The sequence below is a fragment of the Cervus canadensis genome, chromosome 30, assembly GCF_019320065.1.
Source record: "Cervus canadensis isolate Bull #8, Minnesota chromosome 30, ASM1932006v1, whole genome shotgun sequence".
Classification (NCBI taxonomy): Eukaryota; Metazoa; Chordata; class Mammalia; order Artiodactyla; family Cervidae; genus Cervus; species Cervus canadensis.
This window is the reverse complement of record NC_057415.1, coordinates 8,949,649-9,093,827: the sequence shown is the minus strand read 5'-3', so window position 1 is coordinate 9,093,827 and position 144,179 is coordinate 8,949,649. Positions and strand designations below refer to the sequence as shown.

The 144,179-nt window shown below is 41.0% G+C and overlaps 2 protein-coding genes, 1 long non-coding RNA gene and 4 other non-coding genes across 14 annotated transcripts; 5 read left to right on the top strand and 2 right to left on the bottom strand.

The window, feature by feature from the left end:
• Positions 1-22,275: 22,275 nt before the first annotated feature.
• On the bottom strand, positions 22,276-23,670 carry LOC122432080 (keratin, type I cytoskeletal 18-like). The gene has a single exon (XM_043453821.1). The coding sequence runs from the start codon at positions 23,621-23,623 to the stop codon at positions 22,337-22,339; it is 1,287 nt and encodes a 428-aa protein (XP_043309756.1). The 5' UTR covers positions 23,624-23,670; the 3' UTR covers positions 22,276-22,336.
• A 7,405-nt stretch (positions 23,671-31,075) lies between these two features.
• UBAP2 (ubiquitin associated protein 2) lies at positions 31,076-143,168 on the top strand. Of its 8 annotated transcripts, none has more exons than XM_043453453.1 (29): positions 31,076-31,098; positions 62,861-63,000; positions 79,858-79,935; positions 82,238-82,348; positions 86,734-86,887; positions 88,417-88,494; positions 97,148-97,202; positions 99,050-99,153; positions 104,258-104,323; positions 107,378-107,448; positions 110,527-110,594; positions 113,034-113,223; positions 116,141-116,354; positions 122,829-123,109; positions 123,703-123,872; positions 125,859-126,072; positions 129,766-129,805; positions 131,920-132,103; positions 132,984-133,053; positions 137,212-137,407; positions 137,971-138,062; positions 138,340-138,387; positions 140,691-140,769; positions 140,979-141,184; positions 141,400-141,499; positions 141,581-141,688; positions 141,847-141,914; positions 141,997-142,188; positions 142,282-143,168. In XM_043453453.1, exons 2-29 carry the CDS (start codon positions 62,902-62,904, stop codon positions 142,375-142,377), a joined length of 3,432 nt encoding a protein of 1,143 aa, XP_043309388.1. In that variant the 5' UTR covers positions 31,076-31,098; positions 62,861-62,901; the 3' UTR covers positions 142,378-143,168. The 8 variants fall into 8 exon arrangements, with proteins under 8 accessions (XP_043309388.1, XP_043309389.1, XP_043309387.1 ...); XM_043453454.1 differs by lacking the exon at positions 31,076-31,098 and adding an exon at positions 31,296-31,444 and having other exon boundaries at positions 107,378-107,430; XM_043453452.1 differs by lacking the exon at positions 31,076-31,098 and adding an exon at positions 31,296-31,444.
• LOC122432177 lies at positions 88,711-88,817 on the top strand. Its single transcript, XR_006266781.1, has one exon. It is a non-coding gene; the product is annotated as a U6 spliceosomal RNA (small nuclear RNA).
• Positions 111,305-111,376, bottom strand: TRNAW-CCA. Its single transcript has one exon. It is a non-coding gene; the product is annotated as a tRNA-Trp (tRNA).
• On the top strand, positions 113,344-113,424 carry LOC122432151. The gene has a single exon (XR_006266764.1). It is a non-coding gene; the product is annotated as a small nucleolar RNA SNORD121A (small nucleolar RNA).
• On the top strand, positions 120,133-122,825 carry LOC122431862. The gene is made up of 2 exons (XR_006266655.1): positions 120,133-121,561; positions 121,593-122,825. It is a non-coding gene; the product is annotated as an uncharacterized LOC122431862 (long non-coding RNA).
• LOC122432152 lies at positions 131,197-131,280 on the top strand. The gene has a single exon (XR_006266765.1). It is a non-coding gene; the product is annotated as a small nucleolar RNA SNORD121A (small nucleolar RNA).
• Positions 143,169-144,179: the final 1,011 nt, after the last annotated feature.

Below are 144,179 nucleotides of genomic sequence, written 5' to 3'. Positions count from 1 at the left end.
ATTCCTCAGCAGGACATGTTCAGGCCTGCAGAAACTGGCTTGACTTGCTTCTGAGAGTCTTAACTCCACCCCAGACTCCTCTGGCTTCAGGGAAAGGAGGAATCAGGGTGGGGGAGGAAGAGACAGGATACAGTCAAAGGTAACTGTGAAATCAGGAGAGGTAACTTTACTCTGAAGAAGGAGAAGTTTCCCTAGGTCTCCCTGAGCTTTCACCAAACTATTTCCTCACACAGCCCAGGACAGACTCCAGCCCTCTCTGTCTCTTGTCTAGTGGGCATCTCTGTTGATTCTCCAGGAAGTCTTTCCTGCCCGACACCATCACGCGGGTCTCCAGGAGGAGTCATCTATGATCAGGCCTCACCCTTTGTAGACTAGACTCAGGTTCCTTGAGGCCAGGGCCTGGGCTGTTGTAAGGTTCTCCCCTAGGTCTATGTGGAGTCGGCACTGGGCTGAGGAGAAGAGCAGCCCCTGGATACTTCCATCCACCCATCTAGTCTCTGCTTCCCTCAGCATATGACAGCCAAGTGCCCTAACTTGGAGTTTTCTTGAATCCTGTTGTATCTTATGTTCCTGGCAGCTTGCTGGGTTGCGCACTTTAAGGCAAATTTATGGGGCATAAATAGCATTATTTGAAATGTCAGTAAATAATATGATGACAGGCTGGGTTTCCCTGCTGGCTCAGTGGTAAAGAATCCACCAGCCAATGCAGGAGACATGGGTTCCATCATTCCTGGACCCAGGAAGATCCCATATACCTCAGATCAACTAAGTCTGTGCTCCACAGCTATTGAGCCTGTGCTCCAGAGCCCGGGAGCCACAACTACTGAGCTTACATACCACAAATCCAAAGCCCATGTACTCTAAAGTCTGTGCTCTGCAACAAGAGAAGCCACGAAAGCAGCTGCTGCTCACCACAACTGGAGAGTAGCCCCTGCTTGCCGCAACTAAAGAAAAGCCCCATGTAGCAACAAGGACTTGGCACAGCCAAAAATAAATAAACAAAATCATCTTTTAAAAAAAGAAGCCAGACACAAAAGAAAATATCAAAAAAAAAAAAAAAATGATGACAGTTACTTCCTTTTAGCTCCAGGTCTGCTTTCCATCCTCCCTGTTCAGGGCCCCAGTTTGGTCTCTTACAACACACTTCCTTATCCTCTGGCTTCTGGTTAGTTTCAGCCAATGAAGCCTAAAGGAAGGGGAAAGAGGGATGTGAGATTGTTTATTCCACATCACAATCACACACCCCACCTTTCTAAAAGCAGGGTCTGCAGACACCTTTCCATATACTCTCTTCTCCCTCCCATTGTCTCCTCAGTTCAGTTCAGTCGCTCAGTCGTGTCTGTCTCTTTGCAACCCCATGGACTGCAGCATGCCAGGCTTCCCTGTTCATCACCAACTCCCGGAGCTTGCTCAAACTCATGTCTATCAAGTCAGTGATGCCATCCAACCGTCTCCTCTTCTGTTGTCCCCTTCTCTTCCTGCCTTCAATCTTGCCCAGCATCAGGGTCTTTTCCAGTGAATCAGTTCTTTGCATCAGGTGGCCAAGTATTGGAGTTTCAGCTTCAGCATCAGTCCTTCCAATGAATATTCAGGACTGATTTCCTTTAGGATGGACTGGTTGGATCTCCTTGCAGTCCAAGGAACTCTCAAGAGTCTTCTCCAACATCACAGTTTAAAAGCATCAATTCTTCAGTGTTCAGCCATCTTTATAGTCCAACTTTCACATCCATACATGACTATTGGAAAAACCATAGGTTTGACTAGATGGACCTTTGCTGGCAAAGGAATGTCTCTGCTTTTTAATATGCTGTCTAGGTTGGTCATAGCTTTTCTTCCAAGGAACAAACGTCTTTTAATTTCATGGCTGCAATCACCATCTGCAGTGATTTTGGAGCCCAGTGAAATAGTCTCTCACTGTTTCCATTGTTTCCCCATCTATTTGCCATAAAGTGATGGGACTGGATGCCATGATCTTAGTTTTTTGAATGTTGAGTTTTAAGCCAACTTTTTCAATCTCCTCTTTCACTTTCAAGAGGCTCCTCAGTTTCTCTTCGCTTTCCTCCGTAAGGGTGGTGTCATTTGCGTATCTGAGGTTATTGATATTTCTCCTGGCAATCTTGATTCCAGCTTGTGCTTCATCCAGCCCAGCATCTCACAGGATGTACTCAGAATGGAAGTTAAATAAGCAAGGTGACAATGTACAGCCTTGACATATTCTTTTCCCAATTGGAACCAGTCTGTTGTTCCATGTCCAGTTCTAACTGTTGCTTCTTGACCAGCATACAGATTTCATAGGAAGCAGGTAAAGTGGTCTAGTATTCCCATCTCTTTAAGAATTTTAAGAATTGTCTCCTCAGGTCCCATAACGATCAAATTTCCCCCTGTCACTGACCTAGGGATTATCCTTTGTCTCATGCTGGGACCCTGATAAACATGGCAAGTACCGCTGAGATATATGAATTACCACCTAACCTAGCTATGTCATTTACCTGTGGGACCTTAAGTTACTCAGCCTCCCCGAGTCTCGGTTTCCTCCTTTATAAAGCACTGCAGGGAGGGAAAGGATGCTCTGAGATCATTTTCAGCTTTTAGACTCTTCAGTTCCAAGGTGATAAGTGTAGCTCCTACAGAATTTAACCAGGAGACTCGTGGGCCTGAATGGAAAAATATGTAGAATTATTCCATTGGGCATCTGGATGTAGGAGTTACAGAGGTTACCTCAGAGTTAAGAATTGGTGGAAAAAGGTAAAGAATACCTCCAGGGATTTCCCTGATGGTCCAGTAGTTAATAATCTGCCTTCCAATGCAGGGGACATGGGTTTGATCCCTGGTCAGGGAACTGAGCCCCCACATGACTCAGGGCAACGAAGCCCCATAATTGGCAACTACTGAACCCACGCACCACAGCAGGAGAGTCTGCGTGCTGCAACTAAGACCCAAGGCAGCAAAATAAATTTTTTTTTTTCTAATTTTGGAAAGGAAAGGAATATTTTAAAAGGAAAGGAAGAAATACCTCCATCTGTGCTGCATGTGTGTTTATTTTAAATATGGTCCTTTCCAAGAAATTCTCTAGCACGTGGTCAGAGTCTGCTCTTAGTTCATCTTCAGCCCTGTTTATATTTGTTTTCTCTTGTTAGAAAATGTAGGAAAAATCTCTTTCTCTTGATGTTGTTGTTTTTTTTTTCTCAATCTGTTTCTATTAATCTAGTCTCTCTCTGTATTTGTTTTCTTCTTTTTATTTCTCTTTCTCTCCAATAAAACAAAGGAAAGGAAAGGAAAAAAAAGATATTCCCCTCAGCACGTACTTAGCTGGGGAGAACGAAAGTTCCTAAAGGAAGGCTCCTGGCAGGCATCCAAATGAAGCGGTGGAAACTCACCAGCACCTGGAGCTGCCAGTCATAGGGGAGCGTCCCAGCGCTGGAAACTTTCGGCTCTGGAGAAGTTTTCCCAGACTGAGACCCAGACTGACAATTTTAACTTTACACTTTGGACTGAGTCCACTGTGGAATCTACTTGGCTGTCTCTTGTACCCCTTGGATGGCTTGTACCTGTGATTTCAGGAGAAGTACTTGAAAACCAGAGAGGGAGGCTGAAATTTCTCTTTAACTGGAGTCATAGAGGGCCCTAAGATTTCTAGAGCTGGAAAGACTTCAAAGATGATTTATACTAAAACCTCTATGTTTTACAAATACAGGAACTAAGATCCTGGGAGGGGAAGGGTCTTGCGCAAGGACACACAGTAGATTAACAGCAGACTGAGTTAGTCACTCAGTCATGTCCAGTTCTTTGCGACCCCACGGACTGGAGCCCGTCAGGCTCCTCTGTCCCTGGGTATTCTTCAGGCAAGAATACTGGAATGGGTTACCATTTCCTCCTCCAGGGGATCTTCCCAACCCAGGGATCAAACCCCTGTCTCCTGCATTTCAGGCAGATTCTTTACCATCTGAGCCACCTGGGAAGCCAGCAGAGATAATACCCATTAAAAGGTACAAAATGCCACATATTAACTCTTTTAATTCTCATCACAACCCTATGAAGGCAGTATTAGTATCATCACCTTCTCATTTTACAGATGAGAAAATAGGCCCAGAGAGGAAAAGGACTTGCTTGCACTGAAGTCTATGTTCTCTGATACTTCACACTACCACCCCCAGGGTGATGATGTAGCTTGCTGTAGCCTGACAAACTCTGAGGCTTGAATGATGTGGGGAATATTCCTGTCGCAGAAATCAGCAGATGTTACAATCAGCTTGTTTTCTTGATTGTTATGGCTTAAGAAAGTGATGAAGGGACTTCCCTAGTGGTCCAGTGGTTAGGAATTCACTGGCTAATGCAGAGGACATGGGTTTGATCCCCAGTCAGGGAAGATTCCATACGCTGTGGGGCAACTAAGCCCATGTGCCACAACTACTGAGCCCATGCTCTAGGGCCTGCAAGCCACAACTACTCAGGCCGCATGCTGCAACTACTGAAGCTCACACAACACAGAGCCTGTGTTCCACAAGAGAACCTGCTGCAACGAGAAGCCCCATACCACAAGTAGAGAGTAGCTCCAAGAAAGTGATGAAGATCCAGAGGCACAGGGAGATGTAGAGTCTCCCCCCACCATGAGAAAGATGGAAGGATCACCCCCAAAACAGCCTTGGATTTAAACAAGTTTCCAGATGCATCCCATTCTCTCTCATGTGTAACCTTTAAAGTAAATTCCTTTGTTCTTAAGTCTTCCCCATATAAATAAAGATCATTTCTGGAGTGTGTGTGTGTGTGTGTGTGTGTGTGTGTGTATTTAGGTATAATTTCTATAAAATAAAATGCAGAGATATTAACAGTTGAGTTTTTACAGTGTATATCCCCAGGCAACCACAACTCAAAATGAGACATAGATCATTCTCATCATTCCAGAAAATTCACTCAAGCCTCTAACCAATAAAATATCCACCACACACACACAAAAATATCCACCACAGCTTCCAACCTGCCCTCCCCCAACCACTTTCTGATTTCTTTTAAGTACATAGGATTTCAGCCTTTCAGCTGCTCAGGCCAAAAACCTTAGAGTCGTCCTTTGCTCATCTCCTTCTCTCACACCCCACATCCATAGTGTTTCTTGTCAGGCAGATTTTCAAAATGTATCCAACATTGACTCGCTCCTCATCAACTCCACTGCTGCCTCCGTAGTCCAGGCCACATCATCTCTTGCATTCTGACTGGTCTCTGCTTCCTCATCTTCCCAAGCTCCTCCGTTCTCTGTACAGTCTGTTCACACAGCTACCTGAGCCATCCTTAGTCATGTAAATTCAGATCATGACACAACTCTGTAAAACTCTCCAATACTTACCATCTCTCAGGATAGACTCAACCTCAGTCTCTACCACTGGCCTTTTTGGATCTCAACCTACTGTTCCCCACTAGTTTACTGGGCTCCAGTCAAACCAGCCTCTTTACTGTTCCCTGATTATACAAGCATATTCCCTTCTCACAGCCTTGATCCTTGCTGGTTTCTCTACTTGAGATGCTTTTCACATGGCTCATTTCCTCAGTTCATTCAGGTCTCTGCTCAGCTGTTATCTAATTATAGAGAACTTCCCTGACTGCCCATTCAAAATAGCACATTCCCTGACATTCCGACTCCAGACTCTGTTTATTATTTCTTCCTAGTCCTTAAGACCTTACATTATATTACGTCTGCTTATTTGTCTTTTTTCCCCCGATGAGTGTGCTGGCAAAATGTTTAACAACTAGCTCTCTGTAAAATGTGAATGTGTTAGAGAACAGTTCATGTGCCTGACGCACAGTGAGGGCAAACAAACCGAAACATCGGCCTTTTGAGAAGAAAAAGGCGTACTGCAGGACCAAGAAAAGGGAGCAGATGGCTCAGGCTCTAAAACTCTAGACTCTCCCATAGTATTTGGAGAAAGGTTGTTTGTTTTGTTTTGTTTTGTTTAGGCAAAATTTGGAGTGAGTGCTGCAGGATGTGTGACTTTCTTCTGATTAGTTGGTGTTTAGGTAAGTGGGCGGTGCTCCAAGAATCTGGGGCTCAGCCTGAAGTTACCATCCTCTACCTGGGTGGGGATCCTAGTTCCCACAGAATAACTCAAAGATACTATTTTGTTTGCTGTTAAAGTGCTGCACTCAATATATCAACAAATATGCAAAACTAAGCAATTTCTACAAGACTGGAAAAGGTCAGTTTTCATTCCAGTCCCAAAGAAGGGCACTGCCAAAGAATGTTCAAACTAACTACTGTACAGTTGCGCTCATTTCACATGCTAGCAAGGTCATGCTCAAAATCCTTTAAACTAGGCTTCAGCAGCATGTTAACCGGGAACTTCCAGATGTACAAGCTGGGCTTCAAAAAGACAGAGGAACCAGAGATCAAATTGCCAACATGTTGGATCATGACGAAAGCAAAGGAGTTTCAGAAAAACATCCACTTCTTTTTCGTTGACTATGCTAAGTCCTTTGACCGTGTGCATCACAACAACTGTGGAAAATTCTTAAAGAGATGGGAGTTCCAGACCACCTTACCTGTCTCCTGAGAAATCTGTTTGTGGGTCAAGAAGCAGAGTTAGAACTGGACATGGAACAACTGACTGGTTCAAAATCAGGAAAGGAGTATGTCAAGGCTGTATATTATCACTGTGCTTATTTGATGTCAACTACAAATTGGCTCTTGCCAAGGGCATTTGCCAGTGACTGAATAGCAACTACAAGGGCATTTGCCGTCTGCTTCCACGGAGATGGAACCCTGTGCTACTGCAGCTGTTGACCTTTGACATGCCCTGAAAGGAGTTCAGGGTGAAGAATGAGGCACTCTGTGCTCCAGGGAAACTGGTGGAACAGGTCTTCAGATAGATATTTTCAGGAACTGATTCTCATGATCTGAATCCTTGCACCTCCTCATATCTAGAAAAGCACACTAAATCCCTTCATGGAGGAATCAGTTCCTCATGACCAGCAGAAAACCTTTTGTAAAATAAGTGCTTGGCTGCATTAAACTCCTGCTTCATCAAAATCATATGTAGTGACCTTTCCCCACTACCTTTTTGGAACAGTTTCTCAGAGCTATCTGAGAGGCGTTAGCTAGGACTGTCTCCCAGACTGCAGTCCCCATTTTGCGTCAGATAAAACCTAACTAGCAACTCTCACCTTGTGCATCCTTTTTTAGTCGATATTAGCTTATGTGCGGAAATTTTTGTTGTTGTTGTTTAGTCCCTAAGTCGTGTCCAACTCACTTTCAACCCCATGTGTTATTGAGTCCAAGCACTGTCTGCTCACTGCACAACAGGCCAGTTAACCAAGAGAGATGAGGTATTGGGGCAAGGAATATGACTTTATTCAGAAAGCTGGCTGACAGAGAAGAAGGCAGACTAATATCTCAAAATAATCATCTTGTCAAGGTTGTCTGGATTTGTTGTTCAGTTGCTCAGTTATATTTGACTCTGCGACCCCATGGACTGAAGCATGCTAGGCTTCCCTGTCCACTATCTCCAGCAGTTAGCTCAAACTTGTGTCTGTTGAGTCGGTGATGCCATCCAACCATCTCATCTTCTTCATTTGTTAAAACAAGTCACAAGAGTCAGGGAAATATTTATTTATGTTTCTCAGTTTATTGTAAAGTATATTATAAAGAATACAGATGAGCAGCCAGATGAAGAGGTACACAGCGCAAGGTCTGGAAGGATCCTGAGTGCAGGAGTAGAACTATGGTATGCCACCTTCCAGACCAGAAGCTCATAAATCTGCCCTGAGGTCAGTGGGCAGGACTGAAACTCTCTGATCACTGGGACTTCCTGATCACCAGCCTGTGTAGGAAACCTCCCCAGGTCAACCCTAGCATGACTAAGGTGGGAGAGAGTAGTAGTCGTAGTTGTCGTCGTTGCCCAGTCGTTTCCGACTCTTGGTGATCCCGTGGACTGTAGCCTGCCAGGCTTCTCTGTCCATGGAATTCTCCAGGCAAGAATCCTGGAGTGGGTTGCCATTCTCTTCTCCAGGGGATTTTCCCAATCTGGGGATCGAACCCAGGTCTCCTGCATTGTAGGCAGATTCTTTACCATCTGAGATACAGAGAAGCCCTAAGGTAGGAGAGAAAGGGCTTATTGTGAATAACAAAAGACAGACAATCCTACCACTGAGATAAATACAAAGATTTTATTAGCTTTCTTCCAGGAACCAGGGCTCAAATACAGATGGTCTTCTAGCCCTCTGTATCTGTGCATTCCCATCTGCAGATTCAACCAAGGGAGGATGGAAAACACCCAGGGGAAAAAAAAAAAATTCCACCAACTTCCAAAAATGAAAACTGGAATTTTCTGGGCACCAGCAACTGTTTACATAGCTTTAAATTGTATTAGGTATTATAAGTAATCTATAGCAAGGAGGTATAAATTAAAGTATAAAGGAGGTAAGTTAAAGTATACAGGAGCAGGAATTCTCTGGTGGTCCAGTAGTTAGGACTCTGAGTTTTCATTGCAGAGAGTGTGCATTCAATCCCTGGTCTGGGAAATAAGATCTGACAAGCTGTCAGTGCGGCCGAACAGAAAACATAAGGGAGAATGATAAATGCAAATACCATGCCATTTTATATAATGTACTTGAGTATCTGTGGATGAATACTCTGGGTGGGTGGGGTGGGGTGGGATCCTGGAGCCAAGCCCCTCTGGATACTGCTGAAATGAAATTGATATTTAATGGCAAGACAAGAAAATTTAAACAAAATTTTTCTTTGCCTGTTTGGGCCTCCTCTCTCCCCTTTCCTGTGTACTATGCATAGCTACATAGGAATTCCCTGGTGGCTCAGATGGTAGAGTCTTCCTGCAATGAGGGAGAACAACGTTCGATCTCTGGGTCAGGAAGACACCCTGGAGAAGAAAATGGCAACCCACGCCAGTATTCTTGTCTGGAAAATCCCATGGACGGAGGAGCCTGGCGGGCTACAGTACATGGGGTTGCAAAGAGTTGGACATGACTGAAGAGACTTCACTTCACTTCACTTCATGCATCTACAGGAACCAGACCTCCTTGGGAGATAACAGTCCTTTTTTAAATTATTTTTTAGGTTACTCTCACACCATTTTTATCATCTTGCTATAAAAAAATTACTTAAAACTATTTCTTTTGAGTATAAATGAAAAAGATTAAAAAATAATAAAAATAAATGAAAAAGATTAGAATATTTGGTCAACTAGAAATATTGCTAGGCACATATGTCTGCAGTTGCATTGAAGCATAATACAGAGATTATGGTGGAAACAAAGCTGAAGAAGCAACAGGGAGGGGTCTGGGGAGGCCCTGGGGCTGGGGGGAATCATACACTCGATTAAAGGATTGGGTGGCCACAGTCCTCCACCATGCCAGGCACAGATAACATTCCTTTTTAATCTCATCAGGTTTCTCTCCTGGCTCAGCTGATGAAGAATCCACCTGCAGTGCGGGAGACCTATGTTCGATCCCTGGGTTGGGAAGATTACCTGGAGAAGGGAAAGGCCACACACTCCAGTGTTCTGGCCTGGAGAATTCCATGGACTGCATAGTCCATAGGGTTGCAAAGAGTCGGACACCACTGAGCAACTTTCACTTTCACTTTCTTTCAAGAGTCACTACTCCTTAGGAGATAGTTCAGTTCAGTTGCTCAGTGGTATCTGACTCTTTGCAACCCCATGGACTGCAGAACACCAGGCCTCCCTGCTGCTGCTAAGTCACTTCAGTCGTGTCCAACTCTATGCGACCCCATAGACGGCAGCCCACCAGGCTCCCCCGTCCCTGGGATTCTCCAGGCAAGAACACTGGAGTGGGTTGCCATCTCCTTCTCCAATGCATGAAGGTGAAAAGTGAAAGTGAAGTCACTCAGTCGTGTCCGACTCTTAGCGACCCCATGGACTGCAGCCCACCAGGCTCCTCCGTCCATGGGATTTTCCAGGCAAGAGTACTGGAGTGGGGTGCCATTGCCTTCTCTGTCAGGCCTCCCTGTCCATCACCAACTCCCAGAGTTTACTCAAACTCATGTCCATTCAGTCGGTAATACCATCCAATCATCTCATCCTCTGTCGTCCCCTTCTCCTCCCACCTTCAATCTTTCCCATCATCAGGGTCTTTTCCAGTGAGTCAGCCCTTCGCATCAGGTGGCCAAAGTATTGGAGTTTCAGCTTCAGCATCAGTCCTTCCAATGAATATTCAGGACTGATTTCCTTTAGGATGGACTGGTTGGATCTCCTTGCAGTCCAAGGGACTCTCAAGAGTCTTCTCCAACACCACAGTTCAAAAGCAGCAATTCTTTAGAGATTTCTTAGGAGATAACCTTGCTTCTTAATCTTGCAAGGGGCCAACACGACCTGAGACCTACTACTTTGTACCTGTAGATCTGGATTGTGTAAAGTCTATGATACGTCATTTGTCTCAAGAACTTCTATAATTGTGCTTTGACTTCCAAGGGGAGAATAGTCCTCACAACTTTCTAAAAGACTGTCTCCCAGGCTATAATCCTCAGGTTGGCTCTAGTAAAATTTTCCATTTCTTTCTTAGATTGACTTTTTTTTCAACTGGAGGATAATTGATTTACAATGTTGTGTTTACAACGTCTTTACAATGGGCTTCTCTGGTGGCTCAGCTAGTAAAGAATCCACCTGCAATTCGGGAGACCTGGGTTTGATCCCTGATTTGGGAAGATCCCCTGGAGAAGGGACTGGCTACCCACTCCAGTATTCTGGCCTGGAGAATTCCATGGACTGTATAGTCCATGGGGTTGCAAAGTGTAGGCCATAACTGACTGCCTTTCACTTACTTCACAATTATTGTGTAGGTTTGCTGTAACAACGTGAATCAGCTTTAAGTACACACATATCCCCTCCCTCTTGAGTCTCCCTTCCACTCCCACCTCATCCCACCCCTCTAGGTCATCACAGAGCACCAAGGTGAGCACTCTGTGGTGCCTGTGGATTGACTTTTAAAAAATCACTTATTTATTTGGCTGCATCAGGACTTAGCTGCATCATGCAAACTCTCTCTTTGTGGTGTGTGGGCTACTTGTTGCAGTGTGCCGGCTTCTCTAGTTGCAGCGCATGGGCATAGTCGCCCAGCACCATGTGGGACCTTAGTTTCTCAACCAGGGATTGAACCTGTGTCCCCTGCCTTGCAAGCTAGATTCTTAACTGCTGGACCACCAGGAAAGTCCATTTTCCTTAGACTGACTATTGATTAACTTTGTCATCAACAATACTGAGGGACAACCATATCATATATTTGGCTTCACATTTTTAAAAAAATTTCATTGGAGTATAGTTGATGAGGAGCCTGGTGGGCTATAGCCCATAGGGTTGCAAGGAGGCAGACACGGCTGAAGCAACTTAGCATGCATGCACATGCATAGTTGATGTATAATATTATGTGAGCTACAGTTGAGTAATACAGTGATTCACATTTTTTAAAGGTTATACTCCATTTATAATTATTATAAAATATTGGCTATATTTCCTGTGTTGTACAATATATCCTTCCAGCTTTTTTTTCCACACTGTATGACTCGTGGGATCTTAGTTCCCTGAAAAGGGATTGAACCTGGGCCCACAGCAGTGAAAACACCAAGTCTTAACCACTGCATGGCCAGAGAATTCCCTATAGCTTATTTTATACATAATAGTTTGTACTTCTTCATCCTTTACCCTTATGTTGTCCTTGCCCTCTTCCCTTTCTCCACTGGTAACCACTAGTTTGTTCTCTGTATCTGTGAATCTGCTTTCTTTATGTTATATTCACCAGTTTGTTGTATTTTTTTTTTAGATTCAATATATTACTGTTTTCATACAGGGTTTGTCTTTCTCCATCTGACTTATTTAACTTAATATGATACCCTCCAAGTCCATCCTTGTTGCAAATGGCACAATTTCATTCTTTTTTTTATGGCTGTGTAGTATTCCATTGTATACACATACTGCATCTTCTTTACCCATTCGTCTGTTGATGAATATTTAGGTTGCTCTATATTTGGCAACTGTAAATAGTGCTGCGATGAACATTACTGTGCATATATCTTTTTGAATTAGTGATTTTGTTTTTTTCTATCATATATTCAGAAGCAGAATTACTGGGTTACATGTGTCTGCTTTTTTCCTTGGTTGGGGGGTGGTACACCAACCCAGCTTGCTGGATCTCAGTTCCTCAAGCAGGGATCAACCTGTGCTCCCTGCAATAGACGTGTAGAGTCATAACCACTGGACTTCCAGGGAATCCTCAACATGTGTATACTTCTTACCACACAATAAACAGGAGAAAAGGGTAGGAACTTCATCAGTGAAGTGAGCAACTTACTAGCTGAATAATACCTTTTGAGTACTGGAAAAATATTTCTTTAATTTTTGTGGTATCCATAATGCAACAGCTACAGACATGAGACACTTATAATTTGCTTTGTTCATATTTTCTCCATCACTTTCTTAAGTCTAGACAATGAACAAAACTAGCTCTGATTTGTAGCATTTGCTGATTTCTGTGGGTAAATACTCCCACCATAGCCTATTTCAAGCTGCCAACAATGATGTCACTGACCATGAGTTAGGAAGAAATGCACTGTAGCAGACCATTATATGGTTTCTCCTCCATACAAATATAATAGCGTAGATAATAGTAACATTGGAGAAAGGAATGGCAACCAACTCCAGTATTCTTTCCTGGAGAATCCCATGGACAGAGGAGCCTGGCAGGCTAGTCCATGGCATCACAAAGGGTTGTACGTGACTGAAGCCACTTAGTAATAGTAACATCACTAGAAGGCAATGAATTGGAGTATTTATTATCGTTATTTTTATATAACTTTTTTTTCTTCCTTTTTCCATTTATTTTTATTAGTTGGAGACTAATTACTTTATAATATTGTAGTGGTTTTTGCCATACATTGACATGAATCAGCCATGGATTTACATGTGTTCCCCATCCCGATCCCCCCTCCCTATTTTTATATAACTTTTTAAAGATTATGTAATTCAGTTTTTGAGGACTTCTCAAATTTCTGAAAATTTAGCAAGTGGCTCTCGTGAGCCCATGGGAGCCAGCTCTAGCACACCCTGGTTTCTTACTAGACTATAAGATCCACAAAAATAAGGCCTGGCACATAATACATAGTCAATAAATGCTTCTTGCATAAATGAATGAAAGTAATTTCAGTGTTATTCAGTTTCTTGCCACCTAAAGAACTTGATTAAACTAATTTGACAGGGAAGTAAGAGGTGGGTACTATCTGAGCTGCTGTCAGACCCTCATGCCATTTCTAAAGAAATCTGGGAGCAGGTTAGCTAAAGGAGTAAATTGGTCAGGGAGGCCTGAAAACTCCAGATTGAGAATGAGGGGAGAGTGAGAACATCCATAACACTGTCACTCAGTCATCCTCCACAAGGCCGCCATCATTTATTTTTTGTTGCTGTGTTTTTTTTATACTGCTGTATTTATTTTTATTTTGACATGTATACACTGGTGTATTTGTTTATTTATTTTTGGCTCTGCTGGGTCTTCATTGCTGCCCTCAGGCTTTCTCTAGTTGAGAAGAGAGGGGGCTACTTTCTACTTGTGGTGCACAAGCTTCTTCTGGCAATGCAGGAAGAAGAACACGGGCTCTAGGCACTCGGGCCTTAGTAGTTGCAGCACTGTGTTTCTGTCAGTTTTGGCTCTTGGGCCCTAGGCGTGCAGGCTTCAGTAGTTGTGGCTCTCAGGTTCTAGAGCGCGGGCTCAGTAGTTACGGCACATCGGCTTGCTCAAGGCACATGGAATCTTCCCAGACCAGGGATCGAACTGTGTCCTCTGCACTGGCAGGTAGATTTGGTGTATAGTTTCTAGTCTCTGAGGTCTTAGCTGCTGCCCCATCCTCTCTGGCATAATTAATTCTCTACTATTTTCATACACTGGATTGGGGAGATGTTGGTCAAGGATACAAACTTTCAGTGATAAGAAGAAGAAGTTCTGGGACTTCCCTGGCGGTCCATTGATTAAGAATTTGCCTGCCAATGTGGAGGACACCAGTTCGATCTCTGATCCGGGAAGATCCCACATGCCTCAGTGCAACTAAGATCCTGAATCACAATTACTGAAGCCTAAGCACCTAGAGCCCATGCTCCTCAACAAGAGAAGCCACTGCAATAAGAAGCCCTAGCACTGCAACTAGAGACTAGCCTCCACTCACTGCAACTAGAGAAAGCCCGTGTGCTACAACAAGATCAGTGCAGCCAAAAATTTAAAATGAATAAATTAAATTTTAAAAAATAAATAAATTTTAGAAGAAGAGTAAATTCTGAGGATCTAGTGTACAGTATGGTGACTACAGTTAACAATACTGTCTTGTATACTTAAAGTTGCTATGAAACTGGAGCTTTCACATTCTCACCATAACAATACAAAAAAGGGACTTTCCTGGTGATCCAATGGTTAGGACTCTGTGCTCCCACTGCTGGGTGCCTGGGTTCCCTCCCTGGGTGGGGAACTAAGATCCTGCATGCTGTAGAGTGGCCAACAAAATAAAACAAAAGCAAAAAGCAAACTAAAAAACAAACAAACAAACACAAAATGGTATTAATGTGAAGTGAAGGATTTGTTAGCTAACCTTGTTGTGGTAAACATTTGGCAGCATCCATGTGTATCAAATCATCACATTGTATATCTTAAATTTACATAGTGTTGTATGTCAATTATATCTCAACAAAACTGGAGAAAAAAAGAATTGACATATCTGTTTCCCTGCTAGACTGTGAAAGCCTTGAGAACAGAATCTGATTCATCATCTCCCATGGCCCAATTTAGTCTCAGGAGTTCACTTAGTAGGCAACAACAATTGTTTATCAAAGGGATAGTCTAGGGAGAGGAAACCATAACAGCTAATCTCTCTAGGCCTCAGATCTTCCTCTTTAAAGATAATGTTTCCTTGCTTGCCGGGAAGCTGAAGGAGATGAGCTTACAGGTCATTTCTCAGATCCATGAGATGCTTCAGAATTTCCCCTAGAGGGGAGCCCACTTTCAGATGTGTTGAGAAGCGCTGTGGTTTTATCCTTCACCCCAAAGGTATTTGATCTTACTTTAAGAAGCCAACAGGTGTAGCTATTCTGTTGCTGCCAAAGGCCACACTGAACTATCTTTGGCCCGGAAGAGGGTCCAAACTGTTGGGAGATTTGTGTTTGGCTGGGGGAATGTCAGAGAAGATCTGGGCTCAACAGGTTGTCAAGTCCCCTCCACAGCCAGGCTGGGAATTTTCCTCGTCTTTCATCGGAGCAGATTTCTCCTGGCAACTACTGTGTGCTTGTTCTTGGAAGCATGATAGGAAAGTTTTACTCAGGTTTACTCAGGAACTGAAAACTGACAAGCAAGTGAGTGTTGAGTGGAAGTATTCTTTCCTTAGTGACCGCAGCTGGCCCACTCTCAAGATGGCAGAACTGGCACCGTATCAGCAGAGGATCTAAGGGGGTGGCCTCCTCATGTAGAATATTCATCCTTCCACCTGTCATTCCACCGTTCAATCTGAATTCCTCAGTGTCTCTAAGGAGGCTTTTCTGCTTCTAGAAACCCAAGTGACATTCCACTTCCTCTGGAGAGAGCATTTTAGCCAGAATGAGTAACAGGAGGAAATAAAATTCCTTAGCTTAGCGTCAAGATACTACACAATCAGACACTACCGAGCTCTACAATTTTATCTGCCACTGCACTGATCCCCAAAGAAGTCTCCTTTAGCCAAACTGGTCTTTGAGCCTATCTTGCATTTATTACACCCTCTACTTGCTGTCCATGCAATCTCCTCTGCCTGGGATATTTGGCCACCCATCTTCCCCCTAGCCTGTCTCTCTTTCTTTTCTCAGTAGACATTAAGAAAACAAATTATTATTTTTATTTGGCTTCGCCAGGTCTTAGTCAGAGCACGTGGGATCTAGTTCCTCAACCAGGGATCAAACCTGGGAGCAAACCTGCCTTGGGAGCTCAGAGTCTTAGCCACTGGATCACCGGGGAAGTCCCCTCAGTAGATATTTATTTATCATCTACTCCATGGGAACGCAAAGGCATGTTCCTTTCAGACATGACTGAAGCGATTGAGCATGCACACACAGACACACACACAGTGAAGCACTGTGTCAGGGTTGGGTTTTTTTGTTTGTTGTTTTTCAATTGTTTACAGCTCCCAGAACAAAGCTTGACACGTATTGGGCATACAGCAAACCCAATGTGAAGCTTGCCTTGTTTTCCTTCCATCTCTAGAATTTGCTGGGCTTCCCAGGAGGCACTGGTGGTAAAGAACTTGCCTGCTAATGCAGGAGACGGTAAAAGCTGGGAGTTCAATCCCTGAGTCAGGAAGATCTCCTGGAGGAGGGGGGCATAGCAAGCCACTCCAGTATTCTTGTCTGGAGAATCCCATAGACAGAGAAGCCTGGTGGGCTACAGTTCATGTGGTTTGAAGTGACTTAGTACCCATGCTAGAATTTGCTAAGTTATAATTTGGACATGCAGGTGGGTATGTATTGTTTTCTGCATTTCCCTTGTAAGCAAAACATAGAAAGTAAAAAATTGAATTTTGTAAGACTGAAAGTATCACTCTTATTTAAAAAATACTGAGTATGCTTGCTATGAGCTAGAAACACAGACATGAAAGGACATGCTCTCTCGTCTCGAGAAGCTTTTAGTCCCATGGGAAGAGGCAAGTAAAAACACTAATGATTTTGGAGAAAATTAAATACTATGTTTGGAATTAGGGAGATCTGAGTGTTAATCTTGACTCTGCAACTTGTTAGCAGTATGTTTTGAATTAACCCTTTCTGAGAGGTGATGATGCTGATGATACTTCAGAGTTGCTGTGGGAAAATAATTTCTATTAAACATCTTTCTCTGGGTCTGGCACTTCACATGGGCTCAATAAATATTAGTTTGCCTTCATTTTTCCTTAAACCACAAGCATTCATTGAGTCACTCTGAGTCTCATGAGGAATATAGGCCAAGAGGGAATTTAGAACAAGTACCAGATGTGATTTTCTGCTAATTTATAGTCTGTTAAAATAGCGAGACCCACACACATGAAGAGTTAATAATACTGTGAGACTGGATCAAGGAGGGCTGGGATTTCCTGGAGAGGTGGGCCTGGAGAGGAGATGAGACTTGTGTTGTGGAAAGGTAGGTATTGGGGAGGGACAGTGAAGGTATGTAGTCATGAAGGTCTTGGGATGAAGGAATGGAGGTGCTCCAATGGATAGAAGTGAAAAATAAAGTGGAGTAGGGAGTATGATTGCTGAGAGAAATATCAATAACCTCAGATATACAGATGACACAACCCTTATGGCAGAAAGTGAAGAACTAAAGAGCCTATTGATGAAAGTGCAAGAGGAGAGTGAAAAAGTTGGCTTAAAATTCAACATTCAGAAAACTAAGATCATGGCATCTGGTCCCATCACTTCATGGCAAATAGATGGGGAAGCAATGAAAATAGTGAGACACTTAATTTTCTTGGGCTCCAAAATCACTGCAGATGGTGACTGCAGCCATGAAATTAAAACACACTTGCTCCTTGGAAGAAAAGCTATGACAAGCCTAGACAGCATATTAAAAAACAGAGACGTTACTTTGTCAACAAAGGTCTGTCTAGTCAAAGCTATGGTTTTTCCAGTAGTCATGTACAGATGTGAGAGTTGGACTGTAAAGAAAGCTGAGCACCAAAAATTGATGCTTTTGAACTGTGGTGTTGGAGAAGACTCTTTAGAATCCCTTGGATTGCAAGGAGATCCAACCAGTCCATCCTAAAGGAAATCAGTCCTGAATATTCATTGGAAGGACTGATGCTGAAGCTGAAACTCCAATAATTTGCCACCGGATGTGAAGGACTGACTCACTGGAAAAGACCCTGATGCTGGGCAAGACTGAAGGCAGGAAGAGAAGGGGACAACAGAAGATGAGATGGTTGGATGGCATCACCAACTTGACGGACGTGAGTTTGAGCAAGCTCTGGGAGTTGGTGATGGACAGGGAAGCCTGGCGTGCTGCAGTCCATGGGGTCACAGAGTTGGACACGACTGAGTGACTGAACTGAATTGAACTGAACTGAGGGAGTATGAACTAGATTATGGAGGGTTTTGAGAAGTGGTCAGAGTTATTTTATGCTGTTTTTAAAGCACTGTGTTGATTTTTGAACAGAGGAGTGGTGTGTTTTAAAAATATAATTCCTCTATACATTTAAAATGTACTTACTCTATGAAGGATAAATATACAGTTACCTTTCTTTTTGGCTGTGCAGCATGCAGGATCTTAGATCCCGGACCAGAGATCAAACCTATGCTCCCCGCCGTGGATGCACAGTCTTAACCACTGGACTGCCAGGGTTTAACCACTGAACTGTCCCCTGTTTAAAAAATTTTTTTAAATCATAAAAGACCTGAGTAATAAAGGCAATTTGAAAATATAGAGGTGAAAAATGAGAAAATGTTATCTATAATCTCATTGTCTAAACACTTGTCTGTGCCGTCGCTTCAGTCCTGGTGACGCTCTGTGACCCTGTGGGCCATAGCCTGCCAGGCTGCTCTGTCTGGGGGATTCTCCAGGCCAGAATACTAGAGTGGGTTGCCATGCCCTCTTCCAGGGTATCTTCTTGACCCAGGGATCAAACGCATGTCTCTTAGGTCTCTTGCATTAGCAGGCAGATTCTTTAATACTAGTGCCACCTGGAAAGCCATGCCCCACCCCCCCCAAAATAAACAAACACAGCCCATATTTACATTCGTTTGATGTACTTTTATAGCCTTTCCTATCTGTAGTGTTCTTACGTAGTAGTTACATTCTCTTAGCAGGTTTTGGCTTTTTATACCTAGCTCTATACAGCCAGCATTTCCCCATGTTCTGGCACGTTCTTTGTAAATGTTATTTATAAAGGCTTCGTTGTGTGGGATCTCATAAGAATGCCATAATTTACTTACCCATTTCTCTCCAGTCAGACATGTATTAATAAGATGTTTCCAATTTTTTGCTATTATAAATAAAGCTGTGAGAAATGTTTTTTTGGCATAATAATTTTTCCATATTTTAAAATTATTTCCTTAAGGCAGGGCACCAGAATTGCTTTGGATGAAGGAATTTTAATACATTATGACTTTTGTAATGCTTTATGCCAGCATATATTTCTATTAGCCACATAAGAGAGTGCCTCTTTTACAAAACACTGATTAGCATTGGGTAACATCATTATTTTCACTATTATTAATTTGGTAGGCAAAATACATGTTATTGCTATGACTTTCGACTTAAAAACTTGTAAGCAAGGCAAACATTTCCCTATGTTTTTTGATTGGCTCTATTCCCTCTTTTAGAAATTGTTGACAACTTATGTACAGAAATTTCAGGGTTCTTTACATGAGCTTTTTATGGTAAGTATTATACATTCAAAATTTTGTTTCCCACCATCTATTGTTTATCTTTTAATTTTTTTTAATGTTACATTAAAAAGTTTTCTATTTAAGAGTAGTTTTTCTCTTAATTACTTTCTTTCTGCCTCTCCATGGCTTAAATATTTATTTGTTTCCTTTAAACTTTTCTATTTTTTAAAAATGACAAGTTTTGTTCACTAAACCAGGCTGGTTTTTTGACTAAACCAAATCGAGCACAGCCTGATTTAGTGGAAAGAGCACAAGTCCTCTCCTCTCTGTTCTGTGAAATCTAAATACCTACCTTGAATATTTTAATTGGGATAAAAATAAGATGGACACATATAGCACTATGCCTGACATACATTAAAAGCTTACCCTTTTATCTTTAAACCATTTCCACACAGAGAGTGCAGTGTGACTCTGTCTTTCCCTCAGACTGGTAATAGATAGTATCACTACTGTTTAGATTATTATTATTTTTTTCTTGTTGGCTGCTCTGGGTCTTCATTACTTTGTATAGGCTTTCTCTGGTTGTGGTGTGTGGGCTTTTCTTTGTGGCTTTTGGCTTCTCTTGTGGTTCATGAGCTCTAGGGCACTTGGGCTTCAGTAGTTGTGGAGCAAGGGCTTAGTTGCTCCCCACAAACACGTGAAATCTTCCCAGACCAGGGCTCAAACCTGAATCTCCTGTATCGGCAGGCAGATGCTTAACCACTGGGTCACTGGGGAAGCCCTCTCACTGTTTACTTTTAACTACTGTCTGCAAAGGCAGAATTTGTTTCATTAGTGGACAGCAAACATGCTCCTTTCACAGCTGTGGATGTTTGTGAAGTCTAACTTAGACTAAGTTAAATTTTTTTGTTTCCCTGGGTCTTTTTCTGAAATATTTCCCTGCTACCTTAATCCTAAGAAGAGTATATATACTGAAACTGGGATTTCTCAGTTTGCTCAAATATTTTAGGCATAACAACTTTGAGAGTATGGAAGTAGAGTTATGATGAACTGTTTTATTTTTGGCTGCACGATACAGCATAGCATATGGGATCCTAGTTCCCTGACCAGGAATTGAACACAGGCCCTTGGCAGTGAGAGCATGGAGTCTTAACCACTGGACCGCCAGGGAATTCCCTGAACTATTTTATTACACCAAATTACTGTCTGTCTCTTCTACTTCAGCCTGGATTGTGGTTGGCACAGAGGATACATGCCATTCTACATTGAGGTCCATGCATTTTCAGCCACTAAAGGCAAATCTGTCTTGAACAAAAGAAAAAATTAACCTGGCAGAAAATAAACAATATTTTTGGATCTTAGTACTAACTTAGAACTTAGTACTAACATTAGTTCAGCTTACAATGTGCCAGAGAATGTTCTAAGTATTTGTATTAATTCAGTTTTTTCAACCTGCAGATCTAGATGCATTCATGGGTCAGGAAATCAATTTAGTGGGTTGTGACCAGCCTTTTTAAAAAATATACTTTGAAATAGTTTTAGATTTGAAGAGATTCGAAGATGGAAAAGAGAGTGTTTCTGTATACATTTTGTCTAGCTTCTTTGACAGAGAAGGAAATGGCAACCCACTCCAGTATTCTTGCCTAGAGAACTCCGTGGACAGAGGAGCCTGGTGGGCTGCTGTCCATGGGGTCGCACAGAGTTGGACACAACTGAAGCGACTTAGCATGCATACATGCATTGGAGAAGGAAATGGGAGCCCACTCCAGTGTTCTTGCCTGGAGAATCCCAGAGACGGGGGAGCCTGGTGGGCTGCCATCTATAGGGTTGCAGTGTCAGACACCACTGAAGTGACTTAGCAGCAGCAGCAGCTTCTTTGAATGATAACATTTTATGTAATCCTGGTAAGAAATGAACAAAACCTTCCTAATTAAGCTACAGATTTTATTCCCATGTCCCCCCTTTTCCATTCATTTCCCTTTACTATCCCAGAATCCAGACCAGGATCCCATCCTACATACGGTTGTGATTAGTCTGTTCTGATCTGTATTAATTTCTCAGTGTTTCCTTGTTGTTTTTAAGTTTGACATATTTGTATAGTACTGGTCAGGTACTTTGTATACTGACACTCAGTTTGGATTTGTCTGCTATTTTCTTATGATTACATTCAGATGATGGATTTTGGGAAAGAATGCCACAGAGGTGCACATGAATTCAACATGACTTTTAAAAAAATTTTTTGTAATTGAAGTTTTATTTTTATTTTTCTATTTTTATTTCTTTTTTTTAATTTTTTTATTTTTCTTGAGGGTATTTCTATTTTTTCAACATGACTTCTTACTGTGATGGAAACCTTGGCCACTTAGTTAAGGTGGTGTCTGTCATGTCTCTACAGTATAAAATTGTTCTTTTTTCTCATTCTATTCTTTATTTGTTCATTTCAGTTCAGTTCAGTCGCTCAGTCGTGTCCAACTCTTTGCGACTCCATGAACCACAGCACACCAGGCCTCCCTGTCCATCACAAACTCCCAGAGTTTACTCAAACTCATGTCCATTGAGTCGGTGATGCCATCCAGCCATCTCATCCTCTGTCATACCCTTCTCCTCCTGCCCCCAATCCCTCCCAGCAGCAGGGTCTTTTCCAATGAGTCAACTCTTCGCATGAGGTGGCCAAAGTATTGGAGTTTCAGCTTTAGCATCAGTCCTTCCAGTGAACACCCAGGACTTATCTCCTTCAGGATGGACTGGTTGGATCTCCATGCAGTCCAAGGGACTTTCAAGAGTCTTCTCCAACACCACAGTTCAAAAGCATCAATTCTTCAGCGCTCAGCTTTCTTCTCACTCCAACTCTCACATCCATACATGACCACTGGAAAAACCACAGCCTTGACTAGACAGACCTTTGTTGGCAAAGTAATGTTTCTGCTTTTTATTTTTTTTTTTTTTTTTTTTTTTTTTTTTTTTATGCAATAACGTCTCAACTTTTATTGACTCCCTGCTCCCCAGGGGATCCTGCTTCTGCTGCCTCAGTGCCTCAGAACTTTGGTGTCTGAGGTCTCAGACACCACTTTGCCATCCACGAGCCGGAGGGTGGTGGTCTTATGGATGGTTTGCTTGGAGTTGCTGCTGTCCAGAGCATCGCCAAGGCTGAAATCCTCCCCATCTTCCAGCAGGCGGCGGTAGGTATTGATCTCAGCCTCCAGCTTGACCTTGACATTCAGCAGGGCCTCGTACTCCTGGGTCTGGCGTTGCCCCTCTGCCCGGGTCTGGGCCAGCTCTGACTCCAGGTGCAGGAGGACTCCGTTGAGCTGCTCCATCTGCATGGCGTAGCGGGTCTCCACTTCCCTCAGGCTGTTCTCCAAGCTGGCCTTCAGGTTTCTCATGGAGTCCAGGTCGATCTCCAGGGACTGGACGGTGCGCCTCAGCTCTGTGAGGGTCATCTCAGCAGCTCCTATCTCGGCAGTCTGCGAGGTGACCACTGTGGTGCTCTCCTCAATCTGCTGGGACCAGTACTTGTCCAGCTCCTCTCGGTTCTTCTGAGCCAGCTCGTCATACTGGGCCCGGATGTCTGCCATGATCTTGCTGAGGTCCTGAGGTTTGGGGGCATCTAACTCCACAGTCAGCCCAGAGTTGGCAATCTGGTTTTGTAGACCCTTTACTTCCTCCTCATGGTTCTTCTTCATGAAGAGCAGCTCCTCCTTGAGAGCCTCGATCTCAGTCTCCAGCTGCAGCCGGGTGACATTGGTGTCATCGATGACCTTGCGGAGCCCGTGTATGTCACTCTCCACAGACTGGCGCATGGCCAGCTCCGTCTCATACTTGACTCTGAAGTCATCAGCAAGACGGGCATTGTCAATCTGCAGAACGATGCGGGCGTTGTCCACAGAATTTGCAAAAATCTGAACCCTCAGGTCCTCGATGATCTTCAGGTAATGCCCCCAGTCTCTGACCTGGGGTCCCTTCTTCTCCAGGTGTTCCCGGATTTTGCTCTCCAGTCTCCGGATATCAGCCTCCAGGCTCCTCACCTTCTCCAGGTAGGAGGCCAGGCGGTCATTCAGGTCTTGCATGGTCTCCTTCTCGCCCTGGATGCCCCCTACACCCACCAGACCCCCGGCCATCCCGGCGCCCAGGTTCCCGGACCCCCAGCCGCCCCGGACGCTGGTGGAGCGGGACACGGAGATCCGGGAGCCCGAGCCCCCGGCGCCTGCATAGACGCTGGCCGCGCTGCTGACCGGTCGGACCCGGTGGCCCGACGACTGCACGGAGCCCAGGGACCGGTAGTTGGAGAAGGTGGATTGGGCGCTGAAGCTCATGATGTTTGTTCACGAGGAAGGAGCGAGGCCAGGACTCAGGTGCTGGACCGTCTGTTTCTGCTTTTTAATATGCTCTCTAGGTTGGTCATAACTTTCCTTCCAAGGAGTAAGCATCTTTTAATTTCATGGCTGCAGTCACCATCTGCAGTGATTTTGGAGCCCCAAAAAATAAAGTCTGACACTGTTTCCACTGTCTCCCCATCTATTTCCCATGAGGTGATGGGACCAGATGCCATGACCTTTATTTGTTAGATATGAATTATTAAGCCCAGCTTACATTCAAGGGGTAAGAGAATTAAGCTCTACCTCCTGAAGGGAGGAGTATCAGAGAACTTAAACAACCGTAGTAATTAAAAACTATTTTGAGTGACAGACTTTGAGGCTATGTAAATATCTAGTTTCTCAAACTTTTGCTTATTTTTACTTTATTTTAAAATTTTTACTTTGCAGCCTCATGGCATGTGTAATCTTAGTTCTCCGACCAGAGACTGATCCCATGCCCTCTGCATTGAGAGCAGTGAGTCTTAGCCACTGGACCACCAGGGAAGTACCCCTGTCCATTTATTTTATTATTCATTGGTAAGACAATAATGCAGGAGACCCTGGTTTGATTTCTGGGTTGGGAAGATCTGCTGGAGAAGGGATAGGCTAGCCACTCCAATATTCTTGTTCTTCCCTGGTGTCTCAGCTGGCAAAGAAACCACTTGCAATGCGGGATACCTGGGTTCAATCCCTGGGTTGGGAAGATCCCCTGGAGAAGGAAACAGCTACCTACTCCAGTATTCTGGCCTGGAGAATTCCATGGACTATAGGGGTCACAAAGAGTCGGACACAACTGAGCGACTTTCAATTCATTTTTCATGATAATAATTATGTGAAATTTATAAAGGTGATTTTTTATTGCTCTCATTCCTTCCATGTGTATTAATTGGAATTCTTCTGTATGGAAGAGTTTTCTTTTCTCCCTATTTACTCTTCCATTTATTTATATCAGCATTTACTCCTGGATATTTATTTCATTCCTTGAAGTATAATCAAATACCATCATTATTTATTTTGCTGCTCAAATTGTTCCATTTTTGGTCATTGAATGCTCTTTCTACTTTTAAAAAACAGAAATAGCATAGAATATCAGAGTTTAATATGCTGTAATTTTGTAAAATGTTAACATTAAGGGATGCTAGATAAAGGGGATGAAACTCTGAGTACATAATTATAAGGATAGATACTGTTCTATAAAACTTATTTCAGTTTTATATGTATGGGTATATATTAATTCTGAAGATTCAGTGGTAAAGAATCTGCTTGCATTGCAGGAGGTGAAGGACACTCGGGTTCAATCCCTGGGTCAGGAAGATCCCCTGAGGAAGGAAATGGCAACCCACTCCAGTATCCCTGACTGAAAAATCTCACGGACAGAGGAGCCTGGCAGGCTACAGTCCATGGGGTCACAAGAGTCAGACCTGACTGAGCACGCACATTTCTTCTTATGGGTTGCAGTCCAAAAGTACTGAACCCTGCCTTCTTCCCAGACCCTTCTTTTCAGTCCAAGGAACTCTCAAGAGTCTTCTCCAACACCACAGTTCAAAAGCATCAATTCTTTGGTGCTCAGCTTTCTTTATAGTTCAACTCACGTCCATACATGACTACTGGAAAAACCATAGCTTTGACTAGACGGACCTTTGTTGACAAAGTAATGTCTCTGCTTTTAAATATGCTGTCTAGGTTGGTCATAACTTTTCTTCCAAGGAGCAAGCATCTTTTAATTTCATGGCTGCAATCACCATCTGCAGTGATTTTGGAGCCCCCCAAAATAAAATCAGCCACTGTTTCCACTGTTTCCCCATCTATTTGCCATGAAGTGATGGGACCAGATGCCATGATCTTCGTTTTCTGAATGTTGAGCTTTAAGCCAACTTTTTCACTCTCCTCTTTCACTTTCATCAAGAGGCTCTTTAGTTCTTCTTCACTTTCTGCCATAAGGGTGGTGTCATCTGCATATCTGAGGTTATTAATATTTCTCCCGGCAATCCTCCAGAGTGTTTTTGATCTCATTCATTGCATTATTCATTTCTAATCGAGTCTTTTTTATTTCTTCTAGGTCTTTATTAAACATTTCTTGCATCTTTTCAATCTTTGTCTCCAGGCTATTTATCTGTAACTCCATTTTGTTTTCAAGATTTTGGATCATTTTTATTATCATTATTCTAAATTCTTTTTCAGGTAGATTCCCTATCTCCTCCTCTTTTGTTTGACTTGGTGGGCATTTTTCATGTTCCTTTACCTGTTGGGTATTTCTTTGCCTTTTCATCTTGTTTAGATTGCTGTGTCTGGAGTGGGCTTTCTGTATTCTGGAGGTCTGTGGTTCCTTTTTATTGCGGAGGTTTTAGCCAGTGGGTGGGTCTCCCGGCAATCTTGATTCCAGGTTGTGCTTCATCCAGCATGGCATTTTGCATGATGTACTCTGCATATAAGTTAAATAAGCAGTCATAGACAGTACATAAATGGATAAGCATGGCTGAGCTTCATCAGAACTTAATGAACACTGAAATTTGAATTTAAGTTCTGTGTGTTGTGAAATATTTCTAATCCATTAAAAAATGTAAGAACAATTCTTAGCTAGTAAATTGTAGAAAACAGGAGGTGGGCTGGATTTGGCACATAAGCTGTAGTTTGCTGACCCTTGTTCTGAAATCCAGGCCTTCTTGGATTCCTCTAGAACTCATGCTTTTACCACTGACTAGATAGGTACTGATGTAACCAAAGTTCTTCTTGATAATAATAGTGCCTTACAATTTTTATGGTCCAATTATTTTGGGGACTTTCTTATATGAACCTGACAATGCCTTATAAAGTTAGCAGAATTTAGCTCCTTTATACAGATGAAAGAATAAGTTTAAAAAGGACAAGTTATCAATTAGTAGAGTTAGGAAGGAACTGGACTTTTCGAGAAATGAGACACAAGTGTTACCAAGGAGTTTTTTTTTCCTAAATAAATCATTTTATTTATCTATTTATGGCTGTGCTGGGTCTTCATAGCTGTACATCAGCTTTTCTCTAGTTGCAGTGAGTGGAGGCTACTCTCTAGTTGTGGTGTGTGTGCTTCTCATTGCAGTGGTTTCTCTTGTGGAGCACAGTCTCTAGAGCTTGTGGGCTTCAGTAGCTGCTGTTCCCAGGCTCTAGAGCAAGGCTCAGTAGTTGGCACATGGGCTTAGTTACTTTGTGACATGTGGGATATTCCTGGACCAGGGATCGAACCCATATCTCCTGCATTGGCAGGTGGAAACTTTACCCCTGAGCCTCCAAGGAAGCCCCACCAAGGAGTCTTTTTGGCTATTCCACACAGGTCTCACACAGACTCATTCACACATTAACTGTTTGTTTACTATTTTCAAAGGTCAGCGTGCCCACAGCTGGTTCTGGGCATAAACATACTTCAGAAATTGATGGTATATTCCAAATTGTCATTGTCACTGTACTAATTTTCAGCCAAACAAAACAACATATGGTCCTCCAGTTAATAACACATTCACACCTCTGGAGGAAAAATCATGAGAAGCCAAATTTTAATTCTAGCTTGTTGGTGACTTGGGAATTTCGGTGTATCTTTATGAATAGTAAGGCATGGAGCACTAATCTCTATCTGCCAAATGCAGATCTGCCAAAGGGACCAGAATGTCCCACATATGGGTCTGGTCACCGTCTTCTCTGCATGATGTATATTTTTGCTTAAGATTCTTTTTAAGGTTCTATACAGACCATTCTTTCTGAGTTATCACATTCTTCATGCAAGGTATAATGCATTTGATTATGATCGTTTATTTTTACTGTAAGTGAATAATTAGATTTGAAGTGTGATTAACTTTATCTAGATTGTGAAAATCCTTTATGAGCCTATATTTTACCATAAATGAGTAGATTAGACTTGAAAAGGGATTCATTTTATCTAGATTATGAAAATCCTTTGAAATTGATACACATGGATTCGACCTTCCTAAATGTGAGCTACCAGTTACTGATTTTTTTCTGAGATGGGCCTCATTTCAGAATGACTAATTTCACTCACCTACCTTAGGTACAGACTTAAAAACCCAGGCTTCTGAGAATTTCTCCAGTGTATTTTCTATCACATTAAAATGCTCTCACTTCAGTCCAGCCAAGAGCACTTAAACAAAAGCTAGTGAAAGGGGTGGTGATGTGAAATTAGTTTCAATTTCTCAGTCAGGCTGGGTAGAAAAAGGTGGTGGTGATATCCCTCAGGAGAGATTATTTTCAGAGGATAGTTCTATTGCATCCAGGTGGTAGGAACTATAATCAGAGCGGATTTAGGACTTTGATGCCCCTATTTTCCCCCCTTATTTTAAGTCTTATGTAGGACTTCTTCCTTGATAAACGATAATTTGGTGAAAGCACCCAGTGCAGCATGCCTGGAATAGAAAAACAGACATTTTAAAATATAACAACAAGAGAAAATTGAGGCCTGGAGAGGTAACATAGCTTGTACAAGCTAACACATGGTCTCTGGTTTCTCTTTTCTTAAAAGTTAATCTTCAATTAAAACCAGTACTTTCTCCATGTAGAAAATGAAAACATTACAGATTCGATTATAGTCTCTTTCGACTAGCACTCTCAGTCAGCTCTTCCCACTTCTCAGAGACAGATGTTATCAGGTTTGTCCACATCCTTTTGGAAGAGCTTTCTTGGGCTCTTTCCATTGTCTATGCCTCTCCAGGGTGGTTTCGTCTTTGACTCTCCCACACATTTCTATACAGCAGAAATACAAAAAGGAGGAAGACTGAATCGCCCAGACACAACCTTAGCTCAGTGTCAAAAGAGAGATAAGACACATCTACACATGAATGGTCATGATAATAAGTTCTGTTTGTTAAATGCACAGGCTGAACATTCTTTGATCAATTCAGATGAATAACAAAGGCTTCCCTGGAACTGAGTGGGACAAGGTTTCAAGTGTTTTTCAAGTAATTTAATCTACAACTAAGAAAGGCAATGTCAAAGAATGCTCAAACTACCATACAATTGCACTCGTCTCACACGCTAGCAAAGTAATGTTCAAAATTCTCCAAGCCAGGCTTCAACAGTACTTGAACCGTGAACTTCCAGATGTTCAAGCTGGATTTAGAAAAGGCAGAGGAACCAGAGATCAAATCGCCAACATCCGCTGGATCATCAAAAAAGCAAAGGAGTTCCAGAAAAACATCTGCTTTACTGTCTATGCCAAAGTCTTTGACTGTGTGGATCACAACAAACTGCGGAAAAATTTTCAAGAGATCGGAATACCAGACCACCTTACCTGCCTCCTGAGAAATCTGTATGCACATCAAGAAGCAACAGGACATGGAACAACAGACTGGTTCCAAATCGGGAAAGGAGTATGTCAAGGCTGTATATTGTCACCCTGCTTATTTAACTTATATGCAGAGTGCATCATGAGAAATGCTGGACTGGATGAAGCATAAGCTGGAATCAAGATTGCCAGGAGAAATATCAATAACCTCAGATATGCAGATGATACCACCCTTATGGCAGGAAGTAAAGAGGAACTAAAAAGCCTCTTGATGAATGTGAAAGAAGAGAGTGAAAAACCTGGCTTAAAAGTCAACATTCAAAAAACTAAGATCTTGGTCCAATCACTTCATGGCAAATAGATGGGGAAACAGTGGAAACAGCGACAGGTTTTACTTTGGGGGGCTCCAAAATCACTGCAGATGGTGACTGCAGCCATGAAATTAAAAGATGCTTGCTCCTTGGAAGAAAAGCTATGACCAACCTAGACAGCATATTAAAAAGCAGAGACATTACTTTGCCAACAAAGGTCTGTCTAGTCAAAGCTATGGTTTTTCCAGTAGTCATGTATGGACGTGAGTTGGACTATAAAGAAAGCTGAGCACCAAAGAATTGATGCTTTTGAACTGTGGTGTGTTGGAGAAGACTGGAGAGTCCTTTGGACTGCAAGGAGAGCCAACCAGTCCATCCTAAAGGAAATCAGTCCTGAATATTCACTGGAAGGACTGATGCTTAAGCTGAAACTCCACTACTTTGGCCACCTGATGTGAAGAACTGACTCACTGGAAAAGACCCTGATGCTGGGCAAGATTGAAAGCAGGAGGAGAAGGGAAGAACAGAGGATGAGATGGTTGGATGGCATCACTGACTCAATGGACATCAGTTTGAGTAAGCGCCGGGAGTTGGTGATGGACAGGGAAGCCTGGCGTGCTGCAGTCCATGGGGTTGCAAAGAGTCGAACACGAATGAACAACTGAACTGAACTGAGTCTATTAGTAATTATCAAGTTAGTAAGCAGCATAGTATCCTACGCAAATATCACTATATGCTTAACTCCCTTTTCACCTTTATTAAACCTGTTGTTTCCAAAGGGTATATACAAGGTGTGAATATGATTACTAATATTTATTAAGGGATTGCGTGCATGCTAAATCGCTTCAGTCCCGTCCGGCTCTTACTACTCTGTGCCAAAGTGGTACTTCACATAATCTCATTTAATTTCACAAGCAGGTGAAATGTTGTCACAAAGTAATGCTCGAATTGCGGCGAGGCCTGCTGGGCTCCAAACTCCGTGCGTCTAACCAGTTTCGGATATGCCTGTGAGGATCCAACAGGCCAGTAAAAGAGAAAAGACTAAAAAACACTGTGCCGTAATTATGACCCACTATTCTTTACACTTAATTCTTGGAGTTAAAACAGGTGAGGTCATTTTGAGAGGCAGGTTATTCATTGTTTGGAGATAGAAAACTTGGATTTGGGCCAGTTCAGCTGGGAAACTGAATTCTTGCTTTACGCTTAAAACCGGGACAATTCCTGCCTCAAAGGGTTGATTCTATGACTTAATAAAAGAAGTTGTATGACGTCCGACAAGAGTAGGCTTTTCAACAAACTGTAGTCTTTTCAGGCTGAAGAGGCTTGGGAATGCAGAATTCAAGCCCTCATTGAACAGGACAGAAGCTGCGAGGTCCGCCCGCCCCGTGGAGGTGCTTCCCGAATCCCGCCGGGCTCAGCGGCTACCTTGGCGAGCCGTTGGCATTTTCCCGCGCAGGGGGCGGGGCGGAGCGCGAGCCCGGGAACGTGGTCGCAGAACCCCACGCCTCGCCGGAACTACATCTCCCAGGAGGAGGGACGCTCAGCCACCTGGCAGGCGGCGCCCACTGTTATTAGTCTCAGGTGATAGCCCTGTCCACTTTCCGCCTCGGCCTTCCCTCGGACCGAAGTCACAGGCGCACCATCTAACGAACCCAGGAAGGAAAGGATGTGGTGGTGGGTGCCTGCTGTTTGGGAATCGCAGTCCCCTCGCATAAGGTTTGGGAGCCTGGGTTTGTCTTGAGTGGTCGGACCACACCACGTGATGACGGAAAGGCGGCCGTAGGCAGGGGAGCGACCTGAGCTGCCTTGTGAGGTCATCACACAGCGACGACGAGCTGTTCTTGGGCATCCCGGACGCGGTGGGTAGTACGTCTCTAAGAACTCCGAGTTCGAGAAACTCCATAAAAATCTCCCTCGTTGACTCCATCTGCGTGCCTTTCCCTGACCCGCAGCTGTTGGCCTCTCGGGGTGGGAGTTGGGGTGGTGGCTACAGGAAACAACGCGCTCTGTAGGCGGGCTGATGAGCCGCGCGGCTAGCTACGTGTGTTGGCTCCTCCTTCGGCCGTGACGCGGGGGTCACGTGACGGGCCGGGCCGACTCTGCCGCCGCCGCCGCTTTGTAAGAGGCACATTGGCAGGTAACGAGCGGCGGCGGCGGCGGCGGCGGCGGCAGCGGCGGGTCCCGAGTCCAGCGAGAGCGGCAGCGGTAATTGGCACCTTCTCTCTCTCCTTCCCCGTTCCATCTCCTTGAGCGCTACAGCTTGCGCTTAGTAGACCTGGGTTCAGCTCTTCTTTCCCCCAGAGCCCTTTCTACTGCCCCAGCGTCCACCCTGAGGTTGGGCCGAGCTACGCTCGCCGGCTTCGTGCGTCCTCAGTTCGCCCAGGCCTGGGTGCTGTCTTTCCTCTCCGCCGCTGTTTGTCCGGCGCTCCTTTCTGCCTACCCCTTCCTAGTCAGCCCAGCCCCACCCAGCCCCAGGGGGCGCCTGCCCCTCCCCCCTTCGGGTTTCTGTCCTGGAGGGTGTGGTTTTCTCACACCGTTGTCCCTTCCTGCCGGTCCGCTCGAGCTCCCGCGCCACGCTGTCGCTGACCACCTTTCCGCGTTCACGCCTGTCGCTAGTCCTGGAACTGGACATCTCAGAGCCCAACTTCTGCACACACTCGGCTTTCTCGGCAGCCCGGAGGCATAGTTCAGTTTTACTTCTTCTCCTCACTCTGGAAGGCTTTGGTGCCAGACTCTCGGGATTCAGTTTTCCTCCTCGGTCCTAGTTCCTGTGGGCTGGCTGTGTCACGGTTGTGCTTTACTGTAGGTTTGAGAGGAGGTTTGTAAACTTAAAGCGCTCTCTTTTATTTTATTCCAAATGTTATTCTTTTCCTTGGTGCATTGCATCTCAGTTTTCTTTGCCGCTGAATCACTTTTCCCACTCGGCAGTCCCACCTTTTCCCCTGGGTTTTCAATCTAATTAGTTGTCCAGGTATCTCAGGTACCATCACTGTTCTCACCACTCTGGTCTCTTCCTTGTTATCTCTAGGAGTTAGTTGATTCCATCATCATTCCTGTTATTTCCTGTTTGACCTAATCCTGTAGTTTACTTCCACCTCTGTTGGATATTGTTTCTGCGTGTATTCAAGGTGTCTCCGTCAGTATTTAGGCTTACTGTATTCTGCCCTTCCGTGCAGAACAGTTGAGAACTTTTAAAGGTCTCCACAGGGTACCTAAAGATCATCTTTTATTTGAAGGGCATATAATTCACTTTTTGAGTGAACCCAATTGCTTTATATTTTCTCTTTGATTATGATAGTACTTTTAAAATCAAAGGTGTGTCAGTAGTTAGTGTGTTCCTCACTTTTCCGCTATGAGTTGTGCATTCATAATTTTTAGTTGTAGTTTAGTTTGTCTAATAAAAGTGGAAGGAAAGTGAGTGTAATCCTAAGGATTGGGTGACTCTTGGGGTGGGATGTCTGTCTGTCTCAGGAAAGGGAATGAATTTGCTGGAGATGAAGGGTCTTCCCGTACCCCAGCATCTCTTACTTGCAGAGCCCTTGGTTAAGACTGCCCTCTCATTGCGGTGGCACCTTCACTTATCGAGGCAAAAGTGATTAGTTTCTCCTACACTACTTTTCTGCTTGCTTCTAGTGTGTTCCTCCTGAGTTTGTCTCCTTAAGGCTAGTTGGCATGTGTGGTGAGATTTTTTTTCCCTCCACTCCTGTCCTCCTTGTTTCCCACAGCTCTGATTTCCTCCGTCTGCTTCCTTGTTTCTGACCTTCAGTAGTTAAGAAAACGACTGAAAGAAGGGAGGTTTTTGTTATGATTGAAATATTTGACTGGAAGTGGTGGCATGGGAATGAGGCCATGGGAAAGGCTTGTGGTAATTGCCCCTGCTGCCTGTTTCCTGCCGCTCTGGTTTCCTCTGGCCTCTCTCTCTGTACGTGGGCTGGACCAGCAGTCTCAGAGAGCGCTGCCTTTAGAGCTGGGCTAGAACAACGGTCACTCCTCTGCTTCCCTTTCCCGGTAACCGGTCAGCCTGTGCAGTGCTCACCGGTGGTGTCTTGGTATTAGCCTGGGTGACTTTTATTGTTTGGTGAGACGTGGTAGGAGAACCAGGAGGAGAAGGGGTTTATTTCAGTATTTGTGTTTTGACAGAAACTGGTTGCTATCCCTGCTCCCATGAATATAAACTGCATATAGAGAGTATAAACCAGTCTTGAAGGTTTGAACTGGTCTGAAGAGAAGCCTTTACTTTTGAAGTGTTGATTCCCCAGTCCTCTTTAAAAATGAAAACTTACTCTTATGATTTTGTTGCTGTCATAAGAAACTTTTTGGGGTGTGTGTGTAAGTGCATTTTAAAGGATTAGTGCCTGCTCAGAAGAAGTGGTCTGCACGGATTCACAGATTGTGAAGTTCCCTTTGCTTTTATTATTTTTTTAAATTTATTTTATTTATTTGGTTTGGATGGGCCTTTGTTGCTGCATGAGAGCTTCTCTAGTTGGGGTGAATGGTGGCTTCTCGTTGTGGAGCACAGGCTCTAGGGAGCATAGGCTTTGATAGTACTAGCACACAGGCTTAGTTGCCCTGTGGCATGCAGGATCAAACCTGATCCAGTGATCACACTTGTGTCCCCTGCATTGACAGATTCTTAACCACTGGCCAATAGGAAAGTCCTCCTTTGATTTTAAACAAATCTATCTTTTATTTCTTCTTGTGAGGCAGCTATAAGTCAGCAATGATCAGTTAGCTCTTAGTTGTTAACTTGAGTATATGCAGTGTCCTTTAAAAGCTAAGTAGTATGGCACTGGTGGTGTTGACTAGTGAGAAGGTGGGTCTCTGACAGAGCTTAGAAACCGTTGTTTTCTTTCTCTTTTTTCTTTTCCCCAAAAGGAGAGTGGGAATATAACTTGAAATAAGGTGAAGAGAGGGAATATCACCTTATAAACCTGTGGTAGGTTTTGAAATATTTTTGACCCAATTATTGAGAGTCCCTTGGACTGCAGGGAGATCCAGCCCGTCAATTTTAAAGGAAATCAGTCCTGAATATTCATTGGAAGGACTGATGCTGAAGCTCAAGCTCCAATACTTCGGCCACCTGATTCGAAGAACTGACTCATTGGAAAAGACCCTGATGCTGGGCAAGATTGAAGGCTGGAGGAGAAGGGGATGACAGAGGATGAGACGGTTGGATGGCATCACCGACTCGATGGACATGAGTTTGAGCAAGCTCTGGGAGTTGGTGATGGACAGGGAAGCCTGGCGTGCTGCAGTCCATGGGGTCGCAGAGTCGGACAGGACTGAGTGACTAAACTGAACTGATCAAGTGGACTTCTTTCTTTTTTCTTTAAGTCCAGGAATCAAATTAGTTGGTTTTGTTTTGACAATTATAATGTCAACTATGTATGCTGAAATTTCCTACTTTTAAAAAACTTTTATTGTTTTGGCCACGTTGAGTGGCGCGTGGGATCTTAAGTTTCCCCACCAGGGATTGAACCCGTGCCCCTACGTGGAAGTGCAGAGTCTTAATCATTGGCCTGTCAGGGAAGTCCCCCTCCTACTCTCTGTTTGTTTTCTTGACAGTGTTTCTCTCAAAGATGCTTGCTCTGTACTTTTTAAAGAAAGTAAGTTATTTTAGTTTTGAAATTTCTTGGCCTAGGTTTTGAAGAACAGGCTTGTGAAATTCTGGCTGACATAGCATGTGTATTATAGTGTGTTTCAGTTTTCAGAAAACTCATTTTCATACTGGAGTTGTGAGCTCAATTAAATTGAAACCCAGTTCACTGTTTGGAATTAATTTATGAAATGAGGCATGGACCACGGAGTAGGTATTTCATCTAAGACTAGGCAATGCTCTACTTTTAAAGGGTGTTAGCAATACGTTGCTTGTTTTTTTTCATTTGGACTCTAAAAATAATAGAACGTATGTTGATTAGATTAAACTTTGCTTATTCTCAAGGATTTGTAGAGGAGAGAATTTTATTTGGATTTAGACTTGTTGCTATACCTTCATTTTTTTTGTCATTAACTTTTTACGTAAGTTGTCACATAGGAGCCTACTCATGTAAAGTTATGCTCTACATACATAATCCACTAATACTTTATTTGTCCACATCATGATATCTGGGGTATTAGTTCCCTGACCAGGGTCCAAACCCATGCCTTCTGCAGTGGAATTGTGGAGACCTAACCACTGGAGAAGGAAATGGCAACCCACTCCAGTGTTCTTGCCTGGAGAATCCCAGGGGCGGCGGAACCTGGTGGGCTGTGGTCTATGGGGTTGCAGAGTCGGACACGACTGAAGCTACTTAGCAGTAGCAGCAGCAGCAACCACTAAACTGCCAGGGAGTTCCCCCAATACTTTAATGCTTTGCTCTTTACTCAAAAATTTTTACATGTTGCAAAAGAAAGAAAAGAAAGAGAAGTTGCCCGGTTGTATCCGACTCTTTGCGAACCCATGGACTGTAGCTGACCAGGCTCCTCCGTTCATGGCATTTTCCAGACAAGAATACTGGAGTGGGTTGCCATGTCTCAGTCTTCTCATCAAATCAGTTCTAGGTATACCTATACTTTTAGAAGCTCAGCGTTCCTTCTTGCTATTAATGTCTTTCTCCCTCTTTGCCTTCTTGAATTCTTTCCATTCCTGTCCTCCTTCTGTTTTCCTCTTCTTTCTCTCTTTCCCTTGTTTTCTCTCTCTTTCTTTTTTGCCTTCTGTTCCTTCAGCCACATGCAAAAATACTCCACACGCAAGTTTCAGCTGAGGAGCTTGTATTCCTTCTGCCTCTGTTTGCCACCATGACATTGCTGCTTCCTAAGCAAGCAGATGAAAACCTGAAGTATCTTTGCTGTCTCACGGGCTTGGGGGAGGTGTAATGTGCTATCTGTATTGTGCATGTCTACTCAGCTGGAATGTGTGCTCTTTGGAAGGTGAGATTTTTCATTTGATAATAATGTTGTCAGATCATAAACAAGAGAATAAGTGGGTTTAAAAAATACAAATTTAACTGAAATAAGGTCTAGGGAAAAAGTAACTGTCTTTAGGATTTATTGACAAGCCTGACTTGTTTCCTAGACCAAACCAGTTCTTCACCCTCTCTTTTTTCAAGTTAATTTACAAATTTCCATTTTAAGATTGGTTTTTGGGTCACGCTGGCTGGGACTGTTTTACGTAAGAAAATGCATTTTAGAAAATTTGGAAAAAAAAAATGACTTATCATGGTTTAACATTTTAGTATAAATCTTTTTTCTTTTTTCCCTAGATAAAGTGTACACTTTAAAAAGAATGAGATCATACCTTTCATACTTTTTTTTTTTTTGAAAAATGTAAACTACATGCCAAAGGAGGTGTATGAAGTAGAAAAAAACGTGGAGTTTTCAAAACCAGAAATAAAATGACCAACCAAGAAATGGAACATTAATGCCACCTTAAACTCCCTTGTGTCTTCCATCTCCTAAGTTACTTTTTCCCCGGGGGGTTACCGTTACCCTATATTTTGGTCTTAGTATTTTTTAGAATAATTTTTACTCAATATGTATCCATAAATAATATATAGTTTAGTATTGCCCATTTTCAATCTTGATCTAGATGGGATTGTGTGATTCTCCGGATACTTTACATGTTTTACTTTCATCCATATTGATTCTTCTCCATCATTTTCAGTAGTATGTTACTTTATTGTAAGGATATGGTGCATCTTATTTTATTGTGATGAATGTTTGTCTCATTTCCAGTTTATTTTTTTTTTTTATGATTACAAATTGTACTCATTCTCCTTGTGAACATTTGCACCCCACCTCTAAACAAGTAAACTAGTTTGCTGAAATTGTATGACTGAGAGTGGAATTTTGGGGTTGTGTGTAGGGTATGTGTAACTTTACCAGGTAATCCCAAATTATTAGCATTGTTTTGGTCGCTAGGTCGTGTCTCTGACCCTTTGCAACCCCATGGACTGTGGCCCCCCAGGCTGCTCTGTCCTTGGGATTTCTGAAGCAGGAATACTGGAGTGAGTTGCCATTTCCTTATCCAGGGATCTTTCCAACCCAGGGATCGACTCTCCTGCATTGCAGGTGGATTCTGTTTTTTTTTTAAGGTAAATTAAAAAAATTTTTTTAAATTTATTCATTTTTTGACTGTGCTTGGTCTTTATTGCTCTGCATGAGCTTTCTCTGGTTGTGGTGTGTGGGCTTTTCATTGCAGTGGCTTCTCTTGTGGAGCATGGGCTCTAGGGCTTTTGGGTTTTAGTACTTGTGGCACTTGGGCTAGGTAGTTGCAGTTACTGGGCTCTAGAACACAGGCTCCAGTAGTTGTGGCACATGGGCCTAGTTGCGGCACATGGGCCTAGTTGCTCCACGGCATGTGGGATCTTCCTGGATCAGGGATGGAACCTGTGTCTCCTGCATCTCTTTACCACTGAGCCACCTGGGAAGCCCATAGTATTGTACAGTCATTCTTAAGGAGGCTCCTCATTTGAATCACTGTGTGCTGTGCTTAGTCACTCAGTCCAGCTCTTTGCGACTCCATGGACTGTAGCCCCCAGACTCCTCTGTCCATGGGATTCTCCAGACAGGAATACTGGAGTGGGTTGCTATACCCTCCTCCAGGGGATCTTCCCAACCCAGGGATCGAACCCAGGTCTCCTCCCACATTGCAGGCAGATTCTTTACCATCTGAGCCACCATTCGAACCACAGAACATAGAAAGTGACTATTTTCTCAGTTCTCTTGAGGATTTTACATAGCTAGTCTCATTCTAGATACCTACAGGAAAATTTAATTTGTACATGCAATGGATATGTTTGACATTGGAGCTTAATTCTTAAAGACTGAATTGGTGAGAGCTCCACATTCTTGCTAACATTTGGTATTGCTTTAATTTTTTGCTTTAGCCAATTCTAGTGGGATGTTTTAGATAGATCTTTTATGAACAACACGCAGCTGGATTTTGCTTTGTTATTACAACCTGCCAACTTCTCTTTTAAAAACTGGAGCATGGAGACCATTCATATTTATGGTAATTATGGATGTTTGAGGTATATTTCTGCCATATGGTCCTATACTTGTCTTTATTGTTTTTCTGTCCTCTTTGCAGTTTTAATTCTTTTTTTTTTCCGTTTGGCTTCCTCCAATTTAAAGACATTTTCCAAATCTATAAAAGCTGAATGAGTATAATGTATACCTTTGAACTAGAGTTACTACTTAATATTCACATTGACTTTTTTCTATATATACTCCATGCTTTATCTTTTGAGTCTAAATGATTTGAAAGTAAAATGCAAATATTTTGACATTTATGCCTAAATGTTTCCTTAGCAAGTGTTTCTTCACAATAAAAACTTCTCATAAATAGGCACAATAACAGCTTTACACCTAGGAAAGGGAATGCTTATTTAAAATATAATGTATAATGTCAATAAAATTTGACATCCACATTCAGATTTTCCCACTGTTCACAAAGAATCCTTTATAACCTCCTTATTCAATCAGGGTTTCTGTTTCTTTTTACCTTATTTAGTTATTGTCACTGAAGTACACTACTGAATAATCATTTCTTAAGTGATTATTTTCTCAATTATTTATCAGATGTAACTGCCAGTCAGAAAATCATCTGATAAGCAAGAGTGAACTATTGCTGTTACTTGTTCAGTCGCTAAGTCCTGTCTGACCCTTTGTGACTGCAGCACGCCAGGATTCTGTCCTTCACTGTGTCCCTGAGTTTGCTCAAACTCGTGTCCATTGAGTCAGTGATACCTTAATCCAACCATCTTATCTTCTAGTGCCCCTTTCTTTTGCTGTCAGTTTTTCCCAGCATCACTGTCTTTTCCAGTGAGTCAGCTCTTTGCATCAGATGGCTAAAGTATTGGAGCTTCAGCTTCAGCATCAGTCCTTCCAGTGAATATTCATTCAGGGTTGATTTCCTTTAGGACTGACTGGTTTGATCTTGCAGCCCAAGGGACTCGCAAGTCTTCTCCAGCACCACAGTTCAAAAGCATTGATTCTTCAGTGCTCAGCCTTCTTAATGGTTCAACTCTCAGGTTCATACATGACTACTGGAAAAACCATATCTTTGATGCTGTTACTTAGTTAAGATAATTCTTGTAAATGTTAAGTAAATTTCACTTTATTGTAGGATAAGTATAACTTTCTTGGATTCTTAGAAGGCTCAAAGTGTATCCTGTTACTCCTTTGCCCACCCCAAATTTTGAAACACTGATCGAAGTTCCCTTTTTATTTTTTTTATTTTTTTATTTTTTTTTCGAAGTTCCCTTTTTAATGTGTGAGAATGAAGCCAAACTCTTAGATTTATAAAAACTTTTAGATAGTATATTCTCATGACAAGTCTCTGGAATGCTTAGAATGTAGGTTAATCCAGATTAGGCCTGAATAACAGTTTTTTGGTGTTACTGGTATATGCTACTATACAGGTGTTCACTTGAATAAATGTTTACTGCTGCTACTTGTTGGCAGTTGTTAGATGCTAGGGATGTAGGTGAATAATGCACTGTCCCTGTGGGAAGACAGACAGTGCAGTTAGGAATCAGGATGCTGTGGAGGGTGACAGAACACACTGTCAGTTGATTCCAGTATTGGCCAAGGTTTCCTTGAAGTATTAGGAGTCTGAGCCTTGCTTCTGCTGGGTTCTTCCCAAATTCCTGAAGTTACAATTGTTTCTTTTGTTAAAACATTTTGAATTTCATCATAATGAAGTTTTATTGGAATTTGGTGTTATTTGGGTTACCATGTTATTGTATCATTTGTTTGGCCTTGACTTGGTAGTTTATTTGTAGCCACTAGTAAAAGAGAAAGTTATTCTTAATGTAAGTTGGTAGTTTTCAACATTTTTTTGGGTAAGTGTTTTATTGGAACTTACTGGATGTTTCAACATTCCTCCTCCAGTCAAGATCTCATTTTATTTTGAAGAGAAATTTCCTGTAATATCAGTTACTTGTTGAAATGCTGCTTTGAATTGTTGAAGATCAGATGACCTCTTAAAAAAATTCTTAGCTTAGGTACTTCACCTTATTTAGTACCTTTTTAATTCCTTGTGATTGGGAGTGCTAAGGTAATGGTGGAAAAAATACCCCTGTGCAGAACATTCCAGGTAGTGGTAACAGGAATAAAATTCTTGTTAGCTAAAGTAGGCCATTTACTATTTTAACCAAAGCACTTTCAACTTTCATTTTTTTAAAGGCAGTTTGAGCTGTTTAATTGTTCTAATGCTTATCTCATGTTGCCAAAAGATCCCAGCTGTAATGGGGTGTAGCTGGCATACCCTGAACCAATGTATATACTCTGGTCTAGACATCTGTGGGACAAAGAAATGACCAGGGTCACGAAGGGTCACGAAGGGTTTCGTTGTGGTGACATTTGGCCTGTAGTGATAGTTGTACAGCATCATGAATACTAAAAATCACTGAATTGTACACTTAAGAAGGGTGGATTATACAATACCCATTATACCTCAGTAAAGTTATTTAAATTGTTTGAATAAATCGACAATATTTTGAAACAGAATTAACCAAAAAAAGTGGTCAATGTACTTTAATATCCTATAGGTGCTACCAGTTATGATCTAGTTTAACAATATGAGGTACATTATCTTGTGTGGTACTCCTTATAGACTTGAGAAAGAGTAAAATTCTCAAGGTTATTTAATCTAGTAATTTGTGTGACTTCCAAGCCTGTACTCCTAATCATAATACTATACTACTTTATCTGTCTGAAATACTTCTGTCAGGAATACAGCCAAGTGCTAGCTGATAAGTCAAACAATGTCCACATTTGTGGTACGTAAGGCTGGGGTTTTGTAATGGCCGGGGAATGAGGAATGGATAGATGCAGGTGGGGCCTGTGAACTGTACCTAGTTCCTCTAGACCCATTTCACTTTATCTGCTCTATGTGTTAGAATTTAGTCACTGGTTTGGTTGGACTTGGTTTCTGTGGTTTAAAAACAAAGCAACACACTTGCCTTTGCTTTAGTTTTTCATTCTGATTTTAGCTGATTTTACTAGCTGTTCTCATCAGCGTGGTGAGCTGGTCTGTGAGCTCTCTGCCAGTTTGGGTGCGTCCTTTGAGGAAGGTGAGAAGCAGCAGTTGATAGCACACTGGCACTTCCTAAGAATGACAGGGAGGCTGTAAAAATTACACTTCAGAACTCAAGCAGCTCTGAAGTAGGGCTGTTTACTATATTGTTAAGTAACACTAAAATAATCATAATTATTATGGACATCAAGTAAAGACTAATCGCTGTTTACATTGAAGGACAGAAAATGAGAAAATGGAGATATGTTCAGTATGCTGTTGAGAAAATATGTCTTATGAAGGGTTGATGCAAAAAGCAACATAGGAACTTCCATGGTGGTCCAGTGGCTAAGACTCCATGCTCCCAATTCAGGGGGCCTGGGTTTGATCCCTGGTCAGGGAACTAGATCCCACATGCAGCAACTAAGATCTGGTGCAGCCAAAACAAAACCAAACCAGGTGCAGTTTGGAAGAATGACAAGGCCGATTTGATCAAAGTGTAGGGATCAGAACAGAATAAAGACCTTGTATTTGTGATGATTGATGGTCTGTGAACAGAAGTTAATGAAGTTTGTTGTCGTTTAGTTGCTCAGTTGTGTCCTCCTCTTTGTGGCCCCATGGACTGTAGCTGGCCGTGCTCCTCTGTCCCTGGGATTTCCCTGGCAAGAATAGTGGAGTGCTTTGCCATTTCCTCCTCCAGGGGTTCTTCCTATGGGCAGGTGGATTCTTTACTGCTGAGCCACCAGGGAAACCCAAGTGACATTGTTGTTTGATAGAGTTTAGCAGTATTCTGAAAGATTAAACATTTTGATCCACTTTGGCATTAGTTTCTTAATTAAGATAGTTCAGACAGGTAAATAGGGATATGTCATTTCAGTGAAGTAGAGAAGAGGCAATTACTGATATTCCAGTTGATAAAGATGCCTTAGAACTGCTTAGAACCTTAGAGACTTTAAGTATAAACAATAACCCTTAATCAGGTTCCTGTTGTAAGTTGATGACAGAGAATGTAAAGAAAGGCATAGATATAAGGCCTTAAATCTTAAATTGGTATAGGAGGGAGTGGTTCATTAAAAGAATGGCTTAACGGTTTTGAGCTCTGGAACACTTGGAAAATGCTGTTGGCTACTTGGAAAATTTTGGAAATCTTCAAGTAAGGTCGTTTTGGATGAACTCCATTATAGGTGTAACTATCTAATAGGCAGTTACTTGGAGGTTGAATCTCTGGAGAGACAGTCTTTAGCTTTTGCTTTGAAGTTGAAAGTAATAATTGATGCCAGTAGGGCATAACATTTCTGTGGGAAGGGAGAACGTGCTTAAGAATTGAACAATATTCTTTCAGAGGTGGGAGAAAGATGTGATGCTGCTGAGCATTTGAAAAGCTGAGAGAACTAAGATGGTGTATTATCTGAGAAACCAAGAGAAAAAGTTACACAATGTGTCACATGCCAGAGATAGGTGAAAGAATGATGAGAACAAGAGAGGTTTGACAATCACTAGGAGTCAGTGATGACTTGGGGGAGTAGTATCTTTCCTTTTGTTGGAGTGTTAAGGTGGTGGAAACCAGATTGAAAGTCAAGGAGATGTTTGGTGAGGAAATGGAGGCAGTGAGTGTATTCTTTTTGAGAAAAATAGCTTATGTAGTCACTGCTTGCAGGATAGAACATGCAGTTTCTAGGAGGACTGAGAAGGTAATTTTTCTAAGCCATTGTTTTTAAAAATCTGGATGTAGAGAATAGTTGAACAGGTTTTTGTGCACATTCTTGTGAGAACTAAAAGAATATGAAATATTTTCTCAGTGTAGCTGTTGGAGATTTCCTCACTAAGGAATTTTCTATTTGGTTTGAATGAAAACTGAGCCTGGTACATAAGTGACAGGTGTGTTAACATTTACATGGATTGCGTGACTGTTTTGGTAGGTACATTCTTCAGGTAACTGACATTTTTTAAAAAGTTGCTTTTGGCATGAGCGAAACAGTAATAAAGATGCCGTTAGAATAAAACAAATGTGCTTTAAAGAAAGGGAAAAAAGTCAAGCAGTTCAGGGCTGTGTATCCTGAGGTATATGAGGAAAGTTGAAGAACTGTAAGGAAAAGCTGTGGGTATGAAGTACTTAAAAAATTAGTGTTTATATTTTTGCCTTATGATAGAGCTATTTTCGAATAGCTTAACAATGAATATACTGAACCTTTTAAATCAATTGGGAAATGTTTATGTATTTGTAACAATTGAGTGTCAAATGTTTAAATGATTTGTGAAAAATGAGAGTAACTTGAAATATTTTGTTATGTTTTCAGTAAGAATTGAAGATTTATAATGTAATATAGATTTGTAATATTGTAAATCAGCTAATATTCAACTAAAAAATAAAAAGAACTGAAGATTTGTAAAGTTTTGTCTGTTGAGGAAGTATAGTTGGGGTTTAATCACTTTCAGCAGTAATATCCAATTTACTGTATATTATTCAGTTTACTATATGAGAGTGGTTAGCAGAGATGCCACTTTGCCCAAAAACCAAAACAATAAATTAATGTGAGATAATGGGTTAAAACTTTTTAAGTGATTGTGGGTTAAACTGGGTAATATTTTGAGTGCTGTTGAATAGGGATATTTCCTGAAGTTCTTTTCACATCTTGAGGAGTTTGGAGATTTTCCTGTGTTGGGTATTGTTATGGGTTTTCTGTTCTCGAAAATAAGAGGCAAGAATTAAACTGGCATTACAGTTTAAGATAATGTTTTGGCTTAGCGTTATCTTTGTAACTGGTTCTGGTCAATATGACTTGACTAAAACAAAGATTTGGTGTATCGAACTTGTATCCCCAAGAATGGTGAGGTAGGTTAGTCTACCCTTTCTCAATGGGTCTCAGGAAGAGAAAATAACCCAAAGGAAGAAGGTGACTTTTCCTTGCTTATCCTCTTCACTATAAAGGCCTTGGGCATGAGCAGCTAGTGAGAAGTTCATCTTTCTCCAGTGGAGGGTGGTGGCAAAATGGGAGTGTGGGTGTGAAGGCAAAAAATTTACAAAAATATGTCTCAGTCTTCATCACAGACTAAGACTACTCTTGGCATTATGTCTGTTGTGTTCCAATGGCTCTGAGACTTCACTAGATTCTCTTGAGAGGGTAGGTGGGGATAAATGCAGCTGAATGTGGTGGGGAAGAGCCAAGTCAAACTAGGATGTGGATAGGAGAATTTGAGATGGGAACATTCAGCTGGCAATTTATTATGACTTATTAATACCCAGGAAATAGGCCTTATTTTTTCTTTCTCTGTGGTTTTTTTTGTTGCCTGATGTAATGTACGTTGACATCAGTGGCTCAGTGGATGCTTACACGTAGGTGAGGTGGTCTCTCAATCTTTCAGGCTACCAGAGAACAACCTGCAGAAAGTGAGGAAACATTTGAGGGCTTCTCACAAGAATGTTTAAGGAGGAAAGTGGTGTCTTGTCTCCTCTCCCCCTCAAGACAGTGAAACAATGCAGATGATTTTAAAACAAACAAGGAAACAGCCTGAAAGATCCTATTGTCCTTGGGTTCAGAAATATTTTTGGAACGTGGCCATACTGTGCTGCCCAGAAGTCATGCAGATGTGTAAATGCTGCCACTTTGAGAAAGAGGCCAAGACAGGAAAGATAATGATGATGAGTTTATTTAGGAAAGCAAGTTCCTGGGCATGCCCCAGATTTAGATAGATTCAAACTAATTCCTCACCTTTACCCATCACATGGTTAGAATAACTGATGTAGAATCAGAAAAAGTTAAATCATGTTTATTGTACTGTATTTGCCAGGGAAGAGAAATACTGCATTTTAGAAGGCACTTATATCAAAAAGGCTTGGAGCCAAAAACATTTCCGCACCTAAAGAATTTTCTTTCATTTTCTTGTAATATACCCAATTTCTCAACTGACTAGTGTAATCAAGGTGCTATAATTATATTGCCACGTTGCTTTTACATAATAGTTTATATGTTAATGTTCTGTGATAAAAAGCATGATATAGTCATTTCTCGTGGATTACAATGATGGAAAACAAATGAAAACAGTGGAAAGCTATTCACTAAACTGTTAACAGTAGTTATTTTGGGGTGGTGGAAGTGTGGGTGGTGGTTTTTTTTTCCCCACTTTTCAGTGTTTTTTTTTTTTTTGGAACTTTGTGTTACTGAATGACTATTATGGGTAAAATAATAAAGTGAAATTATGTTTTTTGTAGTTTTCTCACCTTTCAATTGGAACCAACAGGACCAATGTTTTCCTCTAAGGTTCTTTGAGGGCAGTAATTTTCAAACTTGATTGTGCATCAAGTCTTGTTTAAACATTCCTGACTCACCAGATCTGGGTGATCTTTGGAATGTGCATTTGTGACGAGTTCTCAGGCAGTGCTGATGCTGCCGGTCTGGGTACCACACTTTTGAGAACCACTGCTCCAAAGTAGTTGGTGTGACATCCTGGCTGCACATTAGACATCTGCAGAGCTTGTTTTTTTAAAAGATTGATAATGATTTATATATCATAAAATGCATCCTTTTAAAGCCTGCAGTTCAGTATCTTTAGTACGTTCACAAGGTTGTGCGAGTATCAGTATTCCTAGAACATTTTCATCACCCCAAAAAGAAGTCCCCCCCATTCTCATGAGCAGTTTGCCCATTCTTTCCTGATCCCATCCACTAATATACTTTCTGACTCTGTGAATTTGCCTTTTCCGGACAGTACATGTAAGTGGAATAATACAGTATACATATCTGCTCTTTTGTGACCAGCTTCTTTACTTAACGGTTTCAATGTTCATCCATGTTGTAGTTTATATCAGAAATTTGTTCCTTTTAGTACTTGACTAATCGTTGTATGGTTATATCACATTTTGTTTATCCATTCATCATTGGATTGTTTCTACTTTTTGGCTATTATGACTGATGCTCCTTATGGACATTCCATGTGTGAATTTCTGAGTAAATATATGTTTTCAGTTCTCCTGAGAGAACTGAAATTGCATGGTCATATGGTAACTCTGTTTAATTTTTTAAGAACTGCTTGGAGAACTTTTAAAAAACAGTATTGCTGTCTGGGTCTTAACTATTTTGAGCCTGATGTAATAGGACCTGGTTTCATTTTTTAGAAATTGCTCAAGTGATTGTACTACGCAACTAGGGGTGGTGATGGATGGTGATCCACTCACTATTCCAGAGTCTTAAACTTTGTTTATTTGATGATGGGAAATTCCTGATGCTTTTGAAGGTATCACCACTTAAGAGTGGACATTTGGACATGGTTGGAAAGCCACATTTAGGTCATGAGGAAGCTGACAAACCTGGGCTGACTTCCTAGCATTTTTGCAGAGTAGAGTTTTCTGGGCTCCTGCTTTACCTGTTTCACCATTCTGTTGGTTCCTTACGCCCATTGTGCAACCACGGGATGGGAACGGGGCAGAAGATAATGGCGTAGTTATCTAGTAATTGTTTTTAAATTTTGAAGTATAGTAGCTTTACAATGTTGTGTTAATTTCAGCATAGTGATTAAGTATCTTTTCAGATTATATTTCATTATAGGTCATTAGAAGATAATGGGTATATAGTAATTCCTTGTAGCCACAGCCTGTGAGGTAGTTAGAAGGTTTAAGAATGGAGGTTGAAAGCAGACTCTAGATGTGTCACTGTTTATGTGGGTGGGTGATAATTCTGGGAGAGCAAGGCCAGAGTATGTAACATAGGAAGATGAACAGAATCTGCTATAATTAGAGCAAGAAAAAAAATGTGAGTGTTTAGCAAGAATTATGGATTTATGAGAAAGCTGTTAATATTATATTCTGATAAGTGGATGATTTATAGAAATTCTGTTTTAATCTAGTTCCAGTGTAAGTTTTTTTTTAATTAAAGAAAAATTGAACTCTACTAGTTTTTGTCTATGGTGTTGTAACCCTCTACTGAAGGTAACATCCTGGTATTTTTTGGGGAGTGCTTGTTTGAATGCAATGTAAGTAAAAAGTACAATACTATAACTTGTAGATCTTTTGAAATGCTGTACAATATAGGGACCCCCTCCAACATCCCTTCTTTTTTAAAAAGATTTTTATTTTTAAGAATTTTTTTTTTTCTTTCTTCTTCTCCATGCTGTGAGGTGTGTGGGATTTTAGTTCCCTGACCAGGGATGGAAATGCAGAGTCTCAACCACTGGACTGTCAGCAAAGTCTGAAACCCTCTCCTCTGCCTTTTTTTTTTTTTTTTTAGAGAAAAGACCTGAAAGGGTTAAGACTGCTCATGAATACCGAGGGGCTTTTCAAGGGATAGGCAGGCAAAGCATCATGAGGTGGCTGCTGAACTAAGACCTTAGTTAAAAGCCAGGGTTTAGAGCCAAGAAGTGAGCAGTGGAGGAGGAGTGGGACAGATGTGTGGAAGCAGCTATTGGGCAATTAAATACTTTTTCTTGACTGACCTTGCTGCTGCTGCTAAGTCGCTTCAGTCTCTGTGCGACCCCATAGACAGCAGTCCACCAGTCTCTGTGCGACCCCATAGACAGCAGTCCACCAGGCTCCGCCGTCCCTCGGATTCTTCAGGCAAGAACACTGGAGTGGGTTGCCATTTCCTTCTCCAATGCATGGAAGTGAAAAGGGAAAGTGAAGTCGCTCAGTCATGTCGGACTCGTAGCGACCTCATGGACTGCAGCCTACCAGGCTCCTCCGTCTATGGGATTTTTCAGGCAAGAGAACTGGAGTGGGGTGCCATTGCCTTCTCGGTGACTGACCTTAGGCAACCGCAAAGAGAAATATGACTATGCCAAATACTTTTTGATGTCCCATAATGTTCAGGAGTTCACCAGCACTCATCTTTTCGGGGGGCAGATGATGTGTACAGAAAAGCGTGTGCCACGCCTGGGTGTGGGGGAGTTAACCTTGTCCACCAACTGCTCGAGGCCTGACCCTGCCCTCAGCAGCTGCGGAGAATAAAAAAGTACCAGCTTGGTCAGCTCCTGGCACGCATGGCACAAGCAGTTTAGCTGTGTGGAATTGGGTCTCACACTGGAGTTCCTTGGCACTGTAGCTGCCTTACTGTCCCCTGAGTTGGGGTTGTAGACTTCCCCTTGCTGGCTGCTTTGGGCCTTCCAAATTTGTTGAGGTCCTTAGTATAAATCAGTGTTGTTCTCTGCAGGAATGAAAAGATGAATTTCCTCTGCACAAAAAGGTTGAGAATAATGGGTGTTTTCTCGATAGAAAAAGCAAGAACACATATTGGAAGTTAAGTAAAAATAGTAAAACAGATCCGATTAGCAAAACATTACAATAGAGAACTAAGGGAGCCCCTCTGGGTATCTGAAAGGCTGGGAAGTTAGTTAGGTGAGATTCGGACCCAGAACCAGATCTTTTGCATCAGAGGTGAGTTATTAAGGTGACACTAACAGGAGTAATGCTGTCTTCAAGATGAGGAGGCTGACTTGGGATGTCTTGTTTATCTATAATTGATACATATGCTTGCAGCATAAAATAGTGGGGAAAGCACAGACTGTGGAGCCAGATGGCCTGGGTTTGAATCTTGGCTTTAGCACTTGAATCTTTGTCTTAGTTTCTTCTTGTCTGTAAAATGGGAGTAGTGTTCGTATGTATTTCAGAGTGTTGTTGGGAAGGTAATGACAATTCTGTATGTATAAAGTACTTCAGCGGTGTCTGGCACATGATGAACAGTTTGCATTTGCTGCTGTTATTATTGTCATAGCTTAATGGTTTCAGGATATTGGGAATGAGTGAATGAGTCTGATGCAGATGAAGGACCCCTGACCGACCCAGCCTTGCCAGTCTAAGATAGCTCTGGCATTGCTGGCCTCAGGAGTGAGGGAACAACATCTCTGTGAGCATTCATTCTTTTTTTTTTTTTTGGCCTTAACGTTTGGCCTGTGGGATCTTAGTTCCCTGACCAGGTATCAAACCTGCACCCCCCCGCCCCCCTGCAGTGGAAGCACAGTCTTAACCCCTGGACTGCCAGGGAAGTTCCTCTGTGAGCGTTCTTGGTGGAGGCTGGCTTCTGTTCTTAGTAGTTGAGCCCTTAGCTGATTACATAATTCATGTTGTGTGGGTGTATTATCTTCTGTTGGGGGGAAAAAAGACATTCATTTTGCTGTTTCTGGAATGTAATTTTTTCTTTTTTTTAAATTTTTTCTTGATGCAGTCCGTAGCTGAGATACTCTGTGAACCTCCTGGTTTCAGAGGTATCTTCCAGTGCTGACACTTTGTGACACTGTCTTCAAGGCCTTGGTGCTTTCACCAGCGTCTTCACAGTTCTCAGCATGTTATCAGCAACTGTTCTGTAACTCTTCAGGATGACCAAATGTACTCTTGTTTTTCTTTTAGGGTTTATATGGTTTTTAGATAAATTTTTACCCAGCTATTTTTTTGAATGTCTTTTTTATGTCTAACTTTAGTTACCGTCTTCTTATAATGAATTTGTGGTATTGCTTATGTAAACTTTAGTAGAAGTACAGATGGCTGTTAACCGTTTTGAGTTCATTCTGAAGTTCTGGAACACTTGAAAATGCAGCTGAGATACCTTATCTACAAAAGGTCCTTGAAAAAAAATAAGTTAATAAACCATTTTCTAAAAATGACCCATTACAGAGAAAATCTTTGTACTTTAATCAAGTTGGTTTATTCTGTTTTACTTTCTTTATATTGCAAGTAATTTTATTTTTTTGCAAGTAATTTTAGACCATTCTTGGACTTCAGATAATCTAGGAGGAGCTTTATGTGGTATTTTGCTGATTTTGTTTTTAAATATTTTATTTTATGTGATATTTGCTGATTTTGTTTTTGTTCTACAGATGTAGTAGCACATCTTATCCCTGTTAAAATCTATCACATCTTTAATTTACTTTGAATAAGGTGAAGTAAATATGGTTTTTATTTTATGTTTTTTTTAAAATATGGTTTTTAGAATTTGGTTGTATGGATTGAAATGACTAGGTGCTTCTGCCACTTGAGAACCTGAGATATGTATGTTTGCGTTTCTGCTGCATTATTTTTAGAATCTCTTGCTCTTGTCTGTTTCTATTCTAAGAATTCTCTTGGAACCTGTCCCATGGTAGTAGGTCTTGGGGGTGGAGAGTGATAGAGGGGATAGAACACAAGTGTAAACTGAATTCCTGTGGTCTGGCAGCTGGGTGCTTATTGGAGAAGTACTGTCATTTACTACACAGCTCTTTTTCCAGAAAAGGAAACAGAATTTCCCCATGTATGCTGAAGATGTTGATTTTTACGTCTGATTTCCATGCCTTACTCATTTTCACAGTTCATTGGTGGTAATTTTTAAGGATGTTGGTAGTGATTTTGGTCACTTAGGCTTTTTACCTTGCTTTAAGAATTCACTGACTCCAGAACCTTTATGTAAAATATAAGAAAATTTGTCTGTTGAATCATACATCCTGTTAACTTTGCCTTTTCTGAGCTCTGTTTTCTTTTCCCAGAGGATTCCATTATATTTAAATATTGTTGTTTGGAAATAACCATTTTTCTCTTTTAATTAAGATTTACTGCTTCAGGATATTCATAAACTATTGCTACGAAAGACCTTTGGCATAAATATTGCAAATGGTTATTTCCAAACAATATTTAAACATAAAGTAAGCAATGTACTTTTCATGTTTTACAAAGCAGTTATTTTGGTTTAGCTGTGGAGCAGAAGCCTAATCACCTATTCATTGTTGAATGTGGATTAAGAATTGATGATTGGAATGGAGATAGAAGATGGCACTAGTGGTGAACCCTTCTGCCTGTGAAGAAGATATAAGGGACCACGGGTTCGATTCCTGGGTAGGGAAGATCCCCTGGAGGAGGGCATGGCAACCCACTCCAGTATTCTTGCCTGGAGAATCCCCTGGTCAGAGGAGCCAGCGAGCTCCATAGGGTCACAAAGAGTCAGATACGACTGAAGCGACTTAGCACACACATATGGAGATAGAAAGTCTTAATGTTTATATATTGAGACAGTGAATTAGTAAATTTTTTATACTTTGAAACTTAAGGAGCTTATGGTTAATCTGATTGACAGCTGAGAATTTGGATATATTACATCAAAACGTTTGGTTGTAATAGCAAGGCTATTAAGACTAAAAGTCTTTTGTAAATCAAAAAAACTCAGTCTTAATCCATTCAGTTTAGCCTATTTCTGTACCTGCAGATTTTCATCACCAGATGGCACTGCTGTAAGAAGAAAGTTTCATTTTGCTATTTTTCTTTATTTTTTTTTTTTTTTCATTTTGCTATTTTTAATGTACCTAGTTTATTTTCATAAATAGAGGCACTGAGGGATAAATAGTTAAAGATAAGTGAGAAAAGGATCACATTATTCAATTAAAAAATTAACTTCTGAAATCTGTGGATAAACAAAAGATTTTTTAAAAGGGTTTTACCCCTGGAATACCCACTCAGACAGGCAAGTTTTGGTTGAATGCTTAACTTTAGATACTTAGCATAGAATTATAGAGTGAAGAATTATCGGGTATTGATGCTCAAAGTGATTTTAGAAGTAAGGAATCTCTTTATTTCAGAAATACTGTATGTTTCACATTTGTATGGTGCCTGACAGTTAAAGTATTTGTATGTATGTTTTCATAGCTGAGAACACTAAACTCAAAGAAAACTCTTAAGATAATCATGACATAACAACCTTGTTTATATAATACAACCAAAAGAATAAACCCAAACCAACAAAGTCTTCAAATTGTTTAACTCAAAAAAGGAGGCAAAGTGTGCTATTCGTACTGACAGTGAGAGATTCAAATAGAGGAAAAAGTTTTAAACCATGATAGACACATGAGATGTTCTCATTAATTGGTTATTTGCTATTATAGTGTATGCAAAAGAGTGCAGTAACATGCCTGTAGCCTTAAGCTTTCCAGTTGACAGAGGACCTATTAAGAAATCAATAAATGATGTTAGGACACCTAGTTCAGTACAAAGCTTGTGAAACCTTTTTTTAGCTAAAATCGTTTTCAGGGACATAATTTTCCTTGTGATGCCTGAAATGGTATCCTGAGTTATGATGTCTCATTAAATTTAAGATACACAGGTCCAAAAGATAACTAGAAATGCTTGTTTAATGCCATTTCATTAACCTGAGATGTGTAAGATTTATAAATAGGGGTACATTGTTTCACGACATGGGAGTGCTTGCTTTGCGGTCTCCATAACTGATTGTTTTAGAAAACAGTTCAATTTATGTATTGTTCTCTTTTGGAATCATTGACTCTGTTATGATTTGGTCTTTCTTAGGTTATTTTTAGTGTTTATAGTTGGAATATATGTGTACATATAGCCGACTCACTTCGTTGTACAGCATAAACTAATACAACATTGTAGAGCAATTATACACCAATAAAAAAAAAAGATACCAGCTTCTATCACATGTCATTTCAACACATTTGTCAAATGTCTCTTCTATTGACACCTACAGAGTAGTAAAGGGAGCAAAACAAAATGAGTTTCTGGTCTTGTTTATGATTTAAGTCTGGGAAGGCAAGTTAAATATAGAAGAAAGAGAGAATTTATAAGCTGAAATATGAATTGCATGTATATATTTCAGAGTTCAGAGGAAACTCAGTAGATAAAAGGCATTAGGAAATAAAATCCTAGGAATCTGTAGGCTGTTTCGGAATATTTTAAATGGACTTTGATAGAAACTTAAGGACGGTTTGGGTTATCTGCTGTAAACTTCTGGTCAACTCTTGCTGGTTTTCATAATGGATAGTTTTCTATTGCTTCTTGTTTCGTAGTATTTCTTTCTTTTTTCTTGGCTGTACTGAGTGGTTTGTGGGATCTTAGTTCGCCTACCAGGGATTGAACCTAGGCCCTCAGAGTCCTAACCATGGGACTGCTGGGGCATTTCTCATAGTATTTCTTCCTTCCCTCCTTTCTTTTTTTTTTTTTTTTTTTCCCTCCTTTCTTTTTAGTTGAAATATAGTTGATTTACAATGTTAGTTTCTGGTGTACAGTAAAGTGATTCAGTTTTACATATATATATATGCTTAATATTTTTTCATTATGGTTTATTACAGGATATTGAATATAGTTTCCTGTGTTGTACAGTAGGACCATGTTGTTTATCCATCTTAGTATTTAATAAAATCCAAATACTACTTGTCAGATGTATGTTGATAAAAAAATTTCCCAGATTATGGCTTGTATTTTCACAGGGCCAGCCTCTTTTTTATGAACAGAAGTTTTTAATTTTAGTTATTAATCTTTGGGATTTCCCTGGTGGTTCAGTGGCTAGGACTCCACGTTTGCACTGCATAGGGCATGTGTTTGATCCCTGGCTGGGGAACTAAGATCCTGTATGCCACATGGTGAGGCCAAAAAAAAAAAGTTATTAATCTTTGCAATTTTAACACCTTTTGACTTAAGAAAATAATTACTGTTATGAGATAAAAATTCCTGTATATGGGGTTAAAAAAATTAGCCTTATTTTCTTCTGAAATCAATAATTTTGCTTTTTGTGTGTTCTTAGAGTACCTGTAAAGTAACTTATAATGTATGGTTTAGGAAAAGACATTTTAAAAACTATACTCAACCAGTTCTTTCAGCCTCTTGGAAAGTCCATCTTTTCCTGACCACATGCATCTTATCTTGTTGGAAATCATATTTCTGGGCTTTCTCTTCTGATCCATTTCATGGATTGTCTATCCCTGTACCAATTGTCTACTGTGGTAAATACTGTAGCGTATAATCCTTGACACCTAGATGGTCAGTCTGGTGCCTTGTTGTTTTAAGAAGCATCTTAGCTGTTGACTATTTGTTCCCTGTGTTATTTTAGAATCACCTTGTCAGGTTTGAGAACAAAACCCTTGTTAGACTTTTGTTGGGAATTCAGTTGAATCTAGTTGAGGAAGAACGACCACTTTTATTGAGTGAACCTTTTAAGATGGGTGTTAGAGCACTTTTTTTCAAGGACCAGATACTAAATATTTTCTGCTTTGCCTGTGTTATAACTTTTCAGTACTGCCATTGTAGTGCGAAAGCAGCCATAGACAACTTATTTAGAATTTTTTTTGTTAGCTGGTATTTAGGTGTAATTAATTTTTGTATGTTTATTTTGTATCTAAAATTTTGCTGAACTTATTAATTATAATAATGTATCTGAAGATTCTTTATATTTTTTATTAAAATTTACAGTGTTTCAGGTGTTTACACTTCTCTTTGGGAACTGTGGTTTTTTTTTATTTTTTAAATTTATTTTTGGCTATGCTGGGTCATCATTGCTGCACCTGGGTTTTCTCTAGTTGTGGCGAGTGGGGGCTACTTTCTAGTTGCTGTGCGCGGGTTTCTCTCTCCTTGTGGAACAAGGACTCTAGGGTGAGTGCCCTCAGTAGCTGTGGCTCACTGGCTCCAGAGCACCGGACTCAGCAGTCGTGGCCCACAGGCCTGGTTGCAGCATGGCACGGGGGATGTAACTGGACGAGTGATTGAACTCGTGTTCACTGTTGAATCTCCGGGGAAGTTCTTGACCAAAAGAATACCAAGGAAATTGTTTCCAACTGGATATTCTTGTTTTACTGCCACCTTTTTGTAGAAATGCTTTGTCACTAAAATGGATTCTTAAAAACTTTTAACATGTTCCCTAAGCATGAAATAATATGACCATTCTACATTATTTTGCCATATATATTACCACTCTCCATTTTCAGCTTTCTATTTAATTTGGTAAAGCTTTTTATTTTTTTTTAATTAATTTTTTAATTTATTAGACACACAGCATGTGGGATCCTAGTTCCCCAACCAGGGATCGAACCCATGCTCCCTCCATTGGGAGCTCAGAGTCTTAACCACTGGACCACCAGGGAATCCCTGGTAAAGCTTTTTATGTGTAGTTATTGGAATTGGATTTGTTTTGCTGTTTTCTCTCTTTTTGATATTTATTTGCTTGTTTGGCTGGGTTGGGTCTTACTTGTGGGATGTGGGATCTTTGGTTGTGGTGCACAGACTCTAATTGCAGTGCAAGGGCTTAGTTGCCCTGCAGCAAATGGAATCTTCCCAGACCAGGGATCAAACCTTGGCAGCAGAGAGAGAACTCTGGCTTTTTAAAAGAGGACCTTGAGAAGGCTGATAATGAGTTTCTAGGCTTCCCTGAGTGGACGGATATGATCCAGTCTAAACAAGATAGGTTGGATCAGGCGGTAGGTTGGATCAGTTAGGGCATTGTAGTATTCTTTTGCTTGGACATCTCATTCATTGAATCATCTTTTAAGTGGCAGACACTGTTAAGTCTCAGTTTAAATTTTCAATCTAGTAGGCTCAACATTAAACATTTAATATCAAGTACATTATTATTATTTTGTACTTCTCCAGGGAGTTTTTTATTTTTTAAAATTGAAGACTAGTTAATTTAAAATACTGTGTTTGTTTCAGGTGTACAGCAAAGTTATTCAGTTATATAAAATTTTTCCAGATGATATTCCATTACAGGTTATTATAACATATTGAATATAGTTCCCTGTACTGTACAGTAAATCCTTGTTGCTTAGCTATTTTAATTACAGTGATGCGTATCTGTTAATTCCAGATTCCTAGTTTATCTTCCCCCAGCTTCCCACTTGGTAACTGTAAGTTTCTGTGTCTGTTTCTGTTTCGTAAAGAAGTTCATTTTTTTTTTTAATTCTACATGCAGGTGATGTTGTCTTTGTCTTTGGTCTACTTTACTCTACTTTACTCAGTATGATCTCTATGTTATTTCATTTTTTTTCATGGCAATATTTCATTTTTTTTCATGGCTGGTTAATGTTCCATTGAAGTACATAATTTTCTATGTGCCGCATTTAGGACAGTTGATTCAAGCAGATATTTGTAGGCCGTAGATGATTAGTCTGTTTCCAGTTCATGCTCCTTAAGTGTGGTTCAGAGGGGAAGATGCATGTGTTTTCCAGGTAATTATATTCACCTGAAACAGCAGACTTTTTTTTTTTATTTTAATCTTAATATAGAATCTTTATTTATTTTTGGCCGTGCTGGGTCTTCGTTGCTATGCTTGGGCTTTCTCTAGTTGCGGCAAGCAGGGTCTGCTCTCCAGTTGCAGAGCATGGGCTTCTCGTTGCAGTGGCTTCTCTTGTAGATCATGAGCTGTAGGAGCTTGGGCTTCAGTAGTTGAGGCTTGGCAGGCGCAGTTGGTTGTGGCGCTTAGTTGTCTTAAAGCATGTGGGATCCTCCCGGGCCAGGGATCCAACCAACCACTGGACCATCAGGGAAGTCCTACAGCAGACTATTTTAACACTACAATTAGTTGATTGGGTTTATACCCATCTCAGCAGATCTTGAAAACAATAAGTTTCTTCAGAAAGAACATAGGTAGTATGTTGATTAAATACCATGTATAAGTTTATTGGGGGTCAGCATTTTCTCCTAACTAATAGTTTCTTTGGGAACAAGCAGGTACCTTTTGTTCTTAAGGAAGCATAGAGCCTGTTAAACAGTGTGTGAATTATAGGATTTTGTTTAATGACCGAATTAGCAGTTACAGTCTTCATTTTGCCTGGAAAGAAATACCCTTAAGCTTTAAATACATTTTAGAGCTCTGCTAAATTCTTAGAGCAGGGTTTTTAGCCTGGGCATCCATCAGCATTGAGCAGGTGGAGTGGGTTGTCCCTGGATGGGTTTTGACAGGAGAGGGAGGGGAGATGAGATGAGATGTAATTCTGAAATTTCAGGCAGAAGTTTCTGTGGATATGCCTTTTTCTGAGGGGAGGGGCCATGGTTTTTAGCAGTTTGTCTAAGTGCTTAATGGCCCAAAAGATTGAGTCACCATATTAGAGTGAAACACATGCTTAATGACAGACATGAAAGTGTTATTTTTACCTTTAATGAGGTTGTGAATTTGGCATCTGAGATTTAAATGAACTGGAGAGAGAACATTCTTTAGGAAGGGATGTTTTGAAGTATGTATTGAAGCTTAAAGTATATGAGAAAGGCACCAGAGTTAGCAGTTCTTCACCTAGTGACATCATGTATGACTTAAGTGGACTCTTTCTTGTTTGAAATTCAAGTTCTTTGTATTTTGTGGGATGTTTCAGCAAAGGATCTCTTCATCTTAACTCACTTCTACTTTAATTACTGAGTTGAGTTGTGATCCTGAATTTTTGACATTCTAGTTGCTTTCATGGTAACGTGGATTAGTACTGTTGAACATTTAAGATTTCTGCTTTCAGTAGAGATCATCAGTATCATTTTTTCATTCTTTTTTATTCTTTCCGCTTCCTCTTGTATTTGACTTAGCGGTTAAAACCTTTGCCATTTTCTTATGTTCCTCCACCCCCCACTCATCTAGTATGCATTCTCTGCAGGTGTTTTGTCTCTTTTACTAAAAAAGTAAAGATTGATAAAACCAACTCTGTTGACTGTCTCTCCTAATCTTCGAAAAATTTAGCTGCTGTCGCACCCGCCCTTTTATTCATTCTGTTGGCCTGAGGAGAGGGCACCCTCTTCTTTTACAAGGGAGTCTTTTTCCTTTATTGCTATTTCAGTTTAATGCCTCTCAGTTATCTCCTCTTTGGCTTGTAGATAGGCCTCCTTTATCCAGTAAATATGCATTAAATGATTAAGCACACATCCCACGTTAAGCCCTGGAGGAACAGAGTGACAGGATGGGTGTCATCACTGTGTTCATGGTGCTTACAGTATATTTGAGTTGCTCAGTGTACCTCATCCTTAAAAAATTCTACTTTGTTCTGTATCTCCTTCTGGTTACTACTTGCAAGTAATAGATGGTAACGATAACCCTATATGCAAAACAGAAAAAGAGACACAGAAATACAGAACAGACTTTTGAACTCTGTGGGAGAATGTGAGGGTGGGATATTTCAAAAGAACAGCATGTATACTATCTATGGTGAAACAGATCACCAGCCCAGGTGGGATGCATGAGACAAGTGCTCGGGCCTGGTGCACTGGGAAGACCCAGAGGAATCGGGTGGAGAGGGAGGTGGGAGGGGGGATCGGGATGGGGAATACGTGTAAATCTATGGCTGATTCATATCAATGTATGACAAAAACCCCCCCAAAAAAAATAAATAAAAAATAAAAACAAACTATTTTAATAAAAAAAAAAATAAATAAATAAATAAATTTGGAAAAAAAGAAAAAAGTATGATTAGTTAGTTTACTGTCCCTCTCCCTCATTCATCTTGGCATTTTCCACTCCACTTTTTCGACTTTTTTCAGGGTTTCTAAGCTCTATTGGCAGTGGTCACCAATCACCTCCTAGTTGCAGAGTTCCAGTGGAACTTCGATTGACTCAGTGATTTTTAAAATTCTTGAAAATATTAAAGGGTTTACTTTGTTATTTTAAATGTTCATGTTGTTTGCTATTTTTTAGCAAATAACTTTGCTATTTTTCTGAGCATATATGACTGTCAGAAAAAGTTAGGGAGATGGTGCTAAAGTGAAGTCGCTCCGTCGGGTCCGATTCTTTGCGACCCCATGGACTATAGCCTACCAGGCTCCTCCGTCCATGGGATTTTCCAGGCGAGAATAGTGGAGTGGGTTGCCATTTCCTTCTAAGGTGGGCTGCAAATTATGGTGTCTCTAGCCACAGGTCTTTGTGTGTTGGAGACGGCAGTGTCTACAGTTGGGTGTTGTGTAGCTTGTTTGCATAAATAAGAGTTCTGTCTCCTCCATCCTTGATGTTGGGATATTGTTTTGCTAGTGTAGGATATGAAGGCAAGAGTTACTCACTGGTTTGATTTCTAGGCTCTGTACCCTAGGAAATAAGCAATTGGGGCTCACTGTGTTGCATCTCATTGGTCTATAGAACCTTTTCAAGTTTTATTTCTGATTCTTAAAATGGGGATTATGCCAAATTCTATAGAGTGTTGAGGATTACAGTGAGTAATTTAAATAAAACATTTAGCTTGTTGTTCAGCATGTAATTAATTTAAATAAAAAGTTGCTGTCACTGTATAAACATTACAGTTGAGCCATATTACCTTTTATGGGGAACAGTAATTGGTTTTTTTCCCCTCACTGTTGTTTATGTGTACCCATCACTGATTATACTTTATCATATATACAAACTAACTTCTTAAGATGGTCAAAAACATTTTCTTGGAGGCATCTCTTTGGTACCCCTCTATTTTCCTGCTCTGATTAGATTTGATTTCTCTATAGGCCTCCTGTAGTCAAGATGTCATCTTGATAATTTTTCACTGTCATCTGAGGGAGTCACCTCTCCTGTCTCCTGTGTTAGACCTCCTTATTATCCCCCAGTTTTTGGCAATCACTGATCCTACTTTCTCTAATTTTGTCTTTTCTAAAATGTCATAAAAATGGAATCATACAGTATGCAGCTTTTTAAATCTGGCTGCTTTCATTTAGTATAATGTATTTGAGATTCATTCATGTTCAACAGTTGGTTCCTTTTTATTGCTAATTAATAGCTGTATGGATATGCTACATGTATTCACTCTTTGAAGCACATTTGGCATATTTCCAGTTTGGGGGGACTGTGAATAAAGGTGCTGTGACTTCTCAGATTATTTTTGAGAAAAGTGGCCTGTGGCCATCCCGAGCTACAAGGCAGGCTGAGAAATTGAATATTTAGCTTTTCACCCTCTTTGTAAGAGGACTGTGAGAGAAAAAATATGTTGTAAAGGGATTTTGGTAGGTAATTCATGGTGTCAGTTGCAAATGGCCTTTTCTTGGTATGCTGTTTCAGAGGTTTTGTTTGTTTTAGGAGCTTCCTGAGTTTGAGGTCCACAACCTGTTTCTGTCTTTACATTGATTGGAATCTTTGCTGAGTTTAGGATTCTAGATTGGAAATTATGCTCTTAAGACACTGTTGCACTGTTTTCTAAATTGGGGTAAAGTATACAGAATTTACCATTTTAACCATTTTTTAAGTGTACTTTTGCACACTTTATGTTAAGTACATTCACATGGTATTGTGGCCATCCATCTTCAGAACTTTTTACATTTCTTCCTCAATGAAAATTCCATACCCATTAAACAATAACTCCCCATTTCCCCAAGCTCTGGTAACTATTAATCAACTTTGCCTATGAATTGGACTACTCCAAGTAACTCATGTAAGTAGAGTCATAGGATATTTGTCCTTTTGTGGCTGGCTAATTTTGCTTAGCATAATGTCCTCAAGGTTCATTCATGTTTGTTGGATGTGTCAGAAATTCCTCCTTTTTAAGGGCTGAATAATACTCCACTGTATGTTTATACTCCTTATGCGCTTAACCTTTTATCTGTAGATAGAAACCTGGGTTGCTTCCACTTCTGAGCTGTTGTTAGCTGTTTTTAGCTATGAACGTGGGTGTACAAATATCTCTTTGAGACCCTGCTTTTAGTTTCTTTGGTTTATACCCAGAAGTGGAGTTATTGAATGGGATGGTAGTTCTACTTTATAGGAACATGGTACTGTTTTCCATAGTGGCTGCACCATTTTATATTCTTACCAGTGGTATTCAGGATTCCAGTTTTTCTGCATCCTCTCTGAAACTTATGTTCTATTTAAAAAAAAAATTTTTTTTATCATAGTGGCCATGCTGTTCAGTGTGGTGTTTTGTTACTGTAATTGTGTTTTGATGGCGTATTGAATTATGTGCCTGGCACTTAGTTGCTATTGAGTAAGTGTTGAGTAAATAAAGGAAAAATTACAGTTGTTTTTGTCTCATTGGAAGATTTGTTATTTATAAGTGGTTTTTGCCTTAAGGTATAGCTTGCTCCTAGACATCACATTTTGAATTAGATTATTGGCAGTAAAGTCTTTTCTGGACATAATGTTGCCTTTGGGTTCAGATACCAACTGGAAATGGAAAGAGGCAGCTAAAACTACATATATTAATAGTAGTAACTGTATACACTTGGCCCTTGGCATCTTGCACAGGGTTGGTTCTAGGAGCTCCCTCAGATGCCAGAATCTTGTGGATGCTTGTCTCCCTTATAGAAACGGCATAGTTGGGACTTCTGTGGTGCTCTAGTGGTTGACTGTGCTTTCACTGCAGAGGACGTGGGCTTGATCCCTGGTCAGGGAACTAAGATTCCCCCATGCCAAAAAAAAATAAAGGCAAATAATATTTCTTGAATATAACCTACACGCATCCTGCTGTATACTTTAAGTCATTTCTGGATTACTTATAATACCTAGTACAATGTAAATGCTGTGTAAATAGTTGCCATAGTGTGGCAAACTTGAAGTTTTGCTTTTTGGAACTTTCTGAAAAAAATGTTTTTCTAATATTTTCTATTTGTGGTTGGTTGAATCTGTGGATGCAGAGGGCCAACTATATAGTGGTAAACTAATTGCTGCTAAAATTGAGATATTTTATATTTTTGTTTAGAATTGCTGTAATCACTGTTGAGAGTAGTGTTTGCTTTGGGTTTGTTGTGTATGGCCTTTACTATGTTGAGGTATATTCCTTCTGCGTCTACTTTCTAGGGAGTTTTTATCTTAAACAAGTGTTGAATTTTGTAAAAAGCTTTCTCTGAATCTATTGAGATGATCATATATTTTTTATCTTTCAATTTGTTAATATGGTGTATCACATTGATTTGTTATGTTGAATCCTTGCATCCCTGGGATAAAGCCCACTTGATCATGATGTATGACCTTTTTAATGTGTTGTATTCTGTTTGCTAGAATTTTGTTGAGGATTTTTGCATCTATGTTTATCAGTGATATTGACCTGTAATTTTCTTTTTTGTGGCATCTTTGAGTTTTAGTATCAGAGTGGTGGAGGCTTCATGGAATGAGTTTGGGAGTTTTCCTCCTGCAATTTTCTGGAAGAATTTCAGCAGAATAGGTGTTAGCTGTTCTCTAAACTTTTGATAGAATTCGCCTATGAAGCCATTGGCCCTGGGTTTTCGTTTGTTGGAAGGTTTTGTATTACAGTTTTGATTTCTGTGCTTGTGATTGGTTTATTCATATTTTCTATTTCTTCCTGGTTCAGTTTTGAAAGAATATACTTTTCTGAGAATTTGTCTAATGAGATGAACCTGGAGCCTATTACATAGAGTGAAGTAAGTCAGAAAGAAAAACATATATGTATATTAATGCAAATATATATGGAATCTAGAAAGGTGGTACCGGTGCTCCTGTTGGCAGGGCGGCAGTGGAGATGCAGACACGGAGGACAGGCTTACAGATGTGGGGGCGGGGGAGGGGAGGAGAGGGGGAGAGGAGGGGATGAGCGGAGGGAGGAGCGTGGACGCGCACACACTCTCATGTGAAATAGACGCCGGTAGGGACTTGCTGTGTGGCTCAGGGAGCTCAAACCAGCGTTTAACGACCCAGAGGCGAGGTTGGGCAGGAGGTGGGGGCTTCAAGAGGGCCGGCGCATGCGTATAACTGTGGCCGATTCATGTTGGTGATGGCAGAAACCAACACAATACTGTAAATCAGTTATCCCCCAATTAAAAATAAATTAATTTAAAAAATTGCTATAATTGTAAACCATAGCCATTTAGACTTGCCTTAGTAAAATTGGCTTAAAAGCTACCAGGGGAATCTAAAATCCTTAGTGGGTAGTTTCTTGAGAATTTCCTTTCTAGAGAATCTTTGCTTTATCTCATATTTCTTCCATATCCCTGAATTTTATCCTTGCTGTTTTTTTGTAATCTGGAAGTTTTGCTTACCATGTCTGATTTCTTGCAGATTTTCTATTTTGTGCATACGTTATTTTGTATATACTGTATATGATGACTTCCGTGAGCAGTGACCGGTCCAGAGGTGCTCGGGAAAAACCACAGATTTCAGCGACACAGGCAACACAACTACAGAAACAAGTGGTACAGGTAAGTTTTTGGGGAGCTCTTGTTTTCTTTGTTTAAAATTACAGAAATTAAGGGGCATATATGCTTTAATGTTCTCCTTTGTAGGAAACCCAGGATTTTGAAACTTGTTCTTAAAAAGATAGTTTAGGGATTTCTCTGGTGGTCCAGTGGTTAAGAATCCATTGCTAAAGCAGGGAACAATACTCTGAAGTAGAGAGAAATCTGAATTACAAGAGATTTTTAAAATGCTGTCTTTTCTGGGACTTTCTGGGTGGTTTGGGAGTTGGGACTCCATGCTTCCACTGCACAGGCACAAGTATGATACCTGGTTGGGTAGCCGAGATCCCGCGTGACGTGCAGTGTGGCAAAAAAACAAAAATGAGTTGTTGGGAATGGAAACTGTCTCCATCTCCCATTTTCCCAACTTTTGGAAAGCCGCCCATTGAGCTTTGAGAAGGATTTCTAGACCCTTAGATTTCTGATTTCCAGAGAATCAAAGTCTACAGAATGGAGGAAGGAGGGCCGCCAAGTATTGTTTCTACTAGTTTTTCCATTGGCCCTTTAGGGGTGACTCATTTTGTAGAAGAAAAAAGCTGCCCACTGAACTTGGAGAAGAATTCCTAGACACTTACATTTCTGACTTTCCTTGTAAAAAAACGTTTGGTGAGAATTTCTCAAAACAGTATTATCATTAACAGTTAAAATCATTAACCCTATTCCTGAAAGTGTTTCTTAAGGGAACAACCTGAAATTGGGGGTGGAATGTGTGTCCCTCATTCCAGAAGATACTTCCTGCCCAATCTAAATGTCTAATGCAGAGATGTACTGAGACACCCTATCGAGGCAGCAGGGTGTAAGAAGACCATGAGGTCTTTTGAATCTGAGTAAACCTGGGTTTGGGACCTAAGTTTGCCACTTTACCATTGAGATATTATTTAAGTCTCTTTGAACCTCAGTTTAAAAGAAAAATTGCTTGGAGAGTTAGAGAAACATTTTGAGAGTAGTACATATAATTTCTGAATATCCTTCTAGATTCCCCCCAGATTTTAACATTTTTGCCATGTTTGCTAATTTATCCTGTTCTCTCTCCTACAAAGGAGAGACCACACAACTTTTCCTTCAAACTTTTTGAGAATAAATTGCAGATATGGTGCATCTCTACCCCTAAATATTGCAGTATGTATTTAAAAAAAAAACGATCTTATGTAGTCACAAAACAGTGATCAAAAATCAGAAAATCAGCTCATCTAATGTAACCTGTACATTGTATTCATATTTCCCCAATTGTCCCAATAATGTCCTTTTTAGATAATTAAGTCCTTGATCATACATTGTATTTAGGTGTCAGTTCTCTTTAGTCTTTCTTTTTTGAAATATCATTTATTTTTTGGCTGCTGTGGGTCTTAGTTGTGGCACGTGGGATCTAGTTCCTTGACCAGGGCGTAGACCCAGCCTCCTGCATTGGGAGCATGGAGTCTTAGCCATTGGACCACCAGGGAAGTCCCTCTTTAGTCTGTTTTAATGTAGGACTTCCTCTGTTTCATGACACTGATGTATTTGAAGAATATATGCCATTTATTTTAAAGACTGTCTCCCAGTTTTAGTTTGTCTTGATATTTTTTCATGATTAGAGGGAGTTTATGCATTTTTGGTAGAAGTACCACAGAAATGATGATCTGTACTTAATGCATCATACATGATGTATAGAACATAGGTTTGTCTTATAAACTGGTAATTTTGTCACTTGATTATCTAGTATCATGTGAGGAGATAGAAAAACACTCAAGTTTTAAAAAATATAAAATGGAGTGTGATAATGTTAAGCTTAAGAAGTTATTTTATGAGGAAAAATGGGCTTACTTGGGAATAGTAGAGAATTGCAATTCAGAATAAGCAAGCCATCGCAGAAACCATAGGCAAGTCTCAGAAACAGAGGAACCTTATTTTATAGAGAAAAATGAGGAAGTTGGGAGGGGTTATTTTGAACAAAAGTCCATTAGAGAAAAGTGAGGTACAGGGTAGTAAGGGTTTCTCAGTAACTGAGTTGCTGAAATAGTTGGTTTCTTGTGGGGATGCAGTGTACATCTTTTCCCATCGGGGCCTCCCTGCAGTGTTAGTTTTTCCTAATTGACCTCTAGTGGTACTGCCTGAGAGTTCCCCCTTCTGGTCTCCTGATTCCATTTTAGTGAATTTTCCCTCTATTAATTTCACAATGTTTACTTTACAGAATGCTTGGAAGGAATTAGAGATTATTTAAGTTCTATTCAAGAAGTGGTAGCTTTTACTCTTATTGTATATTCTGCATATGTTATGAAGTGATTATAATAATATTTGAAATTTTAATGAAAAAGGCCTGGTTATTGAAAGAACCCAGTATTTTGCTTATAACCCAACTGTTAAAACATTTAAGCAAAAGAATAGTTCTTAATTGTTGTTCAGTCGCTAAGTCATGCCTGACCCTTTACAACCCCATGTACTGCAGCACACCAGGCCTCCTTGTCCCTCACTATCTCCCAGAGTTTGCTCAAGTTCATGCCCATTGAATTGGTGATGCCATCCAACCTTCTCATCCTCTGTTGCCCTTTTCTCCTTTTGCCTTCAGTCTTTCCCAGTATCAGGGTCTTTCCCAATGAATCAGCTGTTTGCATTAGGTGACCAAAGTATTGGAGCTTCAGCATCAGTCCTTCTGATGAATATTCAGGGTTGATTTCCTTTACAATTGACTGCTTTTATCTTGCTGTCCAAGGGATTCTCAAGAGTCTTCTCCAGCACCACAGTTTGAAAGCATCAATTCTTTGGTGTTCAGCCTTCTTTATGGTCCGACTCTCACATCTGTACATGACTACTGGAAAGACCATAGCTTTGAATATACAGACCTTTGTTGGCAAAGTGATATCTGCTTTATGCCGTCTAGGTTAGTCATAACTTTCCTTCCAAGAAGTAAACATCTTGTAAATAATTAATTATAATGGAAACAGTGGCTGACTTTATTTTTTTGGGCTCCAAAATCACTGCAGATGGTGATTGCAGCCATGTAATTAAAAGATGCTTACTCCTTGGAAGGAAAGTTATGACCAACCTAGACAGCATATTAAAAAGCAGAGACATTACTTTGTCAACAAAGGTCTGTCTAGTCAAGGCTATGGTTTTTCCACTGGTCATGTATGGATGCGAGAGTTGGACTACAAAGAAAGCTGAGTGCTGAAAACTTGATGCTTTTGAACTGTGGTGTTGGAGAAGACTCTTGAGAGTCCCTTGGACTGCAAGGAGATCCAACCAGTCCATTCTAAAGGAGATCAGTCCTGGGTATTCATTGGAAGGACTGATGCTGAAGCTGAAACGCCAATACTTTGGCCACCTCATGTGAAGAGTTGACTCATTGGAAAAGACCCTGCTGCTGGGAGGGATTGGGGCAGGAGGAGAAGGGGATGACAGAGGATGAGATGGCTGGATGGCATCACCGACTGAATGGACATGAGTTTGAGTAAACTCTGGGAGTTTGTGATGGACAGGGAGGCCTGGCGTGCTGCGATTCATGGGGTCGCAAAGAGTCGGACACGACTGAGCAACTGAACTGAACAATACTTATGTTTAGATGGTAGGCATAAGGTGATTTATAAAACAAAATCTGACTTCATTGTATTTTCCAAATCTGCTAGGTGACAGATACAGCCCAAACCATTTGACTCCACTAGAAAAGCTATGAACACATTGTTCATTGTGAAAGTAGCTTTAGCTCATTATGAGCCAAGTAAATGGAAGAGAGATCCAGGGGAAGAGAGTTAGTAATGCTGTTTTTCTTGGCAAGACTTTTATTTTTCCACTCAACAGTTGTATGGTGGATGTCACTGATGTTTGTTGTAGGGGAGGGTGTGTAACCTTGTTAACTTACCCCTTGATTCTGCTTTTTTCCTCTGATTTCAGAAGCTGAACAGATCTCTTGACACATTCTAGAGCTCAGCCTGGCAACTTTCCTGTCATACTCTTAATTTGGTGCTTTGGTTATTGAATATTTAAAGTAATTTTCTCTTGACTAGGGTAGTCAGCAAAGGAAAAGAATATTTTAGGTTCTGATTTAAAGTGCTTTATATTCCATCAATATGCTATGCTAGTGTTGCAATACTGTACTCCTATTAAGTGCATCAGCTGTGTTGTGTCTAGATGGTCTATAATCTCTTAGGAATAAAATGATGATATCACTGAAGAGAAATACAAAGAGTATTCCAGTCATAGTATTTAAGCTGAAAAAGCTGAGTCTGAATAAGTTAGTGATTAGTATTTACCTTACATATGGTACTGAAGAATGATTTTATGGTTAGAAATGTGTGGGTGCAAAAGTATCAAAATGAAAATAAGGAAATATATAGAAGCCCTAAACTATTGCCTGCAGCAAAATGCTGTTGGCAGTAACTTTTCTGCTTATAGTCTTGAGTGAAAGTTCGTCAACTTGAGTGTTTCTCTTACTAATATTTTATAAGACATTTTAATAGAGTTAGAGGAGCGTTCTTTGTTTTTGTAACTTGTGTATATTTAGGAAGCACAGACAATTCTTTAGCAAATTTTAAGTTTAAATATTGCTGCCTTTAGAGGTATTATTATAGCTATTTCCCTCCCTGCTCTATTACTTTTAGTTGATCCCACGTCCCTTTTCAGAAAGATATTATAGCGAGAGTTCCTGTCCTTGGTGTATCATTTACTCTGTAAAATTGTTGTATGCTGTATTTTCTCTGTGAAATGTCTTGAACTAGGCATATTCCGCTAATAAACATCATACAGTGAGTGAATTTCTCCAACTGGTCTGTGGTTCACTTTCTTGGATATTTTCCCCCATTTATTGTGTGTGTGTGTACTTATTTTTTAATTGAAGTATAGTTGATTTACAACATTGTTAGTTTCAAGTGGACAGCGGAGTGACTCAGTTATATATATATATTTCAGATTATTTACCATTTATAGTTATTAAAAGATACTGAATACAGATCCCTGTGTTATGCAGTAATTCCTTGTACCTTAACTATATTTTGTATAGTAGTTTGTATCCATTAATCCCATACTCCTAATCTATCCCGCCTCCACATCCTTTCCCCTTTTTAACTGTCAGTTTTGTTTTCTATGTCTGTGAGTCTCGTTTCTGTTTTGTATATAGATTCATTGGTATTATTTATTAGATTTCATATATAAGTGATATCGAATAGTACTTGTCTTTCTCTGATTTCATTTATATTTTTTATTTTAGCTCCTGTTTAACATCTATTTTTCCCCCTTCTTTTCCTTCGTCCTTAATTTTTGACCTTCTTCCAGGCCTTCTTTTCTGGTCTGTTGATATCCCCCCCCCCCCGCCAATATTTTATTATGAAAATGTTTGTTTATTTTATTTATTATTATTTTTTTTTTCATTTATTTTTATTAGTTGGAGGCTAATTACTTCACAGTATTGTAGTGGGTTTTGTCATACATTGACATGAATTAGCCATGGAGTTACATGTATTCCCCATCCCGATCCCCCCTCCCCAAGTGGGAGCACTTGTCTCATGCATCCAACCTGGGCTGGTGATCTGTTTCACCATTGATAATATACATGTTTCGATGCTGTTCTCTCGAAACATCCCACCCTTGCCTTCTCCCACAGAGTCCAAAAGTCTATTCTGTACATCTGTGTCTCTTTTTCTGTTTTGCATATAGGGTTATCGTTACCATCTTTCTAAATTCCACATATATGTGTTAGTATGCTGTAATGTTCTTTATCTTTCTGGCTTACTTCACTCTGTATAATGGGCTCCAGTTTCATCCATCTCATTAGAACTGATTCAGATGAATTCTTTTTAATGGCTGAGTAATATTCCATGGTGTATATGTACCACAACTTCCTTATCCATTTGTCTGCTGATGGGCATCTAGGTTGCTTCCATGTCCCGGCTATTATAAACAGTGCTGCCATGAACATTGGGGTGCACGTGTCTCTTTCAGATCTGGTTTCCTTGGTGTGTATGCCCAGAAGTGGTATTGCTGGGTCATATGGCAGAAAATGTTTAAATATAAAGAGAAGGTGAAAGACTTGTACAGCAAACACCCACAAGTTCACAGTTACTTTTAAAAAATTGTTTATGTATTTATTTGTCTACCCTGAGTCTTCGTTGGTGTTCATGGACTTTCTCTAGTTAGAGGGAGCTGGGAGCTACTCTAGTTGTGGTGTGCAGGCTTCTTATTGTGGTGGCTTCTCGTTGCGGAGCACAGGCTCTAAGGGCATGCAGGCTCCATAGTTGTGGTACATGGGTTTAGTTGCTTTGCGACATGTGGAATTTTCCTGGACCAGGAATCAAACCAGTGTTCCCTGCAGTGACAGGTGGATTCCTAGCCACACACCACCAGGACAGCCCCCTCACAGTTACCTTTTTGCTCTATTTGTTTTTATCTCATTAGATTAGCTATCCATCATGCTATCTTATTTTTTTATGTGTTTCAAATACATCAATATGATTTACCCCTGGACACTCTTGCTTATATGTCATTAACTAGAGCTTAATATTTGTCTAGGTTTCTCTCTTTTTTTTTTTTTAGGTGCAGTTTACATACAGGTGCATTTAAGTGTATCAGATCACTTAAATATATTTTTTGTATACATTTTGTGTAACCCAGTCTCCTATCAAGATACAGAACATCACCTTCATCCCAGAAAGTTGTGCTCATTTTATTTTCTTGGTATAGACACCTGCGTTAGGGTTCTGGTGATGTTATGTACTATTGACTGCTTTCCACTTTGCCCTCCATTCTCCTGCCTCTTTCCATTGGATTCTCACAGGTTTCCTATGACGAATGTAGGCAGAGTTCTCCCAGATCTTGTGCTTGTTGCAGTCACTTTTCTCAGTCGGCAAGTATAAAGTGATAGAAGAAACATCTCCTTTTACATCCCTTCCTTCTCGTGGCCACACTAGCCTGGACTCTCATGACTGCTTTCTTAGACTGTTCAAAAAGCTTCTTCCCTAGTTGGGAGACAGCATAATTGTTAACACTGGATACCCCACACCTCTGGTAGTTAGGAAGCCTGTGCCAGTAACGCCCAGCATAAAGCGTTAGTAAATTACACAGGGGTGCAGCATGGAGTTGAACTGGATTACTACCTCCGAGATCTTCCTAGCCATAAAACAGAAGCTGTACTTTGTGATTTAATAATTTTTATAATAGGAACTTTTTGATCTTTTAGGAAGATAATTCTTCATTGATGAACAGTTTCATGATGGTTATTTACCAAATTACTGTTGGCCCTATCCTGTATAATATTTGTACTATGTTTTTCTCAAGTTTGGGCATTTTCCTGAGAGAGAGAGAAGAGTGAGTGAGTGTGTGTGTATGTGTGTGTTGGCATTTTAGCCATAAAAATTCAGTTCATGCATATATTCTACTTTCCTCACTTAATTGCTGAAAGACTTGGTCTGTTTAGACCCTCCAGTACAAATGGCTGGAACAAACATCCTTATTTTGTTCTTGATGTTAGGAGGAAAGCTTTCAGTTATCTTTCACCAGTAAGTAGATTATTAAAGTTGTTGGTTTAAATTAAAGTTTTTATTAAGTTGAGGAAGTTCCCTTCTATTTCTGATTTGTTGGAGTTTGTTTATCCTAAAGGGGTTCAGTTCAGTTCAGTTGCTCAGTCATGTCCGACTCTTTGCGACCCCACGAACCGCAGCACGCCAGGCCTCCCTGTCCATCACCAACTCCCGGAGCCTACCCAAACTCGTGTCCATTGAGTTGGTGATGCCATCCAACTATCTCATCCTCTGTTGTCCCCTTCTTCTCCTGCCCTCAATCTTTCCCAGCATCAGGGTCTTTTCAAATGAGATAGCTCTTCGCATCAGGTGGCCAGAGTATTGGAGTTTCAGCTTCAACATCACTCCTTCCAATGAACACCCAGGACTGATCTCCTTTAGAATGGGCTGGTTGGATGTCCTTGCAGTCCAAGGGACTCTCAAGAGTCTTCTCCAACACCACAGTTCAAAAGCATCAATTCTTCAGCGCTCAGTTTTCTTCACCGTCCAACTCTCACATCCATACATGACCACTGGAAAAACCATAGCTTTGACTAGATGGACCTTTTTGGCAAAGTAATGTGTCTGCTTTTTAATGTGCTGTCTAGATTGGTCATAACTTTCCTTCCAAGGAGTAAGCGTCTTTTATGGCTGCAGTCACCATTTACAGTGATTTTTGGAGCCCCCCAAATAGTCAGCCACTGTTTCCCCATCTATTTGCCAGGAAGTGATGGGACCCATTGCGATGATCTTAGTTTTCTGAATGTTGAGCTTTAAGCCTAAAGGGGTACTGGATCTTATTAAATTCTTTTCTGTGTCTACTGAAATAATCATGTTTTGTCCGTTATTCTGTTAATATGATTTATTACGTTAAGATGTTAAAAAACCTTGCATTCTTGAGGTAAACTTAACTCAGTCACAGTACATACTCTTTTTTGTGTGTTGCTGGTATGCTAGGGTTTGCAAGGATTTTGTGGGGAGATGTTTTTCTGTAGTTGTCTTTTCTTGTGATGTTTTTGCTTTTGGTGTCAGGGTAATACTGGCCTTATAGAATGAATTAGGATGGTTCCCTTCTCTGTGTTTTGGAAAAGTTTGTGAAAAACTGATGATTGGTGTTCTTTCATTGTTTGATAGGATTTACCAGTGAAGTCATCTGGGCCTGAGTTTCTCTGTGGGAGCTTCTTTTTGACTAATTCAATCACTGTTACAGATTTTGAGTCTTTCTTGAGTCAGTTTCAGGAATTTGTGTGTTTTTAGAAGTTTGCCTTTTAGACAGAATTGTTGACTTCTGTCTAGGTTATTCAGCTAGATGGCATAAACTTGTACATGGTTATTTTCTTACAATACTTTTAATTCTTCTGAAGTTTGTAGTGATGCTTCTCATTTCACTCCTAATTTTAATAATTTGAGACTTCTGTCTTTTTTCTTGGTTGTTCTAGCTAAAAGGTTTATAATTTTAAGATTTGAAAAAAAAAAGTTGGAAAATGATAGAGGTCTCTACAACATTTACCCAGCTTCCTTTAATCCTAGCCTTTTATATTAAATATTGGCAGAGTTTTTCCAGAAAGGGCCAGATGACAAATCCTTTCTGGTCTGAAGGCCACACACAGTCTCTGCTGCATGTTGTTTCTTTCTTTGTTTTTGTTGTATTACAACATTTTTAAAATGCTAAAAACCTTTCTTTGATGGCACACCATACAAAATCAGATCTTAGACTGTAGTTTACGGACTTCTGTCTTATGTAATTATTTGTCAAGAGGAAGATAACATTGGCACAATATTATTAAATAAATACAGACTTTATTTGGACTTCTCTAGTTTTTCCACTGAGGTCTCTTTTCTGTTCCAGGATTCGATCCAATTTGTTGCCTCCTTAGTTCTCCTTAGTCTCTCCTGATCTGCAGCAGTTTTTCATGACTATTACATATTTGAAGAATATATTGATACATTTTAAAATAATTACTTGATTACCTATCATCCTCCAAAAGTGAATACTTAATATGAACTTAACCGGTTTTACCACTTAAAGGGTTTTATTCGTAGTTTTTTTTTTTTTTTTTTTAAGTTGAAATTATCCCATCTTTAGCCAGGTCTCTTGAAATTGGCTCCTGAGGACTTTTTGACTTGGTTCTAGTAATCTTTGATAGTTTCTTCATAAACTGGCGTTATAAGTTACTCCAGACTTCTCTTGTATAATTTCTGCTGCATTTCTTGATCAGACATTGTGCTAGGGTATCCTGGCATCTTTTAGTGGGAAATGGCACTTAGAGACTTCTATCTGGTAACAGATTTGGGTTTGTCATTGTTTATAGGTCTCTCCAGTGGACAGAGTGAAAAATAAAAATGCCTCATGAGTTAATAACGCTGATAGTTCAAATTCAGGACTACAGAATTTTTTTTTTTCATTTACTTTTATTAGTTGGAGGCTAATTACTTTACAATATTGTAGTGGGTTTTGTCATACATTGACATGACTACAGAATTTTCATTTTCATTTTTTACATTGCATTTTCTTTACTTCTACACTGAGAATCCTAGTTTCTTCAGAATCCAGAGGTTGGCGTAATTAGAATATCCCCAAATTACTCATTTGCTTTATCTCACATTATGTATGTATACAGCCTTTAAAATAACAATGCCAAAACTACTACCATGTTTTCCCCATTTTTACACCATCTCTCCTTGCCCAGTGCTGTTTTTATTTATACACAGTTTTCAACTTAGGGAACTTGTCCTTTTTCATTCCAGGGGCCTCCATAAACGTTACCTTGTTTTTATGTAATATCTTGGTCATTGGTATCAGATTTCAACATACTGAATATAAATGTTTACATTCTTTGCTGGAGCAAATGTGTGTATCAGTTCTGATTCTGTAAAAAAAATTTTTTTTTTAATTTAGAATTTTTAGCTTTACCTTGAAGTCAGTTGATAGAAGAAATGTCTAATTGAATAGTTTCTTCAGATGTGAAATTTCAGTGAAACTGCTTAGCTTATTTGCTTCAGCTCCTTCTGTAGCAGCTTTTAAACTAACAGCATTAATTTGCAGGATAATCACACTTGTACATCTGAGTGCCTCGATTTTTATTAGTATTGGTGAAAATTATTCAACAACCAAAAGGCACTCTGTGTATAGACCTGGGAAGTAAGTGTCTTCAGTTCTTGAACACAACAGGGGTCTCTTAGCCACACTTGTTTATGCCTTAGGCCTTTGGTCTCATAATGTGACTCATAATGCGGAACCATTGTCAGCTGTCATTCTATTATTTCTTGACATAGCCAGCGTTTCTGGTTATCTTGAATGGTCACTCTGCTACACTTTAGTAATTTGTCATCCGCTTTCCTTTTATGAGGGTCACTACATGGTTTTTTGCTATGACAGCCTTATTAATAGCCTTGAAAGCATATTTTACTTGATAGAGGTAGCCCTCGAGTGAAAAAAATGATATGACTGCTAATGCCAGCACAAAGGACAGATTGGTGCACTCACTGTTCCAGGGTACAGCCTTTGGTATTCATGGCACCTGGATCAGCCGATAAGCTCCATCTGGAATTTGCGGGAGTCCCCTTCTGTCCCTCTTTAAATAGTGTCCTATACCTGCCTGCCCTGTTCATACTGTACTTTCTCCATTTGAGACATCATTTAGTTTTACTTCTACAATAAATACTATTGTGACTATTAAGCATGTACTTAGGTCAATATCTCTAGTCATTTAGATTATTTACCTGAAGTCAGTGCTGTTGTTGATTCCCCAGGAAAGGCTCATGGGAATAATTATCCCAGTGTTCTATGGTGCTGGTAATGATTTATGCCCTTTGTATTTGACTTTAAAGTCATTTTTTTTGGCTATACATGTTTGGCTCTTACTTCCTCTACTTGAATATCTTAAAATGTTTATTTTCTTTTTGCATTAAAGCATTGCTTTTGACAAGTTTATTGATAACTCTGATTTCTTTCCCTTAGAAGTCTTTTGTTATTTCTGCCTACATACACATGGATATTTTTGTTTTAAAGTCCAGCTGTTTTACTAGAAAATATCCTAGTGTGGATTGTTATGCATTGATATTCTTAAGTACAGTGTGTTTTTGTTCACACATTTAAACATTATTCTATTTGCTTTCCAGACATTTTTCTTGAAGTTTAGTTTTAAACATTTGTACTGTTCCCTTTCTGTCCTTGTTGTCTTCAGAGACTTGTATTCTCCGCAGATTGAGGTTGGGTTGTCTTTTGCCTACATTCAACATTTGACACTTTCTTTTCTCCCATTCCTTTATCTTTTTCCTTTTTTAAATTTCATTTTTACTTTAAGTATTTTCCTCTTTGGCCTTGTGTTTCTCTTATAGCATTAATTGTTAAGTTTACTTTTGTGTTCTTTTCAGTTTAGTTTTCATTTCATTTCTGAGTTAGAAAAATGTAGACATAAAATGTTATTCTTTTATGTTTTTATCTTTTTCTTTGTGCTCAGTCTTTTACATTTTGAAACAGAAGATAGTGGTTTTACTTTTTTCCCTAGGCACCTTTTTTGGTGTACTGTCATTGGTTATGGGGGGGTATTACCTTGCTTATTCTTTTCTTTCTTGCTTATTCTTACACTAACTTTGTATTGGGTTTGATCTTTACTTTTAAATTGCTCATTTTTATGTGAACTGAGTCTTGAACTTTTACATGGCAACATGGTTCAGAGTGGCTTTTCTCATTTCAGTGTTTCCTCTTTACCTTTGTAATTATGTTGGCTTGCTTTCTGAGATTTCCAGGCTTTGTTCTGTTCCCCCAATGTGGACTTTTTTTGGAATTTTCTGTATATGTGGCCCAATTTTGATTCTACTTCCAGTATTTTCTTTTGATGGGAACTTTAGCTAGTTAGTTCAGTTCAGTTCAGTCGCTCAGTAGTGTCCGACTCTTTGCGACCCCATGAACTGCAGCACGCCAGGCCTCCCTGTCCATCCCCAACTCCTGGAGCCTACCCAGACTCATGTCCATTGAGTCGGTGATACCATCCAACCATCTCATCCTCTGTTGTCCCCTTCTCCTCCTGCCCTCGATCTTTGCCAGCATCAGGGTCTCTTCAAATGAGTCAGCTCTTCACATCAGGTGGCCAGAGTATTGGAGTTTCAGCTTCAACATCAGTCCTTCCAGTGAACACCCAGGACTGATCTGCTTTAGGATGGACTGGTTGGATGTCCTTGCAGTCCAAGGGATTCTCAAGAGTCTTCTCCAACACCACAGTTCAAAAGCATCAGTTCTTTGGTGCTCAGCTTTCTTTATAGTCCAACTTTCACATCCATACATGACCACTGGAAAAACCATAGCCTTGACTAGACGGACCTTTGTTGGCAAAGTAATATCTCTGCTTTTTAACATGCTCTCTAGGTTGGTCATAACTTTCCTTCCAAGGAGTAAGCGTCTTTTAATTTCATGGCTGCTGGTCAGTTTCATAGTTTATGATGGTACTACTCCAGCCTGTTTCATCCTTTCTGCAGTCCTGACACTTGGTTTGCTGTTGGAGTTGTCAAAACCCTCTAGTATCAGGTGCTGTGCACAGATTGGCCAACCTTACTTTCAAGTCAGCGCCACTTGACTACATGGGGTTTCCTGTTCTTCAACTAGTCAGCCAGTTCATATTCCAATTTTGTCCATGTGGAACTTTCATTTATTCCAATAAAGTCATTTACTCCAATAATGTCTTTTATGTCATGTTTCTTTCCAGTACAAAATCATCATATCCTATTTGCTTGACAAGCTTCTTTAGTCTTTATTAATTTGGAACCGTTCTTGGTCTTCTGAAATAATAGCAGTTTTTTAAGAAGGCCAGTTACTGTAAAAAATGTTCAGTTTGAGTTTGTTTGATGTTTCCTTTATGATTAGATTCAGGTTATAGATGTCTGTTTGGAACGCTCTTTAACTGATACGGAGTATCTCTGAGTCCCACGTGTAGTGTCACATGATGTCTCTGCCCTCACTGAGGATGTTAATTTTGATTACTCAGTCAAGGTTTTGCTCACTTCCCTTATTGTTAGCCAACAACTGAAAAATAATCTTTGTGGAGACACTTTGAGACCCTGTGTAAATAACCTCTTCCTCATCGAACTTTCCCCTTTAAAATGAGCATTCATTGATGATTCTTATTTGAATTAATTTTTCCTGTGGTGGTTGCAAAATGAAGATATTTCAGCTCTCCTACACTCTTGTTTCATAGTCTTTTTTATCATTAGCATATTAATGTTTATTTTTAAAAAGATTACTCTTACTAATGATCTACGAAGTAAAATCAAACTAAATAGAGATCATCTTTATTTTTAATTGGTTAAATTTGCATTTTTTAAAAACTGAATTTTGAGAAAGCAGACCCTTTTACACTGTTGATTATAAATTTTTGCAGCCTTTGTGAGGAGCATTTTTGAGCAGATGTGTGAAACTTCTTTTAACGTTTTTCTAGACACTTCTTTGACTCATCATTGTATGTATTCTAAGAAAGCTATCTTGGATATATATAGAAGATTAAGTGTAATAATGACTCCTGTAGTGTTTAGATTGTAATGAAAGTTTATAGAGTAAAATGAAAGACCTATCCAGTAGATTTTTATGCAGCCAATAAACATAATACAGGTGTTTACTATTGATAATGTGACCCTACAAAATAGTAATGGTTAGTATTTTGCTTTTGATATCAGAGAAAAATATGTTAAGTGCCAAGTAAGTAGTTTTGGTATTAGGTAGTTACCTTATATGAGTCACTGTGATTTTCTTGTGGACTGTGTGTAAGTTTTGTTATTTAAGGAAATTTATGTTAAGAAGCGATGAGCTTGGTTTGGATATGCTTGGATTGGAGCAAGGCTGAGAGAATATGAGTGAGGCACGATTTTTAGACTTGAAGTTCAGAGACTAGGAGGGATTAGTATTAGGGAAAATGGACAGAAATTAATCATGTAGGATTTTAGCACAAAGAGCCCTAATGGTTTAGTTCATTTTTTTAAAATTTATTTTTAATTTTATTATTTATTTTTATAGAAGTATAGTTGATTTACAATGTGTTATTTATTGCTCTACAGCAAAATGATTCTCATATATATATAGTTTATATATTCATTTTTTCTTTATCCCAGTGGGTTTTTAAACATTGTTTATTTTTACTTTTGACTGCGCTGGGTCATTGTTGCTGTGCTCAGGCTTTTCTCTAGTTACAGCGAGTGGGGGCTACTCTCTGGTTGTGGTGCGTGGGCTTCTTGTTGCAGAAGCTTCTCCTGTTGGGCATGGGCTCGAGCTCCACGTCGCGTGGGTCGGTAGTTGTGGCTTGAGGGCTCTAGAGTGAAGGCTCAGTAGTTGTGGTGCCTGGGCTTAGTTGCTCCATGGCATGTGGGATCTTCCTGTACCAAGGATTGGACCTGTGTCCTCTGCCTTGTGAGGCAGATTCTTAACCAGTGGACCATCAGGGAAGCCCTGTCCCAGTGGTGTACTTTGATTCATAAGTGGTTGCCACTACCCAAAACTCAGATATGTAATGTGGAAGTGCCATCTTTCCAGAACTCATTTTCCCCTTTGGTTTTCCCTTTTACCTCATTCAGTTATTTCATACCTTGGTTCTTTAGACTGCAGCATTAAGGCCCTTATGTATACTGATGAGGATTGAGGTAAAATTGGCCATATGTGTAGACAGTGTTTCTATAATGTAAACATCTTTCTGTAATGTACTAGCACTTCAGCTGAGATCACAGCAGGCATAGGTTGGGATCAAAGGATTGGCCATTTGGTTGGAGGGAACTGGCCAAAGCTATCTGGGGCTTGAATAATCAGCCATGCACATGAACTGGAAAGGTCTTATGAAAAGTGTTTTTATATTGTTCAAAATGCTAACAGCCCCCTCACCCCCACCGTCAAGATTATGATGAATCTATATTAAAAGCAAAGATGAAAAGCTGTTTTTTATTAGCATTTAGTGAATCCCCCACCCCAGGCTCATTCAGTAATTTAAATGATTTAACTTTAAAAATGTTTATGTTAGGAGTTAATATAGATTTTAGCTAGCAGTAGTAACTTTACTTAAATAAAATTACTCCAAAATAGTTTTTTATTTATTTTGTCTGTGCTTGGTCTTCGTTGCTGCATGGGCTTTTTCCTAGTGGTGGGGGTTACTCTCTAGTTGAGGGTCATGGACTCTAGGGTCTGTGGACTCAGTAGTTGTGGCTCCCAGGCTCAATAGTTGTGGTTGCCCTGCTGCATGTGGAATCTTCCTGGACCAGGGATCAAACCTGTGTCCCAAAAAAAAAAAAAACAAAAAAAAAACCTGTGTCCCCTGCATTGGCAGGCAGATTCTTCACAACTGAGCCACCAAGGAAGCCCTGGAGTAATTTTAGATGTATTAGAATGTTGCCGAGAGACCAGAGATTTCCTGTATATCCCTCATCTGGTTTTATTGTCACAATTATGGTACCTTTGTCAGAGCCAAGGAACCAAATTGGTATGTTGCTGTTAACTCACTGCACAAGAGTTACCTTTTCAGATTTTCTTTCAAGTTTTAAAAAAAACTTTTAATTTTTGTTTACTTATTTTTGTTGCATCATGCAGCTTGTGGGATCTTAGTTTCTCGACCAGGGATTGAACCCATGCCCTTGGTAGTGAAAGTGCAGAGTTAACTATTGGACCTCCAGGGAATTCCCAAGAATTACTTTTTTTTTTTTTAATACCTTTCTAAATTTTTAATTGGCAGAAATACTACAAAAGTAAACCTCAAAAATTCAGTAACTTGGTCTTTTTTTTTTTTAGAAAAATGGTTTTGAGTGAAAAAAGCAGCTGGAAAAGAATTTTCTCTGTAGCTGACTAATTTTAGTGTTTGAAAGTTGGTTCTTTAAAAATTCTGTTAAATGAAAATCATTAAAAAAAACTGGCTAAAAATAAAAATATAACTTAAAAGTTTTCATTTAGGAAAGTACAGCCTTCTCTTCAGAACTGGTCTTTTTTGAGTTGATAGCAAAGCTCTTGATTTTTGATAGCAAGGCTGGGTCTAAGCCTGTATTCTGGAAGTTTGCACTGCTTCCTGTTCTTCCACTTTCTGTTATGCTATAACTTTATCTCCTCAAGGAAAAGAAAATTCAAAAAAGAAAATTTAAATGAGTCACATGGCTAATGAAAATGAACAGGACTTTGTTTAGGTCATTTGGCCAAAGGAATGGGACTTTTATGCTATTTAATTTGATACTTATTTATTTTATAGGAACACATTATATACACTTAAGAGGTCTAAATTCAGAGTCGTTTTGTTTTTTTAGTTAATCAGTATTTCTGTAACCATAGTGATTGAGAACTTTTACCAGTTTGCACCAGGTTTTGGCATTAAATCTTTAACAGTTGTATTTGATTTTCCAGGCAACAGCTGAACAGATGCGTCTTGCTCAAGTGATCTTTGATAAAAATGATTCAGAGTTTGAAGCTAAAGTTAAACAGGTATGTTTCTGGCAAAGGATACTGTTATTTTTGTAATCTATTTTACTGTGCTTTAAAAGGTAATTTCACTAGAGATTCTTATTTTAAATTACATTTTTTGCTTAGTTGCAAATAATTGGATTTTGAACCGGTGATTAAATACCTGTATTGGTGGCTAGACTGAAGCAATTTTAGCAGTAGAACCTTTCTGAGTTACTAGTGTTACATGTGAACAATGAGCATTTGTGAAAGCAGGCTGACATTGTATATACTTGTGTATAGAGAGTATATTTAGTTAGTATTTGACAAATTCTCAGAAAATTTTGTTTGATGTTAAGGAAGAGCTAAATTGTCTTTTCACATATTGTGATGGTTCCAAACATAGATTGGAAAAGTTATTACATTTTAGGGTGATGTCTTCATTTAGAACTTGCAGTGAGGTAACATTAATTTCATGTTATTCTTTCTTGATAAGAGTTTCTTTCCATTCAAGATTCTAGGAACCAAGCTATAACCCTTACCTTGGTAGACGTCTACCAATAATTCCTTGTAATGAAAGTCCCTTGGTGAACCTTTTAGCGCTTTACTGTGGTACACTCTGTTCTTACCTAAGTTGCTGTCATCAGACTTACAGTGATATTTTTGGAAAGCCATAGAAAGGATTTCTTAAAAAGTCATAGACCTCATTAATTGGAGTGAGGTTTATGAATTATTTGAGACATATTTCTACATATTTATCTGAAGAGCATGGCAGACACACAAACAAGAGCACTGGTTCAGGAGCTCAGAGCTTTAAGTTTTAAGGATGGTTCTCTTTTTACTAATCCAGTCACTGGGGGAATTTCCACAGTAACTGTACATCTTAATAACTGCATGTGATGGTTGTTGGGCCACTACAGATTCTTGATAAAAATCTAACCTTGTTAGTAGACATCCAAAGACTGAAGCACTGGAAAGCTGTAGAGTGTATACAGCCTTACTGGGTAACACAGGAAGGAAATCGGATGGAATGGGGTGGTGTAAAGAGCTGTATTTATGAGATCAGGAGACCTGCCTTTTTGATAGACTAATTGTTTTATGACCACAGAGAAATCATTTCAGATGTTGGGGTCAAAGTGTTTTGAAATGCAGCTGATATTGGTGCATATTGAAATAGTTAAATGTAGTTAAACACAACAGATATTTAGATCATATGTTTGCTCACTAATAATTGAGAAACCTATATTGTGCCTAATCTGTGGTTGTTCCTTGTGTTGAACATGTTAAATAGCTTAGTATCTCTTGTTAAAGGGAGTCCACCAAGGAGATTTCTTTTTTTTTTTTTTTTTAGGAGATTTCTTTAATTTCAAACAATAGTACCCTGTTGAGGCCACTTCAGAAAATAGTATGTCCAAGAGTGAGTTTTGTGATAGCTGCCAGATTCTAATTGTGAGACCTTAGAGTGTTATACGGCTTCTCTGGTGGCTCAGGCAGTAAAGAATCCACCTGCAATGCAGGAGACCTGTCAATCCCTGGCTTGGGAAGATCCCCTGGAGGAGGGCATGGCAACCCACTCCAGTATTCTTGCCTGGAGAATCCCATGGACAGAGGAGCCCGGTGGGCTCCAGTCCAGGGGGTCGTAAAGAGCCGGACACGACTGAGTGACTCTCACTGAAGTGTTATAGGTTATTTTGTGTGTGGAATGTTCTAAACCACGCAGTGATAGCCCATGTAGGGAGCATCGGCAGAGACTGCTAGACTGTTGTGCAGAGCAGGCAGTTGGACTGGATGTTTGGCAGCTGTGGCCAAATACTCATACTTGGTCTTTGGGAGGGCTTCTCTGGTGGCTTAGACTGAAAAGATTCTGCCTGCAGTGAGGGGAACCCAGATTCGATCCCTGGGTCAGGAAGATCCCCTGGAGAAGGAAACAGCAACCCACTCCAGTATTTTTTGAAATATATATAGTCCCACTTAACATTTGAGTAAGTTTAGAAACTTGGGAATCCCAGGCCTGTGAACTAGTTTGAGCAGTCATAAAGCTGATCCTGAGTGTTCTGAAAATGTTGGTATGTATGTATATATATGCTGCTGATTAAGAATCTGATGCTTGGTCAGCTTGGAGGAAGGTTGATTTGTAGCTTGACTTTGCCAGTTTTGGTGGAAAGACATGGAGTCACCACAAAAAGCAAGTAAACTGGACCTTAGATTGTACACTCAGAGTCTGGAAGAGGTCATCTTCATGTGGAAGGATTGCATAATCTTTGTCTTTATATAGTAGAATTTTAAAATTAATATCAAGTGCCAATTTTGGGTTCCCCTAATCATTTTCTTATAATTTCAACAGCTTATGGAGGTGACAGGAAAAAATCAGGATGAATGCATCGTGGCTCTACATGACTGTAATGGAGATGTCAACAAAGCTATCAACATATTGCTGGAGGGAAATTCAGACACTGTAAGTGTTATTAATTGATTTGCATTGCTAAACTTTGTCTCCAGTTTCATATTGCATTTTCAGCTTTACCTTACTTGGTGGAGGTAGAGGGGATTATGGGTGCCATTCTATATATGTTTTAGAACCAGAAAGAACACTAACCAGAAATGTCTGTTTTGATATGTACATATGGTTTCTTCATGACGCTGTAGAATCTGAAGACTCTAAAGAGAACTTGGTCATCTAATCCAGCCTTACACAGTTGCCAAAATTCTCTGGGCCTGTGGACATGTTCACTACCTGAAAAACTTCTTGGCTCCACTGTTCATGTTCCTTCATCTCAATTATCGCCTCTTGCTACTCCTTATATCTCTAGGTTAACAGAAAAATCAGGATTTGCTGGTATATCTATTTGCTTATGTGTCAGACACATTTTCATGACAATCTGACAGCTATATAAAATAAGAAAAAATTTTTTTTTAAGCTTTGTAAAGTTTGAGGAATGTACATGCACTCTAAAGCTCCTCCCTTTGTATTTTAGAAAGGGTGCTGCTAAAGCCACACCAGAGACAGGTGTCAGTTCTGATCTTTTGATTTCTAAATAGAAATTACACAGTATTTCATTTGTATTTTTTCATCGAGGAAATAAATTTCAGAGCAGATTAAAACAGTCATTCATCCCTAAACGGGATATAAAGATGAGCACATCAAAAAGTGCCTTCCTTATCATTGTTTAGGTTTAATCAGGTTCTCATTTTTATGGGTCGACTTTGTTAGTCACAGGCTGTATTAAAATGAACTACTGTGACAAGCTCAAAACTGAAATGAGTATCTTTTTATTTAATAGGAAAGCAGGTGGAATGAGATTTATAATTATAAACATCAGGTAATTGAGAAAATACTTCATTTTTTGAGTATAAAATTCTGTGTAAGATAACACTGGTCCAACATGATAAAACTACCAAATATGTCAGTTTGTCAGGAAAATGCGTGATGTTAAGTGAGTAAATCAAATTTTGAAGAGTGCTTGTTTGCTGACACTAAGGCATATGTTTGCTGGGTTTTATAACATATGGGGAGTGTTCAGCCCATTTGCTAATGGATGCAGTGTAGAATGGGTCTCACTTATTTTTTAAAATGAACTGAAGGACTGAATTGCCCTTTTTTTTTTTTTTTTTTTAAAAAAAAAAAAAGCACTGAATAAATGAAATATTTCCAGATTGTTAATTGAGGGGCCTGTTTTCTTCTATATGGTCAAAATAGGCCTGGATGCTGTTTTCTCTTGCCTTTCCTTTAGCTCCCACAGATTCATCATTCATTTTCTGTAGTGGCCGGGTCAATCTTTAAGTGTCTAGTGAACATCCAGTTCTATCTCAATAAAGAGTTTCAACTTTCCTTTTCTCATTTGGAACTGAACTCAAAGGAGGTGGTTCTGGGCCGAAAAATTTAAAAGTCTCTTTGATTATCTCTAGAACCTAGAAATCACACAGTTGGGGGGTAGATCTGCCATGTTGTTTTCTTAAAAGATTGGAAACTTGCAAATTAGAGCCTGAACACAAACACAAAAGACCTTTGCCTATTTGGAGGTGAGAGGGCTATAGGGGAAATAGAGAGGCAGAGGTTCCTTTTGAAACCCTGGTTTGTTTAGAATCATTCTGGCCCATCTTTCATCCTGTTTGCCTTGTTCTTACTTTGTTGTCTGCAGCAGCCATGGGTAACCAGCTGTAAGGAATATCTTCCCCTGCCTGCGCCAGATTATTTGGAGTGGGCAGTTGGAGAATATGAACATGGTAGGATTGATTCCTAGGAGCAGGAACTGTTCAAAATAAACTATGAAAGCAAACAAATCTTTTCCTATTGGCTAATCTTGTTTTGTAACAAGGCCTTCTGAAAGAAAATGGTTACTTTGAAAAAATGTTAAGTGGACTTGTCCTCACTATCTGTAGGGGTGCATTTGTCTATCTAATGTAAGAGTAGTTGTCCAAGGAAACCACTGAACAGAATCTTAAGTACTGAACTTTTCATTTCATTATAGTGCTGTTTTGTTTGTGTGACAAATAGTTTTGAACTTTAAGTCTCTTGCATTAGTGTGCTTAAAAATATATATATTTGTTTTTATTTCTTATGTATGTATGGTGAGTACCCAGTTGTGTCCAGCACTTTGTGACCCTATGGGCTGTAACTTGTCAGGCTTTTCTGTCCACAGGATTTTCTATGCAAGAATACTGGATTGGGTTGCCATTTCCCCGTCCAGGGGAAGTTTCCGACCCAGGGATTGAGCCTGCATCTCCTGTGTTGCCTGCATTGGCAGGCGGATCCTTTCCACTGAGCCACTTGGGAAACCTGTTTGTGTTGTTTACTTCTTGGCAAATATAAAGGGGTAGGAGAGTGATTTTGAATGAACTGGCCTGGACAGCTGCTTTTCTGATTGCTAAATATGGTATTCTTGGAAGATGGTTTCTAGTAACATTTCTTCAAACCTATTATATAGGTAGCAAAATATAGATGACAAAGGTTGCCAGAAGTACTGTTGAAAATCTTTTGTAATTATTTGGTTTTCTTTGAAAGCCTGTGTGCATGCATGTAGACTTTTGCAGAATGTGCAGTTGTATTCCCTTTAACGTTCACTGTGGTGTTAGTCCATTTGCCCCTTAAAGGTTCCTTGCCCTGCTTTCCTCCCCAGATAAGTTCTGGTTAGTTATAGGGGTATCCTTTGCTGAATGAAAATAGGGTAAGATGTTACTGTCTCTCAAATGTATTATATAGAAATCTGTCCTTTCATAATGATGAAATGCCTTTAGGTCTGACCTTGCGAAGACATACACTGTATAGATGTGCATCTTGTGCTGACTCTGCTGTGTGTAATTTTTCTAAGACCTCTAAAATTTACCTTTTGTCTTGATAATCTTAGAAGATGGGATTCTGTCTTATATATTTGTCATGTTTATTCATATCAGCGAACATAATAGGTGGAGTTTATATGCTGTGGAATTTCTTTTCTGGAATAAATAAGCTTTATTGTTTTGCCAATTAAAAAACAATGCAGAACAATAAAAAAGGTAAATGATCTTAAAAGGCCCTCACTTAGATAACTACTACGTTTTCCAGCAATACATAAGCTCCTATTTGAGCTTTAAAATGTAATCCTATTTTACACAGTTTGTTGATCACTTGCGTCACTTATATATTATGGCTCTCTTTCTATGAACACATGGATTACTCTTTAACTAGCTATATATTTCTCACTTTATGAATGTTCTAGAGTAGGTAGTCTGTTAAGCTAAATATTTGGGAAATTTTCCATCCTTTTGTTCTGTTGTTCATTGTCTGCATATAAATGTTTGTGCAATTATCAGATTATTTCCTCTGAATAAAAACCAAAAAGTAGAATTACTGGGCCAGAAGTTTTGAACTAATATAAAATTTGGACACTATTGCCAGGTAGATTTCGTGGAAGGTTAGAATGGATAGATGTTCATCAGAACTGAGAATACCTGATTATTCTGCCGTAGCTATTGGCTGTTGATTTTTTAAAACATTTATCAAAGCTTAGAGGTGGAAAATAATTTGTTTTAATTTGTATTTTTTTCCCACATCCAATCATTTTATGCACTTATGTTTATTTGGATGACGATTTTTTTTTAAGTTTAAAATAGCTATTGCTTAGTTTGAAATTGAATCACTTCAAATCCCTTGTGAGTAAATTATGGAAAAGTAAATAGAAATGAATGGGTCAGTTTTGGGATCTCCCAGCAACATTCTGATGGATAGCCTAATACTCATATCTGTAAGAACATAGTGTTTCATTCTTTTCTGCACGATTTTTATGTGTATGATTTGATTTGTGGGAGAAAGGAGGTTATATAAATCATTTAACTTCTCCTTAGAATGGGTCTTTGGGGGCTGAAATTTTCTGTACTTAAAACGAACCTCAAATTTGTCAACCACTAAACTCTTTACGATGGTTACCTTAGACAACTGAATAGGAAAAACTATATTCCTGAGATTTTAGGGTAAAATCTTAGTCTTTGAACTAGTTCTGTCTATTAATAGGTGTTTGGCCTATTAATAAGGGTGGGGATGGTATAGAGTGGGAGCTTGGGAAAATAACATTTGCTTTATTCTTACCAGTATAGAAAAAGGCTCTGTCATGGGACAACATACAGTATATTGTCAGTTAAGCTAGTGCTGTAATCCTTTGTGCTCTCTATAGCAATAGGAACCTAGTAAGAGATTTGCTGTCTTTATCATCAGAAAGTACAGTATGTTTATGGAGAAGAATCAGAGTGGTAGGCATGCAAGGTGTAAAGTGTGGGTAATTAGGTTCAAAAGGTAAATGTATACACCCTTGATGATTGTACACACTTTAAGTGACAGCTCTGAATAAATGCTCTTATTTTCGGTAGACTTCATGGGAGACTGTAGGAGGGAAGAAGAAGAATTTTGGGAAAGAAAGTTCAGAAAACAAAGAGAATAGAGAGAAGAGAAGTGAGAGAGAAGTGAGCCGTGGACGTGGAAACAACAGCCGGAAAGTAAGAGGTGGCAGTCGCGGGAGAGAGTGTAAGTACAGACCTTCAGCCTCAGCTCTGCTTTACGAACACTTCATGCATAAAGAGCTGTCAAAATGATTCAGTGAATGCCCGTAAATCCACTTCCTTAATGCAGTATTTGTTAATATAAGTAACACTTAGCTACAACTGAGTAGTTTCTTAGAAACCCAGCTGATGCAGTTTCATATTAGCACTGACCTGGGCTCTAGGTAGTTCTGTTGTGTCTTAAGACTGCCTTCTCTAATCTAGTGCATCTTTTAATTTTAAAGAAGGGTTTTTTTGTTGGCTAATAGATAAAGCTGTTTATTCTTCCCTATTTATGGATATTCATGGTATTTGCAGGGTTTAGATTAAGAAGAAATTCTTTGAATAGGGAAGGTTTTTCTCAGTACTTTCCATTCAACTCAGGTTTTGGCATCATTCACCCAGAACAACACTACCTTCTGTGCAGGCATACCAAAGTAGCTAAATTATGGATGAATAGAATATAAATATTTAACATGTCCCCTTACAAACTTTTGCTAGTTTATTTATTCCACAGATGTTTATCGAGTATCTACAATGTAGAAGATATTCTTAAAGGCGTACAGCAATGAAGAATACAGAAATCTTTGCCCTTCTAAGACTTTTTAAAAACATACATACTTTTATTTATATATTTATTTGGCTGTGCTGGGTCTTAGTTGTGGCATGCCAGATCTTATAGTTGCAGGCATGTGGGATCTAGTTCCCTGACCAGGGATTGGACCTAGGGCCCTTGCATTGGGAGCACAGAGTCTTAGCCCACTGGACCACAGGAAAGCCCCTGCTCTAAGACTTTTAAGGGAGGTAGTGTGAGGTGTAATAATAAAAAAGAAAAGTAACATTTCATATTAATATTAGAGTATTTTAATGGCATTATGTAGAAATTATGTTATGGGGAAAAACAAAGGCAGAGAGGTGGGAATTATAAATAGGGGTTTGACAAATGTAAAGAGATTGGCCACGGAAGGCCTCACTGACAGCTCGCAGAGTTAAGCCCTGAAAGAGGGGAGCAAGCTGTGCCAGGACTATTCATAAAGATTCTACACTATATAGAGGCACTAATGTCAATATAGGAACGAGGAGAAGAAGAGACTGTGTTAACAGTTAATTTCCCCAAGAACTAAGTATTTCTTTGGTATTGCAGTTGGCTAGTCTTTGCTTTTCCAGGCTTTGAACTTGACCAATGAGCAAATTTTGTTGCGTATCGTTACATAACAAAGGTATTTTTTTGGAAGTAAACTTAACTTTATAGGAGGGCAAGTCCAAACAAAAAAGTAGTATGTCGTTTTGATTTCTTTTTGAATTTTCACCTACAAATTAAGCAAGAACGTTCTGGTGTCAGTTTTTTGCACCACTCTGGCTTGGTTTTGTTTATCGTATTTTCCAAACCCTTTGGTTAACCTTTAACCTTTTTTAAAACACCTTTTTGTTGTTGAGGGGCAGAAGGAGTCTTTTTGCCCTTGTCTTTTTTTTTTGCCCTTGTCTTCAGTAGCTGTTTGTTCTTTTTCACTTTAGTTAGAGGTGAAGAGAATGGAATTGATTGCAATCAAGGGGACAAGCCTTCAGATCGAGGCAAGCGAGCTCGTGGTAGAGGTAAGAGAATGAGGAGGAAGGAGATACTTGTGATGGGGAGAAGGAGGCAGGCTGTTCATATGCTCAGTTCACTAAGGGCAGTGTACTCTGAAATCTTTTGATTCATTTATTGATGCCTATAAGTGAAATGTTTGAATTATATAATTTTGAGGAACCCTATTGGTTGTTTTCAGATGAGCTGAGAAAGGCTCTTTGTGTGAATAATTTAAAATTTGAGTGCTCGCTTCGGCAGCACATATACTAAAATTGGAACGATACAGAGAAGATTAGCATGGCCCCTGTGCAAGGATGACATGCAAATTCGTGAAGCGTTCCATATTTTTAAGCAACCTAGATGCCCATCAGCAGACAAATGGATAAGGAAGCTGTGGTACATATACACCGTGGAATATTACTCAGCCATTAAAAAGAATTCATTTGAATCAGTTCTAATGAGATGGATGAAACTGGAGCCCATTATACAGAGTGAAGTAAGCCAGAAAGATAAAGACCAATACAGTATACTAACGCATATATATGGAATTTAGAAAGATGGTAACGATAACCCTATATGCACAACAGAAAAAGAGACACAGATGTATAGAACAGACTTTTGGACTCTGTGGGAGAAGGCGAGGGTGGGATGTTTTGAGAGAACAGCATCAAAACATGTATATTATCAAGGGTGAAACAGATCACCAGCCCAGGTTGGATGCATGAGACAAGTGCTTGGGGCTGGTGCACTGGGAAGACCCAGAGGGATGGGGTGGGGAGGCAGGCAGGAGGGGGGATCGGGATGGGGAATACATGTAAATCCGTGGCTGATTCATGTCAATGTATGGCCAAAACCACTACAATATTGTAAAGTAATTAGCCTCCAACTAATAAAAATAAATGAAAAAAAATATATTAAAAAAAAAATTGACACTCTGATCAAAAAGTTATTAAGTTCTCCTGTGTTGGACTTTTAACAGACGTGTTTTACCCATATGATCATAGTTTTTATTTGCCCATTGATTACCCCATCCAGTGTTTTCTTTAGTGATCATTTCTTTGCATTTATTAATTCAGGATGTCATTAAGCACCTTCAGGACTGTAGTTCCACATATTTAGAGTTGTAACTGAATTTTCTTAGGGCTCTAAAAATCAAGATACATAATGTAATAGGAAGATCTTGTTTTGGTTCAGTAAAGCTACCTGAATTGACCGACATTTTGTTTAATCCATTGCTCCACTCAGTTGTGGCTGTTCTCCAAATGAGCATTTTACAAGTGGCAGAATTTCTTTTAATCAGCAATATTAGGGATAGAAATTAATGTAGGTTTACTGCATATGCTATCAATTCCCTTGGCTATTCATCCAGTTATCGTTTACTAAATTTCTACCATGTGGGCCAAAAGTAAAAATTTTCAGAGATCAGAAAAGGGCAGAATTATATACTGATTTGTTGGGCACAGTGAAAACAAGGTTGTGCTTTAAAAACAGATTTCAATTGTAATTCCCTTTTCTAGATTTTTTCTTATTAATTTCAAGCACTGAGAAAAATGGAGAGAATAAATCAACCCTGAGTCCCTTCATGTTTAATCAGTAATGTTTAAGGATTTTAGCCATATATGCTCTATATATTTCTACCTTTCTTGTTTGCAGAAATATTTGAAGTAGATTTTTGTGGATATTTTATCACATATTACTGTGGTAAGCACCTCTAAAAAATGTATGTGATTTTATATGTAACCATAATGCTGTTTTCACACTTAAAAATATCGTCTAATAATCTATACATAAATTTTCCTGATTATTTAAAAAATGTCTTTGTAGTTGATTTCTTTTTCTTAAAATTTTATTTTATTTGGCCGTGTCAGGTCTTATTTGAGAACACGGGGCATCTTTCTCTGCAGTGTGTGGGCTTCCCTCGCTAGTTGTGGTGCACTGACTCCCGAGTGCGCAGGCTCAGTAGTTAACATGCTGCGGGTGTAGCTGCCTGACCACATGTTGCGCAACCAGTTTGCTTCAGAAGTTGAACAAATTGGGCTATGAAGTTTTGCCTCATGCTGCATACTCACCTGACCTCTCGCAATCGACTACCACTTCTTCAAACACCTCGACAACTTTTTGCAGGGAAAACGCTTCCACAATCAACACAAGGCAGAAAATGATTCCCAAGAGTTCATCAAATTCCGAAACATGGATTTTTATGCTACAGTAATAAACTTATTTCTCATAGCAAAAACATGTTGACTGTAATAGTTCCTATTTTGATTAATAAAGATGCATTTGAGCCTAGTTACAGTGATTTAAAATTCATGGTCTGAAACCACAGTTACTTTTCCACCAACCTAATATTTACTGGATTACACAATATACACAGAAGTGCTCAGGGTATGGTTTTAACATTTTATTTTAAAATAAAAAAACAGCAGAATTTTGTGTAGAGTGTTTACCCAGAGTCCCCAAACTTTTTAATATTTTGCTGCATTTGCGTTGTCATTTTCTCTATATGTACGTATTATTTTTTTTCCGGAAATCATTGTGTGTGCATTTCAAATGTAATGCCATTTTACCCCTAAATATTTCAGTGTGTAAACTCCTAAGAAAACAGGTATTGCTTACAGAACTACCTTAAAATTATAAAATCAGGAAATTACTATTGTTACAATCTGTTGGCCTTACTCAAAAATTTCCGGTTATCCTGCTAATGTCCTTAGTAGCAAGCAAATATTCTGGTCCAGTATCCAGCAGAGATCACACAGTTTTTATTTCCCATGTCTGTTTAATGTTCAATCTAGAACAGTTTATCCATCTGGAATAGTCTTTCTTTGTCTTTCATGGCCTTGATGACACTTTGGAGCATCTCTTTTGTAGAAAGACCTTCACATTAACAATCTGAGAAGTGTCCTCATGATTAGATTCATGTTACTGGTTTTTGGTAGGAATGCCACAGAATGATATAGCTATCTTGCTCAGTACATCATATTAGAGGGTGCATGATACAGATTTATCCCATCACTAGTGATATTAGCTTTGAGGAAAGTGACACTGTTTCTGCCAAGTTTCTCCTTTGTAAAGTTACTCCTTCCTTCTTTGCAATTAATACATATTTTTTTCAGGGGAGTGCTCTGAGACTGTAAATGACCCTTTTCCCATCAGACTTTCCTTCACTGGTATAAGAATCCATTAATTCTTGAAATAATTATTGTGGCACATTTATAATCCAACTTTTTTTGCTAAAGAATAGCTAATACATGAGACATGAGGATAGACTCTAAATAAGCTTTCTTCCTCTTTGAATTCCTGGGGCATTTGCTGTTGTCATTCGACTCATTTATGCTACTTTACAGTTGGGAAAGATGTATTCCTATTTTTCTGTAGATGAAGCCCGAACCAGGGACAACTTGCCTGAGTCCTAAGTCTTTGTGTGAAACAATCCCCAGAGATGCCCTGTTGGGCTGAACTGGTCTCTGGGCAGGTGGGCAGCTCATCGTCAACACAGTAGCCATCTTTATCATTGAACCAGCTCTGAAAATGTGGGAACTTTTGCCAGTACAAAAAACTTTAGAACTAACTTTAACATCTTTAAGATCTTAAAGATCATGACTTAGAGTGTGCAGTGATAAGTTCAGGTGCACACAGTTTCTGGCAAATTTGGCTGTTATCAAAGCCCTGCTTACAGTCTCCTGGGGATGAGAGAGGGATTGCTTTCTACTTATTTTTCTTTAGGTTGTACATGTTGGCCCTGGGGGAGTATCTGTTATTTGAATTTGCCTCTTCAAGTAAAGATGATTAGGTGTCCTCTGTGTTTTGGCTTTTTTCAAGGGAAGTGAGCAACTTTTATACTCCGGTTCTCAGTGTAATACATAATACTAAACAAAGACTTGAGCAGTTATTCAAGTCCCTAGAGAGACCTCTATGAGTAAAGGTTTAGCATTATCATAACATTTATTTATTCTTTATGGATATCTACTTTAATCTTGTTTTACTTTATTTTATGAACCCAGGTCTTTCTTCTGAGCTGTTAGATGAAAACAGGTATTTGTACCAGGTCACGATAAAGGGAAATGTATACACACCAAAAACAGTATTGCTGGTAGCATTACTAGCCAGGTGAAAAGGAAGGAACAGTTTTGTTAGCTTGTTAAAATGTACGTGAATATGGATTTTATTTTATTTTTTTAAATAGGTTTCTATTTAATTTGGCTGCGCTAGGTCTTTGCAGCATGTGGGACCTTCCATCTTCATTGTTGCATGTAGGTTCTTTTAGTTGCTGCATGCAAATCTTTAGCTGCAGCATGTGGGCTCTAGTTCCCTGACCAGGGATGGAACCCAGGCCCCCTACATTGGGAGTGTGGAGTCTTTAGCCTCTGAACCACTGGGGAAGTCCTGGATTTGATTTTTGAAAATCTGCTCAAGATATTTGGGTTGTTCCTGTTTCGTAGTTGGGTGCGACTGCTGCTGTTTGGAGACATGGAGATACGTAGTTGGTACTGACTTTTTCCAGGGAACTCGCAGGATTTCTTGTGTTTTGGTCCTTAGATTATGCTTTTCTTTTATAAATTTCTGTCTTTTCTTTCATGTACATTTTGCTTTCTGACTCAAGGATTAGATATTATTTGATGATGTCTTAGAATCATTTTTTAAAAACTTAACAGTATTAATATTTAACCACTTGTTGGTGCCTTTTGTCACATAGTATGCCATTGAATGGGTGCACTTCTCAAGAGCAGTTGTATTATTTCTTTAGATTATTTCTTTAGATTTCTTCACTGGTAACAGTGTTTCTTGTAGCCTAAAATTTTTTTATATACTATACAATTCACCCATTTAAATTACATAATTCAGTGGGTTTTAGTATATTTATAGAATTATGCTAGAGGCAGATTTTATTTTCTTGGGCTCCAAAATCACCGTGGACAGTGACTGCAGCCATGAAATAAAAAGATGCTTGCTCCTTGGAAGAAAAGCTATACAAATCTAGACAGTGTATTAAAAAGCAGAGACATCACTTTGCTGACAAAGGTCAGCTGTAGTCAAAGCTGTGGTTTTTCCAATAGTCCTGTAGGAATGTGAGAGTTGGGGCGAAAGAAGGCTGAGCGCCCGAGACCTGGTGGTTTCAGATTGTGCTGGAGACACTCGAGAGTCAGCAAGGAAACCAAATCAGTCCATCCTAAAGGAAATCAGCCCTGATCATTCATTGGAATGACTGATGCTGAAGCTCCAATACTTTGACCACCTGATGCAAAGAGGCTACTCACTGGAAAAGACCCTTGATGTTGGGAAAGATTGAGGGCAGGAGGAGAAGGGGTGACAGAGAATGGGATGATTGGATTGCATCAGCAACTCAACAGATAAGAGTTTGCACAAACTCTGCAAACTCCGGGAGATAGTGAAGGACAGGAAGGAAGCCTGGCATGCTGCAGTTCATGGGGTCGCAGAGTTGGACAGGACTTAGTGACTGAACAACAACATTGATACAATTATGCAATCATCACCATAATCAAAACGATTGATTACAAATTCCTCCTCCTTTCTCACCACTCCAATCCCAGCAATAAACAACTGGTAATCTGATTTCTGCGTTTATAGATTTGTCTGTTCTGGATATGCAGTATAAATGGAATCTAGTAATATGTGCCCTTTCAGACTGGCTTCTTTGACCTAGTGTAATGTTTTAAAGGTTCACTGATGTTCTACTTCATATCAGCACAATTTTGTAGCATGTGTAAGTACTTCATTTCTTTTTATAGCCAAATAATATTCCATTTTATTATATACTAAGATTTGCTTTTTTTTTTTTTTAAAGCTTATATGGTGACTTTCCTCCTCCCATCTTATCATCCTTAACTTTAAGGATAAATTATCTTATTCCTAAATTTTGGGTTGTAATCTTGCCCAAACTTGTACATTGAAAGCTTTCTTTTTTTTTTTAACTCCAGTTTCTGACCTTCTTTTAGACTGTGGTATGCTGTGTAAAGTCTTACTTTTGCCTTTTGATGATGTTAAAATAGACATTTCTAATAATAGGCATTATTAGAATTTTTCTACTTTTTAGGACATTTTCCTCTGTTCCCCTGTCTCTTGTGGATTTTTGTCAAGACCATATTTTTTAATAGTTTACCTTGGACTACTGGATAAGTTAACTGTACATGATTAAATATACATTTAATTGTATTAGTATGGTGAATATATCCCTTGACAACAACTTTTCTCTGAATTTGAGTACTCTTAAATACTAAATGGAATCATGAAATATTTGTCTTTTTGTCACTGGCCTGTTTTCACATAGCAAAATATCCACAAGTTTCAGTCATATGGTAGCATTTATCTAGATTTCTTTCCTTTTTTGAAAAAGAATTACTTATTTTTGGCTAGGCTAGGTCTTTGTTGCTGCGAGGGCTTTCTCTAGTTGCGGCAAGCCGGGGGTACTCTTTAGTTGCGGTGCATGGGCTTCTGGGTTCTAAGTTGTAGGCTTCAGTAGTTGAAGCTCCCAGGCTCTAGAGCACAGGCTCAGTAGTTGCAGCGCACAAACTTAGTTGCTTCGCAGTATGTGGGATTCCCCTGGAACAGGGATGGAGCCTGTGTCTCCTGCATTGGCAGTCGGATTCTTTACTGCTGAGCCACCAGGGAAGCTTTCCTTCCTTTTTATATTTGAATGATATTACATTGTGTGTATATATCATATTTTGCATATCTATTCATTCTTTGATGGACACCTGGGTTGATACTACCTTTTGTCTATTGTAAGGCTGCTGTGAATGTGAACGTGGGTGTACAAATCTCTTCAACACTGTGCTTTCAAATTCTCTTGTAGATACACACACACACACACACACACACACCCAGCAGCAATCATATAATTTTTTTTTCCCTTAAAAAATTTTTTTTATTCTATATCGGACCACAGTTGATTTGGGCTTTCCTGGTGGCTTTCCTGGTAAAGAACCTGCCTGCCAATGCAGGAGACACAGGTTCCATCCCTGGGTCAGGATGATTCCCTGGAGAAGAAAATGGTAACTCACTCCAGTGTTCTTGCCTGGGAAATCGCCTGGACACAGAGGAGCCTGGTGGTCTGTAGTCCACGGGGTCACAAAGAGTCTTATACCACCTAGCGGCTAAACAACAACAGTTGATTTACAATGCTTTGTTAGTTTCAGGCATACAGCAAAGTGATTCAGTTATTCATATATCTATTCTTTTTCAAATTTTCTTCCCATTTAGGTTATCACAGAATATTGAGGAGAGTTCCCTATTCTGTAAGGATCATATAATTCTATTTTTAATTTTGAGGGGGATTGCCAAACATACTGTTTTCCACAATGGCTACATTATTGTACATTCCCATCAAACAGTGTACAGAGGCTTCAATTTCTCTGTGTTCTTGCCAACACTTGTTATTTTCTGTCTCCTCCACACCCCCACACCCCTGCCTCAGCCATTGTAACTGGTGCTGGGTTTACATAATGATTAGTGATGGTGACAATATTTTCATGTGCTTATTGACCATTTTTACATCATCTCTGGGGAAATATCTGTTCAAGTCCATTCCCCGCCCACCACGCCTTTTTTGTTGTTGTCTTTTTAAAGAATTTTCTTTATTTTTGACTGTTGTGGATCTTTGTTGCTGAGAGTGCTTTTCTCTAGTTGCGGCAAGTGAGGGCTGCTCCTCTGGTTGCCGTGCACGGTCTTATTGCGACAGCTTCTCGCTGCAGAGCACAGGCTCGAGGGCGTGTAAGCTTGAGTAGTTGTGGCGCTTGGGCTCAAAAGTTGTGGCACACAGGCTTAGTTGCTCCGTGACATGAGGGATCCTCCCAGATCAGGTATCAAATGTTTGTCTCCTGCATTGGCAGGCAGATTCTTTACTACTGAACCACCAGGGAAGAGCCCCCTTGTGCATTTTTTAATCTGGTTATTTGTTAGTAGTAGAATTTTGTTACATATTTGCGATGTTACTCCCTTATCAAATGTATAATGTGCAGATATTCTTTGGGTTGCCTGTTTACTCCGTTCATGTCTTTTGATTCACCAGTTTAAAATCTAATTTTTTCCTTTCTTTCCTTTCATTCTTGGGGTCATATCTAAGAAATTATTACAAAATTTACTGTCATGAAGCTTTTGCTCTATATTTTCTTCCAAGGGTTGTATAGTTTTAACTCTTGGATTTAGGTCATTAATACACAATATTGGATTCAATTAAGAAAAACCAGAGTCACTGAATAAAACTATTTCTTCTTACTTGCTTGCTCTCTTGTTTGCTGCCCTCTTGGTCATTTATCAAAAATCTTAGTATTAAAAATGGTATGTAATAGTACCTTCAGCTTCCTTAGTAGTTTCCTCTTTTTTGTTTCTCATTTCATTTTATAGTAGAGGCTTATGATATCATGGTGTTTACACTAGATGTGTTTAAAAAGATCCAGAATTTTTAAAAGTATAACCTGCCTATGTTAAGCTGCAGTATATGACAAATGTTGTACAAGCAGAATTAAATTCTTTTTTCTCCTTTGAGATCAATAGGTATTTGTGTCATCAGGGACCTGCAGATTGGGTGTACTGGTTGGGAATGTTGGTGCTGTTAGGAGCAATGTCAGTAATGTTTGGGCAGGTGTGTAAGGGATGAAGTTAGTAGAGTTATAGTTGTGTGGAACGTAAGTATTATGTTTATACTTTTTTTTTTTTTTAAAGGATTTGGGCGTGGCAGAGGGAGATGGGCAGGAAGATTCTCAACCCAAGGCATGGGGTAAGTCTTAGCTATCCTGTTTTTGAATTTGCTCCCTTCTCTTTTTGTTATCTCTAAGGCTTTCCTTCCTCTATCCTGTACCTGATTAACCATCCTGGTGAGTCAGATGTTTTCTATGTTTAAAAAGAGAAAATACTAAAGAAATGAAATGGAACATATGACACTGTGTTGTAGTAAGCCTTAGAGCGATTTTTAGTCCTGGCTTTATTGACGTTTTGGATTGGATAGTAGTTGATTGAGGTGGTGGGGTCCCCTTTACGTTGTAGGATGTTTAGCAGCATCCCTGGCCTCTCCCTACTAGATCCCAGTAGCACCCCTCCTCAAGTTGTGACAGTCAAAAATGTCTCCAGACACCGCCAAATGTTCCCTGGGAGGGAGGTGCACAACCACCCCAGTTGAAAACCATTGCTTAAGAATTATGTTGGTAAATCCAGCAGTTGTCTTTGAATGGTAAGTAAATGCAATGTTTTTTTTTTTCAATGTTTTTTTATTTTTTATGAAAAACAGTCATCTTTATCTTGAATTGTAATACTGAAAGATGAGTATATTGTTTTTAAATAGATGGTATAGTCAGTTATTTATTCATTATTTCTGGTTATTCTTTCACTTTTTGCTGTTATCTAAAGCATTAGCTGCCACCCCCCCCCCCCCCCCCGCCCACTATAAAAAGTATTTAAGCATCTTACAGAGACCATAGGTAGATGATAGTCAAGAAAGGAAAAGTCCTTTGTTTCATAGCTTCCCGGCAGCACTGTTTTGGGTCACTGCCTTCAGATGGTGACTCTTGCCATCTCTTTTCTGCCTGAGCTCCCTGTGGACAAAAGAAGGATGAAAGCACAGGAAGCAAATTGGCTGGAACATTTGATTTGGACATACATGCCCAGCCTCGTAGCTTTGAAGGATTTTGTAGATTTTGTCCTCCACTTCAAAAAAAAAAAAATGCTGCTGTGATTTCTTTTTGTCAGTGACACCCCAATAATGCTAAAATACTTTTTTCTAAGGTGTGAAAATTTTAGCAATGTTATTTAATTTGGTTCTAGTTAGGCATCTCATGCAGGAGACCACGGTTCAATTCCTGGCTTGGAAAGATCCCCTAGAGAAGGGATAGGCTACCCACTCCAGTTTTCTTGGGCTTCCTTGGTGACTCAGATGGCAGAGAATCTGTCTGCAGTGTGGGAGACCTGGGTTCGATCCCTGGGTTGGGAAGATCTGGAGGAGTGCATGGCAATCCACTCCAGTATTCTTGCCTGGAGAATCCGCATGGACAGAGGAGCCTGGCGGGCTATAGTCCATGGGGTTGTGTAGAGTTGGACATGAGCGACTAAGCACAGCACAGCACAGGCATCTGAATCATGGGTATTTAGGGTTTTAATTTAAAAAGAAGCACTGAGCAAAATGTTTTCTTTTTTATTTATACCCATCTAAACAAAATGGATCATTTATTGTAAAAGGTTCAAAGCCAACTTGGATTCTGACTTGGGAAGAAAAGACCTGTTGCCTATTTAGGTCTAGGCTTAGTTGGCAGGGGGTGGGTGGGTTTTTCATTAGAGCCTTTACCCTGCCTAGAACTGCTATAGGTCTCCATGCCTGCTTTAGGATGCAGAGGATAACAATTTAGGCAAGTAGAAGCATCATACAAGAGTATATGGAAGTCCCTAGTCAGCCTCTGCTTTTTAGAAGCTCTAGATTCCGATGGCCAGAAGAATTGGCTTATGGTTAAATAGGAGAAGGAGGATGAAGTCTCTGACAGTGGTTCTTGTGAGGGACAGGGCTTATTTCAGGGAAGATGATATACAGTTAATTTTGTGATTATTTCATTTGCCTTTATTTTTTATTTCAAACCCAAGGACATTTAATCCTGCGGACTATTCAGATTCTCCATCTATAGATGGGTGTGGGACAAAACCAGTAGTTTGGGAAGCTGCTCAGAATGGTGCAGATGAGGGAACTGGTAAGTGTCTGTCCTCACCAGAGATGTATTTTAATTGTTTGAGCTCTTAACAATCAAAGATGACATCAAAGTGTGCTGATGGAGAAAAATGAAAAACAGGCAGCTATTCTTCCTCTGAGGCTACTCTTAGCTGGTCCTTAGCTCCAAAGTTTCTCATTTACAAAGCTTATTGACGATAAGGTACATGGGTTTTTTCCTCTTTTGCACTGTGAAGAAGATGCTGTAACAAACTGTGTAAGGCAGTACAAACCCACACTCAAATCTTGGTGTCAGAGATACAGAGAATAATTTCTTAGTGGCAGACGAAACAAAGTATTCACCGTTCATAGTGGTGAACACAAATATGGCCAGAATAAGAGGTTGATGGTGATAGGTGAGTTTAGGGTAATACTTGCTTTTGCAGGTTTTTCTGTATCCTACAATTTTAGGGTTATTTGTTTACTGAAGTTCATAGATAAATACTTGTTAATTGGATTATTTTTATTAGAACTCTTTTGAATATTTGTTCCTGATAATATATCTTGATAATATATATTAACTGCTGTGATAATATTTATAAAAACATTCTTTTATACTTCATGAATTATAATCCCAAATACAAAATCATAGCTCATTAATAATCTAAAAAAGACAGTGGCACCATCACAGAAGCATGGAAAACTCGGAATCAAATATACTATGGAGAGGACCAACAAAAGTTATAAAAATAGAAGTGAAAGGTTGTGGTTGAGCTGTGAAAGACACCGGGATTCTTGGCCTCCGGAGGAGAGGAATTCAATCTGGGGCCAGTGACGAAGCTTGATCGCTCAGAGCTTTTGTGTAATAAAGTTTTATTAAAGCATAAAAGAGATAGAGAAAGCTTCTGACATGACATCAGAAGGGGGTAGAAAGAGTGCCCTCCTGCTAGTCTGGAGCTGGGTGTTTTATGTCTCTTAGGAAGTTACTGATCAGATGATAGAGACACCTCACGGCCGATGGCGTTTCACCAGGCCGCTGCCCCACAATGTGCATTTTTGAGATGGGATGGCACAAAGTGTGTCATCCCCCAGCCATGAAACAGTTGATATGAATACTGGTCTGTTGAGCTGTTACCAGCCAAAAGTTAGTCTTAGGTGGAACCGTTTTGAAGAAAGGCAAATTCCAGAGCAAATACATAGTTTCATTGACATAGTTTAAGAAAAACATTTCCATAAAAAAATGCATTGATTAGCTCAAGGTTTGAGAAAAGTTCAGGTGGAACCAGGTGTTGTCATGGCAACACAGAATTTTAAGAGAGGAAGAAAATCTGACTCTTATTGTTTGTTTCTTCCTGCCACTTAAGGGAGAGAGAAAAACGTCCAACACTTTCAGCCTATTTCCTCGGTTTGGAGACTCCTGGCCTTCCTGCCTGTTACAGTAGTTTGAACTGTAGTTTCAAACTGTTAGTAGTTTGAAAACACTAGTAAAATTGATAAGTTTATTATGAGACTGGTCAAGGGAAGCAGAAGAAACATAATTGGTTGTAGGAATGAGAAAAGGAATATTGATATTATTATCTATTATAATTAATATCATAGCTATTAAAAATTGTCAGAAGATAAATTTCTTTCCAACATTTGAAATTATAGATTAATTTCATTCTTTAGCACAAATGTAAAAATTTTAAATCACAATATTGGAAAACAGTTCAGTGAACTACAGAAAGGATATATCATGGCCATGTTAACTTTAAACTTGATATTCAAGTTTAACATTTAAAAAATCAAACTACTCCTAGGTATATACCAGAGAGAATGGAAGATACAGGTTCACATAAAAACCAAATGTTCTTCAATGGATGAGGGAGAAAGAAAAATTATCCAGATTAGTCAGATAGAAGCAGAGGTAGATTGGTGATTGCTGATGGCTGGGAATGTTGGGGAAAATGGGGAGTGGCTATGAATGGGTTCCAGAGTTTTTTTGGAGTGATGAAAGTATCCTGGAGTAGGTAGTTGTGATTGTTGTGCTCCTTGAGAATAGACAGAAAACTGACCAGTCCTGTGCCTTAAAAGGGTGGGTTCAGAAGTCAGAGCAGACTTCACAACAATTAGTGCTGTATAGAATGTCCTTTTGTAACAAGATCAAGGGCCTTACCTTTTTAAAAAATACTTATTTTTAACTGAACGATAATTGCTTTACAGTATTGTGTTGGTTTCTGCCAAGCATCAACATGAATCAGCCATCAGTATACACCTATCCCCTCCCTTCAGCCTCTCTCCCCATCCCAGCCCTTGAGGTTCTTACAGAGTCCCAATTTGAGTTCCCTGAGTCACACAGCACATTCAAGGAGCCTACCTTTTTTTTCTTTTGAATAAAGGCAAAAGCTTTAGTCAAAACTGAAGAGAAACAGGAGGATTGCCCTCATTATTTCTGTTCACCATTGTACCAGAGGTCTGAACCATTGAAATAAAGAATGAAAAAGAAAAGAAGGATTGGAAAGGGAGGGAAAAACCTGTCATCTCTGTCAATGATATAAAATAATCTATAGATAAATTAATGAAATTAATTAGAAAGTTTTAAATGATGTAGCTAGTTCACTTAACAGGTAACATTTCTATAATCAACAGAGAAAATGCGAAAAATAGTAGCTTCAAAAAACGTCAATTGCCTGTGAAGTCTAATGATATGCAAAATAAGACTTCTATCTATTAAAATACAAAATATAAAATCTTACAGCAAAGTGTGAAAATTGAGTGTCTGAAGAAACATTAATGAGCAGAAGAACTACCATTTACAGTAATACAAAAACATGAAACCCCTAGGTATAAATCTGACAAAATATGTGTAAGATTTGTATGTCAAAAATTATGCAACATGAAGATAAATATCCAAGATGATCCATAAAGGAGGCGAGATACTGAGAGGTATTTATGAGTTGGAAGACTCATAAATGTTATTGATATGTTATTGATATTGTTATTGATATTGCATTTCTCCCCAAATTGATATACAGGTTTGAACATACAAGTTTGTTCAAAATCCTAGCAGGATTTTTTTGTGTCACTTGATTCTAAACTTGATTCTGAAATTTTTATAGAAAAGTATAGGTGTGAACTGTTTTCAAACAGTTTTGAAAACAAACAGCATTCAAAGACTCACACTCCATGATTTCAAGAAATTACCCTAAAGTTACAGTAATCAAGATTGTGGAATTGGCAAAAGCATAGAGATAGATCAATTACATAATAGCAAATCTAGAAATAAACCCACAGATACAATTGGTTTTGGACAAAGGTTCCAAGACAAGTCAATATAGCATACATTACACTGTATATTAAAAAAAATAGCCCAAAGTGGATAATAGCTATACATGTGAAAGCTAAAACCACAACTTCAAAAGAAAATACTGGGGCAAATCTTAGCCACCTTGGATTAAGGAAAAATTTCTTATATAGGACATAATAAGCATGAGTCTAAAAGAAAAACATGGTTCTTCAGAAGAAAACAGAATGGAAGACCAAGACATAGTTTAGGAGGAAATATTTATTTAAAACCTCTACTTGAAAAGGAACTTGTATACAGAATGTATAAAGAATTCTCAGAAGTCATTAAGAAGAAAACAAGTAACCCAATGAAAATAGCAATTAAAACAACAGAAAATGAAAAAGTTGTGGAAATGGATGGCGATGACGGCTGTACCACATTGTGATTACTCAGTGGCAGTGGATTGTACCCTTGAGAAAGGTTTGCTGTTCAGTCGCTCAGTTGTGTTTGACTCTTTGTGACCCCATGAAGTGCAGTGTACCAGGCTTCCTTGTCCTTCAGGGTTAGCATGGTAACCCTAAAAAAGATTAGCATGGTAAATACTATTTACCACCTGCACACTATTTTACCACAGTAAAAAACTGACATAGAATGGTATACACATTTTGTATCTATGGCAGTTGTTTTGGTATTAAATTTTACTGGAATTATGTGAGGTGTAATCAGCGGGGAGACTGAGGCAAAGATAACTTCTTGTGAATCTGTAATTATTTCAAAATAAGTTAATAAAAAATGAGCAAAAGATTTGAACAGATGCTTCACAAAGCAAGACACATGGATGGCAATAAGCAAACAAAAATGTGCTCATCATCATTGGTCATTGGGGAAATATAAATTTACAGTGAGTGTGTGCATGCTTAGTAGGCTACCTCCATTCATCCACTAAAATAGCTTTAAAACTGACAGTTCCAAGTGTTAGTGAAGATGATGATGTAATTCAAACTTATTCCTGGTGAGAAAGCATACACAGAGATGCTATACAGTCTTAAAATCTCAACACTGGGAAGAAATGAAAAGAAATGAAAAACACGTCCATACTAAGACCTGCATATGATGTTTATAGTGGCTTTACTTAGAACCTCCACTGAGTTTTAAATTGGATGTTTGAAACAATATTGAATGAATCCATTAACTTCTATTTTTCTGTTTTCTTATTCTTCCTTCTCTTCTTCCTTTTCGTTTTGTCTTTATTTCTTCCCTCTCATCCCTCTAGTTTTCATTTAGAGTGGCAGATTCCTTCCTGGAAAATATTTAGATAAGCAAAATATGTTTGGTGCAAAATACAATTAAAGATGTTGTCATCTGATGGGATTTTGGCTGTTTCTCCAGAAGCCTCACAGACTGGTATTGTCTGGTTGATAACAGCGTTCGAGTCTAGCCCACAGCTTCATAGGCTCAGAATCCTGACTTGACAGGATGGTAATCAAATCCATTCCTTAGGGTCAGTCTCGAGATTGAGCAAAACAGAAAGACTGAAGGATAGTCAAAATGCAAATTTATAAATATACTAAAAACGTACCATTTAAACAGATTGTAATGTTTTCTTTGACAAGTGGGAAGGAAACTTGATGAACATGGAAATGAGAACAAGCATAATTGATGCAAATTGAATGTTTTGAAATCTATCTGGCTGGTAAGATTCATAGTTGGGCCACAGCAGTCTGTCAGCATGGAGTGCAGAAGTTTCTTTTTCCTTGGACACACAGCATATACTTAGCTATGAGGCTGTCCCTTTGTTGTTTAATTTACTAATTTCTCTTCTGATGAATTCCTTCTGTCTTCTGATGATAGTTAAATCCTTACATTTTACATTGATCCACAGAACTGGCATCAGATGTTCAAAATGTAGTTCAGAATCTGCCAAACAAAAATTCTTTTGGAATCAAAGGTATGGATTTTTTAAAAAATTCCTTAGTTAAGATTCTTATACAATTCTTTTAAATAACTTCCATTTTTATCAAGGCTAGCTAATAAAAATTCATCAGGTGAATGTTTGTAAACTATTGCTACAATTTCTTGATAAAATAACTATCAGCTTAAAAAAAAAACAAAACACTATCAGCTTTTGATAATGAAAGTGTTTTTCACACTGGCCTTTAGGGCAGTGCGGAGTTTCGGATCATTGTTGCTCCTTTTCCTGTAAGTCTGCCTTATATGTTTTTTTGTTAAAGGACTAACATCAAGTTAAACTGAATGCAAAACATACATTTCAGATTATTGTTTTAAGCTGAAAATAAATGAATGTCATTGAATTTTTCTCACAGTTTGAGGTGAAGCTCTGTAGGTCTACAATGGGGAATAAGGTCTTCTTGTAAAATTTTAATGTTCTGTAGTAAGATTAGGACCTGACTCTGTAGTCTTCTCCATCTAATATTACGTAGTTTTTACAGTCCGTGTATCTAGGGTGGATCACTGCAACAGCTTGGCCCTGCCTGCTGCTACGGGCCTTCCTCTCTGTTGCCAGACAGAACACCTTACCATGTTGGATGTCTGCCTACAACTTCATTCATTGTCTTCTGCCTGCTTTTGAATATACTCAGCTTCTCATCCTCTTCTGTGTGTCTTCATTTGTGTTTTAATTATTTTTATAATAGTTCTAAAATGGTAGGCCAGTCTCTCTATGTATCATATATAAGATTGTGTGTTTTAAATTATTAATACCGAATTGTACACTTAAAACATCTTGCCACAGCTTACATTGTTTTTTGGGGGAAAAAAGACATATTCTGAACTTAAGGTTAATTTTAATATATTTCATTTCTTTGTAATTTCTCATCATTGTTTCTGTGTCCTGGAATATCCTTTCATTATATATCTATCTGTTCAGCCTTCAGGATTTTTGCTGTGGTTCATCTCCCCCATAAACTTTCGGTTAGCGTTCTAACTTTCCTTAACTTTTGTGTCCTGCAACTTTCCAGTGTATTAATCAGATTCATGTAAATTATCATTCACATCACTCACTAAATTTTTAATGGTCTTTTCAGTTTGATATCTAGCATCAATGCTTTATGTGTAGGCTTTTAACCCAGTCTTTGGTTGATGACTGATGATGATGGAGATCCTAAGAACAAGTCCATCATACATTGTTTCCTGTTACAATCTTTGTTGCTTTGAAAGTGAAAGTTTTAGGAATGGTTTTTGAGGCAGAGTGTTCCTAAATCTGCTTAGATTGAGCCTCAGTGTTTTGTGTAGTTTGCAGTCTTTGGAGTGTTGTCTCCTGTGATGAATGTGACAACATGAATCTCGAGTAGATGGGATGGAGGTGGCACCGAGAATGCTGTGTACTGAGCTGCTTCAAAACTAGCCCACTTTGTGAACTTTTAAAATATACATGTACTGAGACAAAAGTCTGGAAGGAAATACAGTAGAAGGTTGGAGATTTATGTGTTAGTACTTAAGAAAGGCGCGAGTTAGTACTTAAGAAACCTCGATGATAGTGAAGTGTAGGTGGATGGCTTGCCTTGGATCCCTTTAACTTCATGTAAAGCATGCTCTAGAGATCTAAGTTCTGGTATTGATTTCCACTCGGGACTAATTGTACCTTGTATTTCTTCACTTAAGCTATTACATCTTTCTGCTTTTGTTTATGAAACTATTTTAATTCAAAGAGATGTTTTGGGGACACAGAAGTTGATACTTGATTTGTGACATTTCTGGAGAAATTATGGAAACCATTTAAAGATAAGATAAATTAGCCAAAGCAATGGACCAGATTATCATTTCAAATATTAAAACATTCCTTAATCAAGTTTTACTGTTATTACAAGGGTGCATGCAATCGAGAGGGACAGAAGAGTAGGGAGTGCTTTCCTGTAATGCACGTGCCCCGTGATCCACGGTATTGGTGTGATGTGTGTGGGTTTCTCTCACACCAGGGCATGTGTTCACATTTGAAATGTCTCCCTTTTTATAGCCACAAAATAGCACTTTTGGGGTAATATTTTATAAGAAGTCATGTTCCATAAATCCATAGATTCTACTTTTGTTTGCCATAATCAGTCTGGAATTAGGGACATCCTGTTGAAAGTCTTCAACAGAGAAGGCCTCTTTTCTTAGGTTTGCAGCATCAGTTTAGTTATTAGGTTACTGACATGATTCCAAGGTAGTTAGATCTGTTCATTTGCCTTATTTTTGCAGGGGTGTGCCCTTCCTCTTCCCACACACAAACCTCATTTCAGGTCAGATGCTCAGCTATTTGTTCCTGTTGAAGGAACTGAAAGCATTCACACTCCCGCTTCCTGATGGTAGTTACAGTCAGTGTCTTGGTGTGTTTCCTTTAAAACTGTTTTATCTGGGTATGTGTTTGTACATGTGTTTTAAAATAATGGGAATGGACACAGGATCACTAAGCCCTAATATCAGCATATCTGAATTCATATACTTTTCTTCAGAGTACTTAATTGTTTTCTATATAGATGATTATTCTGTAAGAACTGTGTGAACACATTTTCTGTACCTACTTATCAGGAGTATAGCAACAGACTTTGTGTGAATAAGACTAATGCTCAGCTTTGCTGGAGACCTGTTAGGAAACTATATAATGGAGCTAATATAAAAAACACTTCTCTAAATCTGATAATCTGCCTGAAATGAGGGCCCAAAGCAGAGCTGCCTTATATTGAATTGTGTTCTTTTTTAAATAATGTATCATAAGGATCTCCTTGTTAATATTAGTTTTGCTGTGCCATACTTTCTTAAGGCAGTGGATGTTATCCAGAAGCAGCTTGGGACATGGCTTGTGTGTGTGTGTGTTTAGTACTTAGCCAAGCTGCATTTGAAAACATGACTGATTTTCTTGAGATAGGTTAAGAGTCTCATATTTCTTGGATTGTAAACTATTTTGCTAATGAGATACGTGATATATCTTGTGCCATACACAATGGAGAATCATTTGGAATAAGACCTTATTTGACTTTGTGATGTAAACTGTGATTGTCAACAGGGGCCTGGAAGAATTCTGTGGAAGAGTGGACAGCGGAAGACTGGACTGAAGATGTAAGTGTTCAGCATCAGGTGTGACTGTCTTTCTTTTGGATTCTGGCAGGAACACATGTACTTTTGAGGAAAGCTTGGGATATCTTATCACTATTCTAAGCTCCCTTTCAGACTTCTATGGTTAATTTTTTTTTTAAGCAGATGCTTCTCAGAAAGATGTTGGTGTTTCCAGATTTTTGAGAAACTTGTTTGTAAAGCATCTATTTAAAGATGACCAGGTGTTAAACAGGAGCGACATCATTTTTTCACTATCTTTGTTTTATTTGGCCCAATAACCAGCTGATGCTATTACCCTGGCCTGTGAATGATTATTTTGTCTTTATAACCTTTTTATTGAAGGAGAGATTCTATGTTTTAGGTTTACAGTTGAAATTAACCTCAATAAATCATTCTGGTTCTAGGGCCAAGCAACTCCCCTTTCAACTAGACTGGCTTTTTTTGTATTCATTTATTCCACAGACATTTTCGAGTATACTGTACTAGCTTCTTGGTATTAGTAGTATTGATCCTTAAGTTCTATGTTCAGTATAAGATACTCTTTAATTATTTTTCTGTTTCACTCTTAAGGTCCAGAACAGAAGTATGTACATGTTAGAGAGTTACAGCTGACATTGGGTGGGAGAGAATAAAGGGTTTACAAGTACTGACCTTCAAAATTGCATAACATGACCCAGGGTTTGGGATTTTATTTTTCTTTTTGAGATTATCTTCCCTCCCCCCATTTGTACTTAACATTTTTTAAAAAAACAAACAAAATTGCACTTGAGCTTTCTTTATCACTATTTTATCTGACTTATTAGGGAGTACTCTGGATAGGCTGTAAAAAAGGAGAAGGATGTACTCCTTTGGAGCTTCAGAAACTTTAGGGTTTTTTATTTACTTATCCCACATACTAACCATAAGACCTTGGGGTATGATGTCACCAGGCTTTCTGTTACCTGTAATCTGAGGAGAGTGGACGAGATGGGTGGTAATAGAGTCAGTGGAGGGATGATACCAGTGACAAGAGGAAGTCAGAGTGAGTAACCTGGGCACCATACCTTATTTCAAACAGATCTGTCCTAGTTTTACATGTTTTGTGTTACTAGAATTTTTGCTAAGAGTTTTTTGGGAGAAAAAAAGGCTTCCAGAGCTCAAAGCTTTGTCTGGGGCAGCAGGCAGGATAGAAAGCCAGCCAGCTATCAGAGGGCAGATAGATGACTTGTATTCATATTCTAGCTGGGGTGACCTGTTGACCTTAGATGAGGCATCTTACCTTCCTGAGCCTCCTATTTTTCATCCCTGGAATGATTATCATAATAACCATCCTGCCTAACTGATGGGGTTTTTCTGTGCTTCAGGTGAGGTCTTAAGATGTAAGTCGTCTAACAAGCAGTTCAAATGCACACACATATAGTTAGTAATACTCTGCTGTGTAGGCTGTATTGTATCACAATAGAATTACTGAAAAGAATTACGGTAGGGAATTTAGACATCTTTTTAAAAATTTTTTCCCCAAACTTTAAACTTTTTATTTTCTATTGGGGTATATAGCCAATTAACAGTATTGTGGTGGTTTCAGGTGAACTGTGAAGAGACTCAGCCATACACATACAGATATCCATTCTCTCCCAAACCCCCTTCCCATCCAGGCTAGCACGTATCACTGAGCAGGCTTCCGTGTATACAATAGTGAACATCTTCTTTTCCAGGAAATACCAAATTACTTAAAAGTTTCTGACATTTACAAAGTAATGGTGATTGAATGGTGAATAATCTAAAATGCAAATCCTGAGTTCCTTCTAGAGTTTAGGAGGAGAAAACAATGCAAGTTTTCTGTTCTCCTGTGGACTAGATAGGATTTCAGTGATAAATGTATAATAGTTCTTATTTACCTTGAACTTAATATTTTATATTTTAAGGCTTTAGATCTTCTGTTACTACTTTTAATAGAATTACTCCTTGATTGCTTCTCTGTCTTAATTTAATTGATAAGATTCTTTAAGACAAAAATGGATTCCTTGGAATTCTTAAGATACTATCTTGCAATAGAGTGCAGTGCATGGTATAAGCCTTTCTTGTTGAAACATTATAATGAATTTAGCACTTTTTGTTTTTACAGAAAGTGAACACCTAACTGCCTGATCTGCCCCTGCCTTAATATTAATGTCTGAGGAAGTCTGATTTTAAGCCTGAGACATTTAGTATTTTTAAGAATAGCATTTTCATTAATTTTCAACATTGTCATTAGATCAACAGTATTAGCCTTTATAAGACTGTGCCCCATTTTGAAAATATAAGTCTGCCTTTCAGCAATGTCAGTTGAGGTTTCAAGAAATTGTATCCTGTGTGCCTTAAAACAACATCCATGAATCTCAAAATGATTATGTTCAGTGAAAAAAAAAATCGAATATACACGAAATACACGAAAAAGATTGTATGTTTAAAAATTCCACTTAAAATTCTGGAAAATACTGCTTAAGCTATAATGGCAGAAAACATACCCGTGGTTGCCTGGGGACAGAAGTGAGTGCTCAAGGAATTGATCACACGGGACAGGAGCGAGCTTCTGGAGTAATAAGTGTCGTCTTGATTTTGTGATGGAGTATATATATGACATACCTTACTCAGTTATTCAGTTTATTATTTGTATTATAAGCAGTAAGGAAATCTATGACTAGTAAATCTATTACTGGTAAAGAAAATACTAAAACCACCTGTCTTTGGGAAAAGAGAATGTCAGTAATTTACCTTTTCAGACTTTTTTCCTACTCCTTTTTGGTGTTTATAGTGACATTAGTGGTGGTTTTTATAGGAGTTCTCATTTAGTATAATGTGAAGTAGAATAGTGAGACTGGGACTTGAACTATGATCTGACTTTACTTCACTTGTTTCCCTCACGTGGAATCCTTATTGTGGAATTATCAATCTAAAATTATCTTAACCTTAAGAAAATTACATGCCATGATCACTTGTTTATTTCTTTTCCTTTAGACTGCCTTTTGGGTGAACTAGAAGAAGAGTACTGATGACTAAAAATTATCAGGAATTTGTTACATTTTTTGGTTTTACATTACATAAAATAAGATTAAAATATTTTAAATCCTTTTGTTACAGCTTTCGGAAACAAAAGTCTTCACTTCCTCATCTGTTCCAGCAGAGAATCATGTCACACCTGGGCAAAGGTAAATACTTTCCCCCACCTTTTTAAATTCAGAGAAGAATTAAAATTTCTTGCTGTAGGAGAGTGGTTTTCTTCCTCAGATCTCTTTATTTTTTACCCTTTTCTTGAATCTGTTTCTGTTTTTCTCTTTTGTAAGACTTTTGTTTTATCCTTATCTGGTGAGCTCACAGAGCCTCCATCATTTCCTAATTTGTTGTGTCTGCTGATGAATTAAAATAGCAGTTATGGGCTTCCCAGGTGGCTCAAACAATAAAGAATTGCCTGCCACTGCAGGAGACATGAGTTCAACCCTGGGTTGGGAAGATCCCCTGGATTAGGAGGTGGCAACCCACTCCAGTATTCTTGCCTGGAAAATGGACAATGTCCTCCATGGACAGAGGAGCCTGGCGGGCTACAGTCCAGGGAGGTTTCAGAGAGTCAACATGACTGAGCATGTGCTCACACACATGGCAGCAATAATGTTAAATCTAACAATTTGTTTTTTACTTTCCTAAACATTTTTTTGACAGATAAACACAACAAATCTCTTTTGGTTCTTCATGTAATGCCGTTTAGTTAGATCTTGAAAAAAGTGAAAAGTGAAAGTGAAGTCGCTCAGTCATGTCCGACTCTTTGTGACCCCGTGGACTGTAGCCTACCAGGCTCCTCCGTCCATGGGATTCTCCAGGCAAGAATACTGGAGTGGGTTACCATTTCCTTCTCCAGGAGAGCTTCCCAACCCAGGGATCGAGCCTGGGTCTCCTGCATTGGAGGCAGATGCTTTAACCTCTGAGCCACCAGGGAAGCCCCTAGTTAGATCTTAGGATAGTACAAAGTTCTCATTTTGTATGGGTTCTAGTAGTTTTAATCTACTAATTTCATAGATTACAGACAAGGAGGAGCTTTTGGGATAGTAGAAACATTGTTAGAATGTGTGCAGAATTGAATTATTGAAAAGTATTTTTTTACAGTCTCAGGTTTACAGTAATTCCAAAAACCTTTGATTATGGTTTCAAAAAGTAGTGATCTAGAAGGATGAGAGCCTTGATATATATGATACCTGAGCATTGAAGGCAATTTTGAACCTAATATGCTCAGTCTCTTGCTAAATGAGGTGGTGATAAGACTTCATTACAGGGAAATAAAAATCAAAGGTTGTGTCTTGGAATATATTATTGTGTGACTTGCTCAGAATTTTTCCTTAAATGGATGTATCTTCTTCATTGTATTTAGTATTTGATGAATTGCATGTCATCATTTTCTTTTTCTTTTTCATCATTTTCATTTAAAAAGTGGACCTTTTAAGGATTATTTTTCAGACAGTAGTGCTGCAGTGCTCTTCATTTATATATATATTTCATCAATTGTTTGGAATAGAACTTCTGGTTTTTGTAGTTATGGAACTTTCAGATGGGTCATATGTAATATAACTACCATGGATTTGTATCCCTGGAATTAGGTTATCATAAGCTGGAACATTCCTTGGGGTCCATAATACTAGATCCCATAACTGTTTCTCAGTTACGGGGACATGAGAGCGGGTAGTGCGTAAGGAGAGGAACTCAAGCCTAGGAACTTGGCTGTATATCACGAGTGAGTTTTTAATTATTTGAGCTTCCAGAATCTGCCTCATTGGCATGGTGAGTTTCCGTTAGGAGAACTGCTTGGGAACTGCCCTTTAAAAGGATTTAATGGAGCAGATTACCATCTTAGGTCTTTCTGTGGAGAAATTAGTAGCTCATTCTCATGTCAAGAAATACATTATCTGAAAGATCATTTCTTCCTCATGCTTTCAGGTTTTAAGGCCATGATTCTAAACTTGGAATCTCAGTCTTTCTAGGGACATTATAAGAAGTCTAATTAATAGAGTATTTGTTAATATATTGTGCATTTTTTCCCTAAATATTTAAGAGAGAAATTTTGAGATTTATATAAACCTAAATATATCATGGGATAGAACACAAAACTTACAGGAATATTTATGGTAAATGTCAAAACTGCTTGAGTGGTCTAGCATGGCTTTGGTCCTCATTCCTCAAAAATATGGATTTACTTTCCTTTGGGAAAGTTTAAGAGAGACTTGTTTTAAGTAATGAAGAGGGCCAAATATTCTAAAGGAAACAAGCCAAGAAAACTGTTGAAGTGTACTCAGTTGCTCCAGATTTTCTAATCAGTTGTCACTGTGCCATTTCTGTGGAAACATCTCAATGCACCTTTCTTTTCTCTTCTCTGCAAAGCTCTATTTGGGTCTTGGTGGCTTGGTGTGCTTTCTTGGTAGGGTAGGCATGTGGGGGGATGATTGATACTCTCCTTTTGCTGCTCTTAAACTCCAGTATCCAAAGATTTTCCTCCCTGGGATTATTTTTAGCATGAACTTATTTATAGTGATTCATTTCTCAAGTTTATTTTTTGGTAAGATTTGCTTCTGACTCATTGTTTCATTTGCTTTTTGTCTGCTTAGTGTTGATCTGGTAGCCTTGCTCCAGAAGCCTGTTCCTCCCAGTCAAGCCCCAGAAGTCAACTCCTTTGAAGCTTCCCAACAGCAGAGCTTTGGCCAAGCCCTTGTCTTCACGAACTCTCAGCACAACAATCAGATGGCACCAGGGACTGGCGGCTCCGCTGCTGTCAACTCCTATCCACCTCAGAGTTTGGTAACTCGTTTTTCTCACAGTATGAGATTTTAAGGAATGGTCCTGTGAACAAATGTATTCTTAAAAGGCACTTGCCTTATCATTATTTTTTGCATATAAAAATCTCTATACTAGATCCCAGTCCAGAAAACAATGATGTCATAATTTCCAAGCACATATCTGACAGTTCTGTGTGGAATTCAACCACTGAGTTTTCTGGATGACGATAAAAAGTACTTCTTTATGATTAGTTGAATTATGAATTAGTTCAGTCATAATCAACTTAGGGATCCTTCTAGTAAGAAGGATGATTTTTTTCCTTGGGTTTGTTTCAGAGTCTGTCTCTATACTTAAGATGTTAAATTTTCATTTGTTTTCCAGTTTACTTAAATGCTAATGTTTGTCAGTATTGCTTTGCTAATCTGCAAAAACAGTTATTTCTAGATCTGCCTAGGTTCTTAAATTTTTAGCATTTTGGTTTTGTTATTCCAAACAGTTGCATAGTAGAGGCCCTTAAAAATTGGATATGTTTTTATTGAAACAGTGTCATCTGCTGCTGCATATATGACTTTGGCTTCTGTAACAGTTTAGCTCCTGGGTCTTCACTAGTGATCCAGGGGTTAAGCCTCTGTGCTTCCAGTGCAGGGGTGAAAGTTCAGGGAACTAAGATACCTCATACTTTGCAGCATAGACAAAAGAAGAGAACTAACTTCCATCAGAGAAAAGCTCAGGAACTGTTAGTGAAGCAAATGAAGATAGGTGATGGGAGTAAAAAGCTTAGAACATAGAATATGAAAGAATGTAGCTGCAGAATGGTAAACTCAGGTCTCCGTCTCAGTGTGGGCTGTTCTGAGGTGCAAGACTAGAGGCTGAAAGGACTATAGACACAAATCCACAGCTTTCACTAGTGATAATACTTTTGTTCTTCTTTGTTGTGTTTAGTCTGAAATCTACAGTTGAAAAATGGAATTTCTTAAGAATATGATCTATGATAATCACCCCCCCCCCCACCTGGATTCAAAATTCTTTGCTGTTCCCTAAAAATTGGGAGACTTGAATATGAGAACTTCTCATTGTCATCTTCTCCTCTGCATAGTCATGTCATGGCAAGTATAACTAGCTTGGGAACTTGGCATTTGTAGTGTCATTGTTGATAGCTTTTGAGAGGGTGTCACTTCTTGAAGATGGACAGATCCAAGGCAGACTGTTTTGAGAGGGCCCATTAATACCCCTGAGTTTGATTGAACCATCCAGTTCCTTTCCTCCATCTGCCAGTGGTACACTGATATGATGTCCTTGCTGACTTGCTGGAATCATAGTCAGGCCACTTGAGAATGTAGACAGGACATTAGGGTTTTTATTTTAACAGCATCCTTCAGGCATGTTCCTTTTTGTCGTGAACAACATCTTGAGAAACCAGAGTACAAATTGTTTGTTTAGCATGTGAGAACAGTGATTCTCAGCCCTACTATACTTTTATTATCATTGGGAAACTTCAGTTATAATAACTAAATATGCCAGATAACAATAGTAATAAGATTAAGCCAGATTCTACACAAGACGGGTCAGGATCTTTGGCATTGGGCGTTGAGCATTTGTATGTATTTATGTGAATGCATGTGCACAAGTGTACCCGTAGGCACATTTGTAAACTGTCCCCTTTGATTGAAATGTGTAGGTGGAATTAAAACCCTGTGTTAATAGGTATTACCTAAAGCAAGGTGTTAGTCATTGATGCAGTGATGTCATCGTGTTGTGAAACACACAGAAAGTGCGATACAACTAAATTAGCTGATGCAGGATAGAGATTGGATAAGAGAAGAAGATGCCTTTCTTTGAGCTTGAGCTGGGTTTTGATGCATTTATAAGCGACATAAGAGTGGTGTAGTGGGTGGCATGAGCCCAGAGTCAGGAGCAGTGTTAAGTAATGTTATCACGGCTGTTTTAATAGAAGCAGGTTCTGTGTTTGAAGTGCAGTAATTGCCTATAGCCTGAAGTTTTTTGCTCACATTGGAGAATTTGGGTATCTTTAAAACAACTGGGACAGATAGTCCATGGCTTTGGAAATTGCTACCAGAAATAATTGATTCAGCTTTCTAGATCAGGCCTCTTGATGGAATGTAGATCATTTCTATTTTTAACCTTTATGGTGGTTGTGGAGTTATGTTTTGACTTAATCTTTTCAGTGATTGAATGACATTGATAGGTAAAAATGCACTTGATCTGCCACTCTCATGTTGGCTCGTCATTTGCTCAGGAAGTGTATTTGGTGTCTCCGTCATCAGAACACTGTGAAATAAGCACAGCACTGTCCAGGGCGTCTGCTCAGCACACACGTGCTGCTGCTGCTGCTGCTGAGTCACGTCGATTGTGTCCAACTCTGTGTGACCCCGAGACGGCAGCCCAGCTGGCTGCATATCTCTGTGTAATTCAGTGTCTGATTCTGGAATACTGACTGTTAAGTACTGTGATGTGTCTTTAACCTTTCAGGATGATCTGATGGCTGATCTCTCTGTGACTAACCCTAGTAAAAACTTGGCAAAGTTAAAGATGACTACCATTCCACACATTTAGAAAATATTGTATTTTGTTTTTCAACCTTGTCATTGTCATTTGATCAGTGATATTTCTGTCTACTTTAAAAAAAGTAATGTTGTGTTTGTAAGCTTAAATGATACCACTTTTTGAATAAAAGTCAATTTCTTAAAATCTAGGGAAACTATTCTTCTTCCCTCGAAGCTCTTGTATCAGAAGCAGGAAGGATTCTTAGATTTATTTAGTCATATCTTGTTGCTTGGTAATATTTTTGTGTAGTATTTATTCAGATGAATCTAATTCAGAATGTTCTAGGCTATAATTTTTAAAATCCTTGTGAAAATACAAGGGCATGTAGAAATTCTGTATTGCTGAGGATTTTTGTTTTTCTTTCCCTTTAAAGTCATCCGTCCTTGGTTCAGGATTTGGAGAGCTTGCCCCTTCAAAAATGGCGAACATTACCAGCTCCCAGATTTTGGACCAGTTGAAAGCTCCGAGTTTGGGCCAGTTTACCACCACCTCAAGTTCACAGCAAAATAGTACGAGTTCTCCCACAACCACTTCTTCTTGGGACCTCAAGCCTCCAGCCTCCCAGTCCTCAGTCCTTAGTCATTTTGGTAAGTGTGCATTTTCTACGGTGGTTTGCCCCTAGTGAGGACATGCCAAACGCTGGGAGAGTAGGCTGACTCTTGGACACTAATGTGGATTTGACTGGGCATATTTCTTTCTTTCTTTTTTTTTAATTTATTTTTTTATTGAAGGATAATTGCTTTACAGAATTTTGTTGTTTTCTGTCAAACCTCAGCATGAATCAGCCATAGGTATACAAATATCCCCTCCCTCTTGAACCTCCCCCCCATCCCCTCCCCAACCCACCCTCTAGGGTGATACAGAGCCCCTGTTTGAGTTTCCTGAGCCACACAGCAAATTCCCATTGGCTCTCTATTTTACACATGGTGATGTAAGTTTCCATGTTACTCTTTCCATATGTCTCACCCTCTCCTCCCGTCTCCCCATATCCATAAGTCTATTCTCTATGTTTGTTTCTCCATTGCTGCCCTATAAATAACTTCTTCCGTACCATTTTTCTAGATTCCGTATATAAGTGTTAGAATATGATATTTATCTTTCTGGCTCACTTCACTCTGTGTAATAGATTCTAGGTTCATCCACCTCAACAGAACTGACTCATATGTGTTCCTTTTTATGGCTAAGTAATATTCCATTGTGCATATGTACCACAACTACTTTATCCATTCATCTGTTGATGGACATCTAGGTTGCTTCCATGTCCTAGCTATTGTAAATAGTGCTGCGGTGAACAATGGGATACATGTGTGTCTTTCAGTTTTGGTTTCCTCAGGGTATAATGCCTAGGAGTGGGATTGCTGGGTATATGGTGGTTTTATTCCTAGTTTTTTTAAGGAATCTCCGTAAGTCTTCCATAATGGCTCTATCCATTTACATTCCCACCAACAGTGCAAGAGTGTTTGTTCCCTTTTCTCCATATCTTCTTCAGCATTTATTGTTTGTAGAATTTTGCTGATGGCCATTCTGACCGGTGTGAGGTGATATCTCATTGTGGTTTTGATTTGCATTTCTCTAATAATGAGCAATGTTGAGCCTCTTTACATGCGTTTGTTAGCCATCTGTATGTCTTCTTTGGAGAAATGTCTGTTTAAGTCTTTTTCCCCCTTTTTGATTGGGTTGTTTGTTTCTCTGGCATTGAGTTATATGAGCTGCTTGTATATTTTAGAAATTAATCCCTTGTCAGTTGTTTCATTTGCTATTATTTTCTCCCATTCTGAGAGTTGTCTTTTCACCTTGCTTATAGTTTCCTTTGCTGTGCAAAAGCTTTTAAGTTTAATCAGGTCCCACTTGTTTACTTTTGTTTTTATTTCCGTTACTCTAGAAGATGGGTCATAGAGGATCTTGCTTTGATTTATGTCATCAAGTGTTCTGCCTATGTTTTCCTCTAAGAGTTTTATAGTTTCTGGTCTTACATTTAGGTCTTTAATTCATTTTGAGTTTATCTTTGTGTATGGTGTTAGGAGGTGTTCTAATTTCATTCTTTTACATGTAGCTGTCCAGTTTTCCCAGCGCCATTTATTGAAGAGGCCGTCTTTGCCCCATTGTATATTCTTGCCTCCTTTGTCAAAAATAAGGTATCCGTAGGGGCATGGGTTTATGGGGCTTTCTATCTTGTTCCATTGATCTATATTTCTGTGTTTGTGCCAGTACCATACTGTCTTGATGACTGTAGCTTGTAGTATAACCTGAAGTAAGGAAGGTTGATTCCTCCAGCTCCATTCTTCTTTCTCAAGACTGCTTTGGCTATTTGGGGTCTTTTGTGTTTCCATATGATTGTGAAATTTTTTGTTGTAGTTCTGTGAAAAATGCTTTTGGTAGTTAGGGGTCACATTGAATCTGTAGATTACATTTGGTAGTATAGTCATTTTCATAATATTGATTCTTTCTACCCAGAAACATGGATTATCTATCCATCTGTTTATGTCAAATTTGATTTCTTTCATTAGTGTCTTATGATTTTCTGTGTACAGTCCTTTTGTCTCCTTAGGTAAGTTTATTCCTAGATACTTTTTTATTTTTGTTACAGTGGTGAATATGACTGACTCTTTACTTTCTCTGATTTTTCACTGTTAGTCTATAGAAACGCAAGTGATTTCTGTGTATTGGCTTTGTGTCCTGCAACTTTGCTAAATTCACTGATTAGCTCTAGTAATTTTCTGATACTGTCTTTAGGGTTTTTTATGTACAGTATCATGTCATCTGCAAACAGTGAGTGTTCTGCCTTTGTTTTCCTCTAAGAGTTTTATAGTTTCTGGTCTTACATTTAGGTCTTTAATCCATTTTACTTATTTTCCGATCTGGATTCCTTTTATTTCTTTTTCTTCTCTGATTGCTCTAGCTAGGACTTCCAGAACTGTCTAATAATAGTGGTGAAAGTGAACAACCTTGTCTTATTCCTGATCTTAGGGGGAATGCTTTCAGTTTTTCTCCATTGAAAATAATCTTTGCTGTAGGTTTATCGTATATGGCCTTTACTGTGTTGAGGTAGGTTCCTTCTATGCCCATTTTTTTAAGAGTTTTTATCATAAATGGGGGGCTGGATTTTATCAAAGGCTTTTTCTGCATCTGTAGAGATTAGCATATGGTGTTTATCTTTCAGTATCACATTGATTGATTTGCATATATTGAAGAATCCTTGCATTCCTGGAATAAACCCAACTTGATCATGGTGTAAGAGCTTTTTGATGTGATGTGATGTGATGAAACTATCCTCAGTTCTTTTCATTCTTTTTACTTTATTCTGTGCTTCAGAAGTTATCGCCACCATTTTATCTTCCACCTCACTGATTGATTCTTCTGCTTCAGATATTCTGCTGTTGATTGCTTCTAGAGTATTTTTAATTTCAGTAATTGTGTTGTTTATCTCTGCATGTTTGTTCTTTAGTTCTTCTAGGTCTTTGTTAATTGACTCTTACATTTCTCCCCGTTTTGTTTTCAAGGACTTTGACCATCTTCACTGTCATTACTCTGATTCTTTTTCGGGTGGTTTGCTTGTTTCCTCCTCATTTATTTGGACTTCTGTGTTTCTAGTTTGTTCCTTCATTTGTGTGGTATTTCTCTGCCTTTTCATTATTTTTTTTTTAACTTACTGTATTTGAGGTCTCATTTTCCCAGGCTTGAATGTTGAATTCTTTCTTCCCTTTGGTTTCTGCCCTCCGAAGGTTGGTCCAATGGTTTGTGTAAGCTTTGTATAGGGTGAGATTTGTGCTGAGTTTTTGTTTGTTTGTTTTTCGTCTGATGGGCAAGGCTGAGTGAGGTGGTAACCCTGTCTGCTGATGATTGGGTTTGTATTTTTGTTTTGTTTGTTGTTTAGATGAAGCGTCCTGCACAGGGTGCTTCTGGTGGTTGGGTGATGCCAGGTCTTATATTCAAGTGGTTTCCTTTGTGAGAGTTCTCACTATTTGATACTCTCTAGCATTACTTTGCCAACAAAGGTCCATCTGGTCAAGGCTATGGTTTTTCCACTGGTCATGTATGGATGTGAGAGTTGGACTGTGAAGAAAGCTGAGCGCCGAAAAATTGATGCTTTTGAACTATGGTGTTGGAGAAGACTCTTGAGAGTCCCTTGGACTGCAAGGAGATCCACCCAGTCCATCCTAAAGGAGATCAGTCCTGGGTGTTCATTGGAAGGACTGATGCTGAAGCTGAAACTCCAGTACTTTGGCCACCTCATGTGAAGACCCTGATGCTGGGAGGGATTGAGGGCAGGAGGAGAAGGGGCCGACAGAGGATGAGATGGATGGATGGCATCACCGACTCGATGGACATGAGTTTGAGTAAACTCCGGGAGTTGGTGTGGACAGGGAGGCGTGCTGCGATTCATGGGGTCGCAAAGAGTCGGACACGACTGAGCGACTGAACTGAACTGAGGGTTAGTTCTCTGGTTGTCTAGGCTCTTGGAGTCAGTGCTCCCACTCCAAAGGCTCAGAGCTTGATCTCTCTCCAAAGACCAGACTAGATCCAATCTACCAAGAGGAATTTCACCCAAAACGAAAGGGCCTTTACTTGAGTTCCAAAAGCCAGTGCACAAGAACACAACGGAGATCTCTGACTCAGCAGAAACTGGGAAGCAGTTACTACCACCACCAAATGCCAAGATAAAGTCCCTCCACCTTTGGGCCACCCTGATAAGTCAGCCAGAGACTACCCCTCTGGTCCTGACCACCCACCGACCCAAACCACAGCCACCCAGCACTCTTAGCCACTACACCCTGCCTGCCAATTCAGAAGCAGGAGACTTTGAGGTAAATGTCAGTGGTTAGTGTTTACGGGTTCTGTCTTGACCAGGCATATTTCTTTTTAGTAGAACTTCAGCAGTTTCTGAATTAAATCATTCAGTTTGGCATTGTATAAATACCTATATTTGTTTGTTCATATTAATAGTAGTAGTAGTCCATACCTTGAACAGATGTGCAAAAGCACGATAGTAGTCAAGCAGATATAAGGAAACAACACTTTGAATAAATACCTAGACAGACTTTTTTTTGAGCTTTATTAGAATAAGAAGGTGGAATGTGGACAATACCTTAAATCATATTCTCTGTCGTGTTCTGATTCTAACGTGTGTGTATCTGCCATGATTTTGTCTAGTCTTAATGTCTGTGGTTTGTATTATAAATGTTTTCTAAGTTAGATGTTTTCTAAGATGTACACTCATAGACTTTGTGACATTAATCCTCCATTTCCCACCAATACACATGCCACAATAGCAGAGGGTTACTTTAACCATAGGGTTGGCTGTCTGGTTTATGTTTAGGGCATACTAAGAGATGTGGAAACACATTTTTCTGCTGAATGAAATGGTATACTGTTACAGAAATACCTGAGACTACGCTAGGTTTGAAGTCTTTTCTACCAAAGCATTTGTTAAAGACTCAATGTCCAAGGTTTTTATTGGGAGACTGGTTACATGGGCACTCTCTACCTAGTATCAACCAAAATTGTAGAATCCCAGAAGGAGAGAGAACATTCAACATAAACCAAATCGTATAAATAATTGAGGTAAAGAGAGTCCCTTTTATCAGTTAGAGCATTGGCATCCTTTGGAACATACCAAAAATTCCATGGTCCCTGACAGAAGCTGATATTTCTAATGTAGTCCTCCTGTGTGTGGACTTTTTTCTGCACATTTAACTACTGAGTGGTATGAGTTTTTAGATCTGAGCATGCTATTCCCATATTCTTTGAAAGTCTGTCTTCTTTATACTTTGCTCTAATATCAAGACGAAAATAGGTTCAACTATGATGGAAATAGATGAAAATAGGTTCAACTATGATGGAAATAGACTAAGACATGGGATGGCAAACCTTTGACTGGATTTGCCACCTATTTGTGGAAGTACAGCTTTATTGGAACACAGCCATTTATTTATGTTTTATCTGTAACTACCTTCAGTCTGCAAAGGCAGAATTGAATAGTTGCTAAGAGCTGCCCTTCAGGGCCTAAGATATTTACTGTCTGGTTCTTTGCAGAAAAAGGTTCTCTGTATGGTAGAGGTAGCACTGCAAATCTGTGGTGGAAAGATGGTTTATTTCTCTTGGGTATCTAGCTGGAAAATGAAGTTGGATCACTAACTCCTACTCTTCAGCAAAGTGCCAAATGAGTGAAATACCTAAACATAGATGATAAATAACAATAACAGAAAAACATAGGAAGATTTTTTTATATTCTGTGTGAGGTAGACCTACCAGTCTGGTTGTGAGAGGAAATACCATAACCAAATGAAAAAGAAGACAAACTATGGGGGAAAAAGTCATATTATAGGCAAAGGGTGAACTTCCTTAATATAAAAAGTATCAAGTCACTCTTTGAACCAGCAACTCTGTTCTAGCAGTTGATCCTGCAGCTGTACGTACACTTGACCAGAATGTCTTACATAGAAATATATTTATTTCAGCATTGCTTTTCATAGCAAGAAATTGGAAAACTTCAAAGTTTATTAATATAATGCTGGTTTTAAAAATCAGAGTTTGTATACAATATCTGACTTTGTAATCATAAAAATGAAGTAGTTCTTCATACATTAATGTGGCACAGTCTCTGAAAACTAAATATCTTTAATATTTTTATTCAAGAAACTGGGTACAATGTCTGCTTCTGAGAACAGGGTGGAAGGGTGATTTTTATTCATATATATTTTTGTATGTTTTGGATTTTGTAGTATCACATATGCTATTGAAATAATAATTTTCAAAAGTTAATATAAAATATGAATACCCATTCTCCACCCCATATGCTTTAGCATAAATTGAATCTCCTCTCTGCATAAGACATTAGCTGCAAACTCATTCAGGTGTCCTTTTCCATTTGTCACAGGCCAGTTGTTAAAATATTATAGACACACACACACAACGTGTTTGGGATTGAGGTAGAAGATGGTTGGGAGAAAGCGGTGGTGACAGCAGCCCTCCACCGTCAGGGATGGCGGACGAGGGAGCTGTGAGCTCATGTGCCTAAATGATTGACTGTTGCCTCCCCCCACCCCCACCCCGCTCCATAGACTTCAAATCTCAGCCTGAACCATCCCCTGTTCTTAGCCAGTTGAGCCAACGGCAGCAGCACCAGACTCAGGCCGTCACTGTTCCTCCTCCTGGGTTGGAGTCCTTTCCTTCCCAGGTGAAGCTCCGAGAGGCAGCACCCAGAGACAGCAGTACCTCCACTGTGAACAAACTCCTGCAGCTTCCCAGCATGACTGTCGAAAACATTGCTGTGTCTGCTCACCAACCACAGCCCAAACACATCAAGCTCCCCAAGTCTCGGCGAATACCTCCAGCTTCTAAGGTGGGTCTTTTATCAGGAAGTCATAGAGCCAGAGGTGGGTGCATTTTAACACTTAGTTCATGGGGTATTTTCAAGTACATAGTCTCTTGATTTATGAGGAATCGGTCGTTTCTGAGTGACTAATGCGTTTGTGCTAAGAGACAGGACTGTCCATTTAAATTACAGATCTCGCTCAGGAAACCTGATGATCTTGTGCATTTAGCTAAGAGAATCTGATGTTCTTCTGTACTTACTTAGCTCTGTTCTGTAGAGGTAGGAGGAGTGGTTCCTTGACCAGGTGATGCTTTCATTAGAGATCCCTCTTCTTCACTCATCCATCACCACAATCCCGTGTCACACCCTCCCCCTCCCCTCCCCCCCAACTCCCACCCGCCATCCTAAGAAGCATTTGGTGGAACTGATCATTCCGTTAACTTTTTAATTTTTCTTGGCTCTGTTCCTTTCTCTTTAAAAAAAAAAATCCTATTTCTTTTTCCTGCCTTTCACTCCTTGTTCTTTAGGCCCTCCTCACAGGGCCCTGGGAACCCAGTGCAGGCCTTTGTGATTGGGAATCTCTCAGTTCCGTTGCTAACATCATGGTTTTGCTTTTACAGATCCCAGCTTCTGCAGTGGAAATGCCTGGATCAGCAGATGTCACAGGATTAAATGTCCAGTTTGGCGCCTTGGAATTTGGATCAGAACCTTCTCTCTCTGAATTTGGATCAGCTGCAAGCAGTGAAAATAGTAGCCAGATTCCCATTAGCTTGTATTCAAAATCTTTAAGGTATGCAGTTTCCCACTTCTCTTTCTAATTTTGATTAAGTCCTTTGCAAAGTGAAACACAGTAGAGCCTAAGAAATCATGTGGTGGAGAAAATAAACCCTATAGTGATGGGTTTGTGTCACCATCACCAGTGGCTAACTCTAGAATGTGTCTTCCACCCCCCTAAAAAGAAGTCCTGTGCCTGTTAGCAGTCATGCCCAGCTTTCCCCCTCACTCTATCCCTTGAAAACCAGTAATCTGTCTCCTGATTTGCCTATTGTGGGATTGCATATAACTAGGAAAATGCAATAAGTGGTCTTTTGTTTCTGACTTCTTTCATTTAGCATAGTGTTTTCAAGGTTCATCCATTTTATAGTATGTGTGCGTTTTGTTTTCCAAATAGTATTTCATTGTGCAGGTACATCACATTTTGTTTATCTACTCATTAGATATTTGGGTTACATCCACTTTTTGACTGTTATAAATCATATTGATGTGAAAATTCAGTTAAGTTTTGTGTGCTTTCATTTGCTTTGGATCTGTACCTGGGAATTGCTGGATCGTTTGGTAACTCTTGTATTTAACCGTTTGAGAATCTGTCAGAATTTTGCCCTAATGGCTGAAATACTTACATTCCTACCAGTAATCTATGAGGGATGCAGTGTCTATACCTCTTTGCTAACACTTATTTTCTTTCAATGGAATATTTTATAAATAGAGGAATCTCCAATTTTAGATTTTATTTTACTACATTTTTTACCTTGAGTCAAAATTTGATATTTGCTTGAGTTCCCTTTCTAAGGACAGACTCAGGACATTTAGATTCCTAAAAGTTTCTTAAGAATTCTTAATTATGTCACCCTGCCTATTAGTTAAACTTGTTGTTCAGTTGCCATGTCATGTCCGACTCAGCAACCCATGGACTGCAGCATGCAAGGCTTCCCTGTCCTTCAGTGTCTCCCAGAGTTTGCTCACATTCATGTCCATTGAGTCAGTGATGCTATCTAACCATCTCATCCTCTACTGCTTCCTTCTTTTGCCTTCAGTCTTTCCCAGCATCAGGGTGTTTTCCAATGAGTCAGCTTTTTGCATTGGGTGGCCAAAATATTGGAGCTTCAGCATCAGTCCAATGGAATATTCAGAGCTGATTTCCTTTAGGATTGAATGAATGGTTTGATCTCCTTGCTGTCCAAGGGACTCTCAATAGTCTTCTCCAACACCACAGTTCAAAACCATCAATTCTTTGGTGCTCAGTCTTCTTTATGGTCCAACTCGCACATCCATACATGACTACTGGAAAAACCACAGCTTTGACTATATGGACCTTTGTTGGCAGTGATATCTCTGCTTTTAATATGCTGTCTCTGTTTTTCATAGCTTTTCTCCCAAGAAGCACACATCTTTTAATTTTGTGGCTGAAGTCACTGTCCACAGTGATTTTAGAACCCAGGAAAAGAAAATCTGCCACTGTTTCCACTTTTCCCCCTTCTATTTGCCATGAAGTGATGTGACCGGATGCTGTACCTTTTTGAACATTCAGAGTTTTTTGAATGTTGAGTTTTGTGCCAGGTTTTTCACTCTCCTTTTTCATTCATCAAGAGACTCTTCAGTTCCTCTTCATGTTCGGCCCTTAGGATGATATTATCTGCATATCTGAGGTTGTTGATATCTCTCCCAGCAATCTTGATTCCAGCTTGAGCTTTGTCCCACTCGTTTTGCATGATGTACTCTTTATATAAGTTAAATTAGCAGGGTGATGGTATACAGTCTTTTGACATACTCTTTTCCCAGTTCTGAACTGTCAGTTAAATTAGGTTGCTCTAATTTGGGAGGAGGGATTAATTGTTCTTTTAATCTCATTTGCATCTACAGATGATGCAGCAGTATACATTTTATAGTTACGGATATATTTATTTAATTTAAAATATGACAAGAGATGAAATTGTTCTACCTCATGAAAACTGTGAAGTGACACAGATGTATGTCTCATGTCTTTTATTCTCTGTAGTGATTCTTTGAATACCTCCCTACCAATGACCAGTGCAGTACAGAACTCCACCTACACAACTTCCGTCATTACCTCCTCCAGTCTGACCAGCTCCTCGTTGAGCTCCACTAGTCCAGTAGCAACGTCTTCCTCCTACGACCAGAGTTCTGTGCATAGCAGGATCGCATACCAAAGCTCTGTGAGTCCGTCGGAGTCAGCTCCAGGAACCATCACGGCAAGTGGTCCCTCAGGTTTATTCTCCCAGGAAATTCCAGTTGGAGCTCAGTATGTAGTTTGGGAAATTTCCTTTTAGAAAATTTCATTTTAGAAATTGGCTAACCTTTTAAGAGGAATCCATATAGTTTGTGGCCATCTCGTTTGAAACCCGTGTTTCACTCACCCATACATAGGGATTGTGTGAATGGACCCAGACACCTGGTATATGGATAGTGTTAGGATACACCCTGAGTTGTGCAGAGTGGTTTCAGTGGGGTAGGTGGGGACTATAGTCTGTAATGTTTCACTTTCCTGTAAGGCAGACATTCAAGCATTGCTAGTGAAAGCTACTTTAGAGTGGTGAGAATATGAAAATAATAGAAACAGTTGAATTGGCATAGCAGACATTTGGATACATTTTCTTTTCTTAAGTTTCCTTCTAAGGTTGTGAGGAAATATTACATGTATTGACTTAAGAGGTTTTTCCTCCCTTCCTTGTCCATCTTTCATGTTGGATGTTTTCCTCAAATGTCTGGTGAATCCAGTGTGCCCACTTAACACTAAAACTGTCTATAGGGGTAGGTTGTTGGACATGGGCTTCAGGGAGGGACAGTGTGGTTGGCCATTTCTGTATGGGTGGGAGCTCCTTCATCAGCCCTGTGGGCCTTTCCTGTTGGGTTTATTTGGATTCTTCAGGGACTCTTCTTCCAGTCTTCCCTGTAGGACCTATACCTGTCTGTCAGTGTCTTAAAAGCCTAGTGTGAACAGAAAGCTGCTGTTAGAATATTCATTGATGAAGTTCAGAGCCTGTGGGAGAAGGCGGAAGGGGGCGTTCACCCTGCTGTGCAGAGTTATAAAAAATTCTCACATTTGGCCCTGCCTCGACACCCAGTTCCAAAGTTAGGTGACATATATTAGTTCTGAGCTGCTTGGTATGGTTCTTGGGTATAAGTTGAGTGGTTTTCCGTTTTCTCAACTACTTGCTTAGGATTTGGCTTTACCGGGTCAGCTAAGTCAGTTACTATCTGGCATCTGCTTTCTACTGTATAAAATCTTGTTGCTCTCATTTTCCACCTGTATTTATCTTTCTGGGTTGATACCTTTTAAAAAAGCCATGTAGTTTCGATATATATTCTGTAAGAAGTTTATTTTTGTGATTTCCAACATGGTAACCACTAGCCACATGTGGTAGTTTAAATTAAATATTACAATGAAAAGTTCAGCTTTTCTGACAAACCATGATTTAAATGTTGTCTGTCTAGATATGGTTGGTCAGTCACTATAGTACACGACCGAGTATAGACAGACAGTATTTTCACTATTGCAGAATATTCTGTTCCCTTGGAAAGTGCTGGTCTTTAGTGTGTAAGACATAGATCAGACCATTTCTTTAAATCTCTTCATCTGCCTGACATCTCAGTTCTAGCTCTAACTTGACCTCTTGTTCTTCTTATCCATATCACTGTTCAACTCATTTCTTGCTCAGCTAATTGAACCAGATTTCTGATCTCTCTTGATCATTTGATGTTATTTTTGTTCCCAGCATGCTTCTGCCTAGAATTTCCTTCATCCCAAATAATATGGCTGCTTTATTATGTCAGTTTGTCCATTGCTTGTGAAATTTTTGTTTCTGTTTTTAATAGTTTTAAAATTGAAGTTATTTAATTAACTTAGTTAATTTAAATTAATTGTAGTTAATTTACAATGTTGTGTTAGTTTCACATGTACAGCAAAGTGATTCAGTTATATGTATATATTCTTTTTCAGATTCCTTTCCATTGTAGGTTATAAGATGCGGAACATAGTTCACTGTGATATACAGTAGGACCTCATTGTTTCAATGTTTGTATTTTTTTTTAAGGTTTATTTATTTATATTTAATTTGATAATTGCTTTATAATTTTGTGTTGGTTTCTGCCATACATCAACATGAATCAGCCTGGGGCTTCCCTGGTGGCTCAGATGGAAAGAATCTGCCTGCAATGCAGGAGACCCACATTTAGTCTCTGGGTCGGGAAGATTCTCTGGCGAAGGGAATGGCAACCCACTCCAGTATTCTTGCTTGGAGAACTTGATGGACAGGAGCCTGGAGGGCTACAGTCCATGGGGCTGCAAAGAGTTGGACACGACTGAACGACTAACATTTTCACTTTTGCAGACACATATATCCCCTCCCTCTTGAATCTCCCTCCCACCTCCCACCCCATCCCACCCCTCTAAGTTGTCACAGAGCAGCAGTTTGAGCTTCCTGCATCATACAGCAGATTCCCAATGGCTATCTATTTTTACATATGGTCCAGTGTTTGTATTTTAAGAATGATTTTCTAGGTGTAATGAAGTGTTCCTAAGGTGTGATGGCAGCTGTTTCATTGCTCTTTTCCTCTCTTTTTGTCTAGTGAGGTGTGTTTTTTTTGGCTCTCTGGGTCTTCCTTGCTTCAGGGACTTTCTCTAGTTGTGGTGGACCATTTTCTCATCATGGCGCTTTGTCTTGTTGCAGGGCATAGGCTCTAAGGCATGGGGACTTCAGGAGTTGTGGCTCTCGGGCTCTAGAGCACAGGCTTAATAGTTGTGGTGTATGGGGTTGGTTGCTCCAAGGCATGTGGGATCTTCCTGGATCAGGGATTGAACTCATGTTTCCTGCATTGACAGGTGGATTCTTTACCACTGAGCCACTAGAGAAGCCCTGGCATAGTTTTGAGAAGACTCTGTATGTCGGTTTTGTGCTGTCTTGGAGGCGTTTGCTTAATGTCATGTGTGTATATTTACCGAACAGTGAACCATCGTTGGGAGGGAGGCAGAGGAGCAGAACTCTGATTGCTCTCCGTGTGCCCTTTGTACTGATTTTCTCTTCTCTGAGTCGTCTAGCTCTTGTTCTGCTTTGTTTTTCCCTAGCAGTTCTGTTTTATTGTCTACATTTCTTATAAATAATCTCAAATTGTTTTAAGAATAAACTGTGTTGTATATAGGATTTCATGGAAAGAAAGTGCACTGAATTTCTGTTCTGAGATCATCTCCTCTGCTTCCGTGTCCCATCCAGAGCCTGTCTGAGCCCTGTAGGCTCAGTAGACGGGGCACACAGGCTTAGTTGCTCTACTGCGTGTGGGATCTTCCTGGATCAATTCAAACCTGTATCTCCTGCCTTGGCAGGAGTGGCTCTTTACCACTGAGCCACCAGCGAAGCCCTCAGTCTCTCTGCCGGGTCTCCACACTCCATCTGTGGAAGTAAAGTTTTCTTTGTGAGGATGCCTCCTTCTGTTTGAAGGTTCTAGGGAAGTGCTTGATGGTTAACTCAGACCAATTGAATGATATAAAATATAATTCCTTGCATGAAAGTTATCTTCATTATAATTTGGAAACACTTTTTAGTATGTGGGGTACTCATGAGACAGAAAGGCTTGTGGTGATTTCAGTATAGTGAGAGTTCCCAAGTCCTGCCTACAGCTTAATAATTTTTAGGACTGTTTCATTGCTTCCTGTGCTCTTGGTCTTATTTTTTATTCTTATTACTTCCTTAAATAACCAGTTTGGTGTAAATAAGGTCAGCTTGCTGGGATTTATTAAGAATTTGTGGTATTGCCTCTCCTTTTCTTAAGAAACAAAACAGGTCATAGTTCTTTGCTTAACTCATAATCTTCATATGTTTGTGGCTAAATCCCAACCTAGGTTGTCATTTGATGGAGGGTTTACTTACTTTATTTTCTCTTTCTTATAGAATGGACATGGTGGTAGTCGAAGTCAGCAGACAGTAGACAGTAAGTATATGAGCTAACTATTCTTGTTGTGGCTGGTGGAAACCACAGACAGAAAAAGGGCATAGCTGATGTGGTGGGGAAAACGATTGGCCAATGGCTAATTCTGCAAAAGTAGTCCTTTTCCATCTTTTCTGATAGCTATCTCTGACTCATCATTGGCAACATTTCTTTCAGTTTAGAGTTAAGCTAGATGTGCTTGCTTCGGCAGCACATATACTAGAGTTAAGCTAGAGAGGCCCTGTGACCAGACGGTAGGTGATGGTATTACTAGATGGTATTACATCTACAGCAAGAAGGGGGTCTTGCATCATTGTGCTGTCTTAAGACTGCATCCCAAGTGTGGAGTGTAGGTTGGATTTAAAATATGCTTTTCTCAGAGGCCTAGATTCCAGGAAGTTTAAGAGGGCTTTCACTTCAGTAATGTGAAAGATGTTTAAAGCAGAAATTGGCATGCTGGTTCTGGAGAGAGAGATGTTGCTCACTATAAATCCTTGGGAGAAATGGAGGGAGAGCCCACCAAACCAGTACAGCTCAGTGATCACTGGAGTTAGTGTAGGTGAATTCCCATTAGTTGTTCCCTTTGTTCTTGGCTAGTTTATCAATGATTATGGTCATCTAAAATGAAACTGATTTTCATTGATCATTCAGTGAAGCAAATGGATATCTGTTGGGTATGGAAGCCAGAAAAACCCTCTTTTTATTTAGAAATTTTGGGGAGTGTGGCTGTGGGATTTTGCCAGACCAGGAATGGGCCTCGGTTGGAATTGAAATGACACGTTGATTTACCCAGAGTTGGATTTGGTGTTGAGGGACCGCCAGAGCAGCAGGTAACGTTGGTACCTCTGAGAACACTAGATGTCACAGGAAGTGTGAATTCCTCAATCTGTGGTGGAAAGTTTCTTTGGCTCAGGTGTGGGGTCGAGAACACACAGAGGTTTACTAAGAGATTTTATTTGGAGATTTCAAGTGAGATAATGAGATGTGAGATGTCCATAAAATAGTGTGCATTTTAGATAGGTTTTTATCTCCCATGCACTCTTCTCCAACCATCTTTCTCCCTCTCTCTCTCTCTCTCTCTCTCACACACACACACACACACACACTCAGCACACACTTTCTTTGAACCTGTCATTGATGTGATCCAACACCCGGGGAGGTGAATTTTGGGCCAGGGACGTGTGGTGTCTTTATCTGATTTATGGAAGAACGGGCGCCGTTTGGGAAGGCCTGTCAGTGAAGAGCCTCAGGGGTGTGAGGACCACTCTCAGACCTGACCATGCTCGTGTGGCCCTGTCACTGCCTGTGCTGGCTGTTGAGCTGTCCTCCCTTCCACTAGCTCATGTCCCCTGGACTCTCAGGGCCTTCCGAAGCAAGGTGCTGCCCCCTCCTAATTGCAGAAGGCAATGATGCTTCACTTCCAAGCACATATCTGAGTTGTATGTGTGGATGGCACTAAAACTGAGTCTTTTCTGCAACTGGGATTGATTGCATTCTTATTCTTCTGAAAGCCTAATGTATGCGTTTATGTGCTCTGAGGTCTGTTCTGTTGAAGTGTGAAGAAGATGCTCACCTTTGAAAGTAGCTGTGGAGGGCAGGGGTGTCTTCCTCAGGTTTTAGGTGTGTGTTGTTCTCCATTGTATGTACCCTGGAGAGGGCTCTTAGCCCCTTCCTCCCCTCTACTGGCGATGAGCTTTCCTGAGGTCAGCCTGCTGTGATACCCGTTTGATAGAAGCCTAACCCCTGGGTGGTTCCCCCACTACGTGGTCACTGTCCTTTGTTGTGTTCATGTTGTGACCGTATTTGTCAGTCTCTGAGCCTCTTTCCGTGTCTGGGTGCAGCTCAGGGTCGGGTTCCTTTAGTCGGGAGGATTTGACCCCCACATCAGGGCTGCGTGTGGTGGTAAAACTGGAGCTCCCTCCTCACCTGGGGACTGTGTTCCGACCGCCCTTCCCACCGTCAGGGCAGACAGGGCGGGGCCCACCTGCAGCCTGCTCATGCATCGTCCCCTGGGGTGTCACTGTCTGTGTCTCAGCCCAGCCAGCCTGTCACAAAACACTGAGCATTTCTCTGATACCACGGTTGGTTCTGGAGCTAAACTGATCTGTTTCTTACAGCTACTTCATCCGTTCCAGCTCCAAAGACAACAGACCCTCCTTCTGCCCTCCCGTCTGTGGCCTCCTTGCCCAGCACCACCTCCTGCGCTCCGCTTCTGCCCCCTGCATCCCAGCACACTGCCACTCTGCCCTCCCTGTCCCAGCCCGGGGACCTGTCCAGCAGTCCCCTCTCTCAGCTCAGCAGGTATGGGGACAACAGGGACCCAGAGTCCGAGGCACCAAGGCCAAGTCCTGAAGCTTCCAGATGGCTGTGTCCATGGGCAGAGCCCACACTTGCCCTTGCCTGTCGTCCTGGCCTTCCGCAGCAATGCCGTGTGGCAGGGGTGGGGTCTCGGGCGCTGGGTGTGAAAGTCTTGCCACCTGTAACGCTCTGCTGGCACACAGCCCTGGGTCCTTGGGAGTGGGGTGGGGCCAGAGGGTTGCTTCTGCTCCTCTTTAGCCCTCAGGAGGGGGCCCCCTGCCTCTCCCCTGCCCCACATTCTGGGCCCCATCACTGTGATGTGGGGTGAGAGTGCTGGGGGGTTTCTGAGCAGGTCTCTTGTGTGGCAGTTGCTGTGGGTTCCGAGATGAGTGATCAGCACAGGCGTGGGAGGACTGGACTGGCGGGTCCACACCGACCTTCTGAGCAGGGTTCTCTTGCCTCATGTAGCCTGGAGCAGAAGCCAGGCTTCTTGAATTCTGCATTTGATGGGCATTCAAGCTCTGGTGCGTGGGGCTGACTTAGGAACTTTCTTTCCACACACACAGATTTAAGGGGATCTCCAAGGCTGACTGTTCTTAGTACAATCCTGTTCTTACCATTTACAGTCTCAGAGCAGATGGTTAGAGCTGCCTGAAGCAGGCTCTGTAGGTTCCCAGGGAAGGATGTCCTGGATCCTCATGGCGAGCGAGCAAGCCTTTAGGTCATTTCTAACCACAGAACAGCTGTCCCAGGTGATGCGAAATGAAGGGTGTCCAGCCAGGCCTTCCCACAGTGGGACAAGGCGAGCTCATGGATAGCCTGCCTGCCGAGTGGCCCCTGGTGTGGGGGCCGTGGTGGACACGTGGTCTGTCTTGTCTTCCAGCTCCCTCTCCAGCCACCAGAGCAGCCTCGCCTCCACGCACACGCCGCTCTCAGCCAGCACATCCCACACAGTAAGTGTTCCCTGCTCCCCCACCCAGCCCCTCCTTAGCTGGCTTGGGGCCTAGGCGTGGGCAGGGTGGGGGCGGCTGTAGTTTGTGAATCTGAATAATCACTTGGCTGTGATGTCTCATCTAGGTTCATGGTTTGAATGGATGATTTCCTAGGCCCCACGGAGGACATGTGGTTCATGCCTCTGTAGTGAAATCGGTTCTCCAGACCTGATATGATGGGCAGGGCTGTCAGGTGGTGAATTTGTTCCCCAGAATTCACTGTTCATTCTAGGAGACCTTTCTGCCTGGCAGGGTTGGTTTTATTTTCTGGGGCTTCTCATCTTAGGGTCTTTGCGAGCTTTTTAGAGGAAAGTCGACTTGTCGCTAACTTCTGCTTGGCATCTGTTGCGTGTGTTCTCAGTCATGTCCGAGTCTGCGACCCTGCGGACTGGGCTCTGCGAAAAGTCCAGTTTTATCGAGAGCAGTGCTTCTGGAGAGGACTCTGGAACTTTGTGAAGTCCATTGTAGGGAGAGTTTGTGAAGGGAAAGGAAGAGTCTGTGTGTCTCTGAGACGGACAGATGGTCCAGCCAGTGTTGCCGCATCCAGTGAGTGTGGTCATGGGGCCTTCACTCCCGCCAGCTCAGGGGTGGGGGCTTTGGGAAGGTCCTGTTGGAGAAGCATGTGTGGAGTGTGGAGAGGCAAGAATGGAAGTGCAGATGGGGTGCCAGCTGGGGAGGTCCTGATGTGTTCAAGGGTGACCCTGGATTGTGATTACTGAAGTCTTGGCATCTAAGCGGTACAGCTGGGAGCACAGTGTCAAGGCTCCTTGACTGGGATGAGGCAGCATAGGGGAGGAGACAGTTCCAAAAGCTGGGAGAGACTGGAACACGGAAGGAAAGGTGCCAGGAAAGAACCAAGTGCCCCCCTCCCAGGAGACAGCAGGCTTCCACAAGGTGGGAGTAGGTGGTCTTCAAGCAGGGAGGGAAGTTTTGGGCCCAGGTGAATGGGGAAGTTGCGAAATTGGCAAAGTAGTTTCTTCTGAAGAAGAAGTCAAATCTTTTGCTGTAGAATGAAGTGGTGGAAAAGGTTCAGTCCTGTCTTTCATCAGTATCTGGCCAACATTGTGGCATTCCTATTCTATCTGAAGTGAAATTGGTTTATACATAATTCTTTGCTTGAAACGCACAGATCACTGTCTTCCTAGCAGAGATTGGTGTGACTGTCTCTGTCCTTGGAGCAAGCTGCCCGCCCACCACCTGTGCCTTGCGCCCTGAGGTGTCCCTCTGTGAGCCCTGGAGCGCTGGCCCCCATCGTGGGTGCTGTCGCCCTCACGCTTGGCTGCGCTCTGCGTCTTAGCAGGAGACTGTCGTGCAGTCCCAGCGGCCGCAGCCAGAATTGCCTTGTGCAATTGCTAAGGCGGGCTCTGTCACAAGACTCGAAAACGAAAGACGTAAAAAGACACTGAGAGTTTTTGTCTCTTTTCTACTTTGTTTGCCCCTTTTCCTATTATTTTCTTGATCTCCTAGAGTTTGTTTTCTTAAACTATCAAATGCATACACAGTCATTTTCCTTTCTGCTCTTCTGCTTGTCCTGTGATGTAAATGGGAACGTTCTGCAGTTTCCTGTATCTTTATATCTTTCCCCGTCACTCAACAGTGTATCTTTAGGAGGTTTGTGTTGGATCAGAGTTCTTTGTTCTTTTTTCACAGCTCTGCTGCATTGCATTATTTAGTAGTCCTCCTCTGATGGAACTTGAGGGCCGTTTTCAGTTTTGATATTCCAGTAATACTGTGGGTTTGGTTCTAGACCACTGCTATAAAGTGAATAATGTGGGGGAGTCGGTCACAGAAATCTTTTTATTTTTTAGTGCATGGAAGTTTTGTTCACACTCTTATCTATTACGTGTGCAATAACATTATGTCTAAAAAATATAACATATCTATCTTTTTTTCTTTTTTGCCTCGCTGTGTGGCATGCAGGGTCTTAATTTCCCAACCAGGGATCCAACCCAGGGCCCCTGCAGTGGAAGCATGGGGTTTTCACCAGCAGACTGTCAGGGAAGTCCCCCAACATATGTATCTTACTTAGTTAATAAATACATTAGCTAAAAATGCTGGCCATCACCTGAGCCTTCGAGCAGGGTGTAATCTTTTTGCATTTGTAACATCAGAGGTCACCAATGATCATAACAAATGTTATGAAAAGTTTTGAAATATTGTGAGAATTACCAAAATGTGACACAGAGACGAAAAGAAGCCGGTGCTTTTGGAAAATTGGCACCAGGAGACTTGCTTGACCCCCAGTTGCCTTGGACCCTCACTTTGTAGGAAACGCAGCATCTGCGAAGCACACGCACGTGAGACGTACCCGTGCAGACAGTGGTGTACAGCCTTCTGCACATGCTGTGTCTGCAGGATAGACTCCTCTCACACACGTGTCCTCTCACACACGTGGCTCTGCGCAGTGATTTCAGCCGCCTTACCTCTCATTGGCAAACAGTGACGTGTCCTCTTTCCCCACTGCCTCCTGAAATGATGTTACCAAATATTTGTATTTTTCTAATGTGTGAATAGAAAAATGACCTGTCAGTATAGTGTTTAACTAAAAGAGCTTGAACATCTATTTTATACATTGGTAAACCATTAAATTCCCTTTTGGCTGAGATGTTTACATTTTTCTGTCCAGTCTGTGGTGTTTATTTCTGTATTTGGAAGACTACTAAGTAGCCCTTTGTGATGGGAAGTGCAAATATTTTCCCTAGGTCTGTTGTTTTAGAAATAGTTTTGATTTTTAAATAGTCAGGTACATCATCATCTGTCAGAGCCAGGTCTCTCCCACTTTGTAAAGGATCTCGTCTTCTCTCCTGCCCCTCGTGGTCTGTGGAAGGTGTGGTCAGCTGTGCTCTCTGGGCCCGTCTGGAGAGCTGAATGACGGCCCCGTCACATGGACTGAGTGGGCCAGCAGCTTGTCTTCTCCACAGATCCGAGAGGTGGAAGGGCAGATTCGGGGACCCTTTCAGGGCCCACTCGAGGCAGGAGAGGCTCTCTGGATGACTCCTGAGTGCCTGTGGATTCCCCCCACTCCCCACACTGCAGTTTTTTTGTTTTTTGTTTTTTTAACCCTGTGGTTGAAAGGTTGGGTGGCCGGCGACATCGCAGTGCGTGGTCAGAGCTGTCTCTGACTCTGTGGCTGACGTCCTCGGGTGGAAGCTGGCCTCTGTGCGGGGGCTCGTGAAGTGTGGGTAGTGAGCAGCCTCAGCCCCACTCTGGGCCCTTCTCTCGCTGGTCTGTCTCTCCATCTCGGTAGAAGGGGCAGGAGTCCTGGGGAGCCCTGGGAGACCAGAATTTTCGGAGCCTGCTCTTGCTGAACCGGATCTGGTTGCTCGTGCCTGGGCGGGCAGGGCAGCCTGTGGGGCTGGGACCTGCACAGCCGTCCGGGCCGTGGAGGATGGCGCACCGTGTCCCTTCCCCTGGCCTTTCCCCGTCAGCTTCTCGTCAGTTTCTCGGCTTCTCTGTGCTGCACACGTTCAGTCTCGCAGAGCCTTTTCTTCTTTCTTCAGCCCTCACTTTGCCCAACCAGGTGTATCTACCCTTCCTGCCACCTTGGTACTGGCAGCTGGGTGGTGCCCTTGGCGCTCAGGCTCTTCAAAGCTTTCTGCTGGGCTTTGCCCTTCTTTCCTTGGTGGCTCTTCTCGGGCAGGCGTAGGGCTGGGCAGTGCCCTTCTTGGTGTAGATCCTGAGGACCTACAGAATATCCTCACATGCTGGAGCAAAGGCCGCCTGCGGCTTCAGGTCAGAGGTGTCCAGGAGGCCCTGCCTTGGGCTGGGCTGCCATGGCCCTGGGCTCCACTCTCCTGCTATTTTATGAGGTGGGTTTTCACCTCCTGTTGAGATTCTCTGTGTTCATCTGTGAACTAAGCTTTACTCTAGGTCTCTGTGCCTGTTTCAATTACCAGAGCATGAGCAACTTGAGCGATTTTCAGCAGGATTTTTGGTGATAAATCTCAGTTGTGGTGGTCTTGATACTCAGCTGACCGATTGTGAACCCGTGGCTGCAGTGAGGGGCCAGGGCGAGCACACAGGTCAGCCTGAGGCCGTGGGCCCACAGCCCAGGCCAGTCCTCGTGCGTTCTCTGCTCTGCCCCTAGATCCATGTACCCTGGCTTTTCTGTTTTGCCAGCATCCCAGCGTGGACAGTGCCCCCTCCCTACAGCCCTCGGCCACCTTCTCAACGGCAGCAACTTCCGCCTCGAGCGCCGTGTCCTCAGGGCTCAGCTTGCCGAGCGGCATGAACACAGTCAACAGCCTGTGCCTGGGCAGTGCCCCCGGGAGTGCCCCCAGCAGTGGTGCCAGGGCTGCGCCTTTGATGACCTCAGGTGTGTCCCCGTGGCCTGGCCAGCCCCCTCCCCCAATCAAGAGTGTAGCCTGGCTTCCTGGGAGGCGGCCCTGGTGGCTAGGCCTGGGGGTTCACGGGAACTGAACACCCACAGCTCCGTCCGGCTGTGCCCCTGCGGGCTTGTCCTCTGTCCCACTGACCTCCTGAGGCCTGGTTCTTCCAGAGCTGGGATTGGGGTGGGGGCCAGATCCTGGCTGGTGGTGAACTCAGTTTTGCGGGGGAGGATGCTCCCTGGGCAGGATTCCCGGCAGCCTTTCTGCTTGGAGCGCCCCATTCTTTCCTGTCCTCACTCATCCCTGCAGCCGCGGTGACAGGGCAGCTCTCCTGGGCTGCTCCTGGTCACTTCGTGTGACTGCCCGTCAGCCAGACCTGGACAGGCTGTGTGGGCCCAGCCGACTGTGGTTTCCTAGCAGCTCACCCACTGCGGTCCAGCCTTTCCCTGTCCTGGGGCTGCCCAGTCTGCTGCGTTCTGCTAAGCCCCTGTAGCTGAGGAACTGTACTCGTGTGGGGCCGCGTCACTCCATTTGATCTTTGCCTCTCCAGGCAAAGCGCCCCCCAACCTGCCCCAGGGGGCGCCGCCCCTGCTGCACAGCCAGTACCTCGTGGGCCCCGGAGGACTGCTCCCTGCCTACCCGGTGAGCGCACCCAGGCCTCCTGGCCCCCCGGCTCCCCTCCGCCCCGCTGGCCTCGGGGGGTCTTGAGTTGCCTCTGCTCCCCCTGAGGCCAGCTCTGCCCTCAGACCCTGGGCCTTTCTCCAGCTGCACTCAGTCAGGGTGGGGGTCTGCCCACAGCGGCTCAGCCCTATCTGCTCCTGCACGTGTCCTCCGCCCCCAGCCTTGTTTTGGCCCCACGTGGGCCTGGGCTCCGCAGGGGTGGCGTGTGGTCTCTGACAGCTTTTGTGTCCTCATGCAGATCTACGGCTATGACGAGCTCCAGATGCTGCAGTCACGGCTGCCAGTGGTGAGTGGGGTTTGGGAGAGGCTGGGGGGCTTCAGGCTCTTAGTCTCATGCTTCCCACCCACTGTCTGGCCTTCAGGACATCTCGCCTGAGGACTCCCTCCGCACTGCAGCCGGGAAAGCTGCTGTGACGGTGCTGCCTGGTGAGGCTGTAGCCTGGGAACCTTGAAGTTCTCTGGGACCTGGGGCCCCGGGAGGCAGTGCCTCTAGCAAATGTGGGTCCTTCTCTTTCCTTAAACCTCCCCCCATTAAAAAACAAAACAATCGACCAGGACATGGGGTTACTTGCCTGCCCCTAGGCTTTTTATTAAGTCCTGTCCTTCAAAGTGCCGTCTAGTGTCTAGCTTCTGAAGTGGCCATTGGTGATGGCAGCGTTGTTCTTTGGAGTGAGTGGCTGGAACAGACAGTCCTGAAGGGCCCTTCCGGGTCTAGCCTGCCATCTGTTTGTAAGATTGCTGGCCCTGGAACCTCTGATTGCTGCAGCCTCACTCTGAGGTCAGTGTTGCCTGTCCGTTTCGGCCCTTGCTCCCGGGATGAGGCGCTGGGCCCTCTCTGGGATGGCCGCGTGAACAGGACGCAGTGCAGGAGTGTCCACACGGAGGCGTGCGCCCTGATGGGCAGCCTGCATGCCCCTGTCCTGCCGCTCCCTTCTCAGTTTGCTGTTTAGCAGACTCCTGATCATTTTCAGCAGTCTGGGGCATCTGTCACATTGTCAGGGAGTAATAGCTATTTGGACACTGATGTCAGCTCGGTTGGGCACGGGCTTTCCTTTTCCCCAAGTGAAGGTGCGGTGTCCTTCGTCAGACTGAAGACTGGAGTGGAACCCCCCCACCGACACTCGTGCAGGGCAGCGTGGTGGCCTCCACAAGTAGTGTTGCCCGCGCTGGGCTGACCACAGAGAGTCCAGTGGCTGAAGCTTGTTTCTCTTGGGAGACTGTCTCATCTGCTGGGGTATTTCCGGAGGCTTGTAGCTGGGCTGCTCTTCCCCAGTGTGCAAACCAGCAGCCACTGCAAACCCCCACTACTGCCCGAGGGCCTGTGGGGCTTTCTGCCTGCATCCCCAAGGGCCCAGAAAGGTATTGAGGATGTGCTGGCAGATTTCTATGGTGTAAAACAGAACTCAAGAGTTTCTGGGGCTGCCTTAAGCCCTGGGGCTTTGCAGGGAACCCAGGAAACGTGGCCTGAGTCCTCCTGGCACTCAGGAAACCTCGCACCCCAGGGCCTCAGGGATGGAACGTGGGAGCTGGTTCTGAAAGACAAGTCTGTGTGTGGTGCTGGTCGGGCCCTCAGAGTGACCTGGTGGGATTCCAGGCCCGGGGGCCGTCCTGCTTCATACTCCGTTCATCTTTTTGTGCGTTAGAGGAAGTCACTTGTGAGCCTGTCTTTCGAGACAGAGATTTCTTTCATTTTCCCTTGTGGTCGGTCATTTCCTAGCCTCTGGTACGTTTGTGCTCGTTCCCACCTTTGCGTTTTCTTCCGTGAAAGAGCACCCCCTCCTGGGTTTCCCGCGGGCCTGTCCCCACTTGAATCCCACCAGCTGTGCTTTCCTAGCTCCCCCTCCTCGCGTGCATTTCATGTCACAGGTGGATGCTGGTGAGGGTCACGGGCCAAATGAATTCCAGTGCCTTCTCCAGTGAGAGGGACTCTAAGGGGCAGCTAGGAAAGTTACCTGGACAAGTAGAAACCTGAGGAGGAGGAGGAGCCTCAAGGGTTTAACAGATCAGGGCAGCAATTACAGGCAGGCACACGTCAGTCCTGAGCTAGGAGAGACCAGCCCTGACAGCCCTGACACTGCACAAGAGCTGGGAGAAGTGTGCGCGGAAGTGAGAGACAGTGGAGCCCTGTGGAGAAGGGGAGGTCTGCCCTGACCCTTACCACCCAGGCTTTGCCAGTCCTAACCTGGGGCCTCTGAGCCGAGGGAAAGCCCTCCTGCTTTCCTCGTGGGCAGCAGTTTCCCGGAAAAGCACCCACACCCTCCTCTGGATCCACTTTGGTTTCACTGCCAGGAAATCTCCCAAGAAATCCATAGCATCTTCAGCCCAGGATCATTGTGTGACTGGGATCCAGCGGCTCTGCCGGGGAAGGCTGAGGGATTGCTCGGGCGTCTACATGCTGTGTGGCGGCCACAACTCTGAAGGGCATCATGTGTTTTGAATTTTCTGAGTGCTGCCCTCTGGTGGTGGGCCTGTGAGTCCCACAGCCCAGTCAGGAATGTGGCCTCCCCTGGAGCACCCAGCTGCCTGTGGGGCCTCTGTCCTAGGAGTGGGTGAGGCCATTCTGCTGACCGAGTCTCTGGTCTCTCCTAGGATTACTATGGGATCCCTTTCGCTACACCCCCAGCCCTTGCCAGTCGAGATGGGAGCCTCACCAGTAACCCATATTCAGGTTAGTCGTCTTCAGGGGGTTAGGAGTAGGGGCTGCTCAAAGGACTGGCCTGTGGCCCATCCCAGGAGCCTGGAAACAAACGGAAGGGCTGCAGAGACCTGCCAGCTTCCTGTTGTTGAGCCAGCAGCCAGCCCTGTTCTATCTGCAGGGGCCTTTTTCTCCTGCTGGGATGCGGGGTGGGGACTGCATCAGTGCCCCTGTTCCCCTAGGTGATGTCACCAAGTTCGGCCGAGGTGACTCTGCGTCCCCCGCACCGCCCACCACCCTGGCTCAGCCCCAGCAGAGCCAGTCCCAGGCCCACCACGCGGCTCAGCAGCCCTTCCTGAACCCCGCCCTGCCGCCCGGCTACAGCTACACCGGCCTCCCCTACTACACGGGCCTGCCCGGTGCCTTCCAGTACGGGCCCGCCATGTTTGTGAGTACCGGGGGGCTGGCCTCCCGCTCCGGGGGCAGCAGGCAGGGGGGCAGGGCCCCACTCGGGCTCACCGACCTTGAGAGTGGGTCCAGGCCGGGGGCGAGGTTCCTGTGTCACCTGCTTGGAGACCTGGCGGGCGTGGCCCTGGTGGTTGTGCCGGCCTGCTGCCCTCGCTCTCCTCCGCACTAAGGCCTGTCCTGCTTGACCCTCCCCAGGTGCCCCCGGCCTCAGCCAAGCAGCACGGGGTGAGCCTCAGCACCGCCGCCACGCCCTTCCAGCAGGCCAGCGGATACGGCCAGCACAGCTACAGCACCGGTGAGGGGTGCTCCCCGCCCGGAGAGGCGTGGGCAGGCCGGGCTCACCACGCTCACGCGCCTCTGGTCCCCTCCACGCTAGGTTATGACGACCTGACCCCGGGCACCGCAGCGGGAGACTACAGCAAGGGTGGCTATGGTGGATCATCCCAGACGCAGAACAAGGCTGCAGGCTCTGGGCCTGGCAAAGGTAGCCTCACCCCCTTCCGTCCAGGATTGAGGCCCAGAGCAGTTGTCTCCCACCCTGACTCCTTCTCAGGCGAGGCCACCCCAGAGGGCCCCTGGAGGTGGGGGAGACCGGAGCTGGGCCTGGCTGCTGTGGGAACTGCCCGCCGCTTTTCCTTCCAGGAGTGTCGGCGACTTCAAGCACCTCCGGCCTCCCTGATATGACTGGGTCTGTCTACAACAAGACTCAGGTGAGGGAGGCCTGGCGCTGGGGGGCCAGGCTGGGGCACATGCCACCCAGCCGGCCCTCACTGTTGTCTCTCTGCCCTGCAGACGTTTGACAAGCAGGGATTCCATGCAGGGACTCCACCCCCGTTCAGCCTGCCCTCGGCCTTGGGCTCCACCGGGCCCCTGGGCCCTGGAGCGGCGCCCGGGTACGCACCCCCACCGTTCCTGCACATCCTGCCCGCCCACCAGCAGCCTCCCTCACAGCTGCTGCACCACCACCTCCCGCAGGACGCGCAGGTGAGCTGGTGGAGGCGGCAGCCGCCCGGCCCTGCGCACCCAGGTGGGGGGTGATGGTCCGCTCCAGCCCTGACTGCCTTCTCTCCTCCTCAGAGCGGCTCCAGCCAGCGCAACCAGCCCAGCTCCCTGCAGCCCAAGTCGCAAGCCTCCAAACCTGCCTACGGCAACTCTCCATACTGGACAAACTGAACCCTGAAGTGGGGTGGGCTGGGTGGGCTTCCCCTGGGCAGGAGAAAACACATGGAGCCCATTTCTCTGGGAGCCCGGCGCCCTCTCCTCGAATTCCTGAGACATGTAACTGTGTCAGCCGAGCCTCTGTGGGGGAGCCTGCCTCCCAGACTCGCTGTTGTATGTAATGTATTTATGTATGTATTTGTAAATGTGATCCAAGTCCTGGGGGACTGGGGAGCAGCTGCCCCTCTCCCCACTGAAGCCCCCTCCCCTCTGCCTCAGGCCTTCTCCATAGCCGCCCGCACGGGCAGTGCTGGAGGGGCTGCCTTAGGGCAGTTGGGGTACCAGGGTCAGGTACCAATGAAGAATCACGACTTATCTCGCCTCCTTGTAAACCTATTTGAGTTTCTGTCCCTGTGTAATTACTTTCTCCCTCACTTTTTGAGAAACTGGTCCTTTTGTCATTTGTCATGTTCCCCTCCCTCCAAATCTTGATCTGGGAATAGCAGAGATACATCCCCCACCCAACATGAAAGTGGCACCTGTTTGTCTCCATAGAGAGCAGAGGCGTCTGGTCTTGTCCCCAGACTTGCCTTCCTCTGGCTGACCATTCTTAATTCTGAATTTGCGCTCAGATATTCAGCCAGTCAGCTCCCCCCATTGAAAAAAAATCAGATATGCTTTCATTTCGGTGAGAGCACATCTTCAGCAAAGGCTCCTCTATTCCAGTTGTCCTGAACCAGGAGGGCGACTATTTCGGAGGTTTTCTCTTTTGCCCAAACTCCACCTAATAAAGTTCTGAGAGCATGCTTGGTCTCTTGTATGGTGTGACTGAAGGAGGGCTCAGGGCAGAGGTGTCTTCATTACAGCGCCAGGTACCCGGGACTTCACAGGGTTGAAGCATAACTCCTGTCTTCTGGTAATAGGTCATCAGGGCTTCAGTGGGTATTTGGGTATTCTTTGTTTTGCTGGGCCCTTCTCTTGCCCCCAGTCAGCATCCAGGGAGACAGGAAAGGTAAAGGATACAGCTGACAAGGTAGCTAACCCCACCCCCACCCCCGACATCGCACAGACATCGTCCATTACCTTTGCTTTTCTTCCAGCTCTGTAACAGACCTAGGGGACAAGCAGGGTAATTTCTTTTCCAACCAAAGGTAAGAGCTGAGAACACAGTTCTAGGCCTGTGAGAGAGTTTAAGTTTGAATAGTTAAACTCTCTGTCCTTTGCTTTTCATCAGCCAAATGCCATCTTAACCGATAGCTCTAACGTGAGTCAAGGTGCTGTGAAGTAGGTAAGTGGGTCCTGGGCTAAATTGCTCTAGAAGGTCCCAAGGAACTATTCATCTGAGGCCAGGATTCTGACTTCCCTTAAGCTCCTCCCTCTTGATTCCAGGCCACCAGGGCAGAAGGAACTAGGGCCATAAAACTATCCATGTGTCTTGCCAGGAGGCAAATCTCCATGCTTGTTAGGCACAGATGTAGTTCAACCTGGCAGCTAGTTCAGGGCCCTGAGGTGTTGCCCAGAGCATTACATTATAGCCTCTCGCTTCAGGTCAACATGCTGGACGGAACCAGCCCAGGGGCACAGTCCTCATACGGAACCAGCCCAGGGGCACAGTCCTCATTTTCGCTGCTTTTGACCTCTAAAATCAACAGTCATTCATCAGATATGTTGAGCGCTGCTGGCTGGCTTAAAAAAAGGTTAAGTGTCCACAACTTAACTATCATGGCACCTACTGCCTCCTAATCACTGATTTAACAGCAGGAAGTTAAGATAAGTGACAAGAAAAACAAAACACTTGCCTAAGGAGGGCAGTGGCG

Coding starts and splice junctions, on each gene's coding strand:
- LOC122432080 (XM_043453821.1), bottom strand. CDS start 23,623: ATGAGCTTCAGCGCCCAATCCACCTTCTCCAACTACCGGTCCCTGGGC.
- UBAP2 (XM_043453453.1), top strand. CDS start 62,902: ATGATGACTTCCGTGAGCAGTGACCGGTCCAGAGGTGCTCGGGAAAAA. Junction 86,888..88,416: donor TGGCAGTCGCGGGAGAGAGT/GTAAGTACAGAC, acceptor TTTTCACTTTAG/TTAGAGGTGAAGAGAATGGA. Junction 141,689..141,846: donor AGGCTCTGGGCCTGGCAAAG/GTAGCCTCACCC, acceptor TTTTCCTTCCAG/GAGTGTCGGCGACTTCAAGC.